The sequence below is a fragment of the Amblyomma americanum genome, chromosome 11 (genome assembly GCF_052857255.1).
Source record: "Amblyomma americanum isolate KBUSLIRL-KWMA chromosome 11, ASM5285725v1, whole genome shotgun sequence".
Classification (NCBI taxonomy): Eukaryota; Metazoa; Arthropoda; class Arachnida; order Ixodida; family Ixodidae; genus Amblyomma; species Amblyomma americanum.
In genome coordinates, this window is record NC_135507.1 from 6,240,857 (window position 1) to 6,383,798 (window position 142,942).

The 142,942-nt window shown below is 46.7% G+C and overlaps 5 protein-coding genes across 8 annotated transcripts; 3 read left to right on the forward strand and 2 right to left on the reverse strand.

Moving 5' to 3' along the window:
- Positions 1-14,126: 14,126 nt before the first annotated feature.
- On the forward strand, positions 14,127-43,106 carry LOC144111404 (carbonic anhydrase 6-like). The gene is made up of 10 exons (XM_077644685.1): positions 14,127-14,222; positions 14,346-14,401; positions 15,019-15,089; positions 15,717-15,815; positions 21,345-21,527; positions 23,568-23,728; positions 28,978-29,070; positions 34,403-34,519; positions 37,808-37,945; positions 42,985-43,106. The coding sequence occupies exons 5-10, from the start codon at positions 21,347-21,349 to the stop codon at positions 43,087-43,089; spliced, it is 795 nt and encodes a 264-aa protein (XP_077500811.1). The 5' UTR covers positions 14,127-14,222; positions 14,346-14,401; positions 15,019-15,089; positions 15,717-15,815; positions 21,345-21,346; the 3' UTR covers positions 43,090-43,106.
- Positions 43,107-44,907: 1,801 nt separating this feature from the next.
- On the forward strand, positions 44,908-115,000 carry LOC144111188 (uncharacterized). 3 transcript variants are annotated; one of them, XM_077644372.1, is made up of 7 exons: positions 44,908-45,408; positions 101,682-101,801; positions 103,724-103,877; positions 105,531-105,624; positions 108,442-108,565; positions 109,870-111,169; positions 114,233-115,000. In XM_077644372.1, exons 2-7 carry the CDS (start codon positions 101,705-101,707, stop codon positions 114,768-114,770), a joined length of 2,307 nt encoding a protein of 768 aa, XP_077500498.1. In that variant the 5' UTR covers positions 44,908-45,408; positions 101,682-101,704; the 3' UTR covers positions 114,771-115,000. The 3 variants fall into 3 exon arrangements, with proteins under 3 accessions (XP_077500498.1, XP_077500496.1, XP_077500497.1); XM_077644370.1 differs by lacking the exon at positions 44,908-45,408 and adding an exon at positions 98,725-98,848; XM_077644371.1 differs by lacking the exon at positions 44,908-45,408 and adding an exon at positions 98,865-98,999.
- On the reverse strand, positions 51,403-68,284 carry LOC144110321 (serine/threonine-protein kinase PLK1-like). The gene is made up of 9 exons (XM_077643175.1): positions 68,171-68,284; positions 65,098-65,205; positions 64,673-64,789; positions 62,590-62,903; positions 61,352-61,551; positions 60,220-60,339; positions 57,896-58,250; positions 53,005-53,251; positions 51,403-51,829 (listed from the first exon to the last, which is right to left on the reverse strand). The coding sequence occupies exons 1-9, from the start codon at positions 68,282-68,284 to the stop codon at positions 51,635-51,637; spliced, it is 1,770 nt and encodes a 589-aa protein (XP_077499301.1). The 3' UTR covers positions 51,403-51,634.
- polo (Serine/threonine-protein kinase polo) lies at positions 77,614-98,314 on the reverse strand. Of its 2 annotated transcripts, none has more exons than XM_077644439.1 (10): positions 98,096-98,314; positions 96,970-97,077; positions 96,601-96,717; positions 94,264-94,577; positions 92,955-93,154; positions 90,503-90,622; positions 90,259-90,339; positions 83,673-83,988; positions 82,061-82,307; positions 77,614-79,092 (listed from the first exon to the last, which is right to left on the reverse strand). In XM_077644439.1, the coding sequence occupies exons 1-10, from the start codon at positions 98,216-98,218 to the stop codon at positions 78,898-78,900; spliced, it is 1,821 nt and encodes a 606-aa protein (XP_077500565.1). In that variant the 5' UTR covers positions 98,219-98,314; the 3' UTR covers positions 77,614-78,897. The 2 variants fall into 2 exon arrangements, with proteins under 2 accessions (XP_077500565.1, XP_077500566.1); XM_077644440.1 differs by having other exon boundaries at positions 83,673-83,985; positions 98,096-98,308.
- A 5,126-nt stretch (positions 115,001-120,126) lies between the features above and the next one.
- On the forward strand, positions 120,127-122,286 carry LOC144111485 (microtubule-associated protein 1 light chain 3 alpha-like). Its single transcript, XM_077644797.1, has 4 exons — positions 120,127-120,330; positions 120,870-120,925; positions 121,018-121,124; positions 122,043-122,286. The coding sequence occupies exons 1-4, from the start codon at positions 120,261-120,263 to the stop codon at positions 122,200-122,202; spliced, it is 393 nt and encodes a 130-aa protein (XP_077500923.1). The 5' UTR covers positions 120,127-120,260; the 3' UTR covers positions 122,203-122,286.
- The last annotated feature ends 20,656 nt before the right edge of the window (positions 122,287-142,942 follow it).

Consider the following 142,942-nt stretch of genomic DNA (forward strand, 5'->3'; position numbering starts at 1 on the left):
GCCGTTAGTTTTCTTTGTCTTCAGGTGTGCTTCTCAGCATTTCAGGTTTAATTAAGGCTGTGCGAAGCACAATAATGTTTTTCAGGACGGGTGAGTCGCATCGTACTGCACTGCTACCACCTGGTCTATATCACCATCATCAGCCTGACTACGCCCACTGCAGGGCAAAGGCCATTCCCATGTCTCTCCATTAACCCTGTCCTTTGCCGGCTGCGGCCACCGCAGCTATTGCTGGTGGAATTATTATTAGCACGGTTAATAGTAGAGTTCGCAGAGAGAATTTACGGATCGTGAATACCTTCTTCCGCAAACGAGAGAACAGGAAGTGGGCTGTTTCGTCATCAATAATAGATAGCTGAAGTCAGCCTCCTCCGTTCTTTACGGCACTCCTCTTCAAGTTCACATAAACGCCGCGTCTGACTAGAAAGCTTTATGACTGAAAAAAGTGGCTGCAGTGTGAATAACAGGCAAAGTCCACCCAGAAACTTTGCAGCCGCACAAATCGCTAAATAGGGTACAAATTTCTGTAATGCTACAGCATTATAAACGCGTACTGGATTTAAGCTACCTTTAAATTTTATATGAACTCCTGCTTTGAATTTTAAAAATGCATTAAATAACCATACTTTGAGGTAAATCAACCTAGAAAATGCGATACGAAAATTATGGGGACGCTATAAGTCACTCTAAGAGTCGAGCGCGTTAGTATTACATTTCACACTTGTCGCAGCTTGTATTGCAGTTTCTGTGTGTGATTGGCCTGTGATTGGTTCCTATGGGGTCCTGTGACCTTGTGATTCCATACCTCTCTCGACCATTTACCAAATTTTGTGACACTAGACGGACCAGATTGCTCCTGACGTACTTTAATGCTATCTGAGTTGCCATTTAGAAAAAAAAAACTAGATTGTTCACAACTCGGTCGGCACCCGCCTCGGTGGCTCAGTGGTTAGAGCGCTCGGCTAATGATCAGGAGTACCCGGGTTCGAACCCGACCGCGGCGGCCGCGTTTCGATGGAGGCGAAACGCTAAAGCGCGCGTGTGCTGTGCGATGTCAGTGCCCATTAAAGATCCCCAGGTGGTCGAAATTATTCCGGAGCTCTCCACTACGGCACCTCTTTCTTCCTTTCTTCTCTTAGTCCCTCCTTTATTCCTTCCCTTACGGCGCCGTTCAGGTGTCAGCCGATATGAGAGACAGATACGGCGCCATTTCCTTTCCTCAAAAAGATCAATTAAATTTAATTCCCAACTCGGTGGGCAGGTTGTGATGACGTCACAATGCCACGTGGCTTCGCTCGACCACTCAAAGAATTTCATAACTTCGGCGGGGATTTGGTGTGTCAACTCTAATACTCTAACACACTAAAAAGTTCGTTTCTCACTTTAAAGATCCCCAGGTGGTCGAAATTATTCAGGAGCCCTCCACTACGGCACCTATCTCTTCCTCTCTTCTTTCACTCCCTCCTTTATCCCTTCCCTTAGGGCGCGGCTCAGGTGTCCAACGATATATGAGACAGATACTGCGCCATTTCCTTTCCCCAAAAAAACCAATTATATACAATTACATTACACTTGGAATTGCGGGTAATCATTGACTCCATCCTAATGTGCTCCTTTTCATCTAGGTGACGAGCTCATAATATCCATGGGCAAGAATGTTGTTGCTAGGCGGCCATGTATCGGCACCGCACCTCAGAAATAAGCGGCAGCAGCCGAGGCGCAAGTAATTATTGCAAACACAACCCGCTTCCCATACAAACAGGATCTTGTACGGGAAATGCGCCGCGCTTGTTGATTGAAATCGAAGCGCTGGGGGCAACGGGATCGTTGGTTTGCTTCGAAGTGATGCGTCGATATCGCGGGGCTTCGCGAAGCTTTCGCTTGCTGGCTCAGAGTTGCGGGTCCTTGCTTCGAATTCTTGCCTTTTTATGATTGATATTTGTGTTCCCGAAGCCATGGGCAGTGTTTGCCTCCGCATTTGTCAGCAGACTCGAACGCGTAAACAAGAGTTTGCCAGCGTTACTTGGCGCAGTCCGTTCTGCGCTCGGTACACATCGCTAGAGACTCGGTGGGCAAACGCCGCTTTTACCCGGTTGATAGCTTTTCTCGTATTTAAGCGTGACTTTGTTAACGACCAGCATAGTGAGTATTTGAACTGTGTCCGCAGGCTTGGGCGGTACTTCTGTACTGTTTTTGTGCTGTTTTGTGTGCCTATTCTGTTAAGTGCGCGGTGTAAATATTTAACAAGTAAGTATGCACAACCAACCAGCCACCCATTACGTACTATGTAAATATCCCAAGAATAAAATAAATCATGCAGAAAGAGAAGAAAATTTGCACAGCACATTCTTGATGCATTGCCATGCACGTGAACATTGGAGACGGAGTATTTTCCGAAAATTCACACTTGATCAGCTACATGCATATAATAAAGGATGGCCCGGAAATTTTGCCAGGAACCTGATGCAGACATGGTCTGCTGAAAAAGAATAACCCTGAAAATCGCTATTCGCAAGAGTAGCAACCTGAAAAAGGACACGCCGTGGAAGGAAGCACTGGAACCGGTCCGTGTAGATGTTGTCATTGGTATTTATTTCCTGAAGCGATGAAAGCCACTACTTTTTTGTTTAAGTGCCGCGAAGAAAAGGGAGATTCGATGTTTTCTAGTGTGTACTGTGCACATTGTTCATCTCTACATTAGAAGCGCAGAACTATAATTGTGACCAGCAATTACCATCTGGTGACAGTGAGTTAGTTGAAAGCCGGCAGTTTCTTTGGTGGCAGCGGGAAGGAAAGCTAACATACGACTCTCTATAAACTGGATTTCTTAAAGTACGAAAACATGTGTCAACGTGAATAGCAGACAAGAGCCCAAAATCCACAATTGTCTTCTTTGTGGGCAATACAGCAAATACCAGCTTTTTATTTGTCATTGAAGCACGAGATGATGATGAAGGATTTTTATGACGCAAGTGCAGCTTTGGTCGAAGAGTGGCATCCCACAAAATGTTTCTCTCTGCTCAATGTGAGATCAAAGACCCACTCTTTGTGCCCTTCGTCTAAGTTCAAGCTCCTATAAGTTTAAGATCATATTTGTATATTCGCTTTTAGTACCAGTATGTTGACGCTTTCGTGCATAACATAAGCTCTTCCTGGGGTTATCAACGTGTGTGCAGAGTGACAGTAAATAAAGGGGTTTCTACTTGTTCTTACGATCGCATCGCCTAATCCACATTTATGGCCTGTGACACAATTTGGCACTGCTAAGGTTTATTTTCTATTTTTTAATAGACTTAAAGTAGACTTGAAGTCTTGTGAAATCAAACTGTGAAGCTTTGAATTTGGCTGCCAGTGTAAGTCGCAAGCCTCAATGTCATAATTGCTTCATAGCCTCAACATTAATTCCAGTGTGAAGTTTGCATGCACATACTCCGCATTAAGTAAAAGTGACAGAGCTTTTGCGCTCGAACGTTCTGCCTGTAGTTGAATATCAAGTTTCTCTTCAAGAATTCTATGCACAGTTCCTGATTTACGTACACATCTACAGGACGACGTTTTCGCTTCTATGGACACCCCTTTTAGCTCGGTCAGACTTTTAGGTCGTTATAGCCCGACTTTCCCCGCAACCGTTTATACACTCCTTTTCAACTCCCTCTTCATATTTTTGATCAACTACGGCATTCTAGTGTGGGCCACTAACATCAAAAAACATACACTAGTTGCCCATCTTGCAAAAGCGTGCCATATGAATTATAAGTACAGTGCCATGCCTACATCCTACAGTTGGTTTATTAAAAAAAACTAAATATTACTCGCATGGACGCTTTATGATTCGAGATTATCCAAATGTTACAGGTTAAACGTCATAATGGACTTCCGGACCCTGGTTGAAGTAGCCAAGCTAGAAAGACACGTAGTTCAAACCCCACACGTCATCCTGAACCCTGGAAAGTAACTAATGTCGTAATAACTATGAAAAAAAAAGATGCCAAAATTCACTTTGCCAGCTGCCGTAAACCGGCTCTAACAAGACGGCATCGATGTTGCGAGATTGTCCGTGAAAAAGTTGCGCGATTCTTTATGCAGATATGCGCGCGTTTTCCCCTTGTACTTATTTTGTTAACTGGGCAGGCTTGGTCTGTCCATGACTTCTTTCTTTGTTTGCAAATACGATATTAAGTGTTTCATGTGTTTTTCTTTTCTTCTTTTCTCATGTGCACCTTGTGCTTACGTGTAGTTTATATGCACGGTGTCATCTCCCATTACCCTCTTTTTGCCTATTTTTATTGACGTATGAGTCTTAGACATGCAGTGAAGTATTTGCCATCCTTGCTGTAAAGAATGGGTGCACTGGTCAAGTCAAGCCTTTTCGGCTTTTTGCCAGTGCACCCAACGTCACCTGATGTTGAAAAAAAGATTACGATGATCATCTGTACTAATAAAAAAAAACGTCACGCGACATCGTGACCGTGCTCCACGTTCATCACGCCCCCCGGAGAAACAAGGCCGGTCCACTTTAGGCCCTCGTCGCTGTAACAACATCTGAGCATCTAATTTATTACGGAGCCCTTGTGAAATTGTAGAATGAACGCGCAAACAGGCGGACCGTGTTTCCAAGACAAGCGTGGAAAAAGTACTTCTGTCATAGTTCGGGGTCACCTTGTACTGTGTTTGGGACAAGCAAAACATTGAAATCCCATAGGGTCAAACACGTGTGCTCCTTAGAACAGCTTTCGATCAATGCGCGAAGAATGCTGGGAGACGAGGCCAGCGCATATCCTCTTCCTTGGAGACGGCCTGCTTCCCTTCTCGACTCCAATTATTTGGGACGACTCTCCGTGCGTTCGTTACGATAAAATCTGGAATCAGTGTGCATGTACAACTTACTTGTTGGCAACGGGGATATCAAAAATGAGACTTTCAGCAAGAAAGACTCCATCGATCACTGCCAATTTTTTATTTATATATACGTTCAATATATACCTTAAAAGGCACTGCGTCCAGGGTATTACATTGGGGGAGGGGACGTATCCATTACATGGTTAGAACAAATAACTCTAGATACCCAGACTACTTCACCCCACAATGAAATTTTTATAAAGCACCTAGCGAGCCATGGAAAGAAAAATGATAGGTGTAACGTTAAGAGATCGGAAGCGGGCAGAGTGGGTGAGGGAACAAACACGGGTTAATGACATCCTAGTCGAAATCAAGAGAAAGAAATGGGCTTGGGCAGGGCATGTAATGCGAAGGCAAGATAACCGCTGGTCTTTAAGGGTAACGGAGTGGGTTCCAAGAGAAAGTAAGCGTAGCAGGGGGCGGCAGAAGGTTAGATGGGCGGATGAGATTAAGAAGTTTGCAGGCAAAGGGTGGATGCAGCTGGCAAAGGATAGGGTTAATTGGAGAGACATGGGAGAGGCCTTTGCCCTGCAGTGGGTGTAGTAGGGCTGATGATGGTGATGATGATGATGATGATGATGAGCAAGGTAATAAGTCGTGACGATTATAAAATAGCAATATAAATGAATTTGAGGTCGATAGCTGCCTTTTCGGTCTATGTTCTTTCTTGTTTTGTTTCATATTGTGATCACTGTTTGATACTCTATAGCTCATATGCACGCAATGTTGTACTTTTGAATAGCATTGTTCCCCGTTTTGTAAGTGATATGTCAGATAATACGGCAATGTTTAAAGTGGGTATTATGTTCTGCGGACATTGATCTGCATCTAATTGGCATACGCTATCGCGTCAACTCATAAGCGCAGCATAGGAGTCCTCCAACGCTTTAAAGTGAAAGCTTTACTGGCCGCGAACTTTTGATTTCGCCGTAGCGGTGCTCCGAGGAGGCACATGACGTCACAACGCGCGCCTCGCCGCGGATATTTCTCTCTCTCTCCCTAGTAACTACCGCGCATGCGCCACTAGTAGCACCGAGCCACAGGTAATCCGCCGCTGCGCAGCTCCGCGCCTTTCCTCAAAATCCAACTTTAACTTTTAGGTTTTCTCCTTCTTTCCCTCCCTCCTTTATCCCTTCCTTTACGGCGCGGTTCGGGTGTCCATCGAGATATGTGAGGCGGTTACTGTGCCATTTCTTTTCCTCAAAAACGATGCAAAACAAGTGAGCCGACGGCGTTCATAGAGTTCATTGGCGTTGACAACTTTGCCAAGGCCGTTCATTTTCACGAAAGGAAAGGCGCACAACCCGCTCCGTGGGTCAGTGGAGACCTCAATCTCGCTTTCATGTACGTGGCGTTGGTGTCCAATTGCAAAAGTCTGCTTTGATTGCGTTCCGCACACTGGGTAGGCAGCGCGCCCTCCCTGCCACCCTGGGAGGTGGCATGCAGTTAACGGTTGATCGCGAGAGATTGATCACCAAATGAACGCTGCGGCCTAGCTATTGCTGCAGTGCCGCATGTCAGCCACAACGCTGTCAGCGACCCGCCGCTGTGGCTCAGTGGTTAGGGCGCTCGGCTACTGATGCGGAGTTCCCGGTTTCGAACCCGACCGCGGCGGCTGCGTTTTTTATGGAGGCAAATCTGAGGCGCCCGTGTGCTGTGCGATGTCAGTGCACGTTAAAGATCCCCAGGTGGTCGAAATAATTCCGGAGCCCTCCGCTACGGCACCTCTTTCTTACTTTGTTCTTTCACTTCCTCCTTTATCCCTTCCCTTACGGCGCGGTTCAGGTGTTCAACGATGAGACAGATACTGCGCCATTTCCTTTCCCACAAAACCAATTATTATTATTATTAACGCTGTCAGCGCTAATCCATTCAAGCCACATCTCTCACCACAACCACATGTATCAAAGCCCAAATGAGGAGTCCGCATATCAAGGGAGCCAGTTATGCGCCCCCCTTCCTTTGCTCAAAGCCATCGCCGTATAGAACATTGTCAACGCCAACGCCAATGAACACAGTGAACGCCGACATCTTTCGCTTTGTATATCCTGGTTTATCTGAGCTAATCCACAATATTTTTTTTTGCTTTCACATTAGGTCTCAGTATGACGGATGCTTGTTTCCGAAGCTGCAAATGGCTTTTTTTGCTCTTTCACTCTTTCTTTCATTCCTTCCCCATGCCACGCTTCAGGTTTCCACTGAGAGTGAGAGAGCAGCTAGGTCTTCACTTTCCCCATTACCAATTTTTGCCGGCCAGTTGATCATGATTGTCCTGAAGGCACAATACTTATAGGTCTTTAGTTTGATGGTAAAACTTAGTTTGACTATACATAAGCCCACAGAGTCAGCACAACGTCTCTGGACTTCCTTTTTCTGCAAGTCTCTACACATAAACATGTGTAATCAATTCGTTTTAGGCCTTAAGGGCCTGACGCAATTGCTAGCGTACCAAAGTATCACTGGTATTCCAAGAAACGACGATGAAAAGGAAGCGTATAAAAGAAGACGCGCGCGTGTTTCGTGCACGACCAGTATTGACCATATATGGCCAATCCCCCACCGCTGGCGTGCGCCATCGCTTCGGAGGCAACAGAACCAGCAGCGCGCACTTGAGGCCAGCAGCAGGCGTTCGAGGGTCGTCCTTCGGTCACGGATTCCTCGACTCCGCAACACTGGCCCAGGCGCTGACGTCCGTGGAGGATCCCCTGTCCGGGCCGGCTACTCCACGGCTGCGGTGAGCGACTTCCGTCATATTTGCCAGCGATGACTGGGATACCTGGGCGCAGTGACCAGAGCGCGTACCTACCTCCAGTGGTTTCCAGCGTCTTGTCTTCGCTGTGCGTTCGGATCTCTCAGGGCTGCTTGCGGGCATACAAAGGGCAGCGTTGAGCTAATCAGGCATTCATAAGCGACCGGAAACGGAGGCTTTGAACAAACCGACCAGCCGCGGTGGCTCATTGATTATTGTGCTCGGCTGCTGTCCAGAAAGACGCGGGTTCGATCCAAGCTGCGGTGGTCGCATTTCGACGGACGCGAAATGCTAGAGACCCGTGTACTGTACAATGGCCGTGAATTATCCGGAGCCCTCCACTACGGCATCCCTCATAGCCTGAGTCGCTTTGGGGCGTTAAACCCCCATAAACCATAAAACCTCTCACTTTTCTTTTACTCCCACCTTCCTCTCTCAGCTGACGGCGCGGATAAAATGTCCACTCAAAAGTGACACAGTTACCGCGCCGTTCATCTCGTGATAGCCATTAATTGAACAAACGTAGAAACCAAGCACGGAATTTCACATTGCAGGTTTGAGGTCTACAGCCATTAACAACGCGTCACTTCTGAAGCGCTGCAGTTTGACATGAACTCAAGGGGACAGACAAGGACAAGCGCTGCTTCCGACTGATTCCGCATGCACTTTATGTGCGTCCTCAAGGTTAGATTAACAGAATCTGCAACGATATACGTGAAAGGTTAGTAGGGCATGCTAAGGAACGCGCGCTCTTTTCTCTACAATGAGGTGGACGATGAACTGACCTAGTTTATTCCAACTGATGCTATTTTTTGGGCTTCATTGACTTCTCGTGTCAGTTGATCAGGACTTATTCAGTGACAGGGTACTGACTTAGAAACGGAACAAATACACATTTTTTTTGCAAAAAATGGCCAGAAAACCTCCGGTCGAAATTCTCACATTGCCGTGCTCACGCAGCTGGTTGCAGTGACTAGTTCATTCTATGCGCTTCTTGCCACAGGACAGCTGGAAGCAATGGAGTAAGGCGCAGCAGCCCCTTGACTTATCATAGAACGACTCCTTCCTGATTTGCCTGTTACAACTTCTGTACAGTTCTACAGCCTGCTTCTTTTGCGTTGAATTAATCCAGTTATCTTCCTCGTGTTTTAGCTGCCATTTAAAGTTCCGCATTTCTTCGTTTTCGTTTCCTGCATACCTAGGGATTAGTTTCTAGTCTCTTTCCGTTATTTTGAGTGGACGCTCTTTATATGTACATTCAAGCCAACTTATAACGAACTTGACGGTCGCGCATATTGCGTTCATTGTATCCAATGTTCGCAGTAAGTGGACTTTTCCTTGAACAGCCAGATATACGAACGCCGATGAAACTGCCGTTTATTTCTTAGAAAAGGCCATTAATTATACGCGTCGGCTTCTTCGAAGGAGACCATATCACGACGCTTTCCAATCCCTGCAGAGGTGTCATGCGTATGTTTCTAGCCGAGGCCAAGCTTCCAGGATAACCGGTGGCAGGTTGGCCCCCTCGCCATCAGATTATTGGTGGCCGCGCAGCGCTCGTAACTTCGCGCAGAAAGAAGACATTATACGCGAAGTACGAGCACTCCGCGATTGCCAAGAATCTTATGACGAGCGGGCCAAACTGCCACCGGTTGACCTGAAACCTTTAACCGCGATTGGTTAAAAGAAGTAGAAATGCCGGCGTCATGATCGCCGCCGCCTACAGGCTTATTACATGATGCATTTGTCATGAGCTTTATTAAATGTGCTGTCATAGTTCACGACACGCTGTCGCTTTAGCGTGCCTTAGACCACTCGGAAACAAAACAAGCGCGGAATATAACACACCTTCTTTATTTTTAGTGCGAAAGCCCTACTTCACACCGTCAAACCCAACCACGAATTACGTGTGAAGCGTGAATGCAGAAATTAAATAAATATTGACGCGCACACGTTTAAATATCTCGGCGGCGAGAACAGATCAATTTCGCTGGCCAATGCATGCACGAGAGCATCACGCTATCGCCGCAGCCGATCACGCGTCGAGTTCAACTGCAACGCACTCTCGTGCTGCGCATTGCAAATCGTCGTCTTATGAAGTTCCATCTCCGGGGCGAACTGATCAGATTAGCTTAACCTCAATGAGAGCTTAACCTGAGTCTAATATCCTGTTCGAACCCGACAGTGGCGTCCGCGTTTCGATGGAGGCGAAAGGCAAAGGCGTCCGTATGCTGTGCGATGTGAGTGCACGCTAAAGATCCCCAGGTGGTCGAAATTATGCCGGTGTCCGCCACTACGGCACCTCTTTCTTCCTTTCTTATTTCACTCCTCCTCTATCTCTTCCCTTACGGCGCGGTTCAGGTGTCCGCCGAGATGTGAGACAGTTACTGCGCCATTTCCTTTCCCCCAAAAGCAATTTTCATTTTTGTATTGGTTTTCAGACGTGTCAAAGGAAAACCATGAACCAACCAGGCTAAAAAGGTGCTTTCGCGCTTCGGCTTGGTTTAACTGTATACGTTAATACGCTGCCGATTGTTTTTCTGTGCGGCCTACTTCTGTATGTTTCACAGCGTTTCAAGCGATGTATAAAACGGAGTATAGTTGCTGAAACGTTGCATTTAGAGCCAGTTGATTCTTCATACTTTTGGAAATATTGCGCGCCTGGGCGTGTCTCCTTTCATGTCATGACTTGTGAACGCGCAAATATTTCCATAGATATAGTTACTGCTCCGGGTGGGACCCCTATGCTGGCATGTGTGGCCGACCACAGCTACGTGCACTCTAAACGCGAATACGCCTATGAGGGAGTAAAAAGCGATTAAGCTGTCCTCTAGTGTACTCGGTTTTATAAAATACGAGTGCGGTAGAGGACAGCTGAGTCCCTTTTTAACGCGATATATTTACAGTCCCCGTTCTCCAGATAAAATTGGGAGCGATACTTAATCTCCACCATAAGGGTATGGCACAATAGCGTAGTGGGTTAATTCCCATATATCCACAAAGCCATTCTCTATTTTACATTCATAAACCTCTGGGAATCTTCATACTCATCCTGGCTCAGTGGTGCAGCGGTTAAGCGATACGCCACAGCCCTGCGATGGCAGGTGCTCCCAGCGGGGGGCCTTGTGGGCCCATGTTAGTCTTCCCGAGTCACCTGCCATTCACATGCCATGGTGGGCAGTTTGCTCACTATCCGGTGGGCAGGTTGAGATGACGCCTCAAGGTCACTTCACCTGTGCGGACCACCTGCCAGGGTCATGAGCGTGATTTTTCGCTCACAACGCCCACAATCCCGTCACTGGATTTCCTGCATAACGGAGCCTTAAACGCTATCGCGTTAACCTCTTGCTGTGAACCTCCGCAAGGCATGCGACATCGTCTTGCACGAAGCGATAGTAGGATCCGCTGAGTGCTCTGTTATCTGCGGTCGTCCAATTAACTTCACCAGCTCCATCCTGGGGGATCGCACCTTTTCAGTTCGAGTAGACGTCAGTATTGGAAAAGCGTACCTAAATGCAGTAATGTCCCGCAGGGCTCCGTTTTGTTTCCGCTTCTGTCCAACTTGCTGACCGAACTCACCAAGACTAGGCGAGATTCCTGACTTCTGTCTATGCTGATGACGTAACCTTTTGGCCCCATTTACGGCCTACGTACGACTGAAAATCAAGGCATGCTGCAGGCGGCACAGGACGTGGTCGACAAGATCCCCTCAGACACATGAATGCGACCGTTGCCAGAAACTTCGTATGCGACTGCGCATGTGATTCCACTCGGCAACACCGCGAATAAGAACAATATGACGTTCTCCATCAGTACCCGAAACCATCACCATGAAGAAAGCACCTTAACAGTGCTGAGCACACCCGTTCACAGCACTTCGCAACACGTTCGACCTCATCCAGAGGAGGCGCAGACACTGGCATTTCTCAACTCACAAGCACCCTACTGACTACTCGTGTGCTCTACGGAGCGCACTGCAACGAGCTGTGCGCGAGCCAGTGGACACGGCTCGAGACGCGAGACACTTATCATAAAGCCCAGCATGCTGGCCATGAAGCTCGCGTCTCAACACAGCTGTCAATGACGGCAACTTATTGTCCTCATAGACCAGGACATGTCTCTGCTGCCGCCGATGCCACCTAAAAAGACCCTTTAGGAGGGCATTGCCGTAGTGGACACGAAACCATTGTCGCGAAATATGGGCCCAAAGCGCCTGCACTGCCGCGCCGCTTTCGCGTCACGGCACGCGTGGAGTACGTGTACTGCGACGGAGCAGTTGACTCAGTCCGGGGCAGAGGACCCGACACTTCCTAGCCATGCGCCTGGGCCGCACCGATGCCATCCTAGTGGCGCTGCCCACTGCTGAACCACTGGACTCCGAAAACACCGAGCTGCAAGCCTTTGCCTGGGAGGTATGGCGGTCCTCGCAAATCCCTACCGTACCGAAGCTAGATGTAAACAGGCCCCTCTCCGAGCTACTCCGAGCATGCAAATCGTGCCACCTACTGCCATTCGCTGCCCATCTGGTGAAGCGCTCTTGCCGTGCTGACGAGACAAGAGAGTGTAGAATCAGTTGGGTGCCCGGACATGCGGGCACCGAGGGCGACGATAGGACGAGGAGGCAGCTCCTTAGCTTTTATCCCCCAGCACTGTCCCAGGAAGCCCACTTTCGAAGGCGCTCCCCTCTTCATCTTTCTCGCCCCACACAACAAGTATCGGGCCATGTTCGTGGCAGCATGCAGCAAAGCGGAGTAAGTAGAAGAGACAGGCGTTACCACCTGACTCTGGCCCACTACCATAGGAAACACTGAAAGCTGGGCAGGTGCTGCTATACCGCCTGCGCTCGGACGAAGACTTAATTCACAGGTGGCGACGGCACAGGCCCCGAAGGAGAGCCCTTACCACTTCAACCACTGATCCCAACGCACCGGACAATGAAAACCCGGGCCCGCAGGCGGGCTCCGCGCCCATGCCCTGCTGTCCGGACAGCGGTCTCGCTGAGAGGTCCACCGCCTTACATCTGATTTGAGAGGTCTATGCATACGCCGTACCAAGAGAGCGCCACCTCTACCGTGCTCTGGTGCCGACCCACTCTTTCTAAAAAAAAAGCGCACTTCCTTATAAAACGGGCTGCGCTAGAGGATAGCTTACTCCCTTTTTAATCCCATATATAGGCGTATTGGTGGTTAGAGTGCCGGTAAAGAATATGCACGCGTGTCGGCGCCGCTGCACGGTCAACCGGATGGCTAAATCACGTTACACGACACGGAGCGAAGGATGGGGAATACGCGGAGCACATTTAGACGGCACAGGTCGCTCGTTGGTGGTAGGTGGAGAGGTAGCCGTATAAGGCCGTCCAGAGTCAGCCCGCACAGACCAGCAACATGCCTACAGAACCCACAAAGTATGTAGGAGGAGGAGAGACGTTAATAAATACAGAAGTCTGCCTGGTTGTTAGCCTAGCATGCTACTCTGTAAGTCTGTAGGTACTTGACTATAGGCACTAGCAAAGGCAGGCGGCAGCATGGCTACAGCGTTCTCAGGGCTTAGCTCATGACGCAGCAGATAGTAAATACCTTTTTTACGTTAGAAGTTTCTTTTCGGTAATCTACAGGTTATTAGAAGCGTAATGAACGGATATCACAACTGTTTCTGTTATCATCGTTTCTACATGCAGCGTGCTCCATTCTAACTGTCTGGCGTCTATTCAGACTGCTGCTAACATCAACCTGGGGTTTCTCTGGGGTTTACAGCACTGTTTTTACGCCTTTTAGGGCTATAGAAATTGGCATTATTTCTTCGTGAAAAATAATGCGTTTGCTATCTAGCCGATAACCCACTTTTTCATATAAAATTATCTAAACCACTGTTCTCTAAACCGATCAACAGCATTCACAATCCTTTGTCTATAGGATAGGCCCAAATTTGATCATCACGAACCATTTATCTTTCACGCTTCTTAGATGATATTGCGCCAGCTGTCAACTTCCAGATGTGTCAGAAGGAGCTTTATGCGCTATTTATCGATAGAAAGGGACTATTTTTAAATTCGAAGGAAGCTTCATTTTTTTTTTTTCATTAGAGAAAACGACCCATCGTTCTTCGGGCAACGTGCACATGATTGGTTTTCTGTAGCTGCCAAATGCTCTTGTTCCGCGCGTTTAGAATGCCGTTAGTGTCTTTACTAAGAAAGATTGAGCATCCTGCTAACAATTAAGGAAGCACTGCAAGGCTTTTATAACATTTTTATCTTTATTTTTTCAGAATGGTCTCAAGTCTGATGGTTTCTCCGGACAGCCTTGCACCAGTCCGCTCAGTATTCCGGTTGGTAATCTGCTGTTGCCTTGTGTCTTTAGAGGGCAATTTACAGTTTTACTTGGAGAGAGAGATTACCTCGACGCAATCACATTCATTTACGATGAATTTCTACATCGTCCTGGTCTTATTTCATGTTAGTTTCTGGTTTTTGTCTATACAGACGCCCTCTTGCGCCAAAAAGTGTCAATCATCATTCTTTCAAGGATGGCTCAACCTTGGTGATCCTTCTCACAACCTAAGTCACTGATTCCGCCTGGTGGGTATTCAGGCAGCTGCCAACTTCAGTTCGTAGGCGCCTTTAGACGGCGGTGTTCGCTCTGCTTACCGAAAGAAAAGGTTTATTTTATGCAAATCATTATGCGTTTCCTTTTTTTTTCAGAAAGGCTCAAGCTTGCTCTTCATTCCCAGGGCAACGTGCGTCATTGACGCTGCCTGGCAAGTGTTCCAGCAGCTGTCAACTTCAAATCTGTCTAATCACTCTTGATATTTCGAGGGCGGTTTTTATTTTCTTAACTAAAGCGGCTGTTTGGGCTTGTTGGTCAGTGAACATGGTAAAAGAATGCAGCGCGAAAAAAACAAGGACGAACAGAAGTGGACAGGACAGGCGCTTTTTTACGAGCGAAAATAATTTCTTGATAGAAAGTAAAGCGTTTTCTAAACACTACCATATCAAAACATAAAGTATTCATGAAAACGGATTTTTATCGGGGAACTGTAATTTCGACACTCGGTACACTCATAATGCTGTAATCGGATCTCGTCAAAGACCCTCGAATCTGTGGGTACATCTGTCGAAGGTATTGAACTTCCGCGAGCGGTATTTAATGCTGGAACTTCATCCTGTTTACCACGCTGTCTCAGCTCCACTGAGACAGTATCATTCTAACACTTCCATTCAGCACGCGTTAATCGCACTCGTCTCAGCTAAGAGAACCCCTGGTTTAGTACAGAAAAATTCCGTGCGCCCACCTAATACGCCTACGTCGTGTTGAGTTCTCGTATCTCTTCCCGAACAGCGCGGTTTACCGTAAACCTGCTGTGTCCCTTTATAGCTGCAGGGTGGGCAATTCCCCGCATCGGAGTCCACCACCGTGATGGGCCACCAAGACCACAACATGCTCAGGTTACGTTACCATTCTCTTCTCACCTCTTTGTATCGCGAGTGTTAGGCGTGCGGGGGGTTCTCCCCCTCCGTCACGACCATGTTTGTTCTTTTTGGTACAGGGAGCATCGTAAGTATACGGCCTGTGCACTGAAAGCGCCCTCTGTGATATCGACCTGAAATGAACTAACTCGTTTCTCTCCTGCGCGCGCTGCGTCGCTGCTGCTCTGCGCCCCCCCCCCCCCCCCCCTCCTGATTGGCAACTGACAAAGCTTAACTTCAGAGGACGCTTCCTCTAAAGTTAACGAAAAAAAAAAGAATGCGATGGCTGAACGGTTAGGCTTCTTAACGCGTAAGAGCTGATTTCAAGTTGAAAACAAACCTGTATTTTTTGCTTTCGCTCGAAATCTGCTTTTATCGCGTTAATTCGCAAAGACAGCACAATTCCATACTTTATATTTTGTTTCATAAGTTCTGAATTAGACGCAACGGCGAGTGCGCTATGGGTATAAAACCAGTCGCGGTCTCTCGTTTTTTTTTTTCGTTTAATGTGGTTTTGTTTCAACTGTATGGTGTATAGGCAACGCTCATAACGCCTTCCATGACATGCGTATTAAAGCGGGTCCGTTGTCTTCGCATCTGACACAGGCCAAAGTGACGCGCCGCCGGACGACGACCAGAAGACAACGGAGTACGCATACGAGGGATCCACTTCTGCCTTCTGCACTGGTGGCTGGACCTACGAAGGTAGTGTTCCAGTGTGGCTCAATTACTGAGTGTCCAAACATAAGCTTTCTAGAGTTCTAAAACGCAACCTATGAGTAGTACAGGAAAGCCATTTTCACACGTGAGGTACGTCACTAGGCGGAGTCAAGCTAAGCCTAGTTATCGTAGTTTTCATAGATATTGTAGTCAGTTGCAAAATTTCGTAAAAAGTTTTATTTTAATGAACTGTTAATATCACCTCCAGCCGCCGCGGTGGCTCAGTGGTTATGGCGCTCGGCTGCTGACCCGAAAGACGCAGGTTCGATCACTGCCGCGGTGGTCAACTTTCGGGGGAGGAAAACTAGAAGTTCATGTACTGTGCTATTTCAGTGCACGTTAACGAACCCCAGGTGGTCGAAATTTTCCGGAGCCATTCACTACGGCGTTCCTGATAGCCCGAGTCGCTTTGTGATGCGAAACCCATAAAGCATAAACCAAAACTTCGCATCAAACATTTGTAACTCGAACCACTCAGTTAAGGACGCTGGCAATGGCCATGACCGGTGCGCACTTTGTGACGCAGATGTTGATATACGGCATTTCTTCTGCCAACGGCTTGCAGCAATAGATGAAGCTCAAGTGAGGACAAAAAAAGAAATGGTGTTGCTATCATCACTCGATATCGTGAGTTAACTCGCGTCAAGGCTGAATTTTCTGCGTTGATCTCGGAGGCTGCGCTACAAAAGTGCTTCAAAAGTGCGGCTTCAAAAGTGCGGCTTTTGCTTCAAAAGTGTGGCAACCAGTCATTCTCGGTGCGGGCATGGCAAGTTTGAGTCAAACGGCGCGGACAGTTCGAACTTTCAATAGTCCGACCATGATGGTTTTGAATTTTTATGCCGCAAGCCCAACTTAGGACAAAAAGCCACATGCCGCAAGGTATACTTGTGTGCACTGGGCTGAAATGCTTCAAAATTGGATATTATCAGCCGAGCACCAGGCCAGGCAAAGCTTGTACCCATTGTATCGGCAATGGGTACTCGATTGCTCTAGGGATACGCTTCGCGAAGTTTAGTAGAAGTTGGATCGATCATCTGTAGTCATGCCATCCCGCCTTTCCGTCTCCTCTCGTCACTTATTGTACGCTGGAAGGTAGGTAGGTAAAGTAAGGGAAGGCGTGAGGGGAGGTTTGGTTGGCTTGGTTCTTAATCCCGGGTCGCGGCCATCAGTCCATGACTCCGGCGACCATCTCGGCCGATTCCACCAGCCTCTTCTGTGATGCCAGCTCTGAGCAAGAGACCGCGATCTCCCAACCTTCTAGGTCACTGGTTGGAGTTCTCGGCATATGATTAGTATGTGTTCCAAGTTTGCTCTCGGAGCAGGAAGGTCGGCGCTGCTCCGCCGGACCCGGCCACCGCCTACGCGCGCGAGAATTCCCCGGGGGGCGGAGCTTCCTCACCCGCCAGAGCGACGCTGCTTACCGGCCATGACCACGTTAGCTGCATTGCGGCTGGAAGAATCTAACCAATAGCCATCTCTCAACGTAAATACGCAGCAGCGTCCGACGGAACATGACACGAGCATGAAAAAATCGCCGGAAAGGACTCGCCGGCTTCTGCGTGCCATTGTTGGTCCTCTGCTGCGTGCAGTGGGGTATTTAGCTCATGTGCTCTTGACGACGGAATGTAGTGATAGAACGAGTTTATGTACTCTCCTCAGAAGGGGTTTCAGAGCTCCTTTAATTAAATGATGACTCTCCAAGCTCGGGAGATACGCTACCATAATGGTAACTTTAAGAGGAACTGTGAACGACTCCATACAGTTATTTTTCTGCGTAAAAAATCTATCCTGTGCCTGTTCCTCGCATGATAGCGTTTGTTCGGCATTGATTTGAAAAACCATTCCGCCAGTCGATTCAAAGTGGTGGCATCATTACCTGAAAGAGCGCTTTGCCGCCGTTTTGAAGTGAATGCTGGTGCAATGTAGCCTCTGGGATCCGCGTTGATCTATGCAAGTGTTTCACTCCCCAGTGTACACGGTCTACTCCAAATCCCAAGCTGCGGTACGCCCCATGGGGAACTTGCGCTGAAGTTTGCGGTGCCGATTGCAGCGCCATAACACACTGCCTAGCGAGAAGAGCAAGCAGTTTTGGGTAGTACTCTTAGTACTTTTCCGCACCACCTTCAGGCGCTTATTGGCGTGAGCCTCCGCGCTCTGTCAAAGGCGCACGTGCCGTGCGTCAGCTATCTGGGCTACGCCGAGAGAAGCTAGGCAATGAATGCTGTCAGGCAAACGCGGGTATCTAATCGCTCAGAATGAGTTCTCGCGTTTGCAGCGGCCCAAGCGGCTGACAAAAGCAGTTTTGAGTCACCGAATGGAACAATTGCAGCGCCACCTTGGCAGCGCAGGTTCCCCATAAAACGCCCCACCCTAACCCCTTAACTCCAGCTGTAGGTAGAACGAGCACACTCTGCACTGCAGCCTTCCACCGTTTTCCTCCGCTGGGTCCCTGGGAATTCAGGGTATGACGCGTTAGCGTAGTGGGTTGATTCCCCTATATGCAGAATTGGCGAGTCCTTACTTAACATTCATTGATCCCCCGGAAACATACCTCTCCTGGCGCAGTGTTGCAGCGGCGAAGCGATGAGCCACTTCAATGCGATGTCAGGCGCTCGCAACGTGGGCCTTGTGCCCCCCAAGTCTTCCCCCGCGACCAGGCCTTAGGCTGCCAGCTGCTACGGTGGGCAGGTTGTGATGACGCCGCAAGGTCACGTGACCTAGGTGACCCATCTGCTTCTTAGGTTGCTCTCTGGGACCACTTGCCAGAGGCATGCCCGGGATTTTTCGGTCACAACGCCGCCGCCCACAACACCGACGCCGGATTTTCTGGAGAGCCGAGCCTTACGCTTTAAAAATAATGCACCTGGTGGAACCTTTTCGTGATATCTCATCGTGTAATGTCATCGACTTCCTATATATATATATATATATATATATATATATATATATATATATATATATATATATATATATATATATATATATATATATTGTATGAAAATAAGCAACTGAAATTGAAATTCAGTTGAATTGAGTGCTGAAGGCTTCGATACGTTCGAAGGTAGCTTGTAGAATAGAGTCAGAAGTGTGAACGGTGGTACAAGTGGCATAATCATCTGACAATAAGTGGATTTTATAAGAGTATTCAGGGCACAGATACTAACGTAAATTAAAGCAGTAAAAATCCAAGTGCTGTTGCTTGTGGCACACCGGAGAGTACCGGGCTCAGGGGCGATGATTGTTAACGTATACAAACTGTGGCTATCCGTGTGGATGAAAAGATCGTGTGACATACCTGACACGTACTTCAGATGATGCCATTGGCGAACTTACCACGTGCGTGCGTGAGTGGTACGCTTTTCAAAAAGCGCTGGCGCTCGGTCAGCGCAGGAGGGTAATGCGGCCTTGTACTATCGGGGACATGAAACTTACCCCCCCTTCTCCAAGTTCTTTCTTTCTTCCTTCCTTTCTCTCTTTCTTTCTTTCTTTCCTTCTTTCTTTCTTATGCTGACAATGTAGAGAAAATACTCAAATTGTTAGCACCCATGCCCAGAGGGCTAGAGTTGGGTCTAATACTCGCTATGTTACAAGGGTAAGCCGGCAAACAGCAACGGTTCATAAAAGACTATAGATAATAAGAAACGAAACAGCAACAATTCACACAGGTTTTCTACTGTTCGAGGAGGAGTGTCTTAAATTACGGTACAATATTGCTTTCAATTTTTAAATCATTAGGTTCCGAACCCTACCGCAATCAATGATGGCGGTGCCACCTGACGATGCTCGACATCAGGAGTGCTAAGGGGTCGGGTTATGGTCCCAGCAGAGTGGCTTCTTTCGCGCTCTCTGCGACCCTTATCTCTCGAAGTCGAACTTGAGTTCTCAACTCTCCCTAATTCAGGACCACCATACCAGCTAGAGAGCGCCACTACTCGGCTTAGTAGCTAACGACTCGAGCCATATATTTTTCGCGATGACTGTACGTACGTAATGTCGCTTGTTCACGCGGGGGACAGCGCAAAGTCGCAAACCTTCAAATTCACTTCGGGGATCGTGACATCATTTCCGGTTTTGACAATGCGCGTATTGTGAGGAATACAAAAAAATATAGTATTATTAGTGGCAAAATGTTTGTGCATATCTCACTGTGTTGTGCAACAATTTGTAGGTCCGATAGTTTGCCTAAAAACCACCCTAGTAGCGATATGAAGGCTGCTAAGTTCGTCTAAAAAGAGAAATCGCTGCTATGTGTAGCAGGCGTTCAGAAAAAAAAATGGCTGTGGTTTATCTCTGGGTAAACCGGGAGTGACGCGATAGCTACAGCTGGCCGAGTGGAACTCGCTCAGTCGAATTGCAAAGTCAGTCTTTAGCTGCTGCGTTTCGCTGGGCGTTCGTTCTTCATCTTCGTCCCTGGACGTGGATTCACTCTCTCCTCCACTCGGTTTCGCCGGCGCGCCGTGCCGCACCACGTGACCAACCATGTGACCAGTCACGGCGCCGCACTGAAGGCTCGAAATGCTAGCGCAATGTAGGCGCGCGGCGCGCACACCAGCTGTGCGCTCTGGCGTCATTCCGCGCATGCGCACAACTGACGAGGCGGGCGGTGTCTGCTGCGCCGTCGGCCCAAGCGAGGCGCGCACACCAGCTGTGGCAGAGTTTCTTACTATTAACTAGAGGGAAAGCTGACTCCCGCCTATGGGAGTTTGCATGGAACTTCCTCGAGACCACTTCGGCCACCATGGGCGCTCCAAGCATCATGGGGCGGAGAGCCACCGAGTGCAGAATCACAACTTTTGGCCAAAAAATAATAAACATTTTTCGATGATCAAGAATTTCCTAGCATTCAATATCCTGTCTATAAATTGCAACAAACGAGCAGAAAAGCATGTAAATATAAAGCTTGCCCAAAATAAGCGATGGCTTCTCTCCTATTGGCCAAGTATTGCAGACAACAAAAGCCAAAATTTTGTGCTTAACAGGCGTTCTATATGAATAAACATGTTTTTGAAAAGAAATTTGTCCCTTCAACACTTCAAGAGGTTTTTTAACGGCACTTCGGAAACCAAAACCTGTTATTGGTGTCGTGTGCTGTTGCATTTTCGCTACTATGGCTTTTGCGCACTACGTTTTCGCCAAAGTCTGCATCGTGTACGGAACGGAACCTTTTAGTAACGCCACTTTCTGTTCCTGGAGAAAACAGACTGTCCCGCACCAAGTAGTTCATCGCCCCATGATGCTTTGAGCGTCCATAGTGGCTCAGGTGCAGCGCCGCCAGCTTTCCCTCTAGTTAATAGTAATAAAATCTAGTAGCTGCGGGGTGTGACGTCACTCCGCGCATGCGTACAGCTGGCGGAGCGGTGGTGCCACGGCTCAGCGCGCAGCCACGCTGACCTCGCGAAGCGGCTGGCGTAATGTAGCTCTCGCTACAAAAAATAACCTGCGAGTTCGGAATGCAGACAGTTGCGTACGAAATGCCTTGCAGGTTTAAACACGTTAAATCCCGCGATCACGCAGGCATGTCAGCGTGGCCAAGCATGGAATGCACTCCGACGAATGAGTGCAAAGTACAAGACAACAAAACATCTCCCATCAACGTCAGAGTCGACGATCCCGTTCCCGCCTCCGGTGGCGACATGGAGTTGAAGACCGCCTACGATGGGGAGTTGAAGCACATCAACATAACATTCAACAAATTCTGTAAGTGCCCGCTGGCAGCGCCCCCATGCAGTCCGAAGAAAAAATGCCGCCTTGCAGCGCCGCCTGATACACACTTCAACGCCTTAGCGTTAAGGGTCCCTTTCAGGGGAAGAATTGGCGTCGGCCTGTCGGCGACGTTGTGCACTGAAACTAATGCCATACGCGAATCTGTGGATTGAAATCGATAAAAAATCATGACACGTAATTCGAACTACAGGTCACCGCATATCTAGAATCATGTAACACTATAAAGTAAATGATTTCAGGGAGTCTAACCCGTGACCATTGGGTTGCGAGTCAGACCCGCTGCCCCTAGGCCGTGTAAGCACTTTTCGTTGAACTTGGTTAGAGGAAGACTTTGTGTATCCTGGGTTTGAGCAAGTAAAATTAAAATAAAATAAAAATGTAATATTTAAGGATGAAAATAAGTATAAATAAAGAACATAGCCGCCGCGGTGGCTCATGGTTATGGTGCTTGGCTGCTGACCCGAAAGACGGGGGTTCGCACGCAGTGGCCGTATTCCGATGGAGGCAAAATGCTAGAGGCCCATGTACTGTGCGAGGTCAGTGCACGTTAAAGAACCATAGGGGTTAGAAGTTATCCGGAGCCCTTCACTACGGCGCCCGTCATAGCCTGAGTCGCTTTGGGACGTTAAATCTTATAAACCAACGAAACCAATTAACGAACAGTGTCCCCTTTTGCGAAATGATAGGTAAAGGGGACCACATGTCACTCAAGGGACCCATTAACGCCATCGCGCTATGCCCGTAAGGCGGAGCTTAAGTGTGCTCTGAATTTTTTTGGTCGAGAAATGCCATTTCTTTTAACGAGGACTGCATGTGCCGTTAGTATCCACATGAAACTTGTAAATTTCGGACTGAAATAAACTTTCAGTGCCTGGCAGCTTTACTGGACGTCCTAATCTTAAGGAGAGCCGGAAACGTCGCCTTTCTCATTAATACTGCAGCCCCCGATCGCATAGCTTGTAATGGCATTGTCAAGTGTGCCAAAAAAATGCACTATTGAATGCGTCCCATGCGCTCGTACCTGCATAATGACTTACACTGCCGTAGCAAGCACATCGGGAGCCGCTGATAGGCGACATCTTCCCTTACCATGACAGTGGTTGTAAATCACCGATATCCGCAATAACACCTCCTGTAAAACAGCTGCGGCTCTGTACAGAAGGCATAGCGCAGCTTTAGCGCCCCCATTAGCTCACAAGATCTACCACAGCTGCGGCGGCTTCTTTCAATCCGCCATTATCAGCAATGTCATTACGGGCAAAACCCGGTGCCGTTAACGGTTTGAAGGCTTCGATGTAAGAGACTGAAAAAAAAATGTGGAGGGAATACTTAACCTCCGCCTTAAGGGTTTGACAGAAGATCCTAAGGGGTTAATTCCCATATAGGCAAATCATTGTCTACTTTACATTCAATGATCCCTGCGTGCCTTTATACGCCTTCTGTTGCAGTGGCCAAAGGACGCGCCACTGCCCTGCGATGGCAGGTGCTCCTAGCGGTCTGCCTTGCGCGGCCTTGGTTGCTCTCCCCGAGCAATCGGTCATTAATTTAGCTACCACCTGCCACGGACTTTGTTTTCTCTCTATCCGACTGGCCCATTGCGATAACGCCGCAAGATCACGTGACCTCGGTTTGCTCAACGCCGCTAACGCTGAGGCCGGATTTTCTGATGAACGAGGGGCTTGATGCTATCGCGTTAAAAGAATTAACCAATTAACGCCCCGCGTTGCTTCTATGATACAGACTCTGCTTATAAGATGCATACTCCCACGAATTAATGACTAGGATCGCCTGTGAGTTTGTTTGTTCGCCCATGGACTGAAGCATATGTGTACGTTAAAGTATGCCAAGCAGTCGCAACGAAACCTGGTGTCCTCCACTCTGGTGCTCCTCACAGCCCAAAGGGCCTTATTTCTGGCGCCTGAAAATCTTGTTAATCTAGTAATCGTTAACAGCTACATATATTGACTGCCTCGGGGTATCTCATGCTTTATCTTTCTTCTTTTCAAACCGCAGTGTACATGACGATTAGCGATGCCACACCGCCCACCCTGCAGCTCGGCGCAGTGACGTACTTCCTGAGGGAAGTGCACATACGTTTTAACCCTACGGATTTGCAGAAAGCACCGGAGCACGTGTTCACGCCGATTACCAGTAATGTGTCGACTGCCATGGAGGTGCGTCCATTTCCTTGGCAACATCTTGATAGCTATTACTTGCGGAACCGCAGGTAGTATGTCACGTGAAGCACGAATCAGTTTCCGTATGGGGTTTCTTTCGCGAGTGCCACGAGTTATAGGGGACACAACCTGGGCCAGAGTGCGCTGCGGACGCCAGTGAACAGCGCCCTCTCCGAGCGACTACTTCTAGTTGATCGGGCAGGACGACGAGCTTCGCCACTGACTTGTGAGCGTCTGCCTCGTCCGCACGTAAAGGAAACTAGTTTTGTGCGCGCGCGCTCGTTCTTTCTGGCTCGCGCTTCGACTCCGTTGTGAGAGGAGCTTGCTTCGCGTACGCTATGCTCTCTCCGCTCGTGCATGGACGCCGTTGTATGAGAAGAGGCTGTCGCTGACTTTACATCCTTGGCGTTACATCCTTAAATTTCCATGGACACTTGATCTTAGTTGCATGTTTTCTTATTTAAAATGATGCATTGGATATTAGAAGGTGTTAACTGCATGATATTCGTTTACAACCGATAAATAATTTAATTGATTTCTTTCTTAAGCGCTGTTTCCATTTCATAAACCGAACGATGGCTGTGGCGCGTTGGGAATATTTAGGTACAGTGACGCACAAGAATAGTGCAGTATAATCATCGATACGTACTTTTAATTCACAATAACACTTACAGCATTTAAAATGAGAGCGAACTACGTACCAGAGTTTGCGCGCCTCACGTGACCTAAACACGCCCAATGCGTCACAGCTATCGTTAAGCTGATGAAACAAACCGAAAAACATCAAAGAAAAAAAGATAGTTCTAAATTATATAGCGCTCGTAGGCGAATACCACGTCGGTAACCATGTATTCTAATATCTAATTGATTATTTGAAGGAAGAAAACACCCACCGAAATTTAACTGTTTTGACGAAAACTTGGCACAAAACAAAATGACATAAGGTAGAAAAACGCGCACGGGTGGTAGCGTTCATCAGGGCAAGTTTTCTTTTCAAATGTTTCACCGACTTGTGCAGCAGTCTGCGTTCCTAAAATTGTCTAACATTACACACTTTGTGTTCAGTTATGTTCCACGCCGTAACCGAAAACTCCCTCGGGTAGAACGAATATGTTATATTCAGGCCCTAATTCATCCCTACTGCAGCTTAAGAACTCTGTGAATATAGAAAAAAAAGTGAGAACTTCATCATCCCCATCAGCCTGACTACACCCACTACAGGTAAAAAGCTTCTCTCATGTCTCTCTAACCCTGTCCTTTGCCGTCTGTGGCCACAGTATCTCCTCAAACTTCTTAATCTTATCCACCCACCTAACTCACTGCCGCCACCTGCTACGCTGGCCTTCTCTTTAATCCACTCTGTTACCCTTAGGACCAGCGGTTATCTTGCGTTCGCATAACATGCCCTGCCTAAGCCCATTTCTTAGGCCGACACTGCCTGCTTCCTGTCTCTTAACGTCACACCTATAATTTTTCTTCACATAGCTTGCTACGTGGTCCTTGACTTAAGCTGAACACTTTTCGTTAGCCTCCACGCTTCGGCGCTAGAGGTCAGTGCCGGTAAGATACAGCTGTTGTATACTTTTCTCTTGGAGGATATTGGTAAACTGCCATTCATGATCTGTGAAAACTTGATATATGCGCTCCACCTCATTCTTACTTCTCTAGTTATTTGCTTTCATGGTGAGGATGAGCGGTCACTACCTGCTCTAAGTAGACTTATCCCCTTGCCATTTCTCTCACCTCGCTATGAACTGTCAACTGATGTTTCCTTGCGAGGCTGTTAAACATTACTTTGGTTTTCTGCATGTTAATATTTAGACCCAACGTTCAGCTCTGCTTGTCTGATTGATCATACTTTCCAGTTCATCTCCTGAGTGACTTCAGAAGGCAATGTCATCAGCGAATCGCAGATTGTTTAGGTATTCTCCATTAGCTCTTATCCCCAACTGCTCCCCATCTAGGCATCTGAATGCCTCCTGTAAACAGGCGGTGAATAGCATTGGCGAAATCATACCTACATTCCTTATTGGAATTTTATTGCTGGCTTTATGGAGGACTATGGTAGCTGTGCAGTCGTTATAGATATCTTCCAGTAGCTTCACATAAGGCCTTTCTACAGCTTAATTCCGCAATGCCTGCATGACTGCTGAGGTTCCCACTCAGTTAAATGCCGTCTTCTAATCAGTGAAGGCTATATTTCGGGGTTGGTTATATTCTGCGCATTCCTCTACCACCTGATTGGTTATGTGAATATGGCCTACTGTCGAGTGTCGTTTACGAAACTCTCCCTCATCATTTGATTGATTAAAGCCTAAGGTTGTCCTGACTCTATTAGGGATTGCCTTTGTACATAGCTTGGTTGATTTGGTCTTTTGGTTGACGGAAGCCTAAGGTTGCCCTGACTCTATTAGCGATTGTCTTCGTAAATACATTGTAGGAGCGACGATCTTAATGTTCAAACAGTGAACGATAATCATTACGGAGTGCGCAGTAAAAGTAGGTGGTAGGATGCTTCGATTGGATTCCGGCAAGCCATCTCAGAATACGAAAAACATGATTAAGAAACGCCAAAGCACGAAAGTGACTAACCCTATAGACAGAATAGAACTGGCAGAGCTATCAAATTTAATGAATCAACGCCACGTAGCCAACATAAGGAAGTTTAATATGGAAAGAAGAGCATACTCTAAGGAACGTAGGTAGCCTAAAAGCGGTGAACAGGAAACTAAGCATAGGTAAAAACCAGATGTATGCGTTAAGAGACCTGGAGGGCAATGTCATTTGCAATATGGATAAGATAGTTACATTGCGCGCAGAGATCTACACAAATCTACTCTGGTCACGAAGTATCGAGCGTAATCGAAGCGTCAATGAGAGAGACAGTAGCGCAGATCAATGGGACACCCTGCCAGTAGCGAAAGAGGAAGTAAAGAAAGCTGTAGGAGCAATGCATAGGGGGAAAGCAGCTGCTGAAGATCAGGTAACAGCATATCTGCTATAGGTCGGAGGAGATGTGGTGCTAGAAAAGCTAGCTACCCTGTAATTGCAATGCCTTATGACCTCAAGAGTACCGGAAGCTTAGAAGAACACTAACATAATTCGATTCACAAGGAAGGAGACGTCAAAGACTTGGGAAAACTTGGGTTCTGAATTTCTGTTAATCTGCGTAAAAATTTTCATTTAGCCAAATTGAAGCCACAGGTTCCCCCCGAAGGACAAATTTTTCGACTGGATCATATCTGTTGGCATTAACACCCTTAACGTCAACACCCTCGACGCTAAAACCTTGGCGGTATCCCAAGTGCACTCTGTATGCGTTCGCCCAGAAGTTGAGGGCGGCGCACTCTAAACATGGAAAGAGTCAGAAGGAATTAAGCTGCCCTCTAGCGTACAGCCTTTTAGAGGCGGGGTATGCTCCCCAAGCCGCGGAATAGACTTTCATCGCTAAAATAACTGAATACTTACGGTTGCCAACGGAAACTAATTCCCACTTGAAAAAATGGCGTATTTCAGCAGTTACGAAGACATTAACCAAGGTTTGAACCTCCCCTTGATAACTGCATCAAGTTTGCAGAAGGAATATACTTTCGTTGCCAAGAGCAAACGTTCCGAATATTTTGAAGCGAAAGCTTTGCTGGCCTAGCAGGTGCGAACAAACTCGGTTCACCGCAGCGGTGGCCAAGTGGTTGAGCATCCGCCTCGTATGCGGGAGGTGCGGGGTTCGATCCCCAGTGCCGCCGGGTACCCACCGGTGATACAATGGGTACAAGCTTTCCCCTGGTCTGGTGCTCGGCTTATTTAGGGTGAAATGCTTGGGAAATGGGTCTCTGACCCCACCTTGAGAAAAAGAAAAAATACCTTGTGACATGGCGCTCTTTGGCCATAGCTGCCCTTGCGCCATAAAAATCCATAATCATCATCATCATCAAACCCGCGTTCACGCCAGTCTCTCACGCTGTAGTTCATCAGACGAGCGCACGAAATGCAGGGAGATTAGAAGCAATGAAATTCAGAAGACCCAGTTCTGTCGCAATATGTCATCGGCTAATGATAATTAAGCGACATACGAACTTTTCTTGTTCTGAGTCTATTTTGTGCTTAGCACTTACTGTAATTGTCGTGGTAAATGGTACTGCATTGCTTTCTAAATATTCTTGGCGTACATTAGTTTTTGTGCCAGACACAACAACGCGCTGACTCTTTTTAGCAGCGCATATAAATGACAGTAAATCGTTATAAGTGCCGGGCATGTGTATGCACGCAGTGCGTGGCAAAGGCAGAGTGATATTCTTGGGCTCACCTCGTGAATGTTTCGGTTTTGTCTCGCGTATTATCTCAAACAACACACGCACGTAGACGCATGCACACACACAATATAAGCATTTAGCCTCTCGTCCAATAATACCTTGAGGGCTTGTCTGATATGTTTATTACTCAGTAATATCGGCAGAAGTTGCCGACTAAAACAAGTAACTAGAGTTATAAAATGACTGAGTGAGGGCGAGGGAGGGCTAGATGATTTTTCGAAGTGAGAGTGAAGGTGAGGGAGGGCAGGATAACTTTTCAAAATGAGGGCGAGGGTGAGGGAGGGCCATGGATTCAAAAGTGAGGGTGAGGCAGGAAAACTAAAAAACGAGGGCTTTTGCCCACCTCTGGTTCTAGAACTCTGTAGCCGTGCGTCGAACCATACGATTCCCCACGTCTGCGCCACGTGACGCGCCACAGCTGCGCCGGCGGCGGCAATGAAATGCGTGGAGCCGGCGGCCCTTCTTCGCTAGTGTTTAGCCATGGATACCAAGCCGTCGGTTGCGACTCGCGAGTGTGTATCGGTGACGTAGCTGGCCATGCAAGGTACATGGAAAAGGATAGGGAACGCCTGACCAAGTAGAACCACAGCCAAACCAAGCTATCGTTCTAGCAACGTGGCATAGCGGAGCTAAACCGCAACCAATTTTAGTGATATAAATCTATACCGGAACTTGGGCAGCATGCCATGCTCCTAAAATGGAGTGCACTATAGGACAGGTTATTCCCTCTTCGCTCCAATAAAAGTATATTCGTGTTTAGAATGCGCGTGTGGCTCCTCCATAACTCGAACATGGTGGCTTGGAAACAGAAGGGGATACAACTTATGAGAACTGGCAATCTCTTCGCCGTGAATGTGAATGAATGGGAGTTTCTGTGCAGTTCCGAAGCGTATACCTGTTCACTGTTGTGCAGACTGACGTTTGTCTGGCATGCAGATCCAGTTTTTCCACGTCAAGGATCCCGCAAAGGGTTTTTTCGACAACATCAAGGAACCAGACGGTGTGGTGGCGCTATCTGTGATGTACGAGGTGAGTGCTGTATGTTCGGCGGCCACGTAATGCGTAGCGCTGCGAATATACTTCCCTCGGTACTTTAAATATTGCAGGGCCCTTGATGAGGCCAAGCAGGTGAGCATACACAATGCTTACATTGAAGGAAGAGCTACGGAAAAAGTACTAAACAAGTTCACATGGCAGCAAAAACGCGTGCCTACGTAAATCAGGAACAGCAAGTAATTAAAGTACCTAACTTAGTACAAAAAGTGCACAAATGGCTCTTGAACCGGTCATAAATAAGAAGTAATAAAACACGCCTAACAATGTACAACACGCATGTAACAAAAAAAAAGTCATGTTCACACGAGGCAGGCTATATAATAACGATACAAAACAGAGGTGGGCACTGGAACCCAATCGAAGATGGCGCAAGTGCTCTTGAACAACCCGACAAAAAGTAAAGAAAACTGAAACGCTTAGAATGGATTGGGCTTAATTTATTGTCAGTAATTAGCCCCTTGTGCATCACTGAAATACCCGCCGCGGTGGCTCAGTGGTTAGGGCGCTCGACTACTGATCCGGAGTTCCCGGGCTCGAACCCGACCGCGTCAGCTGCGTTTTTATGGAGGAAAAACGCTAAGGCGCCCGTGTGCTGTGCGATGTCAGTGCACGTTAAAGATCCCCAGGTGGTCGAAATTATTCCGGAGCCCTCCACTACGGCACCTCTTCTTCCTTTCTTCTTTCAATCCCTCCTTTATCCCTTACCTTACGGCGAGGTTCAGGTGTCCAACGATATATGAGACAGATACTGCGCCATTTCCTTTCCCTCCAAAAAAACAATTATTATTATTATTATCACTGAAAGCGTTACTCTGCTCCAATAAAGGCCTCGATCTTGCTCGATGCCGCGAAGGCCTCGATGCTGCTAAAGTCGGTGCATGTGCAGTCAAAGCGTCTAGTTCGTTTCGTTCTCAGATGGCGACAGGAAAATCTGGCTGTAATGCTGGGGCTAGTCGGCTTAGTGAGCGCAAATTGAGAAGATTGCTATTAAAGAACGTGATAAGCCGGAAAGCTTTATATACGCGTAATGGTAAATAAAAATGATTGGAGGCCGCGCACGCGCGCGCGTGTTTGTGTGTGTGTGTGTGTGTGTGTGTGTGTGTGTGTGTGTGTGTGTGTGTGTGTGTGTGTGTGTGTGTGTGTGTGTGTGTGTGTGTGTGTGTGTGTGTGTGTGTGTGTGTGTGTGTGTGTGTGTGTGTGTGTGTGTGTGTGTGTGTGTGTGCGCGTGCGCGTGCGTGCGTGTGCGCGTGTGCGTGCGTGCGTGCGTGCGTGTCTTCCTTGTAGGGGTATGTGAATATTTGAAAAATTAGAGTAGCCAGCCGAATATCCTTCATTGTATAGGTTTCTTCCATGTAGGTGAATACCGGTAATATACAGCAGTTGTATACTTTTCTCTTGAAGGATTATGGTAAACTGCCATTCATAATCTGAGAGGACCTGTCTAATGCACTCCACCCCATTCTCATTCTTCTAGTTATTTCCCTCTCACCATCCATATCAGCGGTCACTACCTGCCCTAATTAGATGTATGGAGACTGGTATGGCTGACAGTAAAAACCATTAGTGAAGTTCTATTAATATTCACAAATAGGCCATTCTCGAGCACGCCATTCTCGAGAACAGTTGTTCTGAACGGTTGGAACGTTGGTATTGATAGTAAGATGGCAGACCACACAGCAATCGATGAAGGTTAATTAAACACAGAAAGGAAGGTCATTAATGAATGTAAGAAAAGGAGAAAGCCCAAATACGATACCTTTGGGGTTGCCTGAAATTCCCAATAAAGAAAGGCAAGATGAGCAAGAGGTAGCATAGGTCAACTGCAGATAGCTGGTTAGGATCACTTAAATCCAGTTGATAACAGTACAATGCAGGGCATTATTTTATAAAGGATTTTGTCGCAAGCTTTCTCAGAGAGTAAGGTGAAAGTGTATGTCACGAAGAACGACAAGCTGGCTATCACAGGAATGCTTTTCAAAAAGCGCAGTGATTAGGAACGATGAATTTAATGAGCCACAACAATTTAGCAGTCTGAGAGTGCATAGTGCTTTTTCACGATTAGGAAAACGTGCTAGTCACAGAAATGGAGCAATGATTTGGTGCTTTTGACATTTTCAGGCCTAAAAAATTTACCTCATTTTTCTGTATGCGGCCATGCCTCATTAATACCCACCCTGTGATATGACGACTTGAATTATGGACAGTTTTTTTTGGTGACGAAACTTTTTCAAAGCATGCATGCATTGTTAATATTGAAACTTGCTGTTTGGACTATGGACACAAGTTTAAACGCACAAGTTCCATTGGGATTCAAATATTTTTGTCGTGTAATATGGACTGCAATGCGAACATCTGAACTGTGGTAACCAAATACTGCAACACAGTGAAAGGACTGTCAAAAGTGTTTGGTGACAAATACGGACTGAATCATATGGCTGTTGCACTCTGGAATTGCCATCATACCACTTGTAGCATAGCGTGCTGTTTTTTGTTAAACATTGAACTGCCAGGCACGCCGAATCTCTCAGCTTGCACTTTCTGACTGACAAAGTACTTCCCTTTCTGGTGTCAAATCATTAGCACTGAAAGGCTCGGCGACTCATATCCTCGCGCACTTTCTTCACTGCACAAATTAATTAATTATGCCCGTCGCTTACAGTGTAACCTTTGTGTTATAATCTCACGAGTGTTACTAAGTTAATATAAAACTACTCGAGTTCAAAGCATGTCGGGCAGGAGAAGAACTTAGCACAGGTGCAAAGCAGGGAATCTGAAAATACATCCCAAGCAGTAAGGAAATTGGTTAAAATTAAATGTGGTCTCCACCTAGACAGGTAGATTGCTGCGCCGGCACTGCAGGACTTTCAGAAACCGCACAACGTCGTCATTGCAAGGCCAACCACAGTGCAATAGTGCATAGCACATTTTGAAAAATCAAAATAAATATTGTTAACGTGGTTTGGCAATGTGCACAAAAATGTCCCTGTCGCGAATATACGTCAAATGTGAACAGATAAGTGCCCCTAGAAACCTATAGCTTAGGATTGTGGAAGGTGCAAACAAGCTTCTACATTCAAGCACACAAATTTAGGAATGCAGAAAATGCAAGAAAGGCCAAGGAACTTTAGGCCTTCACCCAGCAGATAAATAATGGCAGTCACAGGTAAACGAACTTCCAATGCATGTGTGCGTGTGCATTGATTACGTACGCTTCTAAAGGCTTCGAGAAGGTCTCACACAAGCTGGTGCAGCTTGCCTAGGAAGCGCTACTTGAGAACTGTTCGACGCCAATAAAGCCAAGTTGTCGAGCAGCTCTGCGACAGCAGTGTAGTGAAAGCAACAACAAATATGGGATCAGACGCTGGTTCAACGCGTACAGTTTCTATCCCGCCTGTCATGGCTCACGGAGCACTTCAAGATTGCAGCATTTTACCAATGGTCATGGCAACCACGATAATACAGTTAATATTGCAAGCATTTGTCTAAAATCCAACCTCACTCCACGCTGCTAAGGAAATTTTTTTTTTCACAGCAGTTTACTGAAAATGCTGTTTTTAATCACGATTCGCTACGTACAGTTTTGACGCGGAACCAAAGTGTTCATATTAATAAGGCACAATTGTGTACGGGTTGCTTGCATTGGGAAGCTTAAGCATCTGCTGTGATCTTCTTTTTATTTTGGCATCACATGAAATGCTCATGAAAAAGTGCGGCACTAGCCGGCACATATTAGAGATTTGTGCGTTGTGAAACACCCGTGAGTGAGTTATGACAACGGTTTTTGTTCGTACATAAATGTTCCCGATCTGGTGTTAACGTGTCACAACCGAAACATAACACTACTGATTTGGCTCAGCCCGTGATCACATGCAGGGGAAGTTGGATTCATTCAATTTGTCACGGAAATATTTATTGCAGATATAGGCCCGCGTATCCGGCAGCAAATAAAAAAAAGACGCCCCATAAATAACAGCTTCCATGCACACCGATCTTCTCACACAGACTACACAGTGCCGCCAGCACACCACCGTAATCCGGCCTCTCATAGTCGCAAATTGCACTTTATGGAGCACAGTGCCGCAGAGTGGTGGCGCCACAAAACACGGCTTTCAGAATGGTCCCATCGTACTCACTGCGGTTCTCAAACGCAGTACACATGAACTGCGATCAATATCGATGGTGGCTACGCCGTACGAACAACGACTTAAGCTCGCGACTACTGCGACCGTTGCAACGAATGCGACTAGCTGTGGAGCTCAAAGTTCATTTCGTCACGTAGCACTCAAGGCAGTTTAACACAGTACACACGCGTGCACACAAGCCACGATCTGCTGCACAGCTTGAAATTAATTTCAGCGTTCGGAAAACAAGGCATGCGTAGTCAGCTTTTCAAAGTTATTTATACTTTCAGGTGATATCACTGACTGACACAAAATCACTCTTTCCGACTGCAATCACACCCACTACACTCACCCTTGTCACTGCGCTGTGAAGCTTACTGTACGCACAGGGAATTCACCCTGGAAAACTGCTTCTCGCTGCTGTTCGTGAAGATCCTCGCGCGAATAAAGAATACTTGTAACCATCACGAACGACTCCAAATAAACACTTCGCGACGCCGGCACTGCGTACATCTTGCGTAAAATGTAGCGTTGGTTTGAAGGCCGCTCAGTCAACTCAGTGTAGAGGCGAGATAACTTAAGGGGGGGATACCGCTCGCTGCTGTTGCACACGGCGAAGCTTGAAGTCACTGTCAACACTCGTAATAGTTATATGCGGCCAATACTGTGTGTTCCTCGGCATAGCCATCGCCTACTAGGCCTGGTTGGTCACTCCGCTTCGCGGGCGGCCATCTTGCACAGGTAAAATACAGGAAGCCGTACCTTGCACGTCACGGGACCGCAGCCAATAGCTGTGATGCGACCATCCGCTCGTGCGTCAGAAAGTTGACCAACTTGGTGCGCTCGGACGGAAGCGTTCATGCGCGCCATTGTTCGGCCCGTGCACATGGTCGCAAGGACGCGTCCGCATGCGGCTAAAAACCGATCGTAGAGCGGCCCCTTGGGGCGACAACGCCGACAACGACGCGGAATTCAGACACCATCACCTAAAAGCTGCGCTGTAAAAGTAAATCAGCTGACCTTTAGCGCATTCCCTTTTATAGAAAGGAGTGCCCTAGAGAACAGCTTACGCTCTTTTGGCTTCCGAATAGGCGTATTCACGTTTAGAGTGTAGTTAGCGGCGCTGCCGCAGCGTGGCCTCAATTTCAGGAAAATCGCCAATATACCGCGCACATCTGCTGCAGGTTCCTGACAAAGAAGAGGAAGGGGGTAAACCGCCGCAACCACTCCCGGACAAGGCTTCGGACACAACCCTCAAAGCCATCGCAGAAAACATCAACGCCGCGGGCCAAGCTAAGCCGGTAGTAACAGCGGCGTTATTTGCGCATGCGCCGTACCTACACAGCGTGCAACGCATTAGCGTTCCGGGCTGCTTTTCTGGCGTTGCGCGCCTTCTTTTTATATACATGAAGGGACGGCATGCAACGAAACGACTAAGGTCGAATTAGGCTGGACATGGTTTGGTCCAAATCGAAGGTCAAATTTCTGTGGGTGGACCAAGTTTTGGGAGTAACCCGGGTCAAATTTGGAGATTACTATCATGATGCCCATAGTCATATTGGTCTGGACATCTATTTTAGTCCAAATCGAACAAGGTTCGGGGGTGAGTGCACTGCCTGTTCAGTGTGCGGAACGCACTCAACGTTACAGACGCCAAGCCGCGTCTAGTTGCCCGATACACCACAGCTTTCGCTCCCTAACCAGGTTTAGCAGCAGTTGAACCACAGCTAATTTTTAGACCCACCGTTCTGCTCTACGTGTCTAACTCATTGATCATGATTTCCAGTTCACTCCCTGAGTGACTCAGCAAGGCAATGTCATCAGGAAATCGCAGATTATTTAGGTATTCTCCATTAACTCTTATCCCCAATTGTTCCTAATTCAGGCATCGGAATACCTCCTGTAAACAGGCGGTGAATAGCATTGGCGAGATCGTGGCTCGTTGCTTGATGCCCTTCCTTATTGGTATTTTATTCAGCTGTGCAGTTGCTATATATATTTTCCAGTATTTTGACATAGGCTCTTCTATACCCCGATTCCGCAATGCCTGTATGAATGCTGAGGTTTCCACTCAGTCTTTCTCGTAATCAATAAAGGTTATATACAGGAGTTGGTTATACCCTGTGCATTTCTCTATCACCTGACTGATAATGTGAATATGATCTATTGTCGAGTATCTTTACGAAATCCTGCCTGATCATTTGGTTGATTAGTCTAACATTGCCCTGAATGTATTGGCGATTACCTTAGTAAATAATACCTTGTAGGCAACCGACAGTAAGCTGATCGGTCTCTAATTTTTCAAGTCCTTGACGACTCCTTTCTTATGAATTAAGATAGTGTCTGCGTTCTTCCAAGCTTCTGGTGCGATCGAGGTCACAAGGCATTGCATATACTAGGTGGCTAGTTTTTCTAGCACCATCTCCCCTCCATCCTACAACATATTTGTTGTTACCTGATGCTAACCAGCTGCTTTTCCTCTTTGCATTGCTCCTAAGGATTTCTTTACTTCCTCTTTGTTACTGGCGGGATGAGGCATTGCTGTGCGCTGTGTCTCTAACGTTGTGATTACATTACTGTATAGATTTGTGTAGAACTCTACGGCTGTTCCACCACTGTCGCTGTTCTAGGTCTAGTTCTTGTTCTCTCGTTTGCGGAAGAAAATATTCTTGATAAGTAAATTATATCTATCTGCGAACTCTATACTAATAACTCTCCCCTGCTATTCCTATTACATATCCCATATTCGCCTACCGCCTGGTCGCCAGCCTGCTTCTTTCCCACCTTCGCATTGAAGTCGCCCATCAGTACAGTATACTGTGATTTTACTTTGTTCATTACCGATTCCACGTCTTCATAGAAGCTTCCAACGGTCTGGTCGTCATGGCTAGATGTAGGCGCGTAAGCCTGCACCACCTTTAGCTTGTACCTCCTATTGAGCCTAATTAGGACAGCTGGCACCCTCTCGTTAATACTGTAGAACTCAACTACGTTGCCAGCTATATCCTACCTAATGAAGAATCCCATACGTAGTTCTCGTCGATCCGCTAATCCGCGATAGCACAGCCTGTGCCCACCATTTAGTACTGTATACGCTTCAGCTGTCCTCTTAACTTCACTAAGCCCTATAAAATCCCATTTAATGCCCGCTAGTTCTTCGAACAGCACTGCTAGGCTAGCCTCACTAGATAAGGTTCTAGCGTTAAACGTTGCCAGGTTCAGATTCCAATGGCGGCCTGTCCGGAGCCAGAGATTCTTAGCACCCTCCGCTGCGTCACAGGTCTGACCGCCGCCTTGGTCACTTGCTCCGCAGCCGCTGGGGACAGGGCCGAGGGTTAATTGGAGGGTTAATTAGACAGTAATGGCGTAGAGGTAGAGCGCTCGCCCCGCGTGCAAGAAGACCGGGGATCGAATCCCTGTTCCGCGCAATTTTCCCGCGGATATGTTTAAAAAGAAATTCCACGTGTCGATTGAATTGCATAGCCAGCCCTGGGGTGCGTCCTGATCTCGGTGACTAGAACCGACAGCGCACTCCCTCACCAGAACAGGACTTGGCCACCCTGGTGTAGTACTTGGCCACGACCTTCTATGAAAAAACCAATATATTGCTATGAGATCACCAAGTCTGAAGGTCACTTCAATATCGCGCGGATCCCCCAGATTGAAAACTGAGTTATGCATTGAGTAGAGCTATCGCTCTAAAACCCAGACCCTTCTCGCATGCCCATCAAGTACAGTCGAAAAGAGGCTAACACAGCACCCTGACGCAACCATATGTGATATGTTCTTTCATTTCATATTTATTTTTAACCGCTGATATAAAATAAATTCTCTGCGAATACAATCAGTTTATAGTCTGTGCCCTGTCTGCGTGTGTAACTTTTGCTTCCAGTGGAGTTTGTAGCCATATGCAGCGTGCTACTGCAGTTGAAACATGAAGAACCAACAAGGCCCTTTTGCAGCTTTACTCACGTGAAAGAACTCCAGGTGGTCGAGATTAATCTGTAGCCCTTTATTACTGTGCCCCTTCCCTCTTTCAATATCTTCATCCCTTCCCACATGACACGGTTGAAGTACCCACCGAGAAGTGAGACAGCTACTGCGCCTGGAAATCAATTTTTCTGCTTCCTTGTCCTTCGTGCTCGCACCGCGGCTCCCGCTATGTTTCTACGCACTCCTTTGCCCCCTCTCACCCCGCACTCCACCCTCATCTCTGCACGCAACTTCATGTGCGGAAGCCGACAAAGCCGCGAAAGAGGGGAACGTGCCTTTAGCCGCTGTCGCTGAAAGACAGTGCTGTCCGCACTTGTATTTAGGCCGCTCAGCATAGTCAGCTGGAAAATGAAGTAATTTCTGGGCCGTATCGCTTTCCTTCTCCTTGACAGGGGCCTGGCTTAGCCTATCAAAATAAGTCTAGCGACACTGGCATGATCTCCGGCCCGCCTACTAAAATGAGAACGTTGCTTGGCGTGAAGCGACACAGTGTAAGGCAGAAATCCAGGGGGTCCCCTTAACTTGAATCTGATTCTGGTAGAGCAGCCGCTGATCCCTTGAGTGCACTCATGACTGGGTGTCCTCGTGCTGCGCAGGGCTTGAAACTGGCCAGTTTAGTTCCGGCAGATCCTGCGTCCTTCTACACCTACAGTGGCTCCATGACTTTTCCACCATGCAGCGTGGGTGTCAACTGGGTGATTATCGCGGACATTCAACAGGTTTCGAAGGATACGGTAAGTTAAGTTATGCAGTTTAAACACCATAGAGTTAAAATCCCCGTCCAGCGGAGAACCCGGCGTAGTTGGCGTCGTCGCATGTGTGTGCAGAAAACCCGCAGTGGTCGAGAAGGTCGTGACCTCGCACGTGGCGCTGTGGAATCAAATGTGACTAACATTAGAAAACTGGTGATTAGAAGCTCACAGCATGACTCAAACGTCATTATGACAAGCAGCTATATAAAGTAAAATACATTGCGCTAAAAAAAATTGCCGTAGTTAGTCGGGAATCGAACCTCCGACCGTTCGGGGGTGCGAGACAGACACTGTGTCTATTGACCATGCAGGCGCGTTCATACGGATTGGCTAGAGTGGAGCTTTATGTCTATGTCGTGTTCACATAATCTGGAAACACTGTCCGTGTCTGCGTGGGCAAGGGGAGCAGCTTAGGGCACCTATCAAGGCATTCGCCTTGGGCACTGAAAAGCGGATTATAGTGTCCCCCAAATTTTTTTTCCCGCTTAACCAGCGTAAGGTAATGGACGTGTACCAGCGCAGGCAGCACATATCCTTGTTCGTAGCATCTGCATCGTTCGCACGTTGGCATCAACTACTGTAGCAATGTATGCACCGTGACGGTGTTTATCCACAAGGACCTATCTCCAGTCGAGGCCAAAAGCGGTCCTCTCTAACTTCGCTCTTAACGACAGCGCGAATGGCGTTTTCATCACGGAGTCTCCAGAGCGCTTAATCATTATCAAACTAAACCAAACTTTGCACAAGCGCTCCTCGCCTCATCCCTGTTCTCAGTTATTCATATTAACGCAAGGAAAACAGCTTATCAAAAAAACTAAGTGGCAAGCCCTTTCCACGCCCGGTAAGTAAGTGTTTGTCCTTCTCTGGTCTCGTCTTCCGTAGCGCTGTTTTACCTAGTTCTTCAAAAGTGACCGCAGTTAGTCTCGTTAGAGTATTAGCCATACGCCATCGGCTAAATAACGCGTGTCAAGGCATAAATATCCACTACTAGAGAATGAGTGTATTACCACGGCCGCTCAATGGAGTAACCCTCCATTGAGCGGCCGTGGTAACACAGTAGACTGCCCTTCCTTTACGGCGCGGTTCGGGTGTCCACCGAGGTATGTGAGACAGTTACTGCATCATCTCCTTTCCACAACAACAATTTTCTTTCTTTTTTTCATTTTATGGACTGCCAGGTGCATGGGAGCGGTTCAGGATACTTCCTTCCCTTTCACCAATCAGCAGAAAAGAGTGGGCAGACTAAATCACCATTTCAAAGTCATTCCTTTACTGCCAAATCCGTTGGCTGTGCATAAACACGGCGTAGAAGCCAGTTCCCTGGCTTAATGTCGACACCAAATAAAGGAAAAATACAGTGATTGTGGGACAAGGCGGCTACAGGAAGTGTTCTGACTTTGTATGTGGTTGTGTGCCTTGGTGCCCGACGCCACATATCCGTACTGTGAACGGATACCTGTGGAGCAGTTACGTATGGTGCGGTGTACGGTGGCGGGTGAAAAAAAAAGGCAGTGGCTACGTATATACGTAGCGAGAGGTACGTTTCCCTGGCTGAGCTTGTTGTGGTCACTATGTTTAGCAATGAGAAACATTGGGCTCCATCTCGGCGTCTGTGCGCCGTCTATTATGCTCGATAGTCTGGCATCTCCCTTTGGCCAGCCGTTTCTCTCTCTGTTCGGGCGTCTCCGCTGCTCCCTTCGCCTTCTTACACTCATTCTCTCTTTGTTGAGTAGCCAAGTGCCAGGCGACAACCTCAGGATCGGCAGAGTTAATATTCTCTTGTTTATACCGCCGTTTAGCAGCGGCTGGACTCTCCTTCTCTGCATTCATGTCAAACGTTGTGATACAGCCGCCCATTGCATCTCCGCCGTTTATACGCAATGCTGCGTATGCGACACGGTTCGGGTAACAAAGCGGCGTGCGGCAAGGCGGCAATGAAGCGCGCGGCGCACCTGTGGGGTCTCTCTGGTTGCCATGGTTGCACAACTGGTTGCACAACTCTCATCTGCGTGACGTCGCTCCCAGCTTCAACAGTGGAGCGGGCGCGCGGCGACGGCGAACTGTCTACCCTGGCTCACGGCGAAATGCTCGACTGGTAGCCAAGTGTAGCTCTCGCTACAAAAATTAACGGGTGAAAAATTCGGTGCCGGGTGAATTGCAGCTTTCAAGTGCCGCAAATATGGAAACGGCTTGGCACTGTCGCTCTCGGCGCTCTCATGAACCGCAGCGCCGCGCTTCGCGATTCTTTGCTGCGGTCGTCAGTGGTTGCCACTGTGCGTCACTGCTCCCCTGTGACGTCATTTCTAGGTGGTCGGCAGGCACCGACAGTCTGCAATGAAGACCGCAGTGCGGCATTCGAGCGCTCTAAGCCGGCGTGTGTATTTAAGATTTTATACAGCATAGAAATAAGCCATCTTTGCCCGCCGACGGAAATGTACACAGATGGTTCAGGCATCTCGAGCATTCACTTAATACCCATCTTACTAAATTTCAAGGTTAGCGAGTAGTCAGTAGCAAAATGTCGCGTTTTGCCCCACTCTACTCACTCCTTTACTACGAAACATGCAGAAAAAATCGTGACTGAGTGGAGAATCGAACGACGGAACTATCGTTCGGAAGCTGGATGCCTACCCTTTGGTTACCACTGGTGCAGATGTCATTACTCTTAAATACATGTAGAGGACGTTTCATTTAACTTGAGCCAAGCCATAAAAAGAAAACGGTAGGCCGCAGGTGCGTGAAAACGACGGCATGTTTTTTTTTGCCGTCGTGTGGCGTACATCAAAGTATCGGATAAATTTGCCTCCTTCGATCCCACTCCTAGCCTACTTCTAGAGCTTACATGACAAACGGTTTTCAGCAGTCGCACTGCATTTTTTTAATGCCTCACGTGACCTAAATACTACTTACTCGTAATGGCCATTGTTAGGTTGACGAAACCGAAACCTAGACAACACAAGATAAATCAATTCTAAAATATTGAGCTTTCGGAAGCGGATACTAGACGGCAATCCACGTATTCTAATATCTTATACATCATTGCAGACAAGAAAACATTCAACTTAAATGCGATGTGTAATGTGCTTTAAGTTATAAATTGGTGTGAAGTAAGAGGAACCCTTGTCCGCGCCTTTTGGTGTCTGTAGGGTGCCGTACGGGTTGCACTATACAGTGGACATGCAAACATCGTTGCCTGGTTATTGGTAGCGATAGTATGCTACTTGAAAAAAAAATTGCATAGGCTGTTTCTGAATCCTCTCTACAGTTTATGGCTCAGTGGTTATGGCACTTGGCTGCTGACCCGAAAGACTCGGGTTCGATCCCTGTCACGGTGGTTGCATTTCGATCGAGGCGAAATTCTAGAGGCCCGTGTATTGTGCAATGTCGGTGCACGCTAAAGAACTCCAGGTGGTCGAAATTATCGGAGCCCTCCACTACGGCGTCCCTCATAGCCCGAGTCGCTTTGGGGCTTTAAACCCCATAATCTAACCATCTACAATTTATCAGAACAAGCTTGTGCTTAGTATATAAATGATAAATGTTGCATATTAACCTCAGCTAATTAACTAATTATGTGTAATTAAAAATTGCTGCGACACGACGTTTACTCGTTTCTTTAACGCGTCAGATGCGCACTGTTAGCTCAATATTGTTAAGGGCCCCGTTCAATGGAGAACCCGGTGTAGGCGTTGTCTCAGGTGCGCGCGCAAAATCCCAATTGATTGAGACGATCGTGACGTCACACGTTGAGCAGTGGAATGAAAATAGTTGAAATATCAGTTAAATTTTAGCTACGGGGTTGTATCGTCACTAAAATGTCATTGAGACATGTAAGGGGTTAAGTATATTAATCACGCTGAAGGTAAAATTGGGGAAATCACTGAGTTCGAGCCCGTGATCCCCGTATGCACTACCCCGTGGGCCATTCGGCGCATGCTTTCGACTTGGCTAACCGGAGACCTTGTGTAACTTGGCGGTAAAGAAAAATGAAAAAAGAAGAGATAAACATATGATGTAAATAAAATATACAGCAAAAATTAATAAAGTATATTAATTAATGATCAGTGCCCGTGTCTTTGAAGTTATCCGCAAAGAGGACCTCACGCCGCTGAATGGGAGGATTGAACAGCTCACAAAGGACGATGACACAAGGACAGAAACAACGAGGCACACGAGCGGCCACTTAGAACAGTTTCGAACCTCGGCCTGGAATATAAAGCCATCGATCGCTCTTACCGATAAGGAAATTTTGCCCCTCCGTCAGTGCCTGAATGTTACGCTTGTCGCGCATTCGTGACGTTGGGGTTGTTTTACGGGCACTGACATCGCGCAGTACACGGGCCTCTAGAATTTCGCCTGCATAGAAACTCGACCGCCGCGGCCAGGATCGAACCCGCGTCTTTCGCGTCAGCATGCCGACCGCCATAACCATCATCACAGCGGAGGCTGTTTTCATACATCCATAAACGCATACTTAGGTGCACGGTCGTTCAGTATGAAACGGAACTCGCGAGCGCATGGCCGCTGCACTTCACAACGGGCCAGAAAGAATGGGCGACACCACGCGCACGCGCAGAAAAAACCGGTGCAGTTTTCGACGGCGGTCCTTCGCGAAGCGTTGAGGCCACGTGCTCGTGTGTTCCCTTTCATAGTGAGCGACCCTGTACCCAAGTGCATGCTTTCTCTGAAAGGTACTTATTGGGAGGTTTTGATGATGCCTATTTTCTTCGTGCCACTAAAGTGATCCTTATTTTTCATTCAGCGGACCTGGCGACGGAAGTATTTTGCTACAGTTTCAAGTCACGTGCGACCATCCACTCTTGACTGTGCATAAACATTACGCAGTAGTTCTGCTTTCAAAAGCCGCAAAAGAGATTACAACAACGGGTTTACCCAACAACGGGTTTACCCTTTGAGATAGTACCAATTTATACCCTACCCTAGCTGTTGACATCTATACCTACCTGCCCTAGTATATTTCGCGCGTCAAGATATATGCGATTCATTTTTTTTTATTTCAGTTGGTTCAACTTACAACGGTCGCACCAACTGCAGGCTTCGCGACAGCGATGACAGATCCAACGCAGGAGCATGACTTGAAGATCTACAAGCGCAAAACTGAATAAACTTGCCCTCTAGCTGACAGGCATGCCTGTGCTTTGTTTTGTAGTATAGTGTGTGTTGGATTCATTAGGATCTAAAAAAATACAACATTCATCTTCATGTTCGCGAGCCATGTTATAGGGAATGTGTTGAAGCATGGAAATTGTAACCGCGATGTACAGCGATCAGCTTCTGAAGTTAGTCTGAAGCCACCGATGACCTGCTACTACCGGCAGTCAATGTATCAATGATCGCCGCCGCTGCCAATCCCGATGCAAGATCGCCAAGTTTCGCAATGGCCATGCCGCGGCTGCCAAGCTGCTTAAGAATTCCGCGAATATGCCACTTCTGTTAGTCCCCGCACACTCGTGTATGTGTAGTGTTTTATTTAAAAAATCTGGGGGACGCTTAAGCTTCGCCTTTAAGAGTGGAGAGAGACAGCGTGTTACAGCACTGCCAGGGAGTCCACGGAACGCCATCGCCCGTTCGGCGCCTGTCCTGTCTTGAGTGTGCTTGTCTTCGTCTTTTAGCGCCTGTACGCTTTTTTGCGTAAACCATGTTCTGTGTGTGCGTTGTCTCCGTCTTTTAGCGCCTGTACGCTTTTTGAGCAAACCATGTGAAAGCTTTCGCTTGCATAACCAGGGTTAGCTAAGTCGCAGCCATTTTTATTTAATTAAACCTAAAATTGCTAGTCGGTGCCAATATTTCAGTAATCATTTAGTTCTTACAGCCGCTCTCGCTCTTTCGGTCAATTCCTGCTGAACTTTGGGTCTAAACTGAAACGAATTTTCTCCAACCGCAGAATCATCGATTGCTCATCCCAACAAACCACCCCTGTTTACGCCGCGGCTGGTTCGAATCCTGCTCTGCCTGTAGCTTTTCTCTGTCGGCTGTCATTCCGACGGCACGTTTCGGAATATTTCGGTTAAGTTCGCCCTCAAGGCCCACTTCAAGTTCTGCCTAATGTTCGGCTGAATGCCCGCCGCAGAGTTTCCGGATTATGTTCGCTTTAATTGACCGAGAATGGGAGCTAAACGCCCATCATCCTTCAAACTCTGTTGTGTATACTGTACACGGCGGCAGTTTTCACCCTCTGACGCAGAGGAAATTCGGCAGACGATTACGGTGGCCGGTAAAGGAGCGCAGCTCTTCACACTCCACCTTCCAGCGCTGGCAGGTGGCCACCCTACGGTGGCGTAGCTTTTTGCGCAGAAAAATACTTTCTGGGACCACACTGATCGGCGATTGTCGCCGAATATTTTAGCGATCGTTGTAGCCTCAGGATCAAAGCGAAGGTGGTCGCTTGGTGACTTCGGCGCAGGCTACACTGAAAGCTTGGTGCTGAGTCGCAGTAAAGTTACCTCTTTTCAGCTTAACGTTCTCAAGTCCTTTGTCTCAATTCATTTTTGCCAGAATGATGAAAAGATATACGTATTCATAGCTTCTTTAGAGAAAGCTGTCAAGCTAGGAAAGAGCTGTTCGGCTGCTAGACGCCGAAAAGGGTAAATTCATGGGATGAAACAGATATTCACAACGTGCTTTCTTTCACTGCTTCTGATATTCGATATTATGGTCCTGTTCCGGGACACCCGCTCGAGTGAACGCGTTTGCAGCGATAGCCAACCCTACCTGTTGCCGTCTCTCTTATCGGGATGGTCAGGTGACGCGGCACTTGCGTGCACCAGCGTGCAAAAAGCCAAGCCGTCGAACGCGATAGGGCCAGAGCCTAAAACCGAAGTGAAGGAATGCAATCCGCCGCCTAAAAAAAAACAAAAAAGCAAAGCTGTCGCTATGTCACCAGTTGGAACACGTGCGAACGAAGACCGAAGATAAGGCCACCCGCTTCTTCCCGGCACGGCGGGCAAGAGGTGGCGAGGCTTGGACTAAGCCTACCGGGCAGTGGCTGTGCGGCGGCAGAGCGGCTTCGCCCTTTCACTGTTGGTCGGGTGTCGTTTTCTGAGTTATTCTTGATGTTCAAAACTGCCGTTGTGTGCGTGCACTAACGTAATCCTTCCTGCTTCCCTCCTCGAGTTGGGACGTCAACTGAAACTCTGTCTCAACTGGTGCCTTGGAATTGCCGTCAAGTTATAGCCCGAAAGAAAGTAAAAGGCCCCAGCTGTTACCGGCGCCTGTCAACGTTGTGTTCGTGCGAGCTGTTCGCCTGTCCATCGCAAAACACGGCATATCGCCTCTTCAAACGTGAACCAAATAACTCCTGCCAAAGTGCCACTGCGGCCAGCTTGTCGTCGAAGAGCGGTGTGGTTGGCGCCGCCTCGTGAAAGGGTGAACTCGGCTTGCATGGACGAAGCCTTCCCGATGTTTCATCTGCGGCAACAAAAAAAGTAAGTGCGATTACAATCGGTCAGTTCTGCAATTCATAACACTGAATTCGCGAATTCTGCAATACTTGAGGTTTTGTTAGCGTGAAAAATGCATTGAACGCACATACGAAGATACCGTACTGACCTATATCTACCCCGGGAGATTTCTTGAACCAGTCATGAAGGCACAGGTGCAAATAGTGATAGGGAACACGCAGCCATGCGTAGCGGAGGGTTGATAGCGTAAAGTCTGGCGCGATTTGAAGGTTATCGCGCGAGAGTCGACCGAGAACAAGAACGCGCCATGACCCAGAATCCTCTGCCGTGGAGAGGGAGGTATCAGGCCAGTTTCCCACTCCATTCTGGGCAAGCAGCTTTATACTTTTGCTTCATTGAACAGGCACTGATGGTAATGTTTTGCCAGATCGTCCCACCAATTTTGTTATCCTCCGTGAAGATAAGAGGTAAGCAAATCCACAGTTGATCGCAAATAATGGAAAGCTTACAATACAGTCCAGCGCGATTTGCAGGTTACCGCGCGAGCGTCGACCTCTATAACGTTCCAGGCGCCTAGCGGCCGGTTTTGGAACAATAAAAATCACGATTTCGCATTATTCTCTCCTGCGCTCGCTGTTCCATTCTACAACCACCATCCCCTAGGCGAAATCACCGCCCTTTATCTCTATTCTAATAATAATTGGTTTGGAGTTAAAGTAAATGGCACAGTATCTGTCTCATACATCGTTGGACACCTGAACCGCGCCGTAAGGGAACGGATAAAGGAGGGAGTGAAAGAAGGAAGAAAGAGGTGCCGTAGTGGAGGGCTACGGAATAATTTCGACCGCCTGGGGATGTTTAACGTGCACTGACATCGCACAGCACACGGGCGCTTTACCGTTTTGCCTCCATAAAAAAAAAAGCAGCAGCCGCGGTCGGTTCGTCATAAGGCGCCCGTGTGCTGTGCGATGTCAGTGCACGTTAAACATCCCCAGGTGGTCGAAATTATTCCGGAGCCCTTCATTACGGCACCTCTTTCTTCCTTCTTTCACTCCCTCCTTTATCCCTTCCCTTATGGCGCGGTTCAGGTGTCCAACGATGTATGAAACAGATACTGCGCCGTTTCCTTTAACCCAAAACCAATTATTATTAGAATAGAGAGAAAGGGCGGTGATTTCGTCTAGAGGGTGATGGTTGTAGAATGGAACAGCGAGCGAGGGAGAGAATAATGCGAAATCGTGATTTTCATTGTTCCAAAACCGGCCGCTAGGCGCCTGGAACGCTATAGAGGTCGACGCTCGCGCAGTAACCTTCAAATCGCGCTAGACTGTACAGTCTTCCGCACGCCTGTCTAAAGCGTTCGAACACAGCCCTGTTGCACAAAGAAGTGAAACTTTTTGGCAGGTGTGCGGTTATAGAGACAATTGCCCCCGCAACTGCACTTTGTCAGCGATAGATGAGCTGAGCCCTGGCGTTGGCTCGGTGGTTATGGCGCTCGGCTGCTGACCCGAAAGACGCGGGTTCCGTCCCGGCCGCGGCGGTCGAATTTCGATGCAGGCGAAATTCCAGAGGCCCGTGTACTGTGCGATGTCAGTGAACTTTAAAGGACCCCAGGTGGTCGAAATTTCTGGAGATCTTCACTACTGCGTCTCGCTTAGCCTGAGTCGCTTTGGGACGTTAAATCCCATAAACCGTAAACCGACAGATGAGTTGAGTGAAGATTTCAGTTTGTTCCGCAGCACACTGCTACCGCGCTCTAAGACAGGCGTTTTTCTGACTTGTTGCTGATCTAGAGGTGAAAGGCACACGTCGACGGGATCGTCTGTTCTAGAAAGCAGGGATGGAAGCATAAGCACCGAAGTTTGTCGCTCAGCGAGTACTGCAGGTTTAGGAATTAGATGCACTGTTTATCCTGGCACCGCAACCCATTGGTAGTACCTTCGTACTACATGTGGGCTTAAGCATGTCCCGGTAAGAGAGAAAAGAAAGAGTGGGGAGGTTGCCCGGGAGAGGATAACGGTTTGCTACCCTGCACCGGGGGAAATGAATGAGGGGACGTGAAGGTGTACGTGAGAAACAGTAGAGTGCTGTATTTAACGAATGAAAAGCGGCTCCCCTTCATGATATCCCCTTCATTTTCAGCAGAAGACGCGTGAGTGGTTCGCATCAGCTTGCGTTGGCGCGCTCCGTCTGGCATATGGATTATTGCACTGGCACGCGCATAGATTGAGGAGGACGCTCCTAGTTCCGCCGAGGCTTTAGCCTACTGAAGTTGTCCTCGTATTTTTACGCTAACATTAACTGTGTGTGAAGGAAATTTTACTTTCGGCTACCTGCCTAAGCTTGATACTACATTCTACGTTCTCACCACCGAACATGCACCGCTTTAACGAGCCACAATTAGTATGCGAAAGCCGAGACCCTTCGCATTTTCGTCACAAGCCGTTGGCGTGAAATTCCCACCTGTTCAGCACATCAAGCAAGTCACACAAGTTGGCATTAACTCGTCGTGTTGGAAAACATTTAATGCGTTCTTTTTATTTTAGAGCGCAGCTCTTTGCCGCCAGTTCCTGCGTTTCGCGGCGTCGCGGTTGTGCCTCGTGACCAGCTCCGCACGCCGCCGTTTGCCACTATACGTATACCCCCCCTTTCACTTTCTTCCTCCGTGGCGGTGTACTCCGGTTGCCGAAGCGGCGGCTCGGCATCAGCGGATCACGGTGCGTGCATCCCAAGCGGAAACGCACGCAGAGCCACGTTAACTCGAGTCGTTATCAGCGTCAGCGGCATCAGTGAGTCGCTGCTATCTCTTCGCCGCGCAACATTCCTATGCGCCCACGCGCTGCCTCCCGTTACCTCCCGATAACTGTTGCTCTCTCCGCTCCTCCTCCAATGCCACCCCTGCGCGGCGGCAATCAGAGCGCTGTATCGGTAGCGGCGGATCACGATATGTGCACCGCCCGAGCCAAAACGCACAGCCGCCGACCTTCGCCACTGCGAACCGCCTGCCTATAGAAATCGTCTATTCTGCCAATTCTCTGTGAGCCATGAGCGAGGCAACCGGTGGAAGTCCTTCGTCTGCTGCTAAACGAGCTGCCAGAGCAGAGGCCCAGCGCCGTCGCCGCCGTCGAGGTGATCCAGGAGTGCGCGTCGCTGAAGCAGGGGCTAAGCGCCGCCACCGAGAAGACCCTGCCGTTAGCGCCGCCGAAGAGACTCGCATTAACCGCCCATCGATCCACACAAATGTTAGTAGTGGGGGACCTTAATGTAGATATAAAGACAAACAGGAATTTCTTGCCACTTATGCGGGATAACATCCCGTTCATCTCGCTCGTAACGCCTCCCACGGCTGTGACAACCTCGCGAAATACTTGCATAGACCTCGTCTTTGAGAACCAGGCACTGTGCGGCAAGTCGAGCATATATCTATATTTCTCCGACCACAAAGCTTCCTCCATGATAATCGAGAACAGTTAGTGGAGTGTTTCTTGGAGAAGGAATATCTGCGAAGAAAAAAGTTGTCTGTAATTGTACAGAGCACGCGAGCGGTGGCCAAACTGCATGCCAGCGCGCTCTATCAGCAGATGCGCAGCAAAGAGTCGGGGTGCATCGACCCATCCGGCTTACCCACCTCGGTGATGCGATGCTCGCCTTGTCGCCGGCACGAGCGAAGCCGCGGTGCTACCATCACTGCCCGTCAGGGGCGCTTTCAATGCTTCGAGTAAAGCCTTATTGTCTGCCCGCATCGTGCAGAATAGTTGGCCTTCGGTGCCGTGCGCTTTCTCCTTCGTCAGGAATAACACCATTTTCAGTCTGCGTGAGCGCCGTGGTTCGCGCTTCACTTTGGGGTAGTTTGTTGCGCTATGGAGTGTAAACGCTTGCGCATCGGTCTCGCAAATGCGGACAAAATTTTGCTTCGCTGAAGGGAACGCATACAAAATAAAAGCATGCATGTATTGGCTCCGTCGTCTTCATGATACAAACAGATGCTCAACGGCATAACAAGAAACTGAAGAGCGCTTGCTTCAACACAAATTGGCTTCTTCTGGAGAACACAAAGTTAAACAAATTTTCATAGAAAATAAGCTCGTCTCTGCTTGAATCGTCCACGATAGATTATATTTTGAGCATCTATTTATATCATAGAGACAACGCAGCCAATGCATGCATGCCATTTTTTTTTTTCATGCGTTGCATTGAGCCAAACAAAACTTTGACCGCACTTTCGTAGCCGATGTATGATAGAATATAGTCGGCTTTGGTTTGCACAACTGACAAATTTTCATAGAAAATAAGCTCGTCTCTGCTTGAATCGTCCACGATAGATTATATTTTGAGCATCTATTTATATCATAGAGACAACGCAGCCAATGCATGCATGCCATTTTTTTTTTCATGCGTTGCATTGAGCCAAACAAAACTTTGACCGCACTTTCGTAGCCGATGTATGATAGAATATAGTCGGCTTTGGTTTGCACAACTGCTAATGATATTGCCTCCTCCTCCACCTCGACTGGGCGCTGGACACGGTGCACGGCACACTGGTGAAAGTTTTCATTTACATCTCCTACTGCACACGCTTGCTGATTGTTCTTTTGTTGCATACGCAACAAGTGCGCGCATTGGTGACACCCCGCAATCTATTCTAATTCTGGTTCCATTTCAATTCCGACCACTGAGCAATGCATTATGTGTCGGATTGACAGATCGCGGCAAGTCGTCATACTCTCACATCACTAACAGCGCAGCGGTTAAGCGATCCCCTAAGCGAGAAGGAATATCTCACACAAGCCTCATTTTTGCACAGATAGTTCTTCCGAAGGCTGTCTGTTTTGCGCGTAGGCTTGCTGTTGTCCGGGTCATTTTCTTCTTAGTCATTTTCATATTTGCTGAGTCATTGCTTGTCCGCTTCCCCCTCCCTCGCAGGCTGTAGGCGAAAAGGTGATTATGGATTTTTATGGCGCAAGGACGTCTATGCCAAAGAGCGCCATGGCACAAGGTATTTTTCGTTTACTCAAGGTGGGGTCAAACAGCCTTTTCCAAGCATTTTAGCCCTTACTGGCCGAGCACCAGACCAGGGGAAAGCTTGTACCGATTGTATCATCGGTGGGTACCCGGAGGCACTGGGGATCGAACCCCGCACCTCCCGCATGCGAGGCGGATGCTCAACCACTCGCCACCGCTGCGGTATCGAAAAGAAGGAAGTCTCCCTAATTGTCCCTACGGAGGAAGCTCCCCCCCCCCCCCCTCCCCGCCAACTGCCAACCATGGCTTCGCACACATGCCGTCGCTGCAGTACAGTTTTCGCCTTTATGGCCCTCCTAATGGTATCGCATTTCAAACAAAACGGGGTCTTGTAGAAAGGCCTGACGATGACGGTAGGGCTGCGGAGCGGGACAGATATTTAAAAATGTATGATGAACGTCCGAAGTCAGCAGAAGGAAAGAGCTAATTTAAATGCAGAACGGAAAGAGCAAGAATACAGGGAAAACTGCACAAACCGAAATACGTGTTTTATTCATTTACAGACACTGCTGTCTCATACTTGAGACTTAGCAGCAGTTGGTACAGATTCTAGTGCAGAATAAGAACATAAATGACTATAGAACAAATAAACTGGTCGTATTATCAGTCAGCTGTGTTTTGTTCGGTTTATACCGTATTTAGTTCAGTTTAAAGAAAGGACAGTGCCAATTTGGGCGGAACTATATTTTCTCTTTTCTCGGGGCGGTGAACTCAAGACAGTTGAACAGTCTTTGAGATGACCATTCTATAAGCTATTGTTCGCGGAAACCCCAGAAATCTTGCGTTCCCCGCTAGGCATATGTTTTTAGCAGTCCTGTCGAATGTCGTACCAGTCACCGCCACTATGCCGAATTTCGGAACATGGGTCCTGTCAGAAATTGTGCAACTGATGTGGTCAAACAGCACTGTAAGAACGCATCCTGCGCAGAGTTTAAGGAGAGATGATTATTTCAAACACGTGGAGCTTCTACGATGGAGCGACAATTAGAAAAGGCAGCCGAAAACTATGCCTAGACGCAAGTAAATTCGACATTTGGTAAGTCTCGTGTTTGATAGCTGAAACGCCTTCATACCTTAAAAGCAAAATAACGACACACACCTAGTAGCTTCTACGAGAAGCGCGTGTTTTTTTTTTTTTTTTTACTGATGCGCACAGCTGGTCGATGGCTTCGTCGCTGAAGGATTTCTCGCAACGTCGTGACGTAACGTGTCTTGATCAACGGCTCTTTTACTGCGATGAGGCGGTGGCCAATTTAGCGAGCACTGAGCCGACGTACTTGAGCCTCGTGATCAAGTCCGGTGGGCAGCCATTCTGCAGAGTTTCGAGCCGGTATGTGTGAAAGACCCGCTTGGTATCTATGTACGACACCGCGGCCATTAACGGGCAGAGGAAGATCTTTGTGTGGTCCTGGAAGAAATTCACCTATAGAATAAAGAGAGACAACTGTGTGAGGTCTGCTGCCAAGGCAGGAAGCCGCTTCCAACATTTCGCTAAGAAAAAAAGTCGCGTGTGCGAAAGTTGAAAGCGTGTGCCCAAAATGTTAATTTAGTGTACGGCGCACTTTTCACCAGGACGGGGACCTAAGAGCATGTAATGTTTCACATCATTCGTACCAATGGCAATATACCTGTATTGTCCACAACCAATCACTATTATTAAAGCCTTCATTGATAAGCGCAACAACGCTGTTCACATGGTTACTTGTATGGCGAATCGACACCGATGTGTTCAGGACACGCGTCTCCTGGGCCATATCTAACCTCTAAATGGTTAAAATGAACACCCTTCTATGGGCTTAGGACATTCGGCTGCGCAGCACGAGGACGCGGATTCAAATCCAGGACACGGTGGCCGCGCCTCGATGGATGCAAAAAGCAAACGGTGCTCGTGTCCCACGTGCGTTGTCAGTGCACGTCAAAGACCTCCGCGTGGTCAAGATTAATCAGGAACCCTGTACTACGGTGTCTGTAATTGACTATGGCAGCTTTGGGACGTAAATCCAATATACGATGCCATGCCTTACCATACCACATTCAGGCGAACGCCAATCCTGCTGCCAAAAAGCCCACTGAGGCTACCGCATATCGTGTCCACTTTGTGTTGCATACCATACCAGACCATACCGTGGTGTATGGTCTCGTGATGGGAAATGATGATGGAATGTATGGTGATGGGAAATAAATCATTATTATACCATGCCATACCATACTATGCCATGTCATGCCCTACGACACTATTTCTAACCATACCATTGCGGACCATATCATACAATGCCATGCCATGCCAGTGCCATACCAAACTATGCCATTGCATACCATACCATACCAGATAATACCATGCCGTGCCATGTGATACCATACCATACCTTATTCGCACGATTCACCAAGAATAGACTAGGGAAAGACAACCATCGTTACAACCAAGCAGAAAATAAATTAGCCCGGTCTTGGCATCTTTCTTTTGTATGCAATTATTTACGAGGTCCTCGACGTTGCCGTCAGTGCTTATTTCACTACTTGTGAAGCCTTCGGGCTTCTGTGCTCGTTGGTTACACCTGTAACAACCCTAAGCTAAAGAGCAAGTGTTAAGGACTACACCTGCACTGTGCCGTTTGTGAGGTAGAAGCAGATGGCCTGGCCTGTGCGCAGCCACGCCCCCAGGTAGGGCAGCCTGACCAGGTTGTCGCTGTCCCGTGGGCGGGAGTCCTGCCCCGCACTTAGCAAGTGCTGCATCATGTAACCCCTGAAAAACTTGAGGAGAGAGATCCTCTTCTCCAGGGCCGACGGATACTGCTCCATTGTGTGGTAGCTCTCGCGGCCATCCTGGGCCACGTACGTCACGTTCCTGGAACAGAGGGCGGCAGCTTGATGAGCGCGGTTATAACCTACAGAGCTGCGAAATCTGTTTATTGCTAATGGGAGGCCATTTCTTCTGGACGCTTTTACAAGAATGGAATTGTAATTAAATACGACTGGAAAACGAAAGCTACAAAACTCCGCAGAACAAACGGGAACTACAAACCAAGACCTACTGAACTAGAGACCTGCACGCTTGGCGGGGTCCTATGGGACTGCGTGCGCCAACTTTCGTTAACTTCTTGGCCGCTGAGGGCGCTCGGTTGACCTGTTTATTTTTCATGACGGTCATCATCGTCTGGTTTTCACAAATGATTTCTCTCCTCTCACTGCCTCCCTGTGCATTTGTCATGTATTAGTATTTTGAAACCTAGTAATCAACGATGCAAATGTGACATTTCTTTAAATCCTAGCGGTGAATATTCTGTTTGCGCGCATGCATGCGTGAGACTTTCTAGCGTCTTTGCTAAGGCAATGGATGAATGATGAATACTCAAAATGTAGCCAAATGACAAAACTATTACATCCTTGAAGTAAAATAGCCGACGCCTTCTTGTTTAACCGGTTAATTGTAGCGCCACGCCGCCCGTAGCTGCCCTTCCCTAGCGGCAAAAGGCATGAACTAGAAGGTGCGCGCTGGAGCGGATCCAAGTGTGCAGGTCTCTAGTTCAGTAGGTCTTGCTACAAACAGTGCATGTGTGAAGCATTAAAATGCGCGGAGGTTACATCCACGCTTCTGTGAAAGCACTTGGCACAGCCTCAGCTATTAATACAGGTCGAAGTTATGTATCAGCTTGCATCTTCTTCCATGAACAAGGATTAATTAAGCGAAGCAGTCTTCAAGTGCAAAATAAAGTCACACCTAATGTGTGCGCAGTTTGTGTTTCTTATATCGTCCATTGCGCGGTTTGCGTAAGCGTAGTGCAATGCATAGTGTCGCAGCTGCAGTGTACCACGCTAGAATGAAGCATGGGTACCATGCACTTCCACCGGAGACAGGAAAATATTGAATGCGTTTAACTCTGTGTTTGCGTGTATCGGCTAGAGTAATTAATTTTTGGATGCCCACACAGGAGGAGACTTAAATGTTAAGCAGCATTAGCAACAAAAATTGTGTCATTGTTTGAATTTCCTACGCAATAAGCAATTATTTGCCACTAATATTTAATGGACACTCGTCGTGCAGAACAGTACAGCCAGTTTGCAAAATACTGACGCAAAGATAAGCTTTTATAGCAGGAAAGGAGTGATGAAAGCGTGCAGTTGTGATTAAACGGTCCTTGGTGCGCTTGATACGTTCAGAAGCGGCATAACTTAACTTGCATATGGACTTTCTGTAATTGATAGGAGGCAAAGAAGCATTTTAATGAGGCTGAACCAATACACGCATTTTCCGATTCCGGGCATACCTAGGTCCCTGAAGTCTGCTTTCTGGCAGGCGGCTCACCGTTCCCCTTCAGGGTGAAGTCCTTCAGGGTAAAGGCTTTTAGGGTTGAAGGCCTACATGGTAAGTGCCCTCCAATTGGTTTGTTTTGGTTTATTGGGGTTTAATGTCCCAAAACGACTCAGGCTATGAGAGACGCCGTAGTGGAGGGCTCCGGAAGTTTCGACCACCTGGGATTCATTAACGTGCACTGACAACATCGCACAGTACACGGGCCCCTAGAATTTCGCCTCCATCGAAATTCGGCCGCCGCGGCCGGGATCGAATCCACGTCTTTCGGGTCAGTAGCCGAGCGCCATAACCAGTGCGCCACCCGGCGGCTAAGTGCCTTCAGAGTAAACGCCTTTAGGCCAAAGGCATTTATGGTAAAGGCCTTTAGGCCAAACGACTAGCAAGTAAGGACCTTGAGTTCCCACCGTAATTTGACTTAAAGGCCTTTATAATAATAATAATAATTGGTTTTTGGGGAAAGGAAATGGCGCAGTATCTGTCTCATATATATCGCTGGACACCTGAACCGCGCCGTAAGAGAAGGGATAAAGGAGGGAGCGAAAGAAGAAAGGAAGAAGAGGTGCCGTAGTGGAGGGCTCCGGAATAATTTCGACCACCTGGGGTTCTTTAACGTGCACTGACATCGCACAGCACACGGGCGCCTTATCGTTCTGCCTCCATAAAAACGCAGCCGCCGCGGTCGGGTTCGAACCCGGGAACTCCGGATCAGTAGCCGAGCGCCCTAACCACTGAGCCACCGCGGCGGAAAGGCCTTTATCATATAGGTATTTGGCTAAAACGCCTTTACATCAAATGTCTTTAGCAAGTAAGGAGCCTAAAGGTGCACTAAAGTGGATTCTGAGCAATCTTAGAAACTTCGATTTATTGTCCAGTGCGGCCGACTTCCCTATTAAATCGAATTAAACGTCCCGGCGCCGCCTTTTTTAGTTAGAGGAGGAGTCAGCCGACGCGTTGAGGGCCCTTCGGCCAGCCGAGTGGCGGCTTGCGGCTCTGCTGTCGGCGGAGTGATGCATAGCGATCGGCGAAAGGAAGCAAAGGGTCTTCGCGTATTTTTATTTCCGAGAAGACGACACACACACACAAGGCGCTTGAGTGAGGATTCGCAAAGCATACATCACCTACTTGCCCAAACGTTTATCCGCTTAATTCCTGAAGTTCTGTGCCTTAAGAGTGCAATCGATCGCGGCGAAAGAATTGTGTGGACTGGAGAGCAGGTTACGAGGAAATTTAAGATGCAGCAACTGTCCCACTCCGTGTATACACTTGAACGGCGCCCTGAGAGAAGAAACTAAAGAAGAGAAAAGAAAGATGAAAGGTACAGAAATACAGATAAAGACTGCGCACGCTTTGTGCTCTAGCCACTCTTCCATTCCACGCAAATTTTACGTCTTGCCTAAGCGACACGCCTCTGTGTATTTCTCGAGCACGGGCTTCACATCCCGCCTGTTCTCCGCCAGGTAGTTACGCGCAGTGACCGAACGCACCTCATGCGCTACATGGGACGACGTTTCGATCGGAGGACCGATCGAAGCGGATTATCAGCTGGACGCCCCACTACAGCTGTAGTGTACATAGTGTTCCGCACGTGTGCATTTATCTCTTAATTATGAACATAACGCGCGTCGTCCAACATGTACATATATTATTGTGTAAATAGCCTATTTGTGTATTGTAGCTCTCCTTCATCCTCTCTTCCTGTCCCCTCACCTCTTTCATTTCATTTCTCCATCCTGCCTGCTATCTCCTTTATTTCCGCTGCCCCAGCTCAGGTGATTCAGTATGGATGGCAAATGCCGGGGCTAGCAAAACTCTTTTCCTTCCTTTTTTATTATTATTTTTAATAAACCACTTACCACTACTAAGCGACACGACGAGTTCGCGAAGATGGTAATGAATAATTCCTCGAAGAACACACGCGCAAAAAAACAAGTTTGCACCGCTAAAAAGTCGGCAGAGGCACATAGGACTGCATACGTGTGAGAAGGTGTAAGCCCGCACGCTAACTCTTTTAATCCTTGCTGGAATTGTTAATGGGTTAATGTCCATATGTGCGGAAATGGCTTTTCTGTGCTTAAAATTCACAGATATCTGGGAGTCCACACTCCTCATAGTGAGAGTCCTCAGTGGTGCCGCGGTTAAGCGCTGCGCCACTGCTTAGGGATGGCAAGTGCTGCCACCGGTGGGACTTGTGCGATCAAGGTTGCTCTTTCCAAGGAACCTCGCGCGACCGATCATTAATATAACCTGCACCTGCCAGGTTGCATGAGGACGCCATCTTTTATGGGTTTCTTCGAGTGTCAACACGCACACACTGACGGGCGCCGCCGCTGTGGCTCAGTGGTTATGGCACTCGGCTGCTGACCCGAAAGACCCGGGTTCGGTTCCGGCCGTGGCGGTCGCATTTCGATGGAAGCGAACTGCTAGAGGCCCGTGTACTGTGAGATGTCAGTGCACGCTGAAGATACCCAGGCGGTCGAAATTTTCTCAGCGCTTCATTACGGCGTCCCTCATAGCCTGAGTCGCTTTGGGATGTTAAAACTCTCACAAAACACATACCAAACACAAACAGACGGCTCTTCACTGAATGGGGCTAGTAGGGCTTACACCACAAAAACGTGAGCAGTCACTTTTACGTTTTACAATGGCTCCGTACACGAGAAAAATGCTTAGCGTTATACTGGCTCGCTTAGTCCACACGATATATTTAATGAAACCCACAAACGGCTCACTTTTAAGTCCGCGTCAAATGTATTAGAAAAACTCGCCGTAAAAAACGGCACGGAACAATCTGTGACACTGCTCTGGCTTGGAAAAAGTCAACAGCAGTGAAGGAAGGTAAACTCGGAAGGTAAACGCACAGCCAGAATTCGCGAGCCACCCTTAATTGAAGCATATCCCTCTCCTTCTTTCTCCCTTTCGTTCCTTTTACAGTCTGCTTTGTGTGTGCAAACCTACAATACTGACATAAAGAAAATTTAATCGAATAGCCTCATGTCCGGTTGCGCGAGCATAATAATGTATTGCTACACGACTACGGTCACACGTTCAACCCTTCAACTACTCGGAACTTCCTTCGACTAGAGTTAGTGAGCGGTGTTTCAATTTTTCCTTCCGTTCCAATGTGAACCCATGATCGCACCTTTTTGCAGACAGGAAACAGGCAACAGAGAAGCTTACACGTTATTGTTGATTAGGGTGACACGGCTGTCGTCGTTAAACAGCACTCCGATGCTGGTGTCGCATAGCTGGTAGGCGATCCCGTATTTGTCACTGTAATCCATCCACTTGGTGACCCAGAAGACGGGCGTCGAGGCCGGGTCCTCCACTTCCTCGGGGTGCTCGAAGCTATGCTCGGGCGGCCGAGCGTTGAACAGGCGGAGAAGAAGACGCTGCAGCTCCCCCAGGTGGGCCTTCCGCTGGTCCCTTCTCTGGGCAGTGCCCGACGACACAGCAGCACCCGCACCCGGCACTGCATCCGGCGCTGGTGCTGCAGTCTGTGCATCCAGTACTGGCGTTCCACCCGATCCAGTTGCTGCACAGTGCGGGAAATGCGCAGCCAATATTTTCAACTTTCGAAATAAAGATCTGGTAGGATTGTAATCTTCAGAAAGTTAAGCTCTCCTTTACTTCGATTTTATTTTGTGAGGTAACAGTTTGTACTTGCACTTCAAAGCGGGTCGCAGAGATTTTTCTGAAGTATCCAGCTTATCCTTAAGTGTTTCAATGCTTCGAGACCAATGCCACACATTGAAGTGCAGCTTCATTCAGCGCCACTCGTTTATCTTCGTTTAGGAGACACTGACAACTTTATCGAAGATTTGGTCGTAGCAAAAATCGACTCTGTAGCTCTTTCTGGCTCCGTCGATGACAGAAAATCGAATTTTAAAAAATGAGATATTTCTCCTCTCGCCACTTGAGGCAAACTCTTGACGACAGGATTGAAAGGGACATCGTCATCATCGACTCAGAGTAGATGATGCCTTGGCCTGTCATCAGGGATCCGCACGAAAACTGCCTTCCGTCATCGAAGTTTTCTTACTGAAGCGACTGATCGTGGCAAAGCCTGAATTTCATTGCTTGCCCTTCTCTATCTTATATAAAAGCGCCGTTTCCGTCGATAGAAGCTTCTTTGTCGTTAGAACTCGGTAACCTACCGATACAGGCCAACTTAAATTAGTCATAAGGTTCTGAGATGGGCGCTCAAGAAAGGTGCGGTATTCCTGGGATATTAAAGGACGCCGCTTCACGAATACCCGCGAGCAAGAAATTTTTAATGTGCTCTGTAGAAGCTCAGTTATCTGTAGTCACTCTCCTCTCGTCACCTTTTGCACCCTCAAAGGTCGACGCTCCTCAGCCGGCACAACCGCGGAATTTCCCCTGGAAGGGGGGGGGGGGGGGGGGGGGGGGGGGGGGGGGGCTTGTTGCTATTGTAGTTGCCTAACGTCTGAAATAAGCTAACCAATAGCCCTCTCTGAACAGAATTACCCGCCGCGGTGGCTCAGTGGTTAGGGCGCTCGGCTACTGATCCGGAGTTCCCGGGTTCGAACCCGACCGCGGCGGATACGTTTTTATGGAGGCAAAACGCTAAGGTTCCCGTGTGCTGTGCGATGTCAGTGCACATTAAAGATCCCCAGGTGGTCGAAATTATTCCGGAGCCCTCCACTACGGCACCTCTCTTCCGTTCTTCTTTCACTCCCTTTTTATCCCTTCCATTACGGCGCGGTTCAGGTGCCCAACGATATATGAGACAGATACTGCGCCATTTCCTTTCCCCAAAAACCAATTATTATTATTATTATTAATTACGCAGCAGTGTGCGACGAGATGGAGGGCGCAAGCATGAAAAGTGGCCGGAAAACACTCGTCAGCTTTCGCGTACGATTGTGGGTTCTCTGCTGCGTGTTGCAGTGTATTATTTGGCTCGGGTGTTCATGACTAGAGAATGCAGTCATTGAGCGAGTTCAAGTACTCTCCTCAGAAGTTGCTTCAGATCCCTTGAAGTTACTGGACGCTCCGACATTCTCCTCTAGCCAGCACAATATGCTTCGAGTGCTTCAAGTCTACACAGACCGGGCTATCTCGTCGTGGGCCACGTCTAAAATCGACAGGTGTAAATTTATTTGAAGCGATAAAATTAAGTCCCGTTCACGAGAAAAACCGGTGTCCATATGACAGTGTCACAAAAAAGCAGGTGGCCTACCTGCCTCGGAGAGCAGGCGGGAACCTGCCTACCGATCACTACGGTAACCTACCCGCACCATGGAAGGTGACAATGAAATTAATTCAAATAGTTTCAACGCAATTTCAACCTGCACAGCGTGGCACTGTCGATTAGATCATTGGTCGAAAAGTTAGCCTCTCGAAGAACTATCTGTGCAAAAATGTGTCTCACAGGAGCTCAAGAACAACAACCTGAGGCATCACGATACACGGTATGCTAAAGGTGTCTATTAGCCAGAAATGCCCATGCAAGCAACGTGCAACACCGTTGGTGAACTAACCACGGCCTTCGTTCCTTTCCGAAAGAGGTTTGCGGACATGGGGGGTCAAAGTAGTGTTGAGCGTGTCGAAGCGCGGTTCCGTCACCAAACATGAAGTTGGCAGTCGTGAAAGGAGGGGCCCTAGAATGACAACAGAGCAGCAGTCAATGACAATGGCAAATGACAAAAAAATCGCTTATTTCTGACTGCGATCAACAGTTATTCGGCACACGAATGAAGAGAGTATAGGCCGACAACCGGGCTAGGCTCACAAACAAAAGAAAGCTATCGATTATTCTCGCTGGCCTAAAAGAGGAGTAAGAAAAGAATACTTAGCAGTTGCAACCAACCAGGTTAACGCAACAAAACACATTTACAACCGATGTCGTCGGTATGCTATGACCAATACTTGCAAAGCCTTGTTTTCCTGTATCTCTCCAGCTTGACATATTTTTATCTTCACTGGCTGCATATTGATAACCATCGCACGGAGATGGCTCAACCGTGATGACCCTCGAGGTACACAGCATCCAATGGTGCTGAGAAAGTGATTCGGTTTCGTCACTTTCACGACGCAAAGTGTGTGGAATGCCGCCTCCGTTCTTAAGTGTGAGTCTAGTTGATAAAAGCCGAACACTAAGCTGTCACGTCAGCATAACGCCACCTATACACTAGGACATAAAGCTGCCACACTGTGTTCCGTTCGGCACGTTTGATGCCTGAACGGAAGAGAATTTAACACGAAAACCACTTTCAGTAAACAAATTGCTGCAAGAACATTCAACACAGCCGGCGTTCATAGTCTGCGTGGGCAGTGTACAATGTTGGTTTAGCGCTGCTTCTCTTTCAATCCCCCTCCCGCTCTCTTCAACGTTGACTGATGACACGGTTTGGAGCCCTGCTACATGACTCGATAGCTAAACCTTGCGGTTTGGATACTTCTGGCGAATGTTGTGCATCCCTTAAGCTTTATAGGCTTCACATTATGACAGTCATCACAAAGCAGGCACTGTTGATTAGATTTGAAAAATCTGCCATGAAAAGTATAGACAGGATGTCAGACATAAACTCTCATTATTTTGTACCTTTACGGTAATGCCAAAGGTCACATATAGTTTCCTTGCAGCGCGTATGCGCTTAAAAAAAAACTTGCCACAAGTCATGAAGTCATCTTGCAGAATAGCCTCGATGTCGGGTCGCTTTTCAGGCTGTGGATGAAGCATCTTCCGGATCAGGGCTCGAGCCCGGTGGCTCACTGTCAGAGGGACGTAGTAATCGTTTTTTCGTATGCGCGCGTAAGTATCCTTCAGCGTGCGGGCCTCAAACGGGGGATATCCCGTCATCATATTGAACCTGCAAAGAACGGTCACATGCCGGTTATTTGGCCCTGCACAACTCTACCTGTCATGACAGTGAACCGCGCTAGGTCGTCTTTAATAAGCGGCACATCCGCAATAAGCTGTGAAAGTTGTCAAGATGAAACGGAAACTTGCAGAATGCAAACAACACTGTTGGCAAAGGCTCAATGGGAAGAAGGAAAAGGGCATGCAAGCTGCAGCAATGGAAAAGCCAACGGTAATGTTTGTTACTAGAGTGATCGTCATATGGAGGTCGTGTGTTGGCCTCGAAGCCACCTCTAGGAACAGGAATGTTCTCTCTCATGAGAAAAGGTTCCCGAGTTTTTTGCCAGGCTTTATCAGTTTGAGTGTCAATCCTTGTGCAAGGAAAGGTAGTTGTTTGCTTAACTTTACGCAGTTTGGTTTCCTAAATGTCCGCAGAGCCTTACGCATGTCAAACGTGCTGCTTGTAAAAATGCTATGCCCTACTGTCAACGTTTTTGTAGATACCATCCATGCGAAGTACAAACAGGTTTTAAAAAATGCCTGAAAGAATAATGCTCGAACAAAGTCGTAAAGCTAAAGTCGCGGCCATTTTACTCATTTTGTGATGCTTATAGTCTCTTCAGTGCAGTAAACCACAAGCAACCTTTTCATTCGCGAAACCGGAGACAGAATCAAATGAAATGATGGGATTAGAATATTCGGCGAACTTGAGTGACGGTATTATAACATTTTCTGACGGTATTATAAAATTTTCTAAGCTCAAGCATCCAAGGGTGCTACTGGAGAAAGCTTCTTCGATATCAACGCGGAAGGCATTTACCTTACAGGGGCTTTTGAGTAGCTGACTATGATGGTGCATAACTTGACTAATGTAAAGCAGATTTTTCAATGTCCCGGTGTAGGTTCTCGTCAAAATTTTAGGCATAGTGAGTAACATACTGGATTAGATTTGGTTGTGTGGACTCAGCTTTGTAACAGGTGAGGCCACTTCGCCGCTCTTTTCAGAAGCCAATAAGTATGAGGACGCGCGATGGCTCAGAGGACTCACAGTATACACCCGATTGACCACACGTCCACTTCGAAGCTGTGTCCCCTTTTGTCGAGAACCTCCGGGGCCATGTAGTTGGGGGTGCCGCAGAGAGTCTTCTTGCGCTCCCCCTCGTAGTCGACACGGGTGGAGAGTCCGAAATCCGCCACTTTAAGCTCCATGCGGTCGTTGAGGAGCAGGTTGCCCAGCTTGAGGTCCCGGTGTATGACGCGATTCTTCACCAGGTACTGGCAGGCCAACAGCAGCTGACGCAGGAAGTACCGAACCTCGGGCTCGCTCAGGGTCACGCGGCGCCGGTGCATTTCGAGCAGAGACTAGAAAACATTGCAGAGAAACTTTTGTTAACCGAACCTAATGAAACCATGGCACGTCGACTACAGAAGGCACCTGGTTCCCAATGAGCGCCCACAGTGACTCCTGAGCGCGTGTGTTAGACACAAACCGAGCGCCCGGCTTTTTTGCGCCCCACATGTCTCGGGGAGCAAGCAGATCGCGCATTTAAATTCTGTGGGCAGATTTGCCACGGTCCCCGAGAAACAAATCGATGGATGCGGTAGTCATCCTTGCTATCCACCACTCAGTAAGTCACTAAACCGCACACTGCTCTTTTCAGTATGGCATATATTAATACGTACAATAAATCATGTGCACCCACTGCAGTGATTTAGTTATGTTTTTGTACCTGCTGGGAATGTCTAAGATGAAGGGAATCGCCGGTATTTTTTGGCTGCCGTTGAAAACCAGTGGGTAACGTTTCTGACGATAGCAAAAACGTTAATATTGAAAAAAATGCAAGCTTGCCGACGGGAGATCTGTGGATATAATGATTTATATAGTGAAATCTTACAATATATGAAAATATTGCGTTTTTCCAGTTGAAAAACTTTTTTGTCCATAATTGCTTGGCACGAGAAAGCCCGCATGATACATATTTCGAATCACTCATTGACATCGCAATGACTCGAGATGAAAGTGATCAGATAACTCAATGGGAATCGAACTAGCACTTCCGACAGTCATCATAATCATCAGACCACCAACATTCTCTATGCGGCAAGGACCTCTCTCAGCTCCAGCTAATACCTCCGATGCCAACGGTCGCCTTCTTATCCCTGGAAATTTTCCACTCTCACCAGTCGACGTGACGGCGCTGCCCATCGCTACGTTTACCTCCCTTTAAAGTCGAATCCGTTAACCCAAGAGACTACGTATTACATGTCCTAGCCTTGTCCATATCATTTTATTGAATTGTGCCAGAATATCATTAACTCTTGTTTGTTCTTTGCCTACCCTGCCCTTCCTCTGTCCCTAAACGTTGTCCATACACTTTTCTTTGCGCAGTTTGCTTCAGTATCCTTAATTTAATGTTTTTTTTTTCGTTACCCTTTAAGCTTGTGTCTCATAGCTGAGTGTTGGACAATCATTTTGTACTTTCTCCTCGGGGAATGATGTTTAGCTGCAATCCGTGAACTGCGGATACCTGCAAAATGGTCTTTACCCCCATTCTAATTCTCCTATCCATATCAATATTATGGTCCGGTATCTTATGACAACTTCCAATGCCTCTCTGCCTTTCACAAATCATTCATTCTTATCCACGATGATTGTGAATGTTTATGGCGCACGTGTATCTGCGCCCAAACGGTGCCATGGCACAAGGCGTTTTCGTTTTCTCGAGGTGGGGTCAAAGACCCACTTCCCAAGCATTTCACCCTAAAGAAGCCGAACGCCAAGTCATGGGGGAGGGGGGGGGGGGGGGGGGGGGGAGCTTGTACGTATATTTTTATCAGCCTGTGTACCTGGCATCTTTCTTTTCCAGATTATTTGCGTTTTTATACACAGTCCATTCTAAACGGAATAGATACGCTAAATATTCTATGATGGAATAACTTCTGGTAGCATTAAACAAAATTTTCAGGTTTCATGTTAGTTAATATTAAAGCTTCAGCATAATCGAAGTGCGAAAGACAGAGCTAATTCGCTTTGGAACGTAATGGCACTACACGGGCATAACGACCAAGGGAATCCTTCTCCATCCCCCCCCCCCCCCCCCAATGAAGAAACGGTGCAAAATTAAACATACCCTTTTGCTGCAAAGTTCCAGAATGATGTAAATATTGTCGTCATCTTCAAAGAAGCCTTCAAATCCAACGATGTGTTTGTGACAAAGCGTTCTGTGAATTTCTATCTCTTGAGCGATCTGCGCAATCCAAACACAAGCTATAAATAGCAGTATAACAGCCTTAAATGCTATAGATATGGCAATTTAAAGAAAACAGGTAGAGCTAAATGGCTCTAAAATCCGCGCATTTAAGTTATTAAGCCTGTGAACTTCAACAAAGCGATCTTCACGAGTAATATACCCCAGAATATAAAGCAATAATTGCATCTCATTGTCTTGCTCACTTATTCTTGCTCATTTATTTTAACACAGCGGAGTATTTTGAAGGCTACGAAGTAAGAAAGGGACAGCAAATGCACTCAAACAAGTCCGCAGATGATACGTACCTTTTCCTTTTGACGATTCTTCTGGAGTAGTGCCTTGGAGACAATTTTCCCGGCGTAAATCGAGGTTCTCTCTTTTTCAAAGAATTCATAACACTTTGCGAAGGCACCCTGCGAAATTAAGAACCTTTTAGTAGGTGCTCTGCTAACAATGCTGTGCGTGTGTGTGTGTGTGCGCGCGCGCGTGCGTGAGTGTGCGTGTGTGTGTGTGTGTGTGTGTGTGTGTGTGTGTGTGTGTGTGTGTGTGTGTGTGTGTGTGTGTGTGTGTGTGTGTGTGTGTGTGTGTGTGTGTGTGTGTGTGTGTGTGTGTGTGTGTGTGTGTGTGTGTTGTCATATAGCATTCAAGAAAATGGAGCCACGACAGTTCCAAACAATATTAGTATTGCGAGCAATACAATGTGATACTGCCACGATGTTGTGATTATTTTATAGCGAAAGCTTTACTGTCCGCGAACTTGCGATTTCACCGTGGCGGTACTCCGAGGAGGCACATAACGTCACAAAGCGCACCTCGCCGCGGATATTTCTCTCTCTCTCTCGCTCCCTAGTCACTACTGCGCATGCGCCACTAGTAGCACCGCGCCACAGGTGTTCCGCTGCTGCGCAGCGCCGCGCCTTTCCTAAAAATCAAACTTTCAATTTTCAGTTTTCTCTTTTTTTCTCTTGCCTCTTTCCCTCCCTCCTTTATCCCTTCCTTTACGGCGTGCTTCGGGTGTCCACCGAGGTATGTGAGGTGGTTACTGTGCCATTTCCTTACCTCAAAATCAAACAAATCAAGTGAGCTGACGGCGCTCATAGAGGTTATTGGCGTTGACAACTTTGTAAAGGCGGTTCATTTTCACAAAATGAAAGGCACACAACCGGCTTCGTGGGTCAGTGGAGACCTCAATCTCGCTTGCATGTACGTGGCGTTGGTGTCCAACTGCAAAAGCCTGCTTTGATTGCGTTCCGCACATTGGATAGGCAGCACGCCCTCCCTGCCACCCTGGGAGGTGGCATGCAGTTAATGGTTGATCGCGAGAGATTGATCACCAAATGAACGCTGCGGCCTAGCTATAGCTGCAGTGCCGCATGTCAGCCACAACGCTGTCAGCGCTAATGCATTCAGGCCACATCTCTCACCATCACCACATGTATCAAAGCACGAATGAGGCGTCCGCATATACCCGCCTGGCTCAGTTGTTAGGGCGCTCGGCTACTGATCCGTAGTTCCCGGGCTCGAACCCGACCGCGGCGGCTGCGTTTTTATGGAGGCAAAACGCTAAGGCGCCCGTGTGCTGTGCGATGTCAGTGCACGTTTAAGATCCCCAGGTGGTCGAAATTATTCCAGAACCATTCACTACGGCACCTCTTTCTTCCTTTCTTCTTTCACTCCCTCCTTTATCCCTTCCCCTACTGCGCGGTTCAGGTGTCCAACGATGAGACAGATACTGCGCCATTTCCTTTCACAGAAAACCAATTATTATTATTATTATTATTATTATTATTATTATTATTATTATTATTATTATTATTATTATTATTATTATTATTATTATTATGTCCACATATCCAGGGAGCCAGTTATGCGCCACCCGCCGCGGTGGCTCAGTGGTTAGGGCGCTCGACTACTGATCCGGAGTTCCCGGGTTCGAACCCGACCGCGGCGGCTGCGTTTTTATGGAGTAAAAACGCTAAGGCGCCCGTGTGCTGTGCGATGTCAGCGCACGTTAAAGATCCCCAGGTGGTCGAAATTATTCCAGAGCCCTCCACTACGGCACCTCTCTCTTCCTTTCTTCTTTCACTCCCTCTTTTATCCCTTGCCTTACGGCGCGGTTCAGGTGTCCAACGATATATGAGACAGATACTGCGCCATTTCCTTTCCCCAAAAACCAATTATTATTATTATTATTATGCGCCCTTCCTTTCCTCAAAGCCATCGCCGGCTAGAACATTGTCAACGCCAACGCCAATGAACACAGTGAACGCCGACATCTTTCGCTTTGTATATCCTGGATTAGCTGCGCTGATCCACATTAACTTTTTCAATGGTTTATTGTCACGGGACATGGCCTTATTATTAGGCGCAGCGGACGTGTGAGCGAATTATCACGCATGTTTTCTCCTGATGCGAGTATCACATTGCTCCCGAACGGTGGACATAACAGGCGGCTGGCTCTACTACTTTCAGAAATGTTTGCAAAATGGAAGCGCAAATTCTGCAGAGTTTTTAAACGTAGCGCGGCCAACAACCACCGGCTGCCTGATTACGACAATCACCAAGTGCGCGTGTTGCTAACGCCGCCGCCGAGTTGCTATTTTGCTTCAGTAAAAAAGCTCACTCAGTAACCAGTTCGCTGGTAGAATTTTCGTCTATCTTGCTGCCTCCACGGTGAACGAGAACTTATCGCTTTCTTTCACCCCACAGCACAAGGTATACCTAGAGTACATGCTCGCATAAAGCAGTAGGTTTGATCACTAAGCATTGCAATCTGACGTGCAGTAGAAGATATCCAAGGCTCTTCGCGATAGTACACGAGGGGCAGCGGGACCGAAATAAGCAAACTGCGATCCCAACGTGCACGTGATACTATACCGGCACTGTTCAGCTGCTGCTCTTCAGTGAACATGCGTTCGCCTACAGTAAGCGGTTGCCTCGCCAGTTGCCTCGCCAAAGTCAACTCCACCTGACCTGGCAAATAACAGCCAAGTTACAAAATTCGCCGGTTTTTCGAGAATACAGGGGTTGAACTCCAGCAAGAACTGCGCACTGAATGTGCTACCAAGACGCACGGTCTTGAAGGAACGAGTACTGCTACACTTGGCGCCCTTGTTCGAAACAAAGCGCGCTGACTAATATGCTATTCTATCGGCTCTCCCCCCTCTTCAAATCATGAGAGCGAAAATCCAAATGAGTCTTGCACTCCTGGCAGTCCCCTAGAAAGCTATCATACAAAAGAAAACGCAGAGAAAACGTGACACCACCACCGTGTACGAACAAAAGTCGGAATTTACATTCCGGGCAGTATACGCCCTGCATCAACTTCAGTAGTATATGGCACGGAGCATCACTAGCCAGAGTCTAAAATGCGCCTACCTTTCCGAGGAATTTTCCCCGCACATACTCTCTTCCCGATTTCGTGTCTGTGATGAGCTCCGGAATATAGCTGCTCGCGGTCGCACCAGTCTCGGTCGGCGGGGCGGTCGCCATCGTGAACAAGCGGTAAACCCAGAGGCACCAGCCAAACTCCGCTCGACGAAACGGGTTTGAAATCTTAACAACGCAAGGGTGCTGACTGTAGGCTTAGCGCTGCGCTCAAAAGACGAAGACGTCAGTGGCCGACCAGAAGGCGAGATTATGCCCCGTTGGCATCTCCCACGAGCGCAGCTACCTCACGTGCCCCACGTGCCTTCGCAGCAGACACCAACCAAAGCGCCCTCTGTAATTCTTTTCCCTGTTCTCTCCGGCTGTAACTGTGGCCAGTCCCCCACCATGGGTATGTGCCATCGCTTCAGAGTTTTTGTTTTCTCATTATTGTTACTTTTACTGACGCTTGTACTTTGTTTTGTGTCGTGTACAGTTTGTGTTTGTTTTATGTTGTGTTGAACTGTGCATCGTCGGACCAAGTGGTTGCTACGAATCGGTCAAAAGGAGTAGCCGGAGCCGCTGTGCAGCACCAACCTCTTCTTTAGTGTTCATGCAAATTAAAAAAAAACTACTTTTTTTTTACCACCTAATTTCGGCTCATGCGCACTGCCTCCGCATCTGTGCCAAGGAAATATCGTCAAATTCAGCACGAGTCGCCTGTCCCCATGTGCCCCAATCGAACTTGAGAAATACTCGCAGAGTGTCCTCGCTCTTTGTGCTCTTTTCACCGCGGCCTCTTCGAAGATGTCGAAGACCACCTTTCTGTCCCGTAACTGCGGTTAGCGATTCGTACAATTAGCTAAAAACATTTTAGTTATGCGAAATCAACAATGCTACAGATTTTGATGAGGGTACAGAGAACACGAAACTGTGCTTAATCCACCAGACGCTTTTAGAAACGGTTAGCAACGCGGGACGCGCGCGCACAGGCGTTCTCGCATTCTGTTGCGATTCTGGTGGCGCAGGCTTACTCAACGTGATCTAAGCTCGCCACGCCGTCACTTTACTGATGTCGTTTCATGCGAGTATATGTGGCCAGAAAATGCGATATGATGGAGTGCGCGCATTCAAACTTAGACGCCTCTCAGCAATTCGCAGCAAGAGCTAAACCAGGGCAAAAACGCAAGAACCCGTTGAAGTTGACTTCTCGCTCTTAGTGGTACAGGTATCACTGGGAGAGAAAGGACGCAGGGAAAACGACATCTTATCGTAATTTTCTTATCAGAGAAATTTGCATACGGATCGTCACTCGGCCAATGCGTCAGTGCAGCGAAAATATATGCAATGCTGCTCTCTTATTCATTCAACTCTTTAAAAGATGCCCACATGAGATGAATAATAATAATTAGTTTTTGTGGAAAGGAAATGGCGCAGTATCTGTCTCATATATCGTTGGACAAAAATTGCTTTTTGGAGAAAGGAAGCAGCCCCGCCGCGGTGGCTCAGTGGTTAGGGCGCTCGACTACTGATCCGGAGTTCCCGGGTTCGAACCCGACCGCGGCGGCTGCGTTTTTATGGAGGCAAAACGCTAAGGCGCCCGTGTGCTGTGCGATGTCAGTGCACGTTTAAGATCCCCAGGTGGTCGAAATTATTCCACAACCATTCACTACGGCACCTCTTTCTTCCTTTCTTCTTTCACTCCCTCCTTTATCCCTTCCCCTACTGCGCGGTTCAGGTGTCCAACGATGAGACAGATACTGCGCCATTTCCTTTCACAGAAAACCAATTATTATTATTATTATTATTATTATTATTATTATTATTATTATTATTATTATTATTATTATTATTATTATTATTATGTCCGCATATCCAGGGAGCCAGTTATGCGCCACCCGCCGCAGTGGCTCAGTGGTTAGGGCGCTCGACTACTGATCCGGAGTTCCCGGGTTCGAACCCGACCGCGGCGGCTGCGTTTTTAATTGGAGTAAAAACGCTAAGGCGCCCGTGTGCTGTGCGATGTCAGCGCACGTTAAAGATCCCCAGGTGGTCGAAATTATTCCGGAGCCCTCCACTACGGCACCTCTCTCTTCCTTTCTTCTTTCACTCCCTCTTTTATCCCTTGCCTTACGGCGCGGTTCAGGTGTCCAACGATATATGAGACAGATACTGCGCCATTTCCTTTCCCCAAAAACCAATTATTATTATTATTATTATTATGCGCCCTTCCTTTCCTCAAAGCCATCGCCGGCTAGAACATTGTCAATGCCAACGCCAATGAACACAGTGAACGCCGACATCTTTCGCTTAGTATATCCTGGATTAGCTGCGCTGATCCACATTAACTTTTTCAATGGTTTATTGTCACGGGACATGGCCTTATTATTAGGCGCAGCGGACGTGTGAGCGAATTATCACGCATGTTTTCTCCTGATGCGAGTATCACATTGCTCCCGAACAGTGGACATAACAGGCGGCTGGCTCTACTACTTTCAGAAATGTTTGCAAAATGGAAGCGCAAATTCTGCAGAGTTTTTAAACGTAGCGCGGCCAACAACCACCGGCTGCCTGATTACGACAATCACCAAGCATGCGCGTGTTGCTAACGCCGCCGCCGAGTTGCTATTTTGCTTCAGTACAAAAGCTCACTCAGTAACCAGTTCGCTGGTTGAATTTTCGTCTATCTTGCTGCCTCCACGGTGAACGAGAACTTATCGCTTTCTTTCACCCCACAGCACAAGGTATACCTAGAGTACATGCTCGCATAAAGCAGTAGGTTTGATCACTAAGCATTGCAATCTGACGTGCAGTAGAAGATATCCAAGGCTCTTCGCGATAGTACACGAGGGGCAGCGGGACCGAAATAAGCAAACTCCGATCCCAACGTGCACGTGATACTATACCGGCACTGTTCAGCCGCTGCTCTTCAGTGAACATGCGTTCGCCTACAATAAGCGGTTGCCTCGCCAGTTGCCTCGCCAAAGTCAACTCCACCTGACCTGGCAAATAACAGCCAAGTTACAAAATTCGCCGGTTTTTCGAGAATACAGGGGTTGAACTCCAGCAAGAACTGCGCACTGAATGTGCTACCAAGACGCACGGTCTTGAAGGAACGAGTACTGCTACACTTGGCGCCCTTGTTCGAAACAAAGCGCGCTGACTAATATGCTATTCTATCGGCTCTCCCCCCTCTTAAAATCATGAGAGCGAAAATCCAAATGAGTCTTGCACTCCTGGCAGTCCCCTAGAAAGCTATCATACAAAAGAAAACGCAGAGAAAACGTGACACCACCACCGTGTACGAACAAAAGTCGGAATTTACATTCCGGGCAGTATACGCCCTGCATCAACTTCAGTAGTATATGGCACGGAGCATCACTAGCCAGAGTCTAAAATGCGCCTACCTTTCCGAGGAATTTTCCCCGCACATACTCTCTTCCCGATTTCGTGTCTGTGATGAGCTCCGGAATATAGCTGCTCGCGGTCGCACCAGTCTCGGTCGGCGGGGCGGTCGCCATCGTGAACAAGCGGTAAACCCAGAGGCACCAGCCAAACTCCGCTCGACGAAACGGGTTTGAAATCTTAACAACGCAAGGGTGCTGACTGTAGGGTTAGCGCTGCGCTCAAAAGACGAAGACGTCAGTGGCCGACCAGAAGGCGAGATTATGCCCCGTTGGCATCTCCCACGAGCGCAGCTACCTCACGTGCCCCACGTGCCTTCGCAGCAGACACCAACCAAAGCGCCCTCTGTAATTCTTTTCCCTGTTCTCTCCGGCTGTAACTGTGGCCAGTCCCCCACCATGGGTATGTGCCATCGCTTCAGAGTTTTTGTTTTCTCATTATTGTTACTTTTACTGACGCTTGTACTTTGTTTTGTGTCGTGTACTGTTTGTGTTTGTTTTATGTTGTGTTGAACTGTGCATCGTCGGACCAAGTGGTTGCTACGAATCGGTCAAAAGGAGTAGCCGGAGCCGCTGTGCAGCACCAACCTCTTCTTTAGTGTTCATGCAAATTAAAAAAAAACTACTTTTTTTTTACCACCTAATTTCGGCTCATGCGCACTGCCTCCGCATCTGTGCCAAGGAAATATCGTCAAATTCAGCACGAGTCGCCTGTCCCCATGTGCCCCAATCGAACTTGAGAAATACTCGCAGAGTGTCCTCGCTCTTTGTGCTCTTTTCACCGCGGCCTCTTCGAAGATGTCGAAGACCACCTTTCTGTCCCGTAACTGCGGTTAGCGATTCGTACAATTAGCTAAAAACATTTTAGTTATGCGAAATCAACAATGCTACAGATTTTGATGAGGGTACAGAGAACACGAAACTGTGCTTAATCCACCAGACGCTTTTAGAAACGGTTAGCAACGCGGGACGCGCGCGCACAGGCCTTCTCGCATTCTGTTGCGATTCTGGTGGCGCAGGCTTACTCAACGTGATCTAAGCTCGCCACGCCGTCACTTTACTGATGTCGTTTCATGCGAGTATATGTGGCCAGAAAATGCGATATGATGGAGTGCGCGCATTCAAACTTAGACGCCTCTCAGCAATTCGCAGCAAGAGCTAAACCAGGGCAAAAACGCAAGAACCCGTTGAAGTTGACTTCTCGCTCTTAGTGGTACAGGTATCACTGGGAGAGAAAGGACGCAGGGAAAACGACATCTTATCGTAATTTTCTTATCAGAGAAAGTTGCATACGGATCGTCACTCGGCCAATGCGTCAGTGCAGCGAAAATATATGCAATGCTGCTCTCTTATTCATTCAACTCTTTAAAAGATGCCCACATGAGATGAATAATAATAATTAGTTTTTGTTGAAAGGAAATGGCGCAGTATCTGTCTCATATGTCGTTGGACAAAAATTGGTTTTTGGATAAAGGAAGCAGTACCTGGTCTCACATATCGGCTGACACCTCAATCGCGCCGTAAGGGAAGAGATAAAGGAGGGAGTTAAAGAAGAATGGAAGAGGCGCCGTATTGAAGGACCCGCCGCGGTGACTCAGTGGTTAGTGCGCTCGGTTACTGACCCGGAGTTCCCGGGTTCGAACCCGACCGCGGCGGCTGCGTTTCGATGGAGGAGAAACGCTAAGGCGCCCGTGTGCTGTGCGATGTCAATGCACGTTAAAGATCCCCAGGTGGTCGAAATTATTCCAGAACCCTCCACTACGGCACTTTTCGTCTTTTACTTCCTCCTTTATCCCTTTCCTTACGGCGCGGTTCAGGTGTCCGCCGATATGCGAGACAGATACTGTGCCATTTCCTTTCCCCAAAAATCAATTTTCATTATTCTTTAAGAGGGTGTAATTGGTCATGTACGAAGGCGGAAATGAAAATGAAAAGTGGATTTGGAGGAAAGGAAATGGCGCAGTATTTGTCTCACATATCGGCGGACACCTTAGCTGCGCCGTAAGGGGATGTATAAAGGAGGGAGTGAAAGAAGGAAGAAAGAGGTGCCGTAGTGGTGGACTCAGGAATAATTTCGACAACTGGGGATATTTAACGTGCACAGACATAGCACAGCACACGGGCGCCTTTGCGTTTCGTTTCGCCTCCATCGAAACGCGGCCGCCGCGGTCGGGTTCGTACCCGGGAACTCCGAATCAGTAGCCGAGCGCCCTAACCACTAAGCCACCACGGCCAGGTTATGATTCGAATTCCTCACTCCTGGGGCATTGCAAGTATTAATATAAAATAAATTACGGCAGATGGGGCCTGAACACCTGATTACTAGTACCATGTGGAACGATCACATAGAGTGGGCCATAAAAAGAATTAAAAATAATAGTGCCCAGTTCGCACCATTATGGTTCATTCTTTTTATGGTCCACTATAATTTATGTGATCGTTCCACATGGTACTAGTAATCACGTGTACCGGTCTCATCTGCCATAATTTATTTGATATTAATACTTGCAATGCCCCAGGAGTGAGGAATTCGAATCATAACCCCGCCGCGGTGGCTTAGTGGTTAGAGCGCTCGGCTACTGATCCGGAGTTACCAGGTTAGAACCCGACCGTGGCGACTGCGTTTCGCCTCCGCTAAGGCGCCCGTGTGCTGTGCGATGTCAGTGCATGTTAAAGATCCCCAGACGGTCGAAACTATTCCGGAGCCCTCCACTACGGCACCTCATTCTTCTCTCAGCCCTTATTTTATCCCCCGCCGCGGTGGCTCAGTGGTTACGGCGCTCGACTACTGATCCGGAGTTCCCGGGTTCGAACCCGACCGCGGCGGCTGCGTTTTTATGGAGGGAAAACGCTAAGGCGCCCGTGTGCTGTGCGATGTCAGTGCACGTTAAAGATCCCCAGGTGGTCGAAATTATTCCGGAGCCCTCCACTAGGGCACCTATTCTTCCTTTCTTTCACTCCCTCCTTTATCCCTTCCCTTACGGCGCGGTTCAGGTGTACAATGATATATGAGACAGATACTGCGCCATTTCCTTTCCCCCAAAACCAATTATTATTATTATTACTTTATCCCTTCCCTTACGGCGCGATTGAGGTGCCCGTCGATATGTGAGGCAGATACTGCGCCATTTCCTTTCCCCAAAAACCAATTTTCATTTCCAATTTTTACCGTACCGCTACTTCCTGACTCGGAACGCTGCTGATAACCCTGAGGTCCGCACGCACTTCGACTCTGGCATGGATGGCCATACTCTAGGAACGCAACTTGAATCGCCTGTACTGGTCTTAAAATCTGTGTGCTGTACAATGTTAGTAGTGTACGTTAACGAACTACGAGGGGTTGGATTTAAAAAAAAAATAAATGTTTTTGAGCAAATTAACGGCGCAGTAACTGTCACTTCTCAGTGGACACCTCAGCAGTGCCGTGAGGGGAAGGATGAAGTAGGGAGCCAAAGAAGGAGCGGTCGAAGAGACTGTAGTGAAAGACTCAGGATGAATTTTGACGACATAGGGTTCTTAAACATGTGCTGACATCGCATATCACACGAGCGCCTTGCATTTCGCCTCCGTCGAAACTCGACCTCTACAACCTGTTCTGAAATTAAACCAGTGCCCTCAACTATAGCACCGCTCCTCTCTCTGCCATCTTTTACTCCCTTCCCTCGTGGAATGGTTGAAGTACCAGGAGCGAGACACTGTGTCTTTCTTTTAAAAATTGGTTTTTGGACGAAGTTTTTCTGCTCTCTTGGGAGAAATCGCATTGCAATGGCAAAATGGGAGTACGGGTTGTCTGTTCCAATGCCAGACCGGGATCAGACGTCGATCCCGGATCGCTGCATGGAGCAGCGATATTTTCTCCGCCGAAATCTGCAATTTAACCGGAACCCCGCGTAATGTTTTCCTTTCCCCTCGAGTCTGCTTCCTGTCATGACCGGCTGCATCCTTCCTGTCGTCGCTACGCGGTTAAAGTGTACTAGAAGAGGGCAGTGGGCTACTACCCGTCGTTCCCCGATGCCGTTCATGTCAAGCACGAAAGGTGGCGCCACCAGCAACTTCACTGTAGCTTCGTGCTGGTCGGTCGCTCACATATATGTACGCGCTGCTTTAATTCCTGAACCTACTTTTATGAGGGAAACGGCTGACGGACGCTCCGTCATGATCTGCAAAGGAATTCATTAGTTAGCGTTTTATGCCGAAAGGCCGCGGCGCGGCGCTGATGTCAACTTCACTGTAGCGGGCCGTGTCGACCGTGTTGTAGCACGTGCGTGAAGCAAAAATCGTTGACATTTCCGGCGCGCCCGCCAGTGGGAGCTTGGCTGGAGAGTAAGCCCACTGCCCCCTTCTAGTACACTTTAACGCGGTAATCCGGGCGCAACATACGTACACGCAGCATTTTTGACCCTTTTTTGATTGAATTCTTCCAAATATATTTATTTTCTGTTTTGGCCGCGTCCGCAGAAATTTAAAAAAAACTGTCTTCACAGGATGTCAATTCTTAGTGACCACTTTTGAGACCAAAATGGTTGACCTGTTTGAACCTCCCGCGCTTTCTGAAGTCGGACGACGCGTGCTCCCTAAGCCTAGTAGCTCTGTAAATACAGAAGCAATCTGAAAATTTTGGCCGTTTCATCACTGGAATTTTGTGGCGCGGGCATATTCGCACAAAGCGAAAGCTTCAGGCGCCTTTTGTTTGCCGTGAACGTGCGAGACAGTGGAGGCAAGGCCAAATCGCAGGTGAAGCGGGAGGCGGCACTTCGACGGGCGCCGCCATGTTGCCTGAACGTGGAGCTATTCTTGCGCTGAAGTGCTCCGGCGTAATAATATTAATAATAATTGGTTTTGGGGAAAGGAAATGAAATTTTTCTCCGTCTCGGGTTTCATACAAAATGTAATGATTCTCTTGCTAAAAACCGCAGCGAAATTTTCAAAACGATAGAGAAAAAATGTCCAGACCACCACTGAAAATGGTTGCTTCCTTCGGATTCATGCGTTCTACAATCTAGCACAGGCAACCTCTGATCCCTTTTTGAATATTTGTAGGAGGCCAAAGACCCTCCTAGACCTCCCCGACTTTAAACGCTGGTCATAGCGCACTGTGTTTGTCGGCAGCGGCTCAGCTAAGTGGCGGTTCTTTGCGACCATCTGCGAGTCTTCGTTGCTCGGTCGGGCACACTTCTTTGGAGGTGCTTCTCCATCGGCTATTTTCGAAAAACGCTTCAGCGCTGGAGTCACCAAACATTCTCTTTGTAAAAGCATAGTTTTCAACGCCCGTAAGCCCACTTCGTACCATACGTCCACAAAAAAAACAGTGCGCTGTAACAAGAAAACGCCACTGATATTTTTGGCATTAAGGTGCCGTGTCCACATTTGTGGACGTGCCAATCTGAACGTCCACCGCAGCACTTTTTCTTCGTCTATGCCTATGAAAATTGGCGTGCTGTTTCTACATTAACCTAGCGACACATTCTGAGCCCTAAATTGCATCATTCAAATTTTTTGTAAATATAGAATGCAAGAAGAGCAGCTGTTTAGTCGTCCCGCGAAAAAAATGTGATGCGCATATTATTTTTTTTTACAAACGCATTTCGCTATAGCTGCAAGAGATGGTGCCACAAACTTGACAGGAAGGGCCAAAATGGTAAGAGTGCCGTATTCAAAGGTAGAAATTCGCCTTGCGTACGAAAATGAGGAGGCTTACGTCGCATCCACATATGTGGACCCAGCGCCTGAAGGTGATATGGAACAGTACATGGAAGGAAAGCCGCATCCATGAAGTGGCAAAATATTCATGCTGTGCAGGAAGTCTGGTTATGCTTTTAGCACAGCACATTCCTTCTGGTTTAAGATGCTCTTTTTGACAATTATTTCACTTCCTTGCCTTTGCTGTATGAATTACTAAAGATATTTGCCACCATACCAGTGAGGCAGAACTGGAACCAGAAATGCCCATTGAAAGCCAAAAAAGAACTGAAGAAAATCTGCAATGGTTCATCAGACTGCCTTACAAGCAAAGACAAAGGTGGCAGTGACGCAATAGATGGGCAACAGGGCTGTGGGCATGCCATCAAGCTTTATTGCTGTTCAACATGAAGACAGCTTCGTGTTGGAGCAATGCAGACAACAGCTTTGTCGACGTGACACGACCAGCTGCCGTCAGAGTCTGCAATCAGAGCATGGGCAGTGTAGGCAAAACAGGCTCCCTTGCTGCATTATAACGCACAATCCAAGGAAGTGGATGTTGCAGACGATTTTTCAGACTTGGCCGATGTGAACACCTGGCTGGAGTATAGATGTGATGCAGACACACAGTGCCTAGCGCCGAGCAAGCAGCAAGACCGTCTCTATGCTAAATATAACTGAGGCACCCTCAAAAGCACACAAACTCACACTAAAGTGTGGCAGGCCTTCTTTGACCCCTGTTTTCCTGTGCTTCTGAGGCTGCAAGGAGATTTATAACATTTTCAAGATTTCTCCAGGTGGGACACTGGCTTGCTATGAAAGAGAGAAGTGATGCAGATTGGGAGGAATGCTCTAAAAGGACTCACAATTTGCGTGAAATGCAAGGTTCATCTCTGCCCGACTAAATCCAGGAACTCTTTCAAGGGCTTCCACACACTGCACCAATGTACACTTTTTGTTTTCTCTTTATTTGGCTTCAGAGAATAAAGCTGTTATCAACCATGTTATACAAACTTAAGCCCTGATGTACAGTTCTGATACCATATTGCTAAATCAATAAATACTTGCACTACAACCTTCAAACTTTACGAAACTGCTGTTTAGGTGACCAATGTGCTGAAAACATTGTGAAAAAAATATCTGCTGAAAATCAAAAATCTAGTGCCAAAATAGTTTTTGTTTCATGAAGTGCGTGCCATTACGCAAACACTTTTGCTGGTAACTGAAAAAAAAAGGCCTAATATTACATCCAGACACTCAAACGTACACAAAGTAGAATCTGAACATGAAAAATAAAGCCATATTCTTACCAGTACTTGCAGTTAAATGTGCACTATATTAAATCAAAGATATACTTTGCTGATGTGCACGTCACTGGAAAAGTACTTGAATAGGCTGAAAAAATAAAACCCTAAATTTACAGCTGGACAGACACACACAAAGCAGACATTCACTCAGAACTGTGTCTAGGAATTAAGACAAGTTAAAAAGCCCAAGCATAGAAAGGACACAGATAGAAAATACTTATTTACAACATGTCCAGCAACAGTTCAGCATGCATGCATTCGTCATTAACAAGCAAGCCACCTTTGTCATAGAGGCCTGAACATGGCACCATTCTGAACATGGCAGCGCCTTTGCTGCTCAAAACTGGCCTTATGATGATGAAGAGGAGGCCAGCCTGTCTAGAATAGTGCGTGCATACTTCAGGCGTGAGAACAGGTCGGGCGGACAGCCTTTCTGGAGTGTTTCTAGCCGATACGTATGGAAGACCCGGTTATTGTCAATGTAGGACACAGCAGCCATCAATGGGCACAAGATGATCTTGGTATGATCCTGGAAGAAATTTATCTGAAAGAAAACAAGACAGTGTCATCAGAAAGTGGACTGCCATGAATATGGCTGGTTCTTAGAAAAGGAGGAAGGAAGGGAAATTTACTGATCACCCATCAGCCGAGAAGAGCCAAACAGTTTACCCTAAAAGCCTGATAATTTGATTTCGGTTAATTCAAAATCCCGCATAACGTGCAGGATTTGTGTGGCCCTGTATTTTTTAATGTAAATTTCAATGCATAACTCAAACTGGAAGCTGGCAACAGTCCGGTTAATTCCAAGATCTGGGATGCTATGCAGAAGCGGTCGAGTTAGTCTAAAAATTGCAAAAACCTGAGTTAGACCAGAAACGAAGCGTCACACCGCTTATAATAGACATGAGAGCCCGCAATAAGCAGCACAGCACTTAATCGGGATCATTGTTTCACACAACATTGCACAGGCATCGGCAGCCCGATGGCATCACATTGGATTGAAAGGACTAGCCCAGCTTTCTGTATTAAATCACATTGGAGAAATCAAACCACTGCAGTATTAGTTTAATAGTAGTTATATATTGAGTTTAATGGCAAAAAAGCAGCTAAGGCTATGATGTGCCAAACACAGGGTTAGAATGTTGTACGATGAAGTTTTTATTTTTAATACCTACAGATTAAAACACTGGTTTCCTTGAGAAACTTAAATATATGTGAAAAATCAGTGCTTGTGAAAAATCAGTACCATGACGTGTAAAGGAATATATTCGTTGTAAAACGATATAAAGTATTTTTTCCTTAGTACTTCAAGTTTTGTACAGGATATTAAAATGCAGTTTACAGTAAGTTCATCACCACATATATCGCAGAGGGGTTTGTTTTGTTTTGTCAGTAAGCAGCTGTGTATAAGGTGTGTGTGTGTGTCCGATGCATAGTCAACATAAAATACCTTCTCTAAAACGCTACTGATGCCTATACGATCTGCATTCTCCCACAATGGGCTTCATAGAATATAGTTTATATGTTCTTCCCATGCAGCCTGCCACTTATTCCCGAGTTCACTATGCATTAACTTCAAACAATCCCTGTGTGATATGTTCACCTAGTGGATTTGAACAAATCGTGCTTGTTCAGCGCAGGCATCTGCTTTTTCATCACCCACAATTCCGACATGGCTAGGGTCCCAGCAGAATTTAATGGTATAATTTTGTATGTATTGTGACTATGTTATGTATGACGTTTCCTAATAGGGTTCAGCAGCCATTCTACAGTGCAGTGCTGCGAGCATACTCGGGGAATCTGTCTAGATGATGCTATTTTTGATGTTCATTTTAGTATTTGCTGTAAAGCAACAAAGACGGCATAGCACTCTACAGTAAAAACTGATGCACACTGCAGCAACCTATCATTTTCTTCACTTGTGCGTTGAACAACTGCGCTTCCAACATGCCTTTCTGTTTTGGAGCCATCAGCGTAAAATTTAATGCAGGTGTCATTTTTTCTACGCGGAGCTGGGATTGGACTACCAGCGAATGCGCAGGCCGACAGTTGCAGTTGCTGCGGGGCAGTGGCGAAGCTCAGAAACCGAAACTATGTGGCCAAGCTATTTTTTGACTTGGCGACAGGGACCTTCAGATCATTGTCACACCTGCCATTCATTACGCCCACTAAAGAGGTGCGCAGGTTACAATGCACCATGCAATAGGCGAGATTTTTACAGGATCGCTTGCCCTATTGTGACAACTCGATGCGCCCCTTCAGGAGGCTCCCGTGACATTCCGCAAGTAGGCTTTCGCGCACAGCGTAGTTTACAAAACGGGATGGCGGAAGGTTACGCTCGGAGAGTTATGAAGGCAACAGGACACATTCTTCGGATGTGGGCACATGTAAGGTGTTATGTAGGGTGTTATGGAAGGATAAAAAAAAAAACGCGATTTCGCATTGCAATTGTTCGAAGCGGACCGTTGGCCATCCTGTTCACAGCAAGTATGATATGTGGGAAAGCCCACTTGCAAAATTTCTCACAAGATCAAGCCTAGCGGCGTCGGCATGAGATCAGTCCGCGTGATAAACGACGAAGAAGGAAGGGAATAAGACCTCTGTATTGTTTACCTGGAATTTTTAACTCTATCATCGGCTAATTTGCCCAGATGTTGTGGTTTTGACACGGTCGAATCTATGAAAGTCTGCGCAGTATACGATCGCTGGCGAGTGTTCGGGAATTCTTGAATATCAATTTCTAGAATGCGATTACGAATCGAATATCAAACATATTCGATTCGTATTCAAAATTTCGAATATTCGCACACTCCTACTAAAAATCTGTGTCCTTGTTTAATTGGTGCTCCGGATTGGTCGAGGTAGAGTAGGATCGACCTGTAGACCCTGTTGCAATGAGAATACAACAGCTACTGTTTTTGAGGAGAAAACTTGAATCCGCAGAGGCACTTGCCCATTAATCACTCATTAGCATGTATCCGAGTACTACAAAGGAAAGCTACACAGCTTTCACAGAACAAAAGAGGCCATAAGGCACCATTTATAGGTTATTTCCAGATGTTTGTAGCAAGTGAACTGGTCGTAACTATTAATGACTATCTCAAGGCAGAAAGATTTGTGCATACTTCAAGATTTGCATGAAGAGCATGCTTCTAATTTTTTTGAAAAACAAGTCAGCCGTTAGACAGAACGACTGTGCACTGACTGCTGTCGTATCCTCAAACCAGCATATTCACTTGACAGTTGGCAATCTTGTGCATAAGAACTTGGTACTGAAATTCGATATAAGCGGGTTAAGTTCTATCAAACTAGATTATATACTGAACAAATTCTGGTGAACCATTCGGTATGTTTTACTGGATTTTGCTGTACTTGCTGGCTTTATAAGCTAGTAATTGTGTGTCATATGGTTTAGTTAATTTTGTTTAGTTTTGCTAGTACTCAATGAAAATGATGTCTAAACCAGCAACAGATTGTGGTTGCACCTGGAAAGGCCAAGAAAAAAGGCTTACCTGCACTGTGCCATTGGTGAGGTAGAAAGAGATTGCAGAGCGCGTGCGCAGCCAAGTCCCCAGGCAAGGCAGTCGGACCAAGTTGTCACATTCCCGCGGACTGACATCCTCCCCCGTAGTGAGCAAGTACTGCTTCATGTAGCTGCAGAAGTACTTGAGGAGGGTGACTTTTTTCTCCAGTGATGACGGGTACTGTTCCAGCGTGTGGTAGTGCTCTAGTCCATTGTCATCAACGTACGTCACGCTCCTGTTGAAACAGGCAGCAATGAGATGAGTGCATATACTGAAGGTGGAGATTTCGTTTAACACTTCGTGCAGTCATGGGACACAGATTAGAAGGTTCAACGCATGTGGAATAGAAGCATGTAAACTTGTTGCACTCAACTATACAGCAAGCGAAAGTCATGCACCTCAAGATAAAGTGAGCGGCACCTTCAGTGAAGCAGATGAGACTGTTCACACATGCAGTGAGCATCGCTGCAAAAACAGACAGACAGGCATTCATCAAAAGGAGTTTTCCAGTAGAACAGTGCCTTCCAGCAGAAGAGCGAGTGTCTTCCAGCAAAATAAGGGGTGGGTCAGCAACATATATGGAGAGCAAACTGATTGCATGGACTACGGTGCATAGGGACTTATTGTTCCATCTCAAGCATATACACACATGCCATGGCACAATGAAACTAAAAGGCAGCGCTGAAGGAAAGGGATCAGCATGGCTGTTGCATTACATATTAGCAGTCTGTTTGCAAGGCTGGGGCATGGAAACAAGTCTTGCGCAAGAAACTCCATTGGTTTTGTTATGCTATTCCCAATGGTTCAGAAGAGAAGACATGCAGATAGGACAGCAGAGACGACACTGACTGATCTTTTGTGCAAGTGCTTCGACGTCAGCGGAGCACAATGTTTCGCAATGTATGGCATGCCTCAGAGAAGATTTTGGGCTGCACTTGATACTGATCACTTCTGGCACTTCTTTTGAGCCTTGGTGCTCGCATGAATCAAAACACAGAAGGAAGCAGAACTAAGGGAAGAACAGCGGTCCCTACCCAACACTTGTTTGATGCACATCCCCTTGCCATTTCATCTTCACACAAAATTTTGACCGAAATGTGGCTGCCCTCAACAGAATTCTTGTACATACACACAAACCTATCGTTTAGCAATATGCTTGTAGCAATGCAATGCGACAAAGGTCAGATGTTGCACCGTACCTCTTAAACTTAATTGTATTAATGTAATTGTAGTTGCACGTTTCTTTTTTTGAAATGGTGTGTTTGATATTACAATACATGGGCCGTTAGTGGTATTCGCTTACGACCACTAAATCACACCTGAGTTTTTTCTCTCATGCTGTTTCGGTTTTCGGTTCGGCTTCATCAACCGAACAATGGCTGTGATGTGGATTTTCAGTTATAAGTTTAGCAGTCACAGGCAAATATCGTGCAGTGATCTATGCACATTAATGTCTAAAGCACCATTTACAAAAGGAAAACATGCAAGCAGAAACTTTGTGTCTACAGTCCTTCAGTTTCATGCAACAAGGCTTCAAGAATGCCACAGGATGCTATCTCCCCTGGCTGCCACACTTTCAGAGTTGAGAAAAAAAACTTACACATTGTTGTTGAGGAGCACAACACGCGTATTGTCGTTGAAGAGCACACCAATGCTGTTGTCGCACAGTTGGTAGCCAAGGCCATACTTGTCCGTGTAGTCAACCCACTTACTGATCCAAAAGACCGGCACTGAGGCTGGGTCTTCTGCCTCATCAGCCTGCTCAAAGCGACGCTCAGGTGGTCGACTGCTACACAGGTCCCGTAGGAGACGCTGCAGATCATTCAGGTGTGCCTCTCGCTGCCCTCCTTTCGGTGCAGGGCTCGACGTAGCTGCTTGTGCTGGAACTGATGCTGGTAATGCGCCTGGTCTGGCTGCTGCACAGGGCGGGCAATATAGTAAATGAGTACAGTCGGGTTGCCCAGGGTTGCAAATAATATGCAATTCAACAAGAGTGCAGCATGCAGAAAAAGAGCAAAAGCCAGCAGCCTCTGCAGTCATCACCACATGATGAGCTCTGGCATGAAAAAATTCAGGGGGCACTTTGTTGACCTGACGTGCGATGAGGCGAAAGCCTTTAGCGTGGTGTTGCTGCTTGTGTCGCTGATGTGTGGTGAAGATGTTGATTAAAGACTACAAAGAGCGTTTAGGCGGCATCCTTCCAGGTCTGCGTTCAGGCAGCATCTGGCAAGATTGCCTGGAGAGCGCTCCTCTCGAACAATGGTGGCGCCGCTCAATGACGTCACACACTCAGCCACACGGCTTTATCACTTTCTTTGCAATGCCACCAGACTTATCTCGATTGATCGCGGCTGCACACAACTGCTTCCAAGACGCCCATTCCGTCAACCAATATTACGTGCCTATGACAAACGCCATCCGGTTGCCGCATTCTTGACAGACTCCATATCAAACACACCATCACCTCTGAGGAACGGGTACAAGCGCCAGAACCCTGGAGACGAAGTTATATAGAGTTGAATGGCGCAAAAGCAATTAAGGCTACCAAACACAAGGTTAGGATGCCTTGAGTTAAAGAAAACCGTTTGTTTGAAATATTGGCTTCCCTAAGAAACTTGAAAATATTTGAAAAATCAACAAGTGCTTGATCGCCTAAAGGTAACATGGGGTGACAAGGAATATTCCTTGAATATGATGTAAAATATTTTTCTTACTCCAAGTTTTGTACAGGAAATTAAAACGCGGCTTACAGTGAGTTCATCACCACACACTTATCAGAGACATTTGTCTTTTTCTGTCGGTAAGAAGTTGTGCATAAGGTGTGCGTGTCCAATGCGTAGCCGACATAAAATAACTTCTGTAAAATGTTCTTGATGTGTACATAATTTCTATTGTCCTAAAATGGTGCACAAAGCGGTGCATGCATAGCAGGTATCATGGAGTCACCGCTTAAGGGGGGAAGCTGGTCTTAGAAAAAAAAATTTCTTAATGAAGTCACAATTATGAAATCTTCAGGGAACATGTATTTTTGCATGCAGATTCCAAATATGGAATTTAATTTAATGTACAACAAGTCCTTGTGGACTTGATGCAATATGTTATGTAACTTTTTGTGGAGAGCTTTAACGAAATTTTGCTGCAGGGTACAATAAGGGTAAAATTATTATCCTGCCTATCACAAAATTTGAGTTACAGGGTATTGAACTTCGTACTTCACAAACGGGAAGAAAAATTTGTCTTCCTGTTTCTGAAGTGACAACTTCAAAATTCTATAGCTCAACTTCTATGGCAGGTAGGATGATAATTTTAGCTTTATTGCATAGCTTAATATCAAGAGAAACCAATGGCATTCATTCTAGCAAGTTCCCTGCAGCAGGATTTCTTGAAAGCTCTCCACAAAAAGTTACATATTGCATAAGTGCTCAAGAAATTGTTGCACATGAAATTAAATTCCATATTTGGAATCAGCACGCAAAAATAGATGTTCCCCGAAGATTTCATAATTGCGAAATCATTAATAAAAATTTTTTTCTAAGACCCTCTTCCCCTTAATTGCAGCATTGCACAGCAGTTGCTTCTAAGCACCACATGTAGGTTAGCCCCCCTCCCCGTTTCAAATGCTCATTTTTGCAGAAAGGTTAGCAAGTGTGACAAAACTTTGATACATTCTCCCTTTTTTTTTTTTCATGCAATGCATTTCTGCGTTCGAGAAATACTTTATTTCAAGAATGCTGATTTGCCATTCTACCATTTTTGTGTGCAAGTAGTACTCCAAAATATTCACTTCAATATTATTCAAAGAAAATTACAATTTGCTTCGACCCAAACAGCCACTATGTATTTCCACATGTGTAAATATGAGCTATGCAAACTATGAAATTGTCACCAGAATGACATTCACCTCCCTCTTCAAATAACAGGCTAAAGCCTCCTGTTCCAACTGGGCAGACTACCGTAATCACCCAATTCCAAGGTAGACAAGTACAATTTGTGCAGAAGCCTAAAACAGCATTAGTGTGCACACTGTTTTCTCTAAGCATGAGCTGGCGACACCAGCAAGAAACTAGAGATTGCTGAAGACAGAAATGGCCAAAACAGTGTCCTAAATCTCAAGCTACAATGCACCGCCATCAGTCACAGTCCATGTGCACCCATGTAAAAGGTGGCTCATCACAGTGGTCACTGTGCCAGCTGCCTGTAATGCGCTCCTGTCACAGCTATGTAAACTTGTACCACAGCTTGTACCACTAATATAATATTGTACACAGATTTCTGCTAAAAAAATTATAAAGGACCATAGACATCTAATTTTAGCTGCATATTTTCATTCAAAAGGTGCATTAGACATTAGAATATATGGTTCAGTGCATGGTACTAGCCTACGACCACTAAATACTCATTTCTTTATGATGCTGTTTCGGTTTCATAACTCAAAACAGTGGCTGTGACATATAGTTGGGTTTGGGTCATGCAATGCACAAAAATAACTGAAATATAATCGCCGATACAGTTTTAATTCCCTGCAACACTTAACTCAGCCCTCTTCAATAGCTGAAATGACAACAAAAGACCTATCAGCAGTTATATTGGAGTTCTCTTTTTCCCATGCTTCACATGACCTAGTGTCACAAGCAAAAAAGAAAAGAGGTATGAGTAAAACATTGGACCTAAGGAAAGGCACATGAGAGAAATAGAAGAGGGAAGAAAAGAGTGCAGTGGTATTTTTGGAAGAAACCAAGAAGACTACGACAAAACCGAAAATGAAGCGGAAGTAGAAGAAAACGAAGTGGACGTATAAAAGGAGGGGTGGCGACGTGGAAAGGAGGAGGAATGTTGGCGCACGGCCGTCAGCAGCAGCAGGAGGTGTTCAATTGTGAGGCCTACTGACCAGGCGTGGTTCCCACTGACTGATGCCCCGATACCGCGGATCACGATGCTGACGCAGTTTTCAGAACGCGGGCCCTGTGTCAATGCCTGCGGAACAATGACTCAGCCAGCGGCTGTTGCTACCTCCCAGACCTTGACACCGGTATGAGGACGCTCAAACGCCGACATCCAGCTAAGGCGATGTGGCAGCACTGACTCCCTTCACCTGATCCTCCTCAACACTCCTCTCATGGAACAGTGGCGTCACTTGAAACAAGGTACCCCCTGGGTTTTTGTCCGTACTCCATGTCCGAGATTGCATACGAACCACCCGTTTTTGGTAGCAAGACTGTACGAGTGCGAGTTTGTGGTTTACGCGTGAGGACCATTAGTGTGGTAGGACTGCAGTGTTTTCTGTAGTGTTTTCAGAGCGCTTACCATTCTACGTCGTAAGCACAACTATGTGACACCTAGACACATCACAGCCATCGTCCAGGAGGTGAAACCAAAACAGCATCAAGAATAAATTATTTAGTGGCAGTAGGCGAATGTCACGCAGTGATCCATGTATAGTCACGGTCAAAATACGTGGCCCACGGCTCCAGCGCAAGGAGTGGCCGTTGTGCCGCACCGCAGTGCTGCTAGTATCTCTGTCGGGCGCTTGCTGCGAGGGAGCACAGACTAACGACTAAGCTTCGCCCTCCCTCTCTCCTGGACACGTCACACACCTGATAACTTTCAGGTGCAGCGTTCAGCTGTTTCGCGGCTGAGGTCAGTACGAAAGAGGGCTTTGCAATGCCTGCTGCATGTACGCTGCGTGTGACTTTCAGCACCGTGCTAGTGCCTGCACAAATATCTCGCCTCTCCTATGCGAAGACTGGCTACAGCAGGCGTGCATTTGGCAGTTCGGCTAAACGCACAGCTCATACGCCTGCGAAGTGTCCCGAGTTCAGATCGTATACCATATTAACGCGTGTCTCGCGTACATGTACGCCGCGCTCCAGTGCCTGGCACTGCACACCATGAACCAAGGCTCACCACTAATGGGCACGCGGCTCCTATGAGAGCGAAGCAGTATCAAGGCGGCAACGGCAAACTGTGCGCACTCCCTTTCAGTAAGGCTGCACGGCAAATGAGTCAAGGTAGAAGCGCGTTCCTTAGTACTGACCATCAGGTGCAAAACAGCTGAATGGCACACTTGGAATTTATCAATCGGTTGATGTATTCAGAAGAGAGCGACGACGAAGTTGACATGACCCGATGCACCCTCGCAGCAAGTGCACGAAGAGCCCGATGGAAACGGCAGCACAGCGGTGCGGCCCGAAAGCGGCTCCTTGCACCGAAGCCGTGGGCCGCATATTTTTTACCATGACTGTACATTTCTTACACATCATTTGAATGAGGAAAACAAGCAAGCAAAAACTTGGTGTCTATACACCCTAAGGAGATATTTTTCATTGAAGGAAAAAAAAAATGGATACAACACGCAAACTGGATACTGTGAAGAAGCAGACCAACCGATGCAAGAAGCTTGGCACTGTGCCACAGACCATTTAGGATTGAAACAAGATTACAAAGCTCAAATGGTAGTGACCGATAAACCCTAGCAGATAACAGCTTCTACTTGGAAGCTACGAAAACGAGGCTGAGGATGTCCTAACATGGCTCAAGTATCTACGAGTGCAAATTACTCTCATAAATTCATCACTGCCTTTTAGGTCACAAAATTTGTAGCAAGTGCTTCCTTGCGTCTAGTTTTCGTCAAAGGAACAAAATTGTACAGCAGGAACTGTAGATGGCAGTGAGGAAGAAACTACAGACAAGGAAGGTTGACTCGTGGAAAAATCAGGCGATCAAGCCTTACAGTAAAACAATAGTAATTTGAACTCCAATGAGATGGTTGGGAACATAAGGAAGCATATAGAATGTGGGAATGTGCAAGCAGTGATTCTATGGAATTTGATAATGTATTGGAGAGAAGCACGATTTATATCCAGATTTAACTGCATTTACCACAGACTCCTGGATACAAAGCTCACTGGGCTGCAATGAATAAACTAATGACACCTGAACATACCCTATGAACAGAAACAAGGGCTGCACCCTGTTTTCCCAAAGAAAATATTTTTTAAAAAAAGACGCCTGTAAGGGCTGCACCCAAACTTTTCAGGACCCAAGCGGGAATAGCCTTCGAAATGTACACTCCATGGCCTCCGCGATCAGCTCCTGCTGTGAGCAAGGGTGCGCTTGAATGCAGAGGCCAGTCACGCTCCAAGCCAATCTGGAGAGGAGCGTGCGCGCGCCGTCACCACTCCTCAAACCCGGCCGTGCACGCGCACAAGAGCTTCCAGGTGCCGCCCACGAATGGCACCCGAGGCCGCAAGTCATCATCAACAACTTTGTCCTCCGCTGCGAGCTTGGTATCACCAGCTCCAGCTTTTTGTGGCTGTCAAAGCCAATAGGCTCATGGAATGAGGGCCCACCCAAACATAATATGCATTAAACGTTTTTCTCTCTCTCTCTCTCTCAAAGGAACGGGAGCTGTGATAGTGTGTTGGTTCACCGTAGCTTTTGCGTGCTGCCGCCGAGCGTCAGCACAATGAACAAGCACCTTAACAGCTACACGGCTGGGAGTTTGCTGTCGAACACTGCAAGCGAGCGGTGGGCAGGGAATTCAATGTGGCTGAGAAGTGCATCCGACGATGGTGCAACCAAAAGGACGCATTGAGGAACACAAGCTGCAAAAAGCGCGCTTTCCGAGGCAAACTGTGCAAGTTTCCCGAAATGGAAAAAGATCCACTCTGCTATGTGATGCAAGTGTGGAACAACGGTTAAGCATTGACAGGAGACATGTTACGCGACTTCTTGTGAAATGAGCAGGCACCAGAGCACAGCACCAGCTCGAAGTCTGAAGACTCCACGAGTGACGACTGAACGCAGAATAAATGCCGCTCATTCCCTGATTGGTGAATGCTTAATTTAAAAATTTTTTCGAACATTGCGTGTATGGGCCGCACCCCGAAAAGTGGCCCTCGAATCTGAAAAAAAAAAAGTGCGGCCCTTACACACGTTTATACGGTAAACAAGCAGCTCTGCAATTAGGTTTAAAACATTATAATAGAATGGTGAAACTAAATATTTTTCAATTCATATCATACAATACAATTGAATCCTTCAAGTAAGGCCTGTGATGGCATTTCCTGAGGTGATCTAAATAATTCGTTTCAGTGCCCAAGGAACTTCTAATGCAAAATACAACAAAAGAAGGCAGCTAGCCTTCCTTTGATAGGAAATGAAGTTAAACAAGAAACACTACACACGTTGCTGAGGCTTCAGGCTCTGCACTGGCTTAGCCTCCTTTTCCGGATGATTTCTAATAGGAGTAACCTTGGCCTCCAGCTCTGAAAAAGTAAAAGCATGATGCTGAGACTGAGTTTGTATGGGAAGAGCAACGTATGAAATATGGGCACTATGCAACTCCACATTAAACAAAAGCAGATCTGTCTGTATCACAAACAACTGATGCCGCAACACTAGCATGCAAATCACCGTTGGCCAACTCACCACGGCCTTCATTTCGCTCCAGCAAGGGTCTGCGGCCACCAATGGTCAGGGTGGCATTGAGGGTGTCAAAGCGAGGCTCTGTTGCCAGGCAGGACGTTGGTAGACGGGAAGGCAACGGCCCTAAAAAAGAAAAGAATTTCACACTGAAGGACAAAGAGGTACCATCATAGCGATACAACCACACTACATCAATCAACGCATCGTGCCATGCATGAATCAGTGTATGGCATGATGCAACTCGCTGGCTGCTTCAGCAGCAAACATGGCAGCCATTTAACCCAAGCCACAGAAGTTCTGCTTATATACAGGTGAACCTCACTCCAACAAAACTGGCGGGGCACGCGAAAAATTTCATTGAAACGAAATTTCGCTGAGGTGAAAACAGCCCAAAAACACTCAGGTCTGATAACATAGTCCCAAAACATCATTTATTTCCGAAGAAGTCTGTCAGTTTCTTTTTTTTTTTTTGCCAAGTGCCGCGGCACAACTTTCGCACTCTGTGAGCAGTTGCATCGTGACATCGTCATTGTGAGCACCAATAAATCTGCGGAGCACATCAAATGCTTCCATCACATTTAGTGCAGATGGTGGTTCTAAATCCTCTAAATCCGATGATGCGTCACTGTGGCAAACGCCCTCAATTACGGCTTTATCACTCAGCTCCTCGTGAGCTAGCACTTCACTGTCAACAGCAATGTAATCGCTGATGTCAACATCGGCCGACACATCTCCGGAGTCTTGAAAGGCTGCCCATGCCGCATTGGCCTCTGTCTAGGGTGGAGCCATTGTACTGCAGCCTCCCTCGTCCGACATGGAGTTTGCTGCCAGTTGAACATCAGAGTGAAAGCTGGTGTGCACAAAGCAGTTGTGGATGATACTGCGCCTGGTTGCCGTCCACGCTGCTGCGACCATCTCTACAGCCATGTACAAATCCACTTTGTTTGCCCGACCGGTGTCGATGTTAACACTAGCCACTGAATCAGTCGCTGTCGATAAGCGCTTTTAACGCTACTGATAACACCTTTATCCAGCGGGATGCAATCTTTGCAGCCGTGTGTCTTTGCACGAAACTTCTGCTGCACTTTCACTCACTTGGTCAGGCTCATCCTCAGATAGAGGCTCATAGGGACCGCGCACCGCTGCCACGATGTCTTCATCTGCGGCGGCTACTTCCCATGCAACGCCATCGGAGTCGGCGACGACGAGCTAATCTCATGCCGGTCCTTGCAACGCTGAACACAACTGTTCAGTCGGTTAAAACCATCATGCCCCAAAATGTTTGCAAGGCATCTGGCCTTGGCTTGCAATGTCGAGCCACTCACAGGAACGCTCTGGGCCCAGACCTCGCGAAACCATGGAAACAAAGCAGAGACATCTTTGTACTTCAACGCACGAATCCGCTTCCTTGCAAGCAAAGCAGAGTCTTCCGGCAGCTGTTGTCGCAACTTGTCACTGTTCTTCAAAATGGCGAACACAGTAGCGTCGGCGACACCATACTTTTTTAGTCACCGTAGCTTCTTCAAACCGCTCTCGACATGCCTCACAATGCTCTGCTTGGTTTTGAGAGCTTGCCGTTTCCTGCCTTTCGGAGGCGCAGACACCATCGGAACTGAAGACTGCCGAGGATGGTAGACTTGCCTACGCTGTCAACTTTTTGCTAGACGCGACGACTCGTCGCACTTATGGGCTCAGCCGTGATAAGACGCTGCCGCACGCGCGCATGGTACGAGCAGCATTTGCAGCGTCATGCCATCCGGCTGTGGCCGCCGCTCCAGCATGCTCGTCTGGCCATGCCATCACATGCTCCCCAGCTTCGTCCAATCAGTGTCAATGTGTGCAATGGGGGCGCATCGGAGAGAGAAGAAAAACGCCTGCTTTGGGACTTTCCATTTCTATCGTCTCCTGCCTTCAGCCTTGCGTTGAACCACGCTGACAACGCTACCACGCCTCACCTGTTGGCCCTTTATTGTGCAATCTGGGAAGCAGGCTCCTCGCGCCCACCGGTACCCACGGGCCCGCGTTGGTATGCGGACCGCCAGGCTTTCAAGAAACCACACTAAACGCGGTCTTTGGTTATGTGCTGCCGCGTATTAAGTGGTATGCCAATACATTCAACTCTATGGGAAGCGAAACAGTTGTCACAAAAAGCCACATACATACAATGCGGTCCTGCAGTATAAGCAGTTAGGTTATAAATGGTCTGAGCTGTACCACTTTCTTCAGTACACACTTCGCTTCATTTTTCTATTTTGCTTTGCACTAGGCAAAAGCAAGAGTAACAAATTTCAAATTGCAGTTTTTGTATTCTCTAAGAGCTGAGGAACACAGACATCTAAGCATTGCCACTTACAAATAAGAAGCCAGAACCAAGTGCCCCAAAATAGTGTCGTCAAGATTGCACTACAACAGTGCAGAGCTTTCATGCAAATAGCCACAGTGCAAAAGCACTTACCACAGGTCATGAAGTCATCCTGCAGGATGGCCTCGATGTTTGGTCTCCTTTCTGGTTCTGGTTGAAGCATCTTCCGTATGAGAGCACGTGCAGGGGAGCTCACCGTTGAAGGAACGTGGTATTCATTTTTCTTGATGCGCACGTACGTCTCCTTCAGTGTGGGAGTCTCAAACGGAGGACGCCCCACAAGCAGTGTGAAACTGCATAGAAATGACACACGGTTACAGGGCGACCTCATAATGAGAGAACAGCAATGGCCAGGAAACGTGTGATAATGAGAGAGGAGCAATGGCATGGAAACGTCGATTGAAGAAATTAAGATTCAGAAAAAAACTATCCCATGCAAATAGCAGCACTTCCAAAGTCTTAGAACCCTGAACACAAAAGAAAGCTCAGGAATAACCTGCACTGGCATTTAAGGCACACCTAGCATTTTGTACAAGAAACGCATTTGTTAGCTTTCAACAGCTTGCACTAGTCTGCTATGACCCATAGCAGAAACTGCCACTGACACGGGAGAAGAAAAAAAATGAACTGCACTTAGTGCTCTGCAAGGATATCTGCCTGCTCACCTTACACGTCACACCAATATGCATATTGCCGGAAGGATGAAGCATTTTTCTACATCTCCATAAGTGTCTCGATGCAGTGCAAGCAATATGATATGAAATTAACTACAGTTGGGTATGCCTCATGTCTACAGTAAAGCACCACTACACTGTTCCTCCACAACAAGGAAGCAGCCAATTGCCAAACCTTTTCTTGCTAATGAAAGAACGGTATTCAAAAAAAATTATAAACACCAATTTTTATGCTTTCAACTTGTATAAAGAGGCACTGAGGAGGAAATTTTTGTTCTCAGTAAAGTGACTTCATGGCTCATCCTGAGTATGTTTGTACAGCAGCAAAAGACAGGTTGACCAAAAACCACTGTGAATGGCTGTTTAACCTAGCCTCTTGGACCCGTACCCAACAAAGCACTGATGTCCCGCAACGTACTAGTGAAATGTCTGTGAAATAGTCCTGTGAAATTTTATGTACAAAATCAGCTAAGGCAGCGAGTGTCATTAGAATGTGGTAATTTATTGATACAGGCTAACTCATTTTGTCCCAAATGGCATGAAACATTAAGATGTATTTCATTTACTGCTGCAATTGGTTGACAGTGCAGTACCCTGCAGGCCATGAGGTATTGTTGCCAACTGTTGCTGATTGTTGTCTTTTGCGAGCTTTATTCTATTATAGCCAAGCAAAGCATGATTAAGATATAACCACTCCCAAAGTACCAGAAATCCGCAAGAGCACTCACAGAATACACCCAATGGACCAGATGTCCACCTCATAACTGTGTCCCTTCTTGGCCAGGATCTCTGGGGCGATATAGTTGGGGGTGCCGCAGAGGGTCTTCTTGCGCTCGCCCTCATAGTCAAGACGGGTGGCAAGCCCAAAGTCTCCCACTTTGAGCTCCATGCTTTCATTGAGCAGCAGATTGCCTAGCTTCAGGTCACGGTGAATGACCCGCTGCTGCACCAAATACCGGCAGGCAAGGAGGAGCTGGTGCAGAAAGTACCGCACCTCTGCCTCAGTCAGAGTCTTTCGGCGCCGGTGCATCTCCATCAGCGACTGAAAGATGAAAGCAGAAAAACCATTTTTTTTACACACGTAATGCCTAGCTTGTATCATGCAAGACATGGGCTTTCAAAATGTGAAGCTTCTTTTCTTCTGCTTGCAAACACATAAATTCCACACAGCATTCTAAAAATATTTTTCACCTTATTTATCCAAAGAGAGCCAAGCTGTCGGCTATGAAAGGAGGCCCCACGGAATGTCCCTCGCTGCAAAAGCTAACCCTAACATCAAAACTGAAAATTTCTACAAGTGTAGTGCAGCACTGGCAGGTGACGGAATAATTTTGAATGCTGCTATGGCTTTATTGTATGCACCTAAGAATGCGTGTACAGTTTTATTCAGAAATCATAAGTTTTCCAACTTTAAGTATGCAGAAATTGAATTTCTCTCAATAAATCCAATTTCACAGTTGTGTTGTACACAGTCCTAACAACACAACAGTGCAAGTTCTAACCTTTGTTTGATGCTTTTAATGCCTGGCCTGAGCATTACAGTGTTCTGGGTTTCTGAAGACTCACATACTCCAGAAGTTCTCTAATTGGCTCCCGCAGTCCTTTTTGAGGTTCCCCAAGCATCTAAGCCAACCCATGTATGCCTCAAAGCTGACCTTTCCTTCCAACCACTTTACTTTGGGACTACCAATTATTGCTGCGTGCAAGTCAACTCCGAATATCAGTTGACCTCTCAACACCTCACTGGCTCTGGCCCAGCCCGCTGCACTCTTTTGTAGTTTCCTGCACAGTTGCATCACGACACGTGCTCAACTCAAAGCAATAAACACGTAATGATGCGGTCGGAAGCAAATGGGTATCAAGAGAAGAAAACAAGAGCATCTGCATTCCTCACTTGCATGGAGCCCGAAATGACTAGCACCAAATCGAACTGCCAATTAACAGTTCTGTATTTGCGGATTCCGGTGCGATGCTTGCTCTAGGGATTTTCAGAAGTATCAGACGTTCTCTCGCACCACTCATCCAAGGAAGCGATCACCAGCACAAACGAGCTAAGCAAATAGCACACTACTAGAATCATCTGTAGCTGAACAGATTTGCTAATGAATAAATTTTTTATGCATGGAACTCATGCCCCATGCGTCCTGCCAGAAACTGCAACCGACACGGGCACATACTACCCACCATTCAACCAGGACTACTACAGAACCTGCAAATAGGTCAGCTCCACATATAGGTCGACACACCAAATTCGGACGGTCAATTTTTGAACGAAAGGTTTACTTATTTATACATGCCCATATATGGTAATCGCACTACCTATTCATTGCAAGCAGTTTCACTAAGGAGCCAGTCATTAAATGAATTTGGGCATTTCTGTATGCTTCTTTCTACATTTCATGCATTTTGGGCAAAAAGGAATGGAATCCAAGACACCTGGGCTTCCTCTTCACCTTTCGAAAGTCATTAGGTTTCCTCAAGGCTAAAACATTGACAACCACTGACACAATGTACTAACATTTTTACTGATGCCCTTCCTGTCAATCCTGATCATCTCTGTGAACATCTCACTCCTATGCAAGCAAATTTTGAATTTCACCATTTCCAAGGCCTCTCTTCAAGCAATTTCAAAGGGCAACACTGAATTTTCCGCATCACAAACATTAACCACATGCTTAAACTGCCGGCCACCTGGAGCGGCTGAAGCAACCCAAGAAGGTCACTATCTTCTTCCTGACAGTAAAGTTCTCTCTCTCTCTCTCCAATTGTTAATTCGGTCATTCAATGCAAGTGTTTGCATTAATGTACGTGACATCATCGCTGCATCAGGTGGAGCAGTGCACGACAAAACCCTTGATTCTAAGCCGACCTAGGAGTTTCATACCTCGTGTTTAAAAAAAATTATCAGCCTAGATTCGAATAAATATAGCACACTGGCATTGCATTCTGCAGTGCAATAATATAGCCTCTGCATGGTTCATAGCTTTGGAAGAGCTGCACGGAACTACTAAGAATGAGTGCACATAAAACGGTGCATAAAGAAAACCAGGGAAAGGGAAACATACTCGTCGGCTGCACAACTCCAGGATGATGTAGACATTTTTCTCATCTTCGAAGTAACTGTGGAACCCAACGATGTGCTTGTGGTCAAGGCTCCTATGTATCTGGATTTCTTGAGCCATCTGAACATAAAAACAAAACGTAAATGATATATGCACTGCATCACAAAGAAAAGGCAAAATGAAAGAAGGGCATTACTGCAGCACATCCATGTCTGCACTAGAAACAGCAATTGGCTACTATTCCATGCCCTAGCCCAGTACTTTGCTAGCACAATTTTTTACAGGAAGTATAAATACTTAATACAAAGCAACGAAAACAAGTTGTGCTCAGCTGCCCCATAGTTCAAAAAACCAATTACAGATATTACCAACCTTTTCCTTCTGGTGAGACTTGACTAGGAGAGCCTTGGAGACCACTTTTCCAGCATAGACTGTATTTGTCCCCTTTTCCATCAATTCGTAACATTTTGCAAAGCCGCCCTGGGAAAAGAAATACCTGGTTACGTTCTACCCCCTACAGTTGGGCATCTACATATGAAGACAGCAGACCCAAACAGCTGCTGCCAAGTTTTAGTCTCACGCTAGCTCCAAATATTCGGTGTACATACTTTACTGCTGCTAAGTTACAATTTAATACCTAAAATACTAGTTTACTGGGGCGGATCTTCTGTCACAAGAGCTGCACAGCCCATGAAGCAGTGCTACCGAGGCGAACACTATGGCGTCAGTTACCAACGGCTCTGCGTTCGCTACAGCAAGCGGAAACCGCGTCTGCGCCTTGCGAACACATCTGCTCAGCCCTCAAAATTCGTCGGACGCCCTTTGTGTGGTTGTTTCCTCAAAAGAAGGTACGACACTATCTTAGATAGTCTTGCTGGGTCGTTGTAAGTCAGTGCATTGTCGGTAAAAACCGGCTTCGCTTCGGAGCAGTCTCCATCTTGCAGAAGCCGCGTGCGGACCAGACACGTAGGGTTGCCTTTATTTTCTTTAACGACGCTGTGGGGTGCTGGTTCACCTGCACCTACAGTGCAAGGCCGTGCTAAAACGGCGTTAAGAACACACATCTCTAGCGATGTGCACATCAGCGATGCAGCTAAAAGCATGCCGCAACAGTCGGATTCCAAGGAGGCTAAATTTTCCAAGGCACGATTAGAAATGCCGTGAAAAATGATTTCACATAATAAGGTCCACACAGAACCTTACTTCGAGGGGCGGCAGTAGCACAAAGGCGCAACGTGCAATGCAGTTGGGAGGGCAGGACCGGTAGGACTATCATGTCACCCGGCAAAAGTGCGCAAAACTTTTTTCCCTAAATTCTCTCGGACGTAAACACGAGGGCAAATAAACAAGCAGTAAGCGAAGTACCGATGTGCACTGCGCACGAAGGACGTAAGGAATTTGCATTCTGGGCACCGTGCCCCACCTCAAAAAAATGGTGTTCTGCTGCATGGAACCATGGCAGGCAGGGATATCGCCCTTCGAAAGCCCATGCACTCACCTTCCCAAGAAATTTGCCACGGACATATTCTCGCTTAGCTTTCTTGTCAATGACGACTTCGGGGAGGTCCCTGCTTGCGGTAGCGGCAGTTTTCGTCGGGATGGCGGATGCCATCATGCACATGCAAACCCTTGCTCACGGTTAAAATCCCCAACAGCCCCAATGAGCAACCACTCTCGCGAGCGAGTTCAAAATTGCCACAACCGTCAACAGTTGTTTGACGGTGGATAGATGGAGGGATGGTGATAGCATTACTCTTTGTATTGAGCGGCAGCTTACGCCACCTAGTTTATAATTTTATTACGTTTTTTTTTATTTTTTAAATAAATATACGTAGATCACCGCGTGATATTCGCCTAAAACCTTTAAATAATATGTAATTTAATTTTTTCTTCATGTTGTTTTTGTTTCATCAACTAACCGATGGCTGTGACGTGTCGTTGATGTATAGGTCAAGTGAGGCTCCAAAACTTTTTTGTATTATGCACAGGCAACCCACATGTTTCTAACTAAACTTTATGCATTTATATTTGGTGTTAAAATATATTTATTGTTGCTTTTAACAAACATTGTGGTATTTCAGTGGCTAAATTAGGGCTATTTTTGAGTCAAGCCAAATCCAAACGATCAATCCAATATGGTGAACACCATGTGTCGTCGTACTGCGCTGTGTCCGCCGTGGTTGTGTTATTCCTTGCGTTCTCTTGCCTGAGGAACGACTGCACAGTGGCAGGATGCAGAAGAGGCGTCCAAGTAAGACAGGACTGCGTGTTTGCACCGCTTTCAGATTGGAAACAGTCTCGCGGTCTCCGTAGTAATCTGTGTCGCATTCAGACCCAATGTGTCCGAACCCATCGCACCGACGTCGTCTAGCGCTGCCGTTTTGGTACTGCAGATATGCTATGTATGTGCTCCAATCACGAAACGAATTGCAGCGCATTGGAAGCTATGAGTGCGAGGCAAGGGCTTAACATCCCCAGTCAGAAATGTATCGAACGGCATTTTTTAACTGGTCTGGACGTATTTCCCATCTGCCGGCCTTATGGGTTTGGTTTCGCCAATGCGGAAGCCTGTCTCGCGAGCTACGTCATCTTTTCTTCTTCTGTTTCGTTTTTTAATGGAAACATTCGCTGGTGAGAAGCATTTAGCGCAAGCCAAGTATATTATCTCGTGTAATCTCCTCATGTTTCAGGTTTATGCAGTCTTTTAGGAGTATTCCAACCCGTCATGTGCGAAGAGAGTAAAGTCCCGCTTGAGTAGACGGTCAGTTTCTCGCGTGTTTGAATCGGCATACTGCATTGTGGAAATTCGCTTTCTCTGATCCTCATCTCAAACGCATGCATGTGGCAGAGTAGGTATGTTCACAAACGCGTGTTCAACATGTGCACGTATTGTTGCAATCATTAATTTTAATGCGATAGCATTAGAAGCTTCATGGGAGCAAAATGCTCCTTCTGTATAAAAAGCGCCCATTGGCGGCAGGAAAGGGGTGTCACCAGGTCGGAGCATTCCCATTGGCTGAAGGGATGTAACATCACCAGATTGGAAGTGACAGCGCTTTCGGTAAAGGCATCACTAACTGTTAATGCTCTCACATTGGCAACTCAGTGGAATTGGGTGTCCTTGTGAATTTCTTTGCTATCTGTGCTTGTGCTTCGCAGTACAAATCGCTGTTTACATCTAGTAACAGAAACTGGGGCATAATGATAAGACAAACAAAATGCTCCCAGACGTTCTCTGGGGCAAAGAAGTGATAGTCGATCTAATAGTTTGGTATATACAGCAGTAGTTGTGACTCTGACTGATAAACTTGGAACACAACCCTCAAACATCTATTGCTTAAGGAGCAACATGCAGTGATGCAGATTGTGTTGTGAAGTAAGCAAGCGGTAATCCTTGCTGTTGGCAATAAAGCGGATAGCATGTATGGGATTTCACAAACACCATACTGGCGTGCAACTTTTAGTTTCCGCCGCTCAGATTGAGATATGTATTTTTGACTTATTCTCGGTTTTTTTTTTGTGTGCCCAGTTCATTACCAGAGTGTACACACAATAGCTGCAATGCTGGCCATATAGATATATGGTCTCAGTTGACAGCATTTATGAACTTTGCAGCAAAGGACGGCAGTGATATTTTTTTAGACGACATTCAATGGCCCCGGGTTGTTAGACACTTCCTTCTGAGTAGCCGCTACGGTGGCTCAGTGGTTATGGCGTTCGGCTGCTGACCCGAAAGACGCGGGTTCGATTCCGGCCACAGCAGTTGAATTTCGATGGAGGCGAAATTCTAGAGGCCCGTGTACTGTGCAATGTCAGTGCACGTCAGAATCCCAGGTAGTTGAAATTTCCGGAATCCTTTTCTATGGTGCCCCTCAGAGCCTGAGTCGCTTTGAGACGTTAAACCCCCATAAATCAAATCACTTCCTGTTGAGTGGCGGATTCAATTCTTGCACATGAGAGCAAAAGTAATGCAAAAGGTGCTTGAGCATGTGAGGGATGCTGAGGACATATTGAAGTTGGCCTGTGTTGATAAATTGCTGCATTCTAATGACAGTAAAAGTACTACACTGAAAGCGGGCCTATTATAAGCTAGGAAACACCAAGAGATGAAGGGTAGGCATTGCGGCAAGCAGTCTTTTTTTTTTTTTACATGTCAACTGTGATGTTACGAGACGTCTTGTACGCAGATCTGAGTCTTGGCTACACTGCCATTCACTTATAATCAGGGTTCAGAGACTCCTTTTTGGTGCATTCACGTCAGCATATCGACAAGGAGATGAATAATCGATTGATTCTAAACATAAAAATTGGATGAAGTAGTCCTCAGTGTTCCTTTAAGAAAGAACCTGAAGGAAAATCCACTCTGCAGCAATAACCATGTCCGTCATGGCAAACACAAAAATGGTGTTGACCTCTGAATGACTTATGTACCAAATGGCTCAGTGAGATTGGCCTACTTCGTTAACTTGTGCTTCTCAACTTAATAATATTAACGTCTTAGAATTAGAAAGTCCTGTGCAAGCAGAATTGGCGTTACGCATGATGCGGTATGAACCTTGTGATGTCATTACAACCTGTCCACCATGGCAGGTGCCAGATAAATTAATGATTGGTTGTGAGATGTCGCTTGGAGAAAGCAACCTGGGTCTCACAAGCCCCACCGCTGGCTGTGTTTGAAACAGCCACCTGCCAGGGGCTGTGGCGCATCGCTTAACCACTGCGCCAGGAGTAGTATGAGGACTCCCAGTGGTCCATATATGTAAAGTAAATAATGACTAATTCCGCATATATGGGCAATGACCTATCGCTGCTATCGTGTCATACCCTAAAATGGAGCTTCAACAGAATCAGCAGCAACACAAAATGCTAACGCATCCAGACAATCCACTAGGGATTGCCTAAGAGTTCTTATTATCCACTAGTCACTTTACGCGCTTTCGTTTTGAATCCTGTTGCGTGTCCAAGCCTTAGGGGAGCTACAACCTTACGTCTGCTCTGACAAGTAATTTGGATGTCTTTGTTGCGTGTCCTGACATTGTTTCATCGTCTGTGGGTCAGTTTGGTGCTCTGCTTGCTGCTCACAGGTTACGCATATGGCGAGAAGCTCATGAAGCAGATGGGCTGGAGGGAGGGCAAAGGCCTGGGAAGAAATGAGGATGGCAACGCTGACTTCATTCAGGTGAAAAAGAAGCTGAACACTAAAGGTAAGCTGAATAGCTTGCTTGCAGCATTGACTAGCAGACATTGGATATTGCTCTTGGTAATTTCTCGTTTCAGTGGTCCTGACATCAATCTTCATAGCCCTGCTCGCTTTTGTGTGTTTTTTGGGTGGTAGACAGTCGAGAAGTCACATCACTGAATGTATGCGATGGCAAGCATCGTGATCCTTATGACTTCTTGCACCCTTGCCAAAATGGAGCTGTTTTATCTGTAGATTCACCAGTGCATTAACGAAAAGTTGGGAGAAAAGCAGAGTTTTTTTTTTTTTTTTTTTGCTAATATTTCGACATGGGCAGAGAAATGGAATCATTTCCAACTCAGAATATTGCATGCAGAACATCAGTGTTGTGAAACTGCACGTCTGAGGAAAATTTAAGTGAGAAGCATGGAACACTCTGGACGTTTTCAGGCGACGCTAGATGTTTCGATTCAATAGAAGTTTTTTTCCTCTAAATAGTGTATGCAGGACTCAAGAATGCCAATTAATTTTACAATATGAAGCACCAACTTTCAATTTTCTGCCGGCATGCACAAAATTGTATACAACGCCTCACGGTAGTTGGAAATTGTAGCATCAGAACAGCAGGATTTGCCATGAGCAGCCTAGGGCTGACTCAAGGAATTGCATTTTGTTTCTAAGATGTGCGTGACGCTAGAAACTAAGGGGAAAAGAAGTAATATCGCCAGCAAGGAAATCTGTATCAAAATGGTGAGCAGCTTGCAGCCATGCATATTGTTATTTGCGATGTGAGGGGTGCTAAACTCATCTAACAGCACATTCAGAAAAAGCTGCAAAATTGCTGTGTACACAGTCATGTACTGTCGGGGACAAAAGTGGTATACTTCACGCAACACGAGCCGGAGAAACGGATGGACGGACAGACAAATGGATGGACAAACGGGCGGGCGGGCGGGCTGTGGCTAAACCCTTTAAATCGGGCGGTGGCTCAAGCCACCTATCCATGACTTATGAAATTTTACTCTTGTCTTGATTTTAGCCACCAATAAGATAACCTTCGCTTGGTTACTTCTACCCGCTTATAATCTACTTTCCCTTCACTGTCCTTAAACCCCAATGCCTTGGATAAATCAGCCCCGCTGCTTTCCACTGTAGGGTGAAGCCCTTTACAGAAAAGTATCAAGTGTTCAGCCGTTTCCTCCTCCTCTCCGTATGCAACACACAACGTGTCTATCTCGTGGTACCTGACTCTATATGTCTTAGTCCGCAAAACTCCCATCCTGGCCACCATCAACAAAGAGCTTCCCTTACAATTATCGTAGATATTTTTATTTTTTTGTAATTTCCTGCTTAAACATCCTGTATGTTCCCAGTGCTGATTTCATCAGCATCCCTGTTTTCCACAGAGCCCTCTCTGTTTCTTTAACCGGCATTTTATCGCTTCATTATCGCCGGCTCTCAAGACATATCTCGAATGTGCATGGAAAAAAAAGAAGACACAAAATAAAAAGAGGGCAACCAGATTGCTACTGTTGCGACGCCGCTCGGCATTTTGGCGAGCTGAAGCACGAAACATTGAAACGAGTCAAGTGACATGCCTGCAGATAAAATAAAAGGCTCCCATTGGCTGTCTCTATCCCAGATGCCACCTGTAGATGGCACTACAATGCAGTTTTCCGTTGCTCCGGCTCCTGTTGAGTGGAGTATACCACTTTTGTCCCTGACAGTACATACTGCCTGAAAGAGTTATGGTGTTTCTCTAAGATGGCAATAATGTGATTAACTGTACCAAGCAGCATTACATCTGAGCAGCTTTTCTACACTATGACTTATGCATTATTCAGATTCAAGCAACACTACCTGATGCAGTCTGGGCGGCACATTTGCTTGTTCTGGTATTCTGTGCCGACTTGCCTGAGCACATTTTCACAACGGGCTTTATTCCAGGAATTGGCTTCAACGGGGTTGATGATCGTTGGATAGAACACCAGGAGGCTTTTGACAGCCTCCTGAATCAGCTGAATGACGGAGGCCCATTGACAATAGAGAACAAGCTTATTAGTGTTGAAGAGCGAGCCTTCAAGCTTGGTGGTCGGGTACAGTGAGTACTGCTTTTGAAGCTTGTATTAACCCTCTGTGTTAATATTTGTGTTAACTCCGGAGAGAGTTTAAAGATGCAACCTGCCTATTATTTTAGGGGGTCATGCAGGCCGCATTGCTTCGTCTGAAACATTGTCACCTCTTGGTATTAACACAAGCTTAGTTCTGACTATTTTCATTATATGGCAGGAAAATTAACTCTTTTGGGCTAGAAACACCGGGGTCACATCATGCCCAGAAGTTGCGCAAGTTTTGGCAGAGAAGTAAGTTGAATTCTGCCTTGAAGAGAAAGGTGATGAATCTTATTCTGATGTCTATTCTCTATCGGATGAAAAGACTGCCTCACATGATAGTGATGCAGGCAACGGAAATTGCACAACACCAAGCAAGCCCCTGTTCACTCAAACACCGCACCGTAGTTCAAGGTCTATCACACGAAAACAGCCGTGTTAGCATTAACTGAAATTGATTTCAACTTGTTATAACGAACATGTGGGGAATCCTGAACAGGTTACATTTTGATTTCTGTAATAAACTGCGGAGTTCATTTCCAGTGAAAACTGCAGATGTAGTGGGCGTTGAAAAAAAAAATGTAGTTAAACGGTTAAAGAGAGGCAATTGCCATAGTTAGTCTCTTCTTGATGTCATCTTGTGCTGGGCCATTGTATGTGCCAAATTTATCCGACTTGCTTCCCTGGAACTCTCCTCAGATGTTTGCGTCAAAAGCTCTTTTGAAATTTGTCTGCAGATCACAAGCTTGTTCATGTAGGCCTTGTTACAATTGTAAAATACAAAAGTAGATTGAAGTGTACATGGGGGGCAGGGAATGTGTAACATTAGCATCCTCACACCAGCGTAGTACTACATTGATAATGGGGCTTCTATTTCTCATCGCTTTTTTTACTTGAATACTGTTACCTAGACTACCAGAGAGAATGCTGTTGCCTAAAATCAGAGTCTGTGTCTTACAAATTTGGTAGGGCTGCATAGCCCTGAGGTGATAGTATTCAATAGATAGGTACCCAAGCTGCTTCTGCTGTAATATTCGGACTAATACAAAACTCATAAAAAGGCTTGCCACATTCTGCAGTTTCACATACATGCTTAGCTTTTGCATTGAAAATGGTTTTGCCCACCTCCATTTCTTTTGGCACCTAGTGGCAATGCATAGCATGTGTATGCATATTAGGAGGAAGAGGGTATGAACGATAACGATTTCGCTATAGGGTAATTGATTGCCTTCAAATTGTGCATCATGATTAAATGCCCAACTGAATGACCTCAAGCAAATGCTTCTTTCAGCAGTAGTGCTAAGCATATCAGTGGCATTGCTGAATGCTGCAAACCTCTTTGGTGTTCGTGGGCTCGATCCTGGCTGCGGCAGTCGAATTTCGATGGAAATTCTAGGGGCCCGTGTACTGTGCGATGTCAGTGCATGTTAAAGAACCCCAGGTGGTCGAAATTTCTGGAGGCCTTCACTATGGCATCCCTCATTGCCTGAGTCGCTTTGGTACGTTAAACCTCTGTAAACCAAACCATAAACCATCTTTGGCGTTCGTACGTGTGCAACAATTATTGCATTAGCAGCTTTGGTGTCCCTGCACTGAATCAACTTCACACGCACTTGCTCACAAATCTTTGTCTTGTCTTGCAGCTACTCAAAGTTTCTTCGAGGAAAAGACTTAAGCCAGAAGAAGCAGGAGGACCTGAATGCCATTGTGGTGAAGCGCAAGAAAAAGAATAATGAAGTGAGTCTATGACAAGTTGTGTAGAAATCAAAGCGACCAGCCAAGCACTCTCAGTTGTTTGAGTTGATTGATGACAAGGCACATTGATTCGGTTCTGTGTACACTAGGGGAAGTCATGATTACTTTATTTTTTCACCACAGGGCAGCTGTGGTGAAAGTAGGCAGGACAGCGAGAACGAATTGTAGTTGGCCTGTATCATTATGTAAGATGTATAGATGAAGGCATAACCACAAAACATTCGACACCAGCGACGAGATAAAGTGCCACTCAAGCACACCTCAACCGCGTCTGGGATCACAGCATGTTCTATCGGTGTAGGTACCATACAAACTCGTGCAAGGGCCGCAATGTTTATTTTAAATTCGGGTGTGAATATTGGAGGTACAGCTCATGCATGAATTTTTTTAAGTGTATAACTGTATTTTTTCTCAATTATCTAGTCCAAAACGGTGGGTGTGGCCCATACACAAGATAATAAAATAGTCTCCTAGAGGAAGTCTAAGGTTGGACGAAATCTCGTCTGGTCGGGTAGTAGCGTCATAGGAAAACAAAAATACATGAATCGCCGACCAAAGGCTTGTGTCAATAAACGACGTTTCGGCTTCCTTACGGAAGCCCTGTTCACTGAAGGCTTTACTAAAAAACCCGGCTCTTAAATATGTTTCAATAATCGTCCGAGGCATCTTGCATACACTGGCGGGAGATTGCCGTCATTGCGATTAAGTGTTTTTTTAGTCGTTTGTATCGCCAGCGACTCAAGATATTGGCGTGTAAGCCCGTTTCTTTCTTTGGCGATAATAGAGGCCTCATTCCAGCAGATACGATGTTTTGCTGATACGGCATGCTCCGCAAGAGCGTTGGCAACTACTTTTTGGTTTTCTACGTCCTTCTTGTGCTCTTTCAGGCGCCTTCGAAAATTCCCGCTTTCGCCTATGTATACATAATCGCACTCAGCACAAGGGATCCGGTACACCACGCCCGGAAATTTTTCCTTTTCTAGCTTTTCCTTCACATTCACAAGTTCGTGCCGTAACTTGTGTCACAATGGGTCTGCTCCTGCTTTATACGGCCTTCCGAAAATCCACAAGGAGGGCGCCCCTATGCGACCGATAGTGGATTTTACCCGTTTGCCCCTATGCCAGCTGTCGGGCTACCTTCATCATGTCTTCGCGCCGCTAGTAGGAAAAGGACCCACATTCATACGCAACTCGTTTGACTTCACTGAAAAAGTGCGTGACGTCGTGGTGGAGGATGACGACATCATTGTGTCTTTTGACGTTACGTCGCTCTTCACCAGCGTCCCAGTCGATCTAGCGGTAGATGTTTGCGCGGCTGCCCTCCAAAATGACGAGAAGCTCAGCGAAAGAACACCCCTTGAGGCACAGGACCTGTCACGGTTGTTGGAAGTTTTGCCTCGAAAACACGTACTTCGTTTTTCGAGGTTCGTTCTACAAGCAGGTGCACGGAACTGCTATGGGCGCTTCCATTTCTGTCACGGCCGCCAACCTGACCATGGAAGCCATCGAAAACCGGGCTCTGGCCTCCTTCCATCCACGACCTAATGTGTTCCTGCTGTACATCGACGACTGTTTTTGTATAGTCAAGAAGGACGCACTTGCCGCGTTCACCAGACACATTAACAGCATGGAAAAGGCCATACAGTTCACTGTCGAGGAGGAGCTTGGCAACCAACTACCATTCTTGGACGTGTTAGTTGAGCGAGTGGGCCATTACCTCTCCTTTCGAGTGTTCAGGAAGTCGACCCACACGGGCAGGTACCTACATTTTAACTCAGTGAACCCGGCCTGCCACAAACGTGCTGTTGCGGCTTCACTCATCGAAAGGTCGAGAAAAATTTGCTCACGACATCAAGACCATGCCTCGGACCTGGTGCAAGTGCGCCGTGAGTTGACGACTTGCGGCTACCCCAGGAAATTTCTAGCCTCAGTGGAACGCCGCTCAGTGCTCCTAGAGAACACGGCCCGCAACCATTGCCAATCACGTGCCGCCATCCCCTATGTGCCTGGTGTAAGCGAAGCTCTGGGACGTGTGCTGCGCTCGTACGACGTTCACGTTGCCCACGTTCCCACCCACAAGTTACGGCACGAACTTGTGAATGTGAAGGAAAAGCTAGAAAAGGAAAAATTTCCGGGCGTGGTGTACCGGATCCCTTGTGCTGAGTGCGATTATGTATACATAGGCGAAAGCGGGAATTTTCGAAGGCGCCTGAAAGAGCACAAGAAGGACGTAGAAAACCAAAAAGTAGTTGCCAACGCTCTTGCGGAGCATGCCGTATCAGCAAAACATCGTATCTGCTGGAATGAGGCCTCTATTATCGCCAAAGAAAGAAACGGGCTTACACGCCAATATCTTGAGTCGCTGGCGATACAAACGACTAAAAAAACACTTAATCGCAATGACGGCAATCTCCCGCCAGTGTTTGCAAGATGCCTCGGGCGATTATTGAAACGTATTTAAGAGCCGGGTTTTTTAGTAAAACCTTCAGTGAACAAGGCTTCCGTAAGGAAGCCGAAACGTCGTTTATTGACACAAGCCTTTGGTCGGCGATTCATGTATTTTTGTTTTCCTATGAGTCTCCTATAGGAACTAAAAAGACTTTATTTTCCAAAGGCATGGGCCAATGTGTCCCCACTCCTAGTATATCTTACACGGTGACCTCTATCACTTGCATGATTGCCACTTTCTAATGGAAGAGGAGTTATTTTTTATTGAAAACAAAGCTTTTGTTATTGTTGTAGCTAGTGTCCTAATGGTTGTAAGTAGTGTGCTGAGGTCATTCTGCATCTTTGCGGCAGGAGAGTGTGCCAGAGACTGAAACGAAAGAAGAAGAAAATCTGTCTGGTGTTAAAACACATACGAGTAGCTTGAGCTACCAAGAGTACTTCACTCAGCGCATGGAGGCATTGAGACGCCAGAAAGGTATGGACACTGTTCTCTATCATTTTGTCATGGTGTCTGCTACACTCAAGGAGTGAACTAGGTTGGCATTAAGAGCACTGAAAAAAGATTGATGTTGGCTTGTGTCACTAACTTACTGTGTTCCAATAACAAAGGGGATGTGTTCACTGCAAGTGGAGCTCTTATAGGCTAAGCCATACTGCTACTTACTTCCGAACGGTGGTCACTGAGGCATTTTTTGTATTGACATCATGAGTTTGAATCAAGTGGCAGGCAGGAAAAAAAAAGTGTCCCATCTTTTAAGTCCAATTCTCTCAACAGTGAATGCCTCTCTTCCTGTAAAATAAACGGCAACTTAGCCACAATGAGCCAAACAGTACATTTTTACTTAGAGGAAAAATTAGATGGAGTTGTCCTTTGTGTCTCATTAAATATAGTAATGACAACTTCTTTTTAAAATGATGGTGTGTGAAAATGATGCGATTTAAAAATTGGCAATTTTCACAAGCAGGGAATGACTGCAATGCCAAAAGAAAAAGAGACAAAAGCTTTTCGTCTCATTGTCCACTTTTTCTTCAGTGCTACTGTCTCACCATATGTACTAAGCTTCCAAGTATTTTTTTCATGTTTTCCCCCTGTTGTCCATGCTTAATCTCTTATTCGTGTTTCCACTGAGTAAGTCCTGTATTGCCTTGTATAGCAGTGGCACTTCCCCATTCAGTATTGGTCTAAGCTGGCACTTATTTGAAGCAACTTTTTTTTTCAATTTTGATGTAAACCTCAACTGCAGTCATTCAGTTAAACCGTTTGAAGACCTAGTTGAATGATTGAGGCGAAAATTAGCTGTTTGGCTCTTTATGGCTGTGTTGACAATGTTTGTTCACAGGCAAAAAAACGCACTTATTAGTCAGAAAATTAGATTTAAAAATCACACATTCTTTTTTTTTTTGCCACTTGAGTCAAACTCATGGCATCAAGAACAAGGACGACTCTGTAATCACCATTTGGAAGTGAGTGATGGCGTGGTTCGGCCTCAGAGATCTGCAACAGAAGTCTGCATTCATCTCATCACATTTTACTTGTGAAAACAGCTTGTGGCGGTGACAGCTGCTTTATTTTTTACTCTTTTCTTCTTTACAAAGCTCGATATTTCAGTGAAAATAGCCCCTTCTTCTCAAAATTTGTAGTAATCGCCCGATATTGGACAACTTCAATTCGTCCTCAGTGCCCCTTTAAGGTTCCAATGCATTTTTGAGGAGTCTTGAGGATAAGACTGCATCTCTAGTGACTCTTGGTTGAGTGTGCCACCCTTTACACTTGCCTAGGTTCCAGCAAGAACAAAGACCGGCAGCCCTCTCACCACATGGAAAATGGTGACAGCATATCCGAGAAAGAAGGTGCCGAGGCAGCTCCGCAAGAAGTTGGGCCCCTTGAGGCTTGCACGCGCTTCTCCTGCCTAGATGACCAGGAGTGTTCGAAGCAGAGCAGAAAAAAAATGAGACAAAAGTCAACTCAAAACGCACTTGAGGAGAGCACGCTAGGAGGCGGGATGTTTGCTAATGAGCACATTGTTGAAGCATCCGTTCTGGCCCCAGAAGAGCTGGACGGTGCACCACAGAAGCCTAAGAAGTCCAAACGGAAATCACCTGAAAATTCAACCAGAACAGAGGATATAGAGCAATTAGAGGAAACAAGGGTTAAAAAAAGACAAAAGGAACCTCGAGCCGACACTGCAAATGGCGCCGAGTTCACGAGAGGTGTGACAAGCATGAACGAGCAGTCAGACGAAGCAACCGTTTCAGTCTCTCAAGAGTTGACTGAAGAGTTGACTGATCAGCAGCAGTCGAAGAAAAAAGCAAGGAAAACACTCTGTGATGATTCGGCTGAGACAGACCCGCTAGAAGAGCGAGCAGTAGAGAAGAAGGTCAAAAAGAAACGGAGGACAGCCGAGGACACCAGCGAGGCTAGTATTGACGTCACAAGAGATAAAAGAAGCACAGGTCGACACCTGGTCGAATCGGCCGCTTTTGAAGAGCGTGAAAGTGCAGTGCAGCAGCCAAAGAGGTTGAAGAGAGGGTCATTTGATGACCAGGTTGAAAAATATGGGCTCGAAGGAAAAGCAGGCAAGCTAGTAGCGATTAGAAGCATTAGTAAGAAAGCGAACGCAGTGGCTACTGAGCCATGCTTGGAGAGTTGTGCACCTGAAAGGTCTATGCATAAGAAAAAAAAGGAAAAGGATGGAAATGAAAGAACTACACCCAAGGAGCAACAAGAACAGGCTGAATCTGAGGGGAAAGCAAAAGGCGAAGCTAAACAGAAATGGAAGAAGTCTGAAGCCAGTGTTTCTGATGAGCAGCTGGCTAAGCAAGGTGGCAATAAATTGAAACTGCAACAAGAACAACAAGAACAGGCTGAATCTGAGGTGAAAGCAAAAGGCAAAGCTAAACAAAAATCGAAGAAGACTGAAGCCAGTGTTTCTGAAGAGCAACTGGTTAGACAAGGTGGCAAGAAATTGAAACTCGAGAGGGAAGAAAGAACAGAAACGGAAGAGAGCACTCAAGATGGCCATCCAGCGGTTGCGCTGGAGGCAACGCGGCCTGCTGTTCTTCCAGGAAACAGCAAAAGGTATGGAGCAGCTGTTGCATTGTAAGGTGTAGTGAGGTAATTTTCGGGAGAAAGAAAGCACTTTGACAAATGCTGCGTTGTATTTTATGATTTTTTTTTTGGCGCCGCCGCGGTGGCTGGGTGGATATGGCGCTTGGCTGTCGGCCCGAAAGACGCGGGTTCGATCCCGGCCGCGGCGGTCAAATTTCGATGGAGGCGAAATTCTAGAGGCCCGTGTACTGTGCGATGTCAGTGCACGTTAAAGAACCCCAGGTGGTCGAAATTTCCGGAGCCCTTCACTACGGCGTCTCTCATAGCCTGAGTTGCTTTGGGACGTTAAGCCCCCATAAACCAAACCAAACCTTTTATTCTTTCATACAGACAATCTAGCTAGTTTGTATATACCGGTTGTTTCACCTAATACCCCTGTCACACGGGCATTTCGAAAGCCCTCGAACCGATAGTCGATCGACTCAAAGGCTATCGAGCGCTGCTACACGAGCAGTTTCAATGGCGATCGAGTCAATAGCCTATCGAGTCAACGGAGCAGTGCGGAACTCCATCGAGATTTCAAGGGCCTTCGAGTGCTGCCCCAGGTTGCTAGCTTTGCTTTGAGCAGGGCCAAGCGCACTTTCGTACACGACACATTCATGGTACAAAAGCATGAACAAACATTATTCACCTAGACTTTAATGCAAGCAGTCTGTACAATAATTTTGAAAGCGTATCAGACTGGTTTTAAGCGCATTAGGTGCATTAATTTGGCGTTGCGGTCTTTGCGTTGTTTGTGTACTTTGCGTTGACAAAATGGCGGCGCCCTGTCCGCCCGCTTCGCAGCGATAACAGCTTCGTCGCTAATCCCTCAAAGCAATATCGTGTTCTAAGCTGTTATATTCACCTTCGATTTGCCCATTCTTACCCTCGCATAAAGTTTCAAGCGAGAAATAGCTTTTGTTTTTCAGATATCAAGGCGACTTCCTAGGTGTTATGCCTGACGAAGCAGCGCTCTGACGTAGTTGGACTGGCTTGGTTTTGGCTCGTCTTGTATTAGAGTGGCTACAGCAGTATCTGCATCTGTTCGCCGCGTACGTGCAATTAAAAGGGTTTTAAACAACATGCGCATATGCATGTATTTAAGCACTTCATATACATTTATCAAATATTTTTGTTATTTTTGCAATATCTACAGTAGCGATTGTGGCGCCACACAAGCTTAGCGTGAGACACGAGAACCATTTCAATGGCCAATGAAATTTGCCGTGTAGCAGCGACACAACACCTTCGAGTTCGATGGTGATTGAGAATCTCAAAGACCCTCGACTCGATCGGCATTGAAACTGGCCGTGTGACAGGGGTATAAGATTAAAAAGAATTTTTAATCTAGAATTTTTAAAACTAGACTTATTGAAATATTGAGGTAGCCTCTAAGACACAGTAATACCTGTGTCGGCAAACTTCAGAAAAACAGGTTTAATTACATTAACTAGTCTCCGTTAGTTAACTTTATAACTACAACAGTTAGGCGTTGGATTGCAATTGGAGATTTTTTAGATGGCTATCAGTAGCAGCTGTGTTCATTTTTTTTTTTTTAATTTTAAACGCGCAATTTCCATCAGCACTGTAGCTCAAGAAATTTTGGCTGCTGTATGGCCTTTTCGAAAATCGTGCGGCACGAAGAGATGGCCATGAATGCACGTCCCTCAGTGGTGCATGTGCCTCGCGACTTTCTCTGTCCTGCCCACACTGCTGTGCTCACTACTGCTCACTGCTTCAGCCTATACAGGAGAGAAAAAGTTAATGTGACACATGTGCCATGCAGTGACGTGTAGGGATTGACTTTGCTTACACATGCCAAAGACACATTTCGAACAAGGTACGCAGTAGTAAAAATTTGTACCATAGTGCCCAGAGTAATCACATTTTCAGAATTCTAAAAAGTGATATGGCTTTTACTTATGGCGATATGGCTAATACTTACAGCTATATGGCTGTTACTACAAAAAAAATGTGCATAGTAGTGAAAATTTATGCCATAGTGCCCAGAGTAATCACATTTTCAGAATTCTAAAAAGTGATATGGCTTTTACTTATGGCGATATGGCTAATACAGCTATATGGCTGTTACTACAAAAAAAATGTGCATAGTAGCAAAAATTTGTGCCATAGTGCCCAGAGTAATCATATTTTCAGAATTCTAAAAAGTAGTTTGGTTGTTACTTACTGCCAGCTACGAATTTCTATTTAAGACCAGGTGCCTAGCTGTAATAGTCAAAAGGTTAACTATTTGAAATTAGTTAACGAGCTTACAAGTTAACATGATTAATCTGTTTTCTGATGTCCGCCAACATTGGTATTGCAGTGCTGCAGAAGTCATCTCAATACTTCAAAACACTTAGTATTTTTAAAAATTCCGGTTCACGTTCACTAAAACGACTGGTATATGCAGCCTGTGAACTTCCCAGCTCTTGCTTGAATCCACTGCATTTCTGTTGCCTTCATTTAGCTTTGCTTCTGTGCGTGAGCAGACTGACAAGTGATATTGGCAGCACATTATGGTCATCACATGCCCGTTTGCACAATAAAAAGGAAGCATGGCAAACATATTTTGACAGTTATCTGCAAGCATATTCTAGCTATAAGAATATTGAACTGACATCGGTTTAATTTGTCTGTTGTTCTTAATTATTTTTTTTCTCTTGTGTGATTTTTGTTTGATTTACTACGATACTGTATCGAATGGAGACAAACAATTGAAGTAATTAGATGATGACTTATGGAATTTTTGTCTTCTTTTGTCCGCAAAAACAAGCGGAAAGGGCAGTCGTTTGATTGATACAGCAGTTACAACATACATACATGTGATTCTATGCAGATCACAATTTTAGATATCGAGTGTTGGATTTGCTGTGTGTAGGTTCCGATACATATTGGCGGCATGTAGCAGTGGCTAAAAAAGTATATGGCTGATTCCCTGATTGGCTGTAGCTTTGGCCACTTTGCACAAAATTAGAGCCAAAGTATAGGCAAGTGCTTTGTGTTCTTCGTAGGCGATCAACACTGTTCCATTTGCTTGGTTCCTTCCAGTGCTGTCAAGCAATTTGGCGATGCTGAGAGCCAAGAGGCGACTTCCAGACGAGAGAGAAAGAGCAAAAACAGAAAACAGACATCTGCAACAGAAGTGGCTTTCAAGCCTTATAAGAAGCAAGTCTCGCTCCCGCCCTGGGAACTTGGGCTCCAGCGCTGGCAAACTGGGCACAACTTCAGGTACCCGTACAAGACGCCACCGGTGACCTACGAAACGGCTGCAGCAATGGCCTGCTGGGTCGTCAACACTGTAGAGAAAAGCGCAAAAAAGATCACTCCAAATAAGGTGTGCCACCTCAGCAAGGATGAATATGCAGAGCTGCTTGGGAATCACATCTACAAGCGACACCGCACCACTAACTGGATGCAGATTCCAGGATATGCCTCTGAGCTTTGGCTGTCCAAGTGTGTGCCCCATCTGCTGTCCTGTCTGAGAAAGAAAGTGCTGCTTGAGAAAGACGTGTGTTCATCTGGTGAGAGGACAGTGGAAGAAGAAAGCAGCAAAACAATTGGGAACACAAGTTCTGGGTGCAGATAGTGGCAACTGTAGCTATTGTTTGCCTATCATGGAGTGCGTCCTTTGCAGCATCAGTGCCCTTTTCGAAGTACACTAGAACAGATTGTGCTATTTGAGGGGACATATCAGAACACTGGCGCACTTCCTGCCTTGTAACACTCTAAATTGATTTTAGGTCATTGGACTGTGTATCTGCTTTTGCATCTGTATGGAGGATTTCTTTAAATATATATTGCTTAGTGGTTTGTCAAGCTCCTCTTTCACATTTTACGCTACATGCCGAATGTTTTGAAGTGTGACATCAGTGGCTCACTTTTTGGATGGTTGACATGACTTGAAACATCTGCAGGTGCTCTGGTTTTGCTGGAAACATCTACAAGTCAGTAACTTTGCCTGAAGCAGCTACAGATGCTTGGCAGGTTTGGTGAGAAAGGCTACTCGTCTGATCACTGCCACGTAAAATGCAACATTTGGCTTGATGCCACAGGCATGCCCTCGTGCCAGACGTGCCCAACAGACGTTGGGAAGTAGGGCAGTCTCCCAGCCCCCTCCTCCTCCAACCTCTGAACTTTCCAGTGCCATGCTTGAGAATTGTGCTCGTTACTGCAACACAAGCAGCTACCTCTCTGATGAAACAAGGCTGGAGAGACTGAAATAATACCTGCCTGCTGTTAAAAGCAGAACGCTAACAGCAACACTGTACGTGAGATCTTATTACTCTGATAGGCAGTCAATGGGTAACCTGTCTCTTTGCAATTCATTACTGGCATTCTATGCAGGTATGTGCATTGACATTGAAAATCACTCCGTGGCAGTAATCTATGTATGCTCTTTCATATGTTGATTGCGTGTAAGGTATCAGCTGTCGTGAGGAATTTGAAAGTAAGGGTCTTGCTCCAGAGAGTTGTGAGGTGGCAAAGGCCTTTGGCACCTCGCAGGCCATCTGTACATGCGAATTAGCAGCTGGTAGTGGCAGTGTACACCTTTTCATTGATGTTGCAATATCCCGAAGCTCATCCAAACTTCCCATCCCAAGTAGGGTGGAATTGTTGCTCCACACTATGCAGACACCAGATAGTGCAGTGGTAGGCAGGCTAGCCCCTGTAAAAGCTGGGTTGAGGATAGGGATTTGATTAGGGTGAGAGGGTGTGCTGAGGCTGAAGCTGGCGGTCTTGCCAGGTCCATGTCTAGAGGAAAATGGCGGACCCTGTGAGCTTTGCCCAAAAACGATGGGATCCATTGAATGAGGGCCCAGAAGAAGCATCAGAGGGCAGCTTTTAATGCGGGGTAAATTGGTGCCAGCGACCAGGCTCAGGTGATGGACAGCTCGGCAGGATCTTGGTGTCAGCTGGTGCCTCTTTGCCGGCGTTTGGAGACATCTGTGGACCAAAGCCTGCAAATTTTTTTGGAACCTCTGTGTGGAAGAGAGAGATGAGGAGGAGATAGCGCTCGCAGGTTCTTTGCTTAGTTTCTCTATGGATGAAGTCTGCGGAGAGAGCATGCCATGCAAGAGTCTTTGTCTTGTGCCCTTCATGGGTCGTAGAACCGGGCGGCAAAGCAGGGCAGGCAAAAGGCAAAGTCAGGAGGGTCTCAGGGGGGGGGGGGCCTCCAATATTGACGAAGGGTCTGAGACCGCCCTCGCCTTCATTGTCTTTGCGTATTGGCAAATCGAAATCTGCACACAGCGACCTTTTCTTCTTTTTTTTTTGCAAGCGAGCATACACAGGCCCTCCCTCCAAATCCCCACACGCATGCATCACAGTCCACTGTACACTGTTCAGAAATGCTACCTTTACCCACGTTTTCAAAAATACTGTGAAGTAGTGGTTTCATAAATATGCATACGGTAGAATTACTGATGCTTCGTTTCGCTGTAAGATGTTTTACTTCAGTTACCATCAAGCACAGTGGCATAGCGTGGGGATCGCTTGTTTAAGGTCTGTGTCATGAACTGATGATTTCTCCATGCACTTTGTATAAAACTATGGTATAAACTGAGCAAAAAAAAGCCACCCTTAAATTTATTTCCCCCCTTTGTATAAAACTGTGCATAAAAAATTCAGGCGGCCACTTTGTTGACTTAAAGTGCGGTGAGGCGAAAGCCTTTAGCGCGGTGTTCCTGCTTGTGTCACTGATGTGTGGTTAAGATGTGGATAAAGTACAAAATTTTTTGTGAATCTTAAATGCTGGAGACACTCGAGTGTGTTTGGGAAGCATCCGTCTTGATTCGACACCTTTCTGCAGACACTCTCCAGCATCCTTACGCTAGACATATATTAGGCTGGGGCAACCTAGAAAGATTGAAAAATAATAAGCTCCTGCCTGCACCACTGACGTATAACAGGCTGACGTATAACAATGCCAAATGGGCATTGCCACAGCTTTTAATAATTATTTCCACTCTGTATTCTCAGCTGATGGAAATGGAAATGATGGTTTTCTTTGTGATCCCTTTGAACCTTTAGACATTGTATCTGATGGGGGTGTCATTGAAATGCTACTCCGATTAGATACGAAGTGTTCTTCCTGCCTAGACGGCATCCCTAATGCATTTTTGCGGCGCTATGCTGAATCATTGTCTCGTTTTTTTGTCCAAAATATTTCGTGCTTCCTTATCTTCTTGCTCCTTGCCGCCTGATTGGCTGACAGGGAAGGTTATTCCTGTTTATAAAAATGATGATCGACTGTGTGTAAACAACTACCGCCCAATCTCTCTAACGACATCCTGTTGTAAGCTTATTGAACATATTATTGGCAATCATATACTTGCAATATTAAACAGTAATGGTGCGTTAAACCCTGCTCAGCATGGCTTTAGGAAAGGATTCTCTACTACTACCCAACTGATAATAGCCATTCATAATTTCAGTGCAGCTTTAGACAAGTCAGGCCAAATTGATGTTTTATTTTTAGATTTTGCCAAAGCCTTTGACAAGGTGCCACATAACAAACTTCTTTTAAAACTGAAGCTCATTGGTGTACCACCTCCGCTCATTGCTTGGATTGCAGCTTATCTACAACACAGGTCGCAGTTTGTGGAGATTGGCGGTAGTTGTTCTCCCCCGCTCCCTGTAACCTCTGGGGTCCCTCAGGGAAGTGGGCTTGGTCCTCTACTTTTTTTAATTTATGGAAATGATCTAGTTTCCGGTATTAATCCAGCTGTTAAGATTGCTCTGTTTGCCGATGATTGCATGATATATACTCCGGTATCTTCCGTTTCTGACCAGGAACATTTAGATAATGCTCTGCTTAGTGTCGTTTCCTGGAGTGAAAAATGGGGTATGGAAATAAATACTCAGAAGACTATGCTCTTGCGGATAACAAGGAAGAAAAATCCGTTTTCCTTCACCTATTGCATTAATGGCGTTCCGGTTAAAGAAGTGCCAAGGTATAAGTATCTTGGTATTGTAATAAACTCGCAACTAAAATGGAATGACCATATAGACCACATTAAATCCTCAGCTTTACGTAAACTTGGTTTTCTTCGCCATAAACTTAGGGGCGCACCTAGCAGCTGCAAGCTATTAGCCTATAATACGCTTATAAGACCAAAACTTGAATATGCCGCCATCGTTTGGGACCCCCATGCAAAAAAAGACATAGCAGAATTAGAAAAAATACAGAGATGCGCAGTACGTTTCATATTTAATAGATACAAGAGAACTGATTCCCCATCTTTGTTAATGGCAGCAAATTATATTAAACCACTCCACGTCAGACGCAAGATAGCCCACCTATCCTTCCTTCACCAGCTAATCCATGGAAAACTAGGCATTTCTCCAGTCCCCTATGTGCAGTTTTCAGAAACTCATAGAACTCGTCGTCATCATGATCACACCTTAGCACCATACTTCGCGCACACTAACACTTTTAAATTTTCTTTTTTTCCACAAACGATTGACGAATGGAACGCCCTGCCTCTACAGGTGATATCGGCTGTTGATTTTGACAAGGCACTCTGTGAGCTATTTTAAATATATGCACTACATTACACAATTTTATTGTTCTGTGTTTTACGATGTAACTGTTTTTTTGTTGAGTGAATGTATTTTTCTGCCCTCCCTGCCTGGACTCAAATGAGGGTCTGCAGTATTGTGGAAATAAAAATAAATAAATAAAATAAATAGACATATATTAGTGCGGGCAAAGAAAACGAAAGAAAAATAATGTTGCCCAGCCCGCACCGCCTAAGGCATAACGGGCTAACAGGCTAGACAAGGAGAACTACATACGCATTCGCAGGAAGTAGCGTAGTTGTTAGCACGCTCGGCTGTGAAATGGAAGGATGGTGGTTCAAATGCCTCCGTGCACAAGGATTTTTTTCCTTATCCGAATCATCGGTATGACATTACTTGAGACCGGGCAAGGTCATGGACGCAAGTATGAGCCATTAAAGGCTTTCGCCATAAAACAGGTTGCCAGCCACTTTCTCTCCCTCTGTTACCCTCTCCACCTCTGTTCAATGGAGGGAAAGGCGGGCTCCTGGATAAGGAGAGCCTCGGTGATCCAGTGCGAGTTCCCAAGTATGCTTCGCTAAGGCGAGATCGACTACGGCGTGAACAGCAGCAAAATGTTAAGCGATGCATCAGAAGCTGATTAATGCTCATCAGCTTAGATAGTGAAGACGTGAAATGACTAGTTATGACCTTCACAGGGCACCGAAAACAAATGCAGGTTGGCGTGCTAGCTCCTAAGACAGCTTTACGAGCTATGGAAGACCAAAAAAATGATGCACGGGTGTTGTTGTTTGCCTTATAAAATTGCATAAAGCCAAAATAACAGTTCAGGCACCGAAAATGGCGGCCAACTGTCCTTTTCGGTGCGGACATCACGAGCGGTCATGGGTTAGGATTGTTTGAATCTGCTGTCCCTCCGATAAATGTTTCATTTGCTGCCTGTGAGGGAAACAACAACAGAAAAACGTCAGCAGAGCCAGAAAAATATGATCATTTCTATTCAGAATAACAATGCAAAAAAAAAAATGTCCTCAGTTCAGCCTTACAGCAGATGGAGCAGTACCTGCCATAGTTCGGCTCCGTTGAAAAAGCAGAGTTAGTTCAATACAATATTCGCCAGCACTGCTGTAGTAGCTATGTTAAGAGAAAAAAGCAGATTCGAGCTACTATTTTTACTCTGGGAAAGCAGTGGGCGTTAAACCCCCTGGACACCCTGGATCTCAGAAAGCCTCAATTTAAAGCTGCATTTTAAGAGTCATATGCCAGTTGAACTAACCATTAATGTTTCTGTTAATAGTACTTGCCTAAATTTCACAAGATTCAGTCTTCCTGCTCATAAAAACCTCCGCAAGCGAACGGTGAAATACATCATCATCATCATGATTTTTGACACAGGACGTCACTGCTGTCAAAATAACGGGCAAGCATATTCTGACGGTTGCCATTTTCATCTTTGCTGCGTGAGCGCGGTGTTGCGTTGATCCAGTTAGAAGGCCGTTGTGCTTGGCTGTTTCACTGGAAACTAAAATTGACTCTTAGGGGATCTGGAACACACATGAGCGGACTCGTGGAAAGTAACATAGCTGCTCACAAGCATAGGATGTTCAAGGAACGGCGCAATTTCCGTGAGTATATGGCAGCCTCACTGTCAGGTATGCGCTTGACAACAAAGCTTTCGCCACTACGCATGTGCCATGCTGAACTGAATTTGAGTAACAAGGCTGTGTCTCGCAATCATGCTTCCTTTCTTCGCTTCTTTTGCCTTTGTTTCGACCTGTTAACGCCCCAGCGACGGAGGAAGTTTCTAGTGTACTGTCACCGAGGCAACGCAGTACTGACTCATGCGCGGACGGTTAGATTCGGTAAGGACAGTGGAGATTTCGAATTTTATAACCGAGTTCTTCTGCTGCTGTAGACTTCCACCCAGACATTCGTGTGGCCAAGTGAAGGTACTGCTCTCACGCAAAAGACAAATAAATGTCAGTAGTTGTGTGTATGTGTGCGTCTGTCGCATTTCTTAACGCTTTTTAGCCGTTCTGACGATGCATTGCTGCGACCGACCGTATCATATTCTCATAGTTACGCTTTGAATACGTGCATTCCTTGTCAATTTTTTGTTTTACAACTTGCTCTTTCGAGTAACTGTGGCCGTTTTCCAATGCAGTTCAGCGAAAGAAAGATGTGGACGCCATACGCGAGGAGCACCCGAGCAAAGTTCCCGTAAGTACCTTGCTCGAATCGCCCATATCTCGGCACGGCGTAGCGTTGCATGATTCATGTTTATATTATCTGTCTTTTTTTTTTCCTGATAGGTAATCATAGAGCGGTATCCGGGAGAGAAGCAGCTGCCTATCATCGACAAAACAAAGTATTTGGTGCCGGACCACATCACCATGGCCGAGCTGGTAAAGATAATCAGGTATGTCTGTTACTGGAACTCTGAATTTTCTAGTTAACAATTAGGTCAGGTCAAATGGCATGTGGAGGTGAAACCCGGTAGGGCTTTCACACGCGTCTAAAGACTTCTGCATATGGGTGTTCTCCACACCCCACTGTTTTGAATAGTTTTTGTTTTGCTTGTGTGGGCCAGGTATTGTTACTCCTTTCAGCAGCAATGTTTTATGAATTGCCGGCCACCGTGGCACTGGATCTAAAGACTGCATGCTAGCTTCCTAGCTGTGGTTATGGCACAAGAGTTTTACACTACTCTTGCTGCTGTTTACTGTTCTTATTATGGCCTTGGCCAGGGCATTGTAGTCTCTGATGTGAGGCAGTCTCGGGACATTGTAAAAAAGGTTTCTGTGAGCACTCCATGGTGCAGCGTTAATGAAAAAAGAGATTTCACATCTTTATTTTTCTCAATCTCTTTGTTCATGTCTCAACGTGATGTGCATTGCACTCATATTTGCTCAGAAAAACATCTTTAATTTGCTTTATCTGAGTTCGTTACATTTGGGTTTGACTGTGTCTACACTTAATTTCTCAGATCGAAACACGTACTCTGTCGAAGGAACAAGGAAGACAGATTTGATAACATGATAATGATAATAGCCATGCAGTGCAGCTTTATGCTTTCAGTAATGAAACTGCTATTCTTGGAAAATAGTTGATTTACCATTCATTAGTTCACTAAGTGACTAGCGTGATACAATTATTTTTCCATATAGAGTCGCAGTGGAGGACAACATACAGCCTTGCACTTGAGCACTGACAGACTTGCAGCGAAAGGTCAAAGCACTTCATGCTCAAGACAAGCTGATATTGTATCGAAATTGCTTAATCAGTGCCTGCATGGCCTTATTTTTTTCTCTTATTTACAACACTGCTTGCACTGCAGGCGACGCCTGGAGCTACACCCAAGCCAGGCGTTCTTCCTTCTCATCAACCAGAACAACATGGCACCCGTGTCGGCAACCATTGGTGACCTCTACGCCCAAGAACGGGACGAAGACGGCTTCCTGTACATGACGTACGCTTCGCAAGAGGTCTTCGGCTGAACACATGCACTCACTGATCCCCTACCGGGCACCTGCCACCGCCTAAGAGCTTTTAGTAAAGTGTTTATTTGTTCTGGTTGTAAATTATATGTATCCTTGCAATGTGACGACTCTATTGTTGTCCGTATTTCTCACTGCTGTCTCAGCGTTGTAATTTCTATCGTGCAACATGTGAGACAGACTGTAAGGATGTCAGTAGCTTTCATTAATGCTTGCAGGTATATATTTGATTCTGGCCTTTTGTTGTATATACTGTAAAGTCTCAAGTAAGAGCTGCACCCGTGCACGGGCTGCATTCCCTGTATTGTACTAGATAATTGAGGAAAATACGGTTATATGTTGTTGTTTTCTTATTCGTGTGTGGGCTACCCTTCAAAGTTAATACCCTAATTTAAAAAAAAAGCAAGGTCTAATGTGCCAGCCACCAGGGATGTAGGAGGTGTACTGTAATCGCTGACGGGAAAAATTGTCACTAATGGAAAAATAGCCTAAAATTTCTGCGGTCGTACTGCTGTACTGATAGGGGATGGTAACCTTGAATTTTGCTATTGATTTATCCTATTTGCCAGAGCCAGATTACTTGTGTGCACTTTTATAGCTTTTACACTCAGAAATCGTGATGATTAGCTAATTTTAAATATGCAGTGATCATCATTTCCTAATAATTCAGGCTTTTTCTTTTACACTTTTCACACTGTAGAGCCCGCTAGTGCTGAAATACTGGAAGTTCAGAATGTTTATCAAACGTTTTCCTTGCTTGGGCGTTGGGCATGGTATGGGCGTGTGGGGCTTCACAACCAGAAGCGAGATCTATGGGCTGCGAGAGACGCCATAGTGGAGTGCTCCAGATTAATTCAGGCCTCCTGTGGTTCTTTGACGTGCGCTGACATCGCACGCAACGTGGGTTTTTGCAGTTCACCTTCATCGAAATGTGGCAGAGTTCAAGTAAGTAGAGTTGGAAAGTGAGGTGCTTGTTGGAGGGCCCCTGACGAACCCTGCACTTCGCTTTCTTTGGTTTCAAAGTTTTCGTCTTATCTCATCGTCGCTGATGTGCTGGAAGATATAGGTTCATGTACCACATGTGGTGCGGCACCAATCATAGGCCTATTGCATGACACCACACTTAGTCACCGATTGAGTCATCTTCCAAACACATTTCTATGCTGCATTGTGTTTCTAGGTGTCACTAGAGGGCGGTACATATAATGACATGAAGTCATAACCTCTTAAACGCATGCTTAAAGATATAGATATCGATAAGTTGCCCTTTCAGCAAATATGCTAAAGGGGCTCAGCATTTGTTTAGTCCAAGGAATGCAGAGTTTATAACAGCATTGTAATTGGATGAGGAGAGCATTCCCCTAAATGAAGTTGTGTTACCAGTAAAACAGGAAAAGTTCTTAGGTGTAACTAGAGCGCACATTCCTACCTCAGGTAAACAACTTAAAGAAGAAAGCATCGCGAACCCTCAACTTAAGGTGGTTTGACGTAAATGCTTGGGTTCTGACAGAACTTGCCTCTTGCAGTTTTATCGCTCTCTACTGCGATCCTGTTTAGATTATGGGTGCATAATGTATAGTTCAGCCAGACCATAATGTTCGAAACGATTGGATCCAGTTCACAACATGGGCCTTTGTCTTTCAACTGGTGCATACAGAACATCTCCCATAAATTGTCTATATGCAGAAACAAATCAACCAGCCATAGCAGAGAAGAAAAATTCTCATCAGCACGTACATACTGAAAATAAGGTCTCTACCGAAACATTTATTATCTGACAGTTGCAAATTGCACCTCCAGAACATTTTTCACCACTCAGCTCAATTCTATCGGACCTCTGTTTTTCCGCTTCGAGGATAGTTGCCAAAACTTTAAAATATTGGTTACCCTTCCTGATGCCACTTTCAATCGCGGACCACTGCCGCCATGGTACAGACTTGCCAATGTATGTAGCTTCACGTTGGTACACCTCCATAAAAAACACCGAACGAACACACGTTACAGGAATACCTGGCACTACAAAAAAAAGTATGGAAATTACACGGTTTTACACTGACTGCTCGAAAACAGCAGATTACGTTGGAAGTGTGGTAATCCAAGGAAACTGGCAAAAAATAAAAAGACTGCCAAACTGTGTATCTATTTTAACTGCAGAGTGTTACTGTCTCTAGCTGTAGGCAAAATAATTAATGACAACAATGAAAGCAGAGTAATCTACCGATTTACTTAGCCTGCTCATGGCATTACATTCCAAAAATGCATTCGAGCATTTAATAGGAAACATAACACACCATAGAAAAAGTCAACACAGGGATATAATAAAATTCTGCTGGGTGCGAAGCCGTGTTGGAATAGATGGAAATGAAAGAGCCAACTGATGTGCTACACGAGCTCGCAGTCGTGAAATCACAAAAGTAAATATGCCCCATAGAGTCTGCATGAAATTAATACACTATAATTTGAATGCTAAATAGCAGACAACTTGGTATAATGAAATAAGCAACAAGCTGCACTTTGTAAAGCCTGTCCTGAGGGAATGAAAGACCTGTAGGCACGGGGAACGTTTTATAGAATTTTATGTCGTCTCCACATTGGACACACGCAACTTCCCACTGACAAAACGAGAAACCTGTTTGTGAAAAATGTGGAGACGAGATTACAGTAAATCACATTTTATTCTCATGTACGAAACTTGAAAAAGTATCGAAAAAGTATTTTGCCATGCTTTATAATGAACACATTCCTTTACACCCAGCACTGCTCTGGGGTGGAGATGCAACTGTTGAAATGTCTTGCGCTTTTAGCTTTTTAAGAGATACAGGTTTTCTTGGGAAACTCTAAACCTTTACCTTCTGCTTTATTTCATTTTTGATACACCTCAGCCACTTTCTCATCCCAGAGAAGGCTAAGTTCTATATTTGGTCGGTTGGGTGAGGTCGCCTGACCTTTTTCCAGCATTTAGTATTAACCATTTCTAAAATTTGTTTCATATGTCATCACTAGCTAGTACAAAATAACTTTTTGGGCCCTCTACACCACCGGTGATTTTTCACATTTGTATAAAATTCTGCGGAAACTTTTCCTATACCTTGACCTTGGCGCATGATGGCCTTAGTTGCCTATGTGCCATAAAACCCAACGCAACACAACTCATTCCTCTGAGCGCTTAATATGTGCCTCAACCCCCACCTTTCTTTTACTCTTATTTTCGAACTAATAATGTCTTCATTTTAATGAACCATTGAATAAGCTCTACGCAGCTTAAAGGGACACCGAGGACTAGTTGAAGCTGGCTAGTATGGATATTCTTATGAAAAAAATTATACTTTCAGTGAAAACAGCTTCTATAAGCTAGAAGAGGTTAAAAATGAAGTGTCGCCACTGCTGGCTGACTTCGCAAGTAAAATCCGGTGTGTTGACAGGGTTTCTTCTGGGGTTGATTCCAGAGGCTAGGCTGTACTGCTATTCACTTCAACAAAGTGATTATTGGCTCCTTCTCAGTAGATCTCGCAAGTTGAAATTATGTGACGGGAAAATGTTTAAATCCAGTTCTGTTGACAATAAATGCGTCTTTTGCTTGCGGACAAACATCAACACACCCAGAGAGCGCCACAGAATCAATTTTCACTAAGAACAAAAGTCGGATGGTGTTGACCTCGGCCATGCTGTGTATGTTGAGCATGCTGTGCATGATGAGCGTGTTCTGGACTGCTTGCTCTCCACAAACAGCAAAGCAAACAGAGCAGCACTAGTGAACCCATGTCCAATTAGCGCTCTGGTGGTAGAAAGAAACATTCACTCCACAGAAGCACGAAATAAAATTTGCGTTGTGTACAAGTCTGTAAAATTCATTATTTCTAAGCACATTTCCTTTTCAGCACGTTCACAGCACTTTTCCGTCACAGAGCACAATGTATTCACAAATATTGCTGAAATATTTATTCCATGGACACGGCTCATCAAAAATTGATATGTTCAAGGGTCCTGTACGGAATAAAGTTCTGTAGCAAAGCCGCGCTGAAAGATGGCAAACTTTTAAGGAATGAATATCTGCAATAACACCACATAAAACGTTTTGAGGAATTTGTATGGAATGAATTTGTGTAGTAAAACTGCGTCAAGATTTTTAACGAAATGTGCAGATTGAATTTGTGTAGTCAAGACAAATCAAAAGTATTTCAGTGATTTGTATAAAATGAGTTCTTGTAGTGAAACTATATCAAGATCTTTAACGTGCTTGTGCTGGCAGATTTTCTCCATTGACTCCACATCACATATATTTTAAGAATTTGTATCAAATGAATTTCTGTATAGAAACTACATCAACATTGAGGAATATGTGCAAAGGATTTTTTTCTAGAGGAGCCGCATCAATAATATTTGAGGAATTTGTATTTGATGAATACCTGTAGTGAAACTACATGAATAATTTTGGTGAGAACTGAAATTCTGTAGTGAAGCCACATGAATATTTGAGAAATTTGCATTGAATTTCTATAATGAAACTACGTCGAGATCGTTGACGAGTTTGTCTGGACTGAATTTCTGTTGTAAAACAACATGAGGCATTTCATGGCATACTCCCCCCCAACAAAGCATGGTAGCTTGATGCAGTTAACAATAGGGAAGGCTTTTAAACGCGGCATTGGCGGTGTTGGGGTTATCAAATTGAAGACTGAAACATCGGTTAGAATCTTCGTAACTGCTATGGTCGGATACAGCTGAAGAACTAAGCAGCAGATGCCCCTTCAAAGGATTCCCTCCAGCCAATGGCATCGACCAATTTTCATGACGCCGCGGCAAGTCCGATTCATCATCAGCCTGACTACGCCCACTGCAGGTCAAACGCTTCTCCCATGTCTCCACAATTAACCCTGTCCTTTGCCAGCTGCGCCCACCGTATGCCCGCAAACTTCATCTCATCCACCCACCTTTCTTTCTGCCGCCCCATGCTACGCTTGCTTTCTCTTGGAATCCACTCTGTTACTCTTAAGGACCAGCGGTTATCTTGCCTTCGCATTGCATGCCCTGTTCAAGCCCATTTCTTCCTCTTGATTTCGACTACTGGACGCCCCACTCTAATTGTAGTCAACATAGTGCTGTGTGCGTTTTTATTTCTCCATCATGAACTTATCACGCGTACAACCTGTATACATTTCTTATTGTGTAAATAGTTTGTGTATATTACCTCTCCCCCTATCCTCTCTTCTTGTCCCCTCACCTCTTTCATTTCAGTTCTCCATTCTACCTGCCATCCTTTATTTCCGATGCCCCAGCTCAGGTGCTTCAGTATCGAGGGCAGATGCCGGGGCTAGCAAAAATCTTTTCCTTCCTTTTTTATTTTAATAAAACCGCTTACTGCTACTACATTTCGACCAGGATGTCATTAATCCACATTTGTTCCCTCACCCACTCTTCTCACTTCGGTTTCTTAATGTTATGCCTATCATTTTTGTTTCCAAAACTCCCTATGCCTTCTCATTAGTCTCCATGTTTCTGCCACGTAGGTGAGTGCTGGTAAGATACAGCTATTGTATACTTTTCTCTTGAGGCATATTGGTAAACTGCCATTCATGATCTGAGAGAACCTGCCGTAAGCGCTCCACCCCATTCTTATTCTTCTAGTTATTTCCCCCTCGTGATCTGGATCAGCGTTCACTACCTGCCCTAAGTAGATATTCCTTTGCCACTTGCAACACCTCGCTACCACCCCTGCGATTTCACGCTAGCAGGTCCAGTGGGATTGGTAAAGGGGGAAGGAAGGCGAATCTATCGCCGACATTGGCTAGAGGGACTCCTTTGAAGAGCACTTGTGGCTTCGTTCTTGAGTTGTATCCGAATATAGAACTTAATAATATGTTTTTAAGAGGGAATTTGTTTCCGCTGCCAGGTGTTAGTATTCCGTATGTTTAGCGATAAGTATCTACTCCTGGGTTTGAACAGAATACCCTGCCCCTAAAAGAGAGGCCGCTGAAGGACAGCTTACTCCCTTTCTACTCCAGTATAGGCTAATTCGTGCTTAAAGTGTATCCGATTACCAGTCCCCATTCTAGACTTCATTAGGCAAATTGTTAGTTATTACTGTTCACACCCGGCCACAGGCAAGTACTGATGATCCTTCGTCCTGATCTTATCGAGACAGGACAAAGTGCTACTGCGGTTGGTCCTTTGCGGAACAAATGCGTTTCCTCAACTGTGAGTCCCTCGAAAGGCCCCCACTGCTCTGTTGGAGATAACTGCAAAGGGACATTGGAGAGTTTCATCATAGCGGAGACATATGAACGTAGACGCAAACCGGTTTTCCGGATTCCAGCTGTGCACGTGCACTAGCAGCTGCGCGCCCCGTGCATCTCAGCTGCCCACACTCCTGTCACTGCACATGTACCGCGGGGCGCTTGTAAATCGACATGTCTACGTTAGTATGTCTCCGCCATCTAAAACTCTCTACTAACCAGAATTCGTCTCTCCGCTGGCTATAGCCGTTCCTCTCAAGGTCTAAACTACATGTACAGCTGGTGCAGGTCTAGACTTCTCGGCTTAAGAGTGTGCATTACAAACAAAGTTGTTCCGAGGCAAGCTTGAAACATGTTGGTAGCCGACAGACAGGTTTGTAATAGGGTTTCGTCGCAAAGGCCGCTGTAGAATGTTCGCTATGACAGCTATAGCAGCAAGCTGTTCGAGCATGAGAAAGAAATATGATGTATGGCTCCTCTCAAAAGGGGCTAATCATTACGGCGTCTTGAGCCCGGTGAACGGCAATATTTGCATGTCTCGGGTAAGGTGCTCAAAACCCATCCTCCCAGGCGGTGCGATGCAGCGCTTTCGGAAGGCCGAAAAGGTCGAGAGTGCGGCTGGTCGGGTGCGCGCGCTCTCGCATAAATTATGCAAATGAGACCGACAGAAGCTGACATGCACGCATTGCGTTCTCTCTGCAGCCGCTTCTCCATTAAGAATGATGAATTGACCCGAAGGTCGGCCCGTCTCCATCAGCGGCTTCGCGGACTGTTCAGAAGGGGGCTTTGTTTCATGTTTCGGCGGCGTCGGCTGGCCCTTTGACGGTGGGCTGAATGCGAACGCGTCTCTGGCTGTCTAGTGCGGTTGCGCCCATTATACGTCACCTTAGAAGGAAGCGTCGAATTTTATTATGTCACTGATCTGCCTTCGCACGGTGTACACGGGCTCTGTGTCAGACGATGTTCATGTACGCGTGATCGAATTGCATTATGCAGCACACGTTGGCGTGTTTCTTCGATAGGCTGTGGCGTTGTGCGACGGTGTTCGATAAGCTTTGCCTTCTTGGTTGTACACGTTTTGAATGGCGCAGGGAATTTAAAAGTGTTACTTTCAAATGAAAGCTTCGAATTTCCACTCTAAGAAGACGTTTTTTTATGCAGGTGCCGATGCTGACGTCGAAAGAAATGCACAGCATGGGGACAACGTTACTATACTATAGTGACCTGCTCTGTATGCTGGTCCAGGAGGTTAAACCTTTTGTACATCCCCATGGCTCTTCGTGGGGATGGCTTATTATGGGCTCTACACTGTAGCGCACTGTGTGTTGGGCAATTTTTCTAAGGTTTCAGTGAGATTAGCTCAAAGAGAAAAGAGGAAATCAGGTGGAGGAAGTTTCAAACGGGGTTGTTTCCAAACCTTCAACTGTGCAATGGCATCCAGAAATATTTAATCCTAGATGTACGCACTGCAATAGCATTGCAGATCTAGTCCACATGGTCTGGACCTGCCCTTTCTATAACGACCCGAATAGAAATGTACAATCCTGGGAGGCCTTATAGCTCAACCACAAAGCAGATGAACAACGCCAAGTCATCGGTCTCGCCCTGACCGCCGCCGAGTCCCAAGGGATTCCGGCCGATGGTTAGGGGAATGAAGGGGCGTTTAGGCTATAGCCTTCTCCCCCGTCATTTTTGACGGGTGCAAATTACTTATTTCTCTCTCTCTCTCTCTAAGGTTATGAGAAGGGAACTGTTCTGGAGTTTTTCTCAGGTTTTGGAAGAAGACGACGAAGTGGTTCTAGACCAGAACGCCGTCCCTTCGCCTCTTCAGTTTTTCCATATTTACGACATTATAATGAAACCACTGTTTCTTTTTGGTGACGGTGATGAAAGTGGACGCTGTTGAACTTCAGTCCGGTCGGTCAGCCGTTGCCGCCCAGAGGAAACGTCTTGCCCTCCCGAATGACGCAAGCAGCCAGGCCACCGTGGTGTACTCGGCCACCAGTGATGTCTTTTCGGTTGACGACGGCTTCATCAGAGTCCTAAGCAAGAAGGCCAAACGGAGACTGCGCAAAGGTGAGGACTCGTCGTCGTCGAGTACGTCCGCGATCACTACGGAGCGACGATCATCGGCACATACTGTCCTGTTTGTGCCAGACTCCCACCGACAATCTCAACCACATCAATAGGCAAGCCACGTCTGCGTTCCTGGAGGCTCGCGTCTCGGGAGCAATTAAAGATGTGAAGGTGAATCGTTTTAGGAATATCGTCTCCATTGATGTCATGGACCGGAACGCGCTGGAAAGTTTGAGCAACATCAGAACGCTCGGCGGCACCAGCATTAGTTCCCATGTCCTTCTAGGCTCTGGCACTACGGCAGGCATCATTTACATTGGCGTAGCCGTCCGCGACTCTGATCTGCCCATTTTAATTAAATCAGCTGCCGACGATGTAGCCATACTGCAACCTCAGCGTCTTGGGAGGACAAAGTGCATCAAGTTGGCCTTACAAGGGGACTGCATTCCTACGTACGTGAAGGTTGGGCACTTTTGTCATGCAGCTAGGCCTTTCGTCCCGAAGCCTCTCCAGTGCCGGAAATGCATGAAGATAGGATACGTGAGTACAGTGTGTGCAATTTCGCCATCGTTTGCCCACGATGTACTCAGCCACACAGCGGCGATTCTTGCCGGGCAACAGTCAGTCCTTACGTGCGCCAGTTGCCGCGGCCCTCATGACGCTGCCTCAAAAGATCGTCCGCTCCTGAAAAGGGAAAGGGCGATACTCAACTGAGAAGAGTATTCCACACACAGAGAAGCTGCCGCTAAGGTTCGAAGACGTCGTCGCCCTCGTCACAGACCTTCTAAAAGTGTAGCGAGCATTGGAAAGGATCGTCCAAGAATTTCAGCAAGTTGTCCTCCCCCTCCGCATACTACTTTAAAGAGGTGAAACTCTAGAGGCCCGTGTACTGTGCGATGTCAGTGCACGTTAAAGAACCCCAGGTGGTCGAAATTTCCGGAGCCCTTCACTACGGCGTCTCTCATAGCCTGAGTCGCTTTGGGACGTTAAACCCTCATAAACCATAAACCACTACTTTAAGGATTGGGAGCAATATGACTGGCGAGGCACAGACGGTTGTCGCAGACGTTCCTTGGCCATCCCTGCCTGAGCTACACACACCCGCAGTGGCCAAGCAGGTGTTGCGTACACAGAGTCCCGATCCCATTGCTAATCAAGCACAGGCGACAAGTCCGGTCCAAGACCGGGACCGGCAAGTGACTTGGTCATCGCACCCGAAGCACTGCACGTCCTCAATGATAGAACCGTCAGCGCGCCCAGTGTGTTGAGCCTACTCCTGGTTGCGTAGTAGGTCAGAAACTGGATTAGGTCGCCGACGAGCAAGTGATTGCAATGCTGAAGCCAATCGTGAATGCCATGCGTGTGCTGCTTTCCAGCATGCACATGCCAGCTGCACAGAATGCACTGCAGATTCTGTATTTGTTGAATTCAGTGCTTGCAGCTGTCCAATAGCTGGCACAATGCATCCTCCAGCCTCATCCTTCCGAGAAGTCGAATGTTTACGTTGTCATCAACATTATCAGCCGCAACGGCAAGCGGCCTTTCTTGACACTGAAACGTCTGCGCTGCCTTGTGATGGAGGGCCCTCGATCTCTTCTACTCAGGTCGAAGCAGTCGGCAGCCCTCAAGGTGTGCAGGCTACAGCTGCGGCGGCCTGTGACTTACAGTGCTTGTGTCATTGCATGTCGTGCTTGCTACGGACCGCATTTCTCTACTTCTTATTCTTTTACGCCCCCCTCATCCGTCTCCCCCAATGCAGGGTAGCCAACAGGAACATTTTACTGGTTAACCTCCCTGCCTTTCCTCTACCACTTCTCTCTCTTTCTCGGGTTTTGTTAAATGTGAGGAAGTGAAAACACCCACTAACCGACTCATCTGAAATACTCATCGGGAACGTTCCAATGGTCTGATGAAAAAGGACAGACCACGAACGAACGCGCACAAACAAACGAGGACAATGAGAAACTCTTAGAATACAAGCGACCACGCCAAATTTGCACCCCTCAGCGCGTGTACTCCTTCCGAAATGTAACTTCCGTCTGTACTGTTATGAGCACATCGCGAAACCCGTCGTACTAGACACAATTGTTCCGAGGTGCTCAGCTTTGGCTCGACGGTGAACTTGGGTCCGAGGCTGACGATGCACCCCATGTTCTCCGGCTCGCACACGACCCATGGGGCTTTCATCGCACCTTGTCTTGGGTGGCTGCTTGGGCTGGCCGGCTCGAAGCATCCTGAGCACTTGCTGCCACAGGCATTCTGTGCTGTGGCCCACTAAGGCGATGGAGGAGCGCCGAGCATTGTTCCCACCGGTGAGCCTTGTGGGAACCCGAAGGCACGTGTAGAGATCACCTTTGTGGACATGATAAACGTGCTATAAGGACTGGCAATGAAATGCATTGGAGTTGCTTTGTTGACGGTCCTAGACAGCTCTCGCAAGAGGTATAGCATACCAATTTTGAGGAATGGAGGGTTCTGGATGGGGCGTCTGCAGACAGTATGTCTATTTGATGGGCATAACATTCTGGAAGGAGGGAAGAAAGATCGTCTGGGCAGTCGCTGTGCATGAGCTCTCGAAATTTATTCACGGCGACTGGACTTCGATGGAGATGAAACGCAAATAAGCCGTTTGTACGCGAAGCTAGCAGCGCAGACGTACCGCACTTTTTCTGCGATCATGACTGCAACTATGTATATCACCTCTATTCCTGAGAATAAGGGAAGCTGTGTGCGGAATCCTGCTGTTCTTGCTTTATTTCTCTCTCTCTCTCTTCCTTCAGCACGCCGCTGCATTATGGAATAAAGGACGTTTTGGAGGACTCTCGTCTTCGGGATTCACGGCGAACAACAACAACAACAGAGACACCGCGAGTACACAATATAAAACTACTGTGTTTAGCGTCCCTGTCTTTGCTGTTTGCACTGTGGTCGACCACCCTGCAGGGCAGCTCCAAGTCTCAGCTGACCGCTTCCCGAAATAATCGGGCTGCACTGCCGCTTTGAGATTAAACATGCAGAGTTCGTACGCTCGTGCCTATGGGCTCGTTTTCAGAACTAAATCCGGGTGGTCTCCACGTCAGGCATCTCAGGTGCACTGGGGGGAAAATAGAACGCCCGGCCACATCCGGTTAGTGTTTCGGACCCGGTGACGCATGCTTGACTTCCGCGAGGACAGGCCTGCCGTTGTGAACGTCATAGAGGACAGTGACGGTCCTATATATACTGAACGCAACGCGAAAAGTGAGCCAAAACGTTGTTTTATTTTGCAGCGGAAGCTTTTGAAGGAAGGTTTTCTGCAGAAGGATGGATAGGTGGATGGCCCAGCGCGAAACAGACGAAAGACAAATCAAGAAGACAACGCATGCAGTGTGAGTCAGCGCTCGTCTGTGTTGTCTTCTACTTTTGTCTTTCGTATGTTTCGCGCTGTGTCGGCCACAGTTAAGGTTTTCTGAGGTCTTCGGTGCCTTCAGAGTCAGCAACCGAAAGCTTTCTTGCGCCATTTGTTTATTAGTTCTTCAAAGGCCCTATTATAGGATATTATACATAAGGGGTGGGCGTGAAGTGCAGCGTTAATAGTTAAAGATCGCTTTCGATGCCCGTCCTGCATTTTTGAGAGTCTTCCATCAAGGCGATGTTCCGGGAAGGTTGTTCCAGTCCCGGTCTATGCGTAGAAAAAACGACTTCAGTGAAATCCCGTCGTATGGGTGCAGTGCAGGTAGACGGCTTCAGGATGACTCAATGGGATAAACGGTGGGCTGCACGGATGAAGATATCCGACAATTTCAGAAAAAAAAGACCTTTGATAGATACAAGGACGTCGGAGTTTGCGGTGGGAAGCTAAGGTGAGAAGGTCAAGATGAGATTTTAACTCAGTTACACTAATGCAATGAATGTAGTTAGAAAGGAAGAATCTATAGCTGTACGATCTTTAAAACCAAATTTCACGCTTATAAATGTGTGTTTTGTTGCCGGACAAACTCCAACATGGTCAGAAACAGCCATAGAAACGATTTCTACTAAGACAAATTATTGGGTGGAGTAGACAGCAACGTCAACAGAGCTTGAATAGCAGGCGACGATCAGAAATTATCGAAAGCTTTGTCATAGTTTAGAAATAGAGTGTCGATGAGTATATAAAGCCAAGCTTTGAGTGAATGTCGTGATGGAAAAGAGCGAGCAGGGTTTCACAAGAATGACATCACGCACGCACGCACATTGTCTCTACCTGCTTCTGTCATATGCAAACACAAACACACACTGTCGCACACCCACACCCAATCACATATATACAGACATACACATTCCCACCCACTCTCGCACATGCAATCAGTCATACACACATACCAGCTCTTCCTGTTTTGCATACGCAAACACGTGGTCGGTCCACTCATCACAGGCAGCTCTGCAAGGAGAAAGTGCTCACGAGAAAAGCCATAAAAGCACATTAGGCTTGTGACCCAGAAACAAGCCTAGCGGCCGGGCGCTTGTCTCGGGGACGCCTCCGCACACGGCGTGCATTACGGCGCGTACTCTCACCCAGCCTCCACGCGTTCTTCGCCTCGAGTCCTCGTCGCCGGGCGCGTGCGCACGCTCACACATGCACGGACAACGCCGAGTCGCTCTTCTTCGGCGTCAGAGCGGCAGCCGCCCGTTTGCGTAGGAACGGGGCGTTGAGTCATTGCAGAGGTGGAGAAGACGCCGCAGCCGTGGTGGTGGGGTGGAAAGGAGGCCTTCGGGAACGACCTGCCTTCAGGCCTTCTACTGCTTCTTCTTCTTCGATGGCCCTGTGCGCAAACACACGCCTCGGTGGTTACCCTAAGCACGCGGCCACCGTGTGGTTACGGTGCTTCAGGTTGCGTCATGCGGGCAGTAAAAGCTGGCGATTAAAATGCCAACGGTGCAGCGTGTCCGTTAGCGCAACGAAGTTTTTGGTGGGAGATGACTCGCTCCCTTACCGCGCTACCCTGTGCATGCCGCTGTGCTGCGAAAGCTGTCTTTCTTGTCTCGGTGCTGTTTTATTTAATCTTTCTTTTGTTGTTTTTGAAGCGCTAGCCGCTCATGAGAATTTGCGTGCAGTCGATCGACGAGTTTTTGTTTCTTCCTCGGAGCTGTCTCTCTTCCACGACGCGGTGGTCATTGCCTGACTTTGCCTTTCTTTTGTCTCCTTTATTCTTTATTTAAAATTTTCAAGGAAAGCTCTTGCAGAAGGCGGGAACTGCTTTGCCAGGCGTTGCTGTCTCTCTCCGCTGGTGATCGAAGCTTGAGAACGAGGACGCTCTTACGATTAACGTCCACCCTGGAAGTTATGCGGGTCTGAACTCAACTTTGCAATCCGGAGAATCTGCACACAGGTATACAATGGCTGCGCTGTTGTGCAACTGTAATTATTATGCTGAACTGACTTCATCTTGGGGTTTCTGCTCAACATTCATTCATTCATTCGCGTTCATTCGTTCGTTTTAAATCCTCTCCAAAGTGCTTCGGCCGCCTACCACTCTGCTTTTACGTGGGCCGTTTTCCATCGACAGAGATGGTAGCGGTGGTAAAACCTTATTAGATGCACTGGAGCGGATTTTAGGGGAGAGTGGAGGGTTTCACCGCTCCCTTGCATGGGTGATAGTTCTCATTCCGGGACACCATTGGCGGTAGCCGCTGCCCGCGCTCTTTGGACCAGAGCCCTCTGGGACTCCAGGTCCAAGCAGCCGTACAAGGTCGCCTCCCAGCCCTCTCTCGTTGGCTGATTCACTCTCTCTATTTGCGGATTTTTCTGGCAGGCCCATACCATATGATATGCGTCTGCCCACATCTCACAAAATTTACAGTACCCCGAAAAAGTTGGGTCTATGTGTTTTAGAATCGCAGGGCTTAGAAACGACCCCGTTTGCAGCCTTCTGAGGTGTCGTTCCTCAGTTCTATCCAGGCCCTTGGCGGGCTCTGGGAACGTCTGCCTACTGAGGCGCAGATATGTTGTAATGTCCGCATATGTGGTAAGCGGATTCGGTACATGAGTCCCGACAGAGTCTGGGAATTCAGTGGAACTCTGGGGGAGAGACGCTCGGGCGGCTGTGTGAGCAGCCACGTTCGCTTCTATTCCCTGGTGTCCGGGCATCCATACCAATTGTTTTGTTCCCTGCATTGAGCTATTTTGCGCGTTTGGTAAAATTCTTCTGGCAAGCGGCGCTGTTCTTCCCGTTATATAATTTCGACAGGCGTATTGAGAATCAGAGAGATATTTTTTTTCCGTGCATCTAATTCATTTCTTTTTAAACCTCGAAATAACAGACTTTGGTTCGCACGAGGTTGCCACTATCGACAAATAAGCGACTGTATGGTGAAAAAAATAAAAGCTCTTCTACGAAGCCCTGGAAGCAGTCCTCCATTATTCCGCTTATTGACTAAACTGAGTGCCGCCTCTGGGACTTGAAAATCACCTCAAGTATCTTCTTAGGTATTGCCTTAGGAACCCGAGGCAATACTTAAGGCAGTTCCTCAATTTGCGAAAAATATTTCATTCGGTAAATCACGACATCTTGCTCAGGGAAATTAAACGATACGCAATTAGAGGGAGTGTCACGGCTCCAGGGCCCTGTCAAGTCGTCAACAGCAACATTTAGCCCTGGAGACCGTTCAGTATTCTGGTAAATAAAGAATTGAATGGAAAAAAATTGAAAATTCAAAGGTCAGCACTTTCTGAGAGTAACCTGTCAGTGAGGCACCACTATAATGTTTTAACAATATAATGTTTTAACACATTACTTAATAAAAGCGGCAGTCCCCACAGGGTTCAATACTGAGAACAGCGATACTCTCTTATACCTTATTGATATCACTGAGCTCAAATGCAAACCTGAAATCGCATTATTTGCTGATGACAAAAGTGTGTTTTTTACAGACAGGAACATCTAGTAAATGATAAAAAAAGAAGCCAATGCCTATCTGTGACAGCTATCCTGGTGACTGAAAAAAGAAAGTTGGAAATAAATTCACAAAAACTTAAGTATATGTGTTCAGACCCATCAATAAGTATATAGTTGCAATGGCGTAAAGGTTTAACTTGAATGCCACTGCTTGGAGAACGTACGGATCCAAATGTAACCTTTATTTGGACTCATCACGTTGATCGCGTTCTTTCAGAACTGGATGTTTAGCAGATGCGACCTGTGTCCTATTTCTGTGGCTCAAAATATCAATATATTGCTTATTATTTTATCCTAAATTGCTGCACAGAAAACTGGTGTGTAAATATGACAGAATATGACAGCTAGCTTCTTCGCCTGGGGGAGACGCGCTCTCTAGAACAGCGCGAGGGCGAGAAGTGCCCTAGTGTAAAATATGCATCGTGCCGACGCCTAAAGAGTGAGCCTAAAACGTTGCACGTAGAGGAGTAGCTTTGCGCCCCCCAAAAAATGGCCAGGAGTACCACGTGCACAGGCCTCAAGGAGCACAAATCGTAGGGAGTTTTGAAAGCCATCAAGAACGACCTTGTCGTTCAGGTCCCCAAGTGTTCTTATGGCTGTACGGTTCAAAGTGTCAGCACAGTAGCTTTTCGCTGGGCCCTCATCAGAGAAAGGGAAACCAGACCCGCACACGGTCTCCAATTGTGTACAGCCGCGAGCAAAAAAGATTAGCACCATGAGGTCACCGGAGCGGTGAAAATCGCGCCGCGCAGCTGGCCGGGTGCCGTGCTTCATGAACACGTCTGGCACTTTTGTTATCGCTGTTTATTATCGCTGTTAGCTGACGGGCCTTTACGGCAAGGTGTATAGAAAGGTGTGAACATCAGCATAAAAGCTGTCTCTGTCCAAATTGGTTAACATGGCGTCCAACATCGTGGTTACTTTGCGACCATCAACTAAGCGGCACGGTGACATGTTGGCCGTTTCCAGTACCGCGGTATCGTACACTAACGTGACGTTTTATGTGCGACGCCGACGTACATTGAGAGCATGCCAGCGAGCGTTTTCTTCAGCCGTCTTGTCAAACATTTTGTTTGAGGATGGTATGGTGTTGTCCTCCGGTGCTTTGTATGACTGTGCAGCAAAATCTGCTGCAGAAACTCAGCCGTGAATGCGGAACCTCGGTCTGTGATTAGAATTACGGTGCACCATGGCGCAGAACAATTTGACGGACGAAGAATTTTGCAACTTCCAGGGCTTTGCCGCTTGGCAGAGCTGATGTTTGGTTGGTTGGTTTATGGGTGTTTAACGTCCGAAAGAGACTCAGGCTATGAAGGACGCCATATATAGGGAAGGGCTTCGGTAACATAAAACTCAGTTCTGCCTGGTGTTATTGCTGGGGTACTGCTCCAATGTGCGAAAAGTATTTTTTTATTTTTGGACTAAGGTCGTCCTAAGTGAATTTATTTATTCAGTATACCGTCAGTGCCATTAAGACATTTTAGAGACACTATGAATGCAACCGCGTTCCAGTTAAAAAAAAAGTGTACATATGTTACTGGAGTCTGTAACCTGCTACAGCTTGTTAGGTTTGGTTTTGTTTATGGGGTTTAACGTCCCAAAGCGACTTAGGCCATGAGGGACCCCGTAGTGAAGGGCTCCGGAAATTTCGAGCACCTGGGGTTCTTTAATGTGCACTGACATCACACAGTACACGGGCCTCTAGACCGCCGCGGCCGGGGACGAACCCGCGTCTTTCGGATCAGCAGCCGAGCGCCATAACCACTGTGCCTCCGCGGCGGCTGCTAAAGCCTGTTAATCGTACCTGTTAACTGCTTAGTGTATTTCTTTGCGTCTAACTGCAACCGCGTTCGCGTTTAAAGCACAGAAAACATACTTTTGTTGGTGCAGGCTGTAAGTTGCGCAAGGAGGCTAAGGTGCCGCCAGGCTTTAGAGCCACTGCCTTAAGCCACACGCAGGAAGCCACCTGTGTTGTTTCCTTCGAATAAAGGCTATTTTTCAATTTCAGTCTCATTCATTCATTCATTCATTCATTCATTCATTCATTCATTCATTCATTCATTCATTCATTCATTCATTCCGTTAAGGGTAAGGATGCTGTAAGGAAGCTGTAATGATGCGCTCATTTATATAAGCAACATGTGTGCGCTAATGAAACTTGCGGAGAGGCAGCTGAGTCGGTAGCGAATTTGGAACGAAAAGAATAAAACAAAAAAGAAGTAAGCACATTTGAACTGCAATTAGATAGTGTCCGATAGCAGTTAAATATACTTTGGTAGGAGAAGCTATTCTAAACTTACACAGCGAGGAGAGATAAGCGTATACTAGTACTTCTCAAAAATTCACCATGGTGCGAGAATTCTAGTTGCTATATCTGAGGGGCGTGACGTTGTGACAATACCGAGAGAAAAAAAAAGTGTGGTACGGGATAGAACACAGGGACGGTCAACGGCAGTTGTTTCGTTAACATATACATGAGGCGGCAGCATCAAATGGAACACCCCAATCGGCATTGAAACTGCTTTGGACGTCCTGGGGACGTTCAGAATGTCCGCAGGGCGTCCTGGGGAGGTTAACTACTGCCTATTGGGACCATTCTAGCATATATTCAGCGATTATTTTCCATATATGAGCACGAAGCATACTTTCAATTTTTTTTCTAAGCAATTTTTCTTCAGCCGCCTGACCTCTTTAGAGCATTTATAATTTTAATGAAGAAGCAAAAATTAAATTTGGATCTTGATCTCCAACTAAGCGTTGCCTCGTGAAAAGGAATTACGCTTTAAAAAAAAAAAACGCTAAGGCGCCCGTGTGCTGTGCGATGTCAGTGCACGTTAAAGATCCCCAGGTGGTCGAAATTATTCCGGAGCCCTCCACTACGGCACCTCTCTCTTCCTTTCTTTTTTCACTCCCTCCTTTATCCCTTCCCTTACGGCGCGGTTCAGGTGTCCAACGATATATGAGACAGATACTGCGCCATTTCCTTTCACCCAAAACCAATTATTATTATTATTATTATTATTATTATTATTATTATTATTATTATTATTATTAGTAGTAGTAGTAGTAGTAGTAGCACTATTAAAAAGTGCAGTCAGTGATTACTTCCAACTCCAGTGAGAAAAATACTTTTTAGTTTTTCTTAACTAGTTTTCGTCTAGACGCATGATTCATTCAAAGGCTCTTCATCTTCGACGCAAAAGTAAAAAAAAGAAACGCGGCTTTTGAGTGAAGACAAAGCGTCCCCTCTCATATGGCTCGCACCTGTACGGGCCCCATATCTCTCGCTCTGAAACGCGTATGTTTTCTTGGTCGCGTCATTCAGCTTGCTGTATAGCTGGCAGTATGATGACTTTACGACGCGGTGGTATTCCTACACTGGACGTGTGCATGCAGGTAACACGTACACGCATACTGTCAAGAAAGCTTGCCTCGGGCAGCTGTCACTGCGTATAGAATAAACATTTTGTACGTCAATATATGCGTCGGCGAAGCATTTAGACTTGGAGAGGGCTGAAGGCAGACGATAAACAAAGCGAGAACGGGGCATCGAGCCCTTTGACATACCCTCGCCGAACACGAGCGCAGTCCGCAGCCCACAGGACAGGCTCTGTACGGCCGACTCGCTTGTATAGGAAATCGAGACACCACGGCTTTACGACCGCTAATCACGGGTCATGCGTACGAATCAACTGGCGTCGAGACGAAACGACCGCAGGTCCGCGCTGGTTTACTGCTTGCGACACTTTTTAAGGGGAGCATGTATCTTGACCAAGAAAAAAAAAAAAGATCTGGGTGTTATGCAAAGCCTAGTATAAAGGAGATACGATCTATGCATTTGTGATAGAAGCAGTAACAAAAAAGGAAATAGCCCTCTCATCTTAATGCACTCGAAGAAGTGGCTGCAATAGGTCTTCAGGATGCGCTCTGTCTATGCGCAATGCCGTGACGGCTATACCCTACGCATGAGGAGGGATCCTTCTTCTTTCGCTCCCTTCCCTCGCCGCGTGGTTGAGGTGTCCTCTGAGAAGTGAGTGACAGTTACTGCTCCATTTCCTTTCCTCGAACCCGCCGTGGTGGCTCAGTGGCTAGGGCGCTCGACTACTGATCCGGAGTTCCCGGGTTCGAACCCGACCGCGGCGGCTGCGTTTTTATGGAGGAAAAACGCTAAGGCGCCCGTGTGCTGTGCGATGTCAGTGCACGTTAAAGATCCCCAGGTGGTCGAAATTATTCCGGAGCCCTCCACTACGGCACCTCTTTCTTCCTTTCTTCTTTCACTCCCTCCTTTATAATTTCCCTTATTGCGCGGTTCAGCTGTCCAACGATATATGAGACAGATACTGCGCCATTTCCTTTCCCCAAAAAAACAATTATTATTATTATTTCCTCGAAGAGCAGTTTTACAGTGGTCACCGGCGCCCAGCCCCGCTATAACGGTAGATGTGGTACGCCTTTAATTTAAAAGAGGCAGCTGTGCGAGAACCCTCTTATGCTACTCGGGGGATAAAGACCCACCGTGGTGGCTCACTGGCTGCGGCGTTCGGCTACTGAGCACGAGGATGCGGGAATGGGATGCGAAATGGGAGTGACGCCTGTGGGTTGTCCGTTGTCAGTGCCTTGGTCAGTGCACGTTGAATAACTCCAACACTAATTTAAGCCCTCCACTACGGCGTCTCCCTCTTCCCCTCCTTTCTCTCTCTTCTTCATCCCTTCCCTCACGACGCGATCGCGGTAATCACAGAGAAGGAGGGAGGCAGCTGTTGCTCTCATTCCTTTCCTCAAAACCAATGCCCATCGTATAAAAAAGAATCAAATGTTAAGACCGAGGATCTCCTTCGCTGTGGTCGGGGTGGAAAACATTTATTTACAGGAGAGAATGGGGACTGGCCTTAGGGGTCAGCCCCTTACAAATCCTACGAGGGGTCCCTATACCAGGGCCCCTGTGGCTTTCGCGGCAGCTCAGGCCCTAGCCACGAAAGCTCGTTGGCTCTATAAGGCAAAGCAGCCGAGCAGGCAGCCTCCCAGCTTAATTGGGTAGGTGGGGAGAAAGCAGGGTGAGCAGACAGGAGTAAGGGAGCTAGTCGAGGAGTTCGTTAGGATTTCCATCCATCCATGTCTCCTATTGCTGCCTGCTCATATCATGTAACTGCGCGCGCACTCACTCACGCAAGCACGCATGCGTGCAACAAGTTTTCATGCGGGTCATTACTTCTGTGAGTATGATTATTTTGCCAACTGGCGCTGAGCTTGATTATGAACCTTCCAGAAATCCCGCTGGTTTATATTGTAAGCTCTTAGTTAACGTTAGTTCTTTGGGCTCCACAAAAGGTGCCCCACCGTCCGAGACGGTATAACAGACGAGATCAGGCAACACTTGACATTACATGGAACTCTTCTTTCAATCAATTGAAAAATCGAAAAAAAACTCCTAAATTAGTCAACCAACCAACCAACCAACCAACCAACCAACCAACCAACCAACCAACCAACCAACCAACCAACCAACCAACCAAC

What these genes read in the sequence shown, in the direction of transcription:
- LOC144111404 (XM_077644685.1), top strand. Translation starts at nt 21,347, where the DNA reads ATGTCAGCGTGGCCAAGCATGGAATGCACTCCGACGAATGAGTGCAAA. An exon ending in CCGCGGGCCAAGCTAAGCCG is followed by an intron (nt 34,520 to 37,807) that starts GTAGTAACAGCG and finishes CGTGCTGCGCAG; the next exon opens with GGCTTGAAACTGGCCAGTTT. An exon ending in AACAGGTTTCGAAGGATACG is followed by an intron (nt 37,946 to 42,984) that starts GTAAGTTAAGTT and finishes TTTTTATTTCAG; the next exon opens with TTGGTTCAACTTACAACGGT.
- LOC144110321 (XM_077643175.1), bottom strand. Translation starts at nt 68,284, where the DNA reads ATGGCGACCGCCCCGCCGACCGAGACTGGTGCGACCGCGAGCAGCTAT. An exon ending in ACCCTAATCAACAATAACGT is followed by an intron (nt 53,252 to 57,895) that starts GTAAGCTTCTCT and finishes CCTCTGTTCCAG; the next exon opens with GAACGTGACGTACGTGGCCC. An exon ending in TCACAAACGGCACAGTGCAG is followed by an intron (nt 51,830 to 53,004) that starts GTGTAGTCCTTA and finishes TTTATTCTATAG; the next exon opens with GTGAATTTCTTCCAGGACCA.
- polo (XM_077644439.1), bottom strand. Translation starts at nt 98,218, where the DNA reads ATGTGCATGATGGCATCCGCCATCCCGACGAAAACTGCCGCTACCGCA. An exon ending in TGGTCCATTGGGTGTATTCT is followed by an intron (nt 93,155 to 94,263) that starts GTGAGTGCTCTT and finishes ATTTCTATGCAG; the next exon opens with TTTCACACTGCTTGTGGGGC. An exon ending in TCACCAATGGCACAGTGCAG is followed by an intron (nt 79,093 to 82,060) that starts GTAAGCCTTTTT and finishes GTTTTCTTTCAG; the next exon opens with ATAAATTTCTTCCAGGATCA.
- LOC144111188 (XM_077644370.1), top strand. An exon ending in AAAGAAGCTGAACACTAAAG is followed by an intron (nt 101,802 to 103,723) that starts GTAAGCTGAATA and finishes GCTTTATTCCAG; the next exon opens with GAATTGGCTTCAACGGGGTT. An exon ending in GGCATTGAGACGCCAGAAAG is followed by an intron (nt 108,566 to 109,869) that starts GTATGGACACTG and finishes ACACTTGCCTAG; the next exon opens with GTTCCAGCAAGAACAAAGAC.
- LOC144111485 (XM_077644797.1), top strand. Translation starts at nt 120,261, where the DNA reads ATGAGCGGACTCGTGGAAAGTAACATAGCTGCTCACAAGCATAGGATG. An exon ending in CAAGGAACGGCGCAATTTCC is followed by an intron (nt 120,331 to 120,869) that starts GTGAGTATATGG and finishes TTTCCAATGCAG; the next exon opens with TTCAGCGAAAGAAAGATGTG. An exon ending in AGCACCCGAGCAAAGTTCCC is followed by an intron (nt 120,926 to 121,017) that starts GTAAGTACCTTG and finishes TTTTCCTGATAG; the next exon opens with GTAATCATAGAGCGGTATCC.